Source organism: Vipera berus, assembly GCF_964194415.1.
Source record: "Vipera berus genome assembly, chromosome: 10".
NCBI classification, from domain to species: domain Eukaryota; kingdom Metazoa; phylum Chordata; class Lepidosauria; order Squamata; family Viperidae; genus Vipera; species Vipera berus.
In genome coordinates, this window is record NC_138213.1 from 7,684,612 (window position 1) to 7,828,190 (window position 143,579).

Sequence of the window (143,579 nt, forward strand, 5' to 3'; positions counted from 1 at the left end):
GGGCATCATCCTCCAGGAGACGAAATACGTTTTCAAAATTGTCACGAAAGAAGACCAGCTGAAAGGTAGATCAGTAGGCAGATCAGAATTGATCGGTGGAATGTTCCGTTTAACCCAAGAACTTCTTCCTTAAAACATTTGTAAAATAAGAGGTTGGCAATCAAGAACTTAAACCAAGAACATCTGAAGCAGAGAGTGGTGGGAATTGGGTGCTCTAAGACTTTGAGGGGATCTTCCCCTCCTGCCGCTGAATGAGTAATATAACTAAGATAAAGCTAATTCAACTGTATCTTTTATAACGTGCAAATATCCATTGACGTTGCTCCCTTTAAATGCTGCCCTTCTGCAGCTCTTTCCTTTTTTCCTTTCTCTTTTTCTCTTTCTCCTCCTCCTTCCCCACCTCCTTCTGTGGTCTTGCCGCTGGCTAAAACAGTTGAAGGATTTCTTGTAACCCTCAGCGGAATTCTACCTATTCCAAGCTGCTTGCTAGTAGCCAAACCCTATACTGTATGGCGTTTTAGTTCAGTAACCTTTCGCTCTCTGCGTCTGATGAATACACACTCCCAATCTGATGTCGAGCAGAATGAAGTCCTTTAAATGTCTCTTGCAAACTAGACCTGACTCCAGTTGGAATATTAACGTTCTCTTCCTTGCTGTATCCCTCCTCCATTTCCCTTCCTTTCTTAGCCTTCATTTGTTTAGTAGCTGCTTCTTGATTCTAACTTTCTGAGACGGAGATTTCTCGGTCCGTTCCTTGTAAGATCTGTGCGCTGTGTCAAATCATTGAACCAAAAGGCGTTTCCTGGGTCTTCTTTCAGTTATCCCAAAGCGGAACAATATCTTCAGTGTAGAAATGGATGGTTTTGTGTCCTACATCTATGGAAGCCGGATCCAGTTTCGGGCAAGTGAGCGTTCTGCAAAAAAGTTCAAGGGACAAGGAACGATGGATCTGTGATGATGATGATGATGATGATGATGATGATGATGATGATGATGATTTTTCTGCAAAATTGGAAAGTTTAGTTTCCGAGAGTCCACAAACGGTCTTTTCTTTGAAGAAGAAAATGAGCACAAGAAGCAACAGCAGAGCACTAGCAAGGATTATTACCCCTGTATCTTCAGGGGTAATTATGAAATCCAAGGTGGGTTCTTCCTTGTACTGATTCTGACAGGCAAAGACTGGCAATTTTCAGATTGTTATCAGTAGAAATTCTAGATTTATGCCTTGTTGGATTTTGTGTTGTGTTATTTAAAATGTTCTTCTTTGCTATATGGAGAGAAAATTTTTGAAAACTAAAAAAAAATGTCCAAAACAGCGGCGTGCTGAGAGTTGTTGGCTATTTCTGATTTATAGTAAGCGTTATACAGTTGGATCAAGTTTGAGCGGGAAGCATTACACAGTAATGAAAGTGCCTGAAAGCAGGACAAGAAGCAACAGATGGAAACTAGTCAAGGAGAGAAGCAACCTAGAACGAAGGAGAAACTTCCTGACAGTTAGAACAATTAACCAGTGGAACAACCTGCCTCCAGAAGTGGTGAATGCTCCAACACTGGAAGTTTTTAAGAAGAGACTGGACAGCCATTTGTCTGAAATGGTATAGGGTTTCCTGCCTTAGCAGGGGGTTGGACTAGATGACCTCCAAGGTCCCTTCCAACTTATTATTATTATTATTATAGTATTGTCCAGTTTCTCACTATACAACAGCTGGCCTATATTGAATTCTCTTTCTTTGCACAGTTGTCCTTGTAACATTTAAGCTGCTCTAGATAGATGATAGAGATAGATAGATAGAAGGACCGATAGCCAGAGAGACAGAATGAGAGAGAGAGAGAAATAGAAATGATACATAGATGGATTTTATTTTTGTTACATTTGCATGTTGCCCATCTTGCAGTTTAAGACAGACCCATGGAGTCGCTTTGAAACAAGATGGGCAGCAAATATATTTAATAATAAATAATATAAATGGATGGCTGGAAAAAGACAGAGAGAGAAAGAGATAAATGTAGCGATGGATGGATGGATGGATGTACAGATGGATGAAAAGATTTTTATTTAATTTTTATTAAATTTACATATTGTCCATCTTGCAGCTAGAGGCAGACAGACAGACAAATAGATATGTAGCAAGTAGAACTGCTTTAATAGCAAGATTCAACAGTGCTTGTTGCTGTCTCCCTTAAGTGATGTGCAACACTGGCCAAATTATTTTTGACTGATTGTTTTGAAGCTTATCCTGGAAAGAAAAAAAAATGTTTCTGTTCCCCGTGCTTCTGGGGAAAAAAAACACCAAAACGCTTTCATTGTTTTGTGGCAAGCTAGCGGTTTACCGCTAAACGTATTGAGGGCTATCCCAAAGGGAGGGGGTGGGTGGGAAAGATTATGTAAATTAGACTGTTTTCTAAGGTTAGGACATCTCTGGCGCACAGCCTTCTACTGAACCTTATAAAATTCCGGGTCGGTCCTCAAACTGCTATGAAGAATAAAAACCAACTCTTCAGAGGCGCTTATGAAGCCACACTGGATCCCAGGCTTTGTAATGCAAAGCTCATTCCATTGTTTCTTTTCCTGGTGTCAAGGAAAGAAAAGGCGTATCCCTCTTAGCAAGCACAATTCTCAAGAGGCCATGTGTGTTTCAAAGATTAACTATACCGAATATTTTTTTTTAAAAAAAGCAGGATGCACAATGGCATTGAAATGAAAGAGAATACCAGAGCATTCATCAAGGTGGGGTTATAAATAAAGATATGCCTGAACACAGAATTTCTTTGCAGTTAAGAGCACTCCATGCATAAAATGTTCCTTTTCAAACCTTAAATTAGGTTGGAAGCCCTTGTGGCCAAAAAGATAAACTTGATCTACCATTTATGCTCATTTCCACCCCACCCACCCACCCACACATCTGCACGATGCTTTGTTTTTATTACCGCATATCCTGAACAGATGCCTCTAGGCATAACACGGTAAAACTAAACTAAAGGCCAGATTTGATTTTATTTTTTCCCCTGTGACTAAGATGCCAAAGGGAAAGATCAGATTTCTCCCTGTGGAAGCTCCAAATGTAAAGATGAGAATTCAGGCTAAGAAATGGCTCTTTTGCCTCCCAACTCTTGACTCTTCCCCCAGGGTTAGAAACGGTGAGTCGTAAGGACTGAAGAAACAGCCCGATGGAAAAATTGGTGGGAACGTCTCCAGCAGGAAGGACCACCGATCCCTTTGAGAATTCTGAAAACATTCAAACCAATTTATTTATTTATTTATTTTTGGCAAGCTCTTATGTTTTCGTTTTGTTACCAGAAAGTCTTAATCAGTAGTCTGGGAATTCTAGTCCCACATTAGGCCTGAAAGGCAGCTAGGTGTCAAGTGCAGGAAATCCAGGCAGTTCAAATGAATATGAAGGTTTATTGCAAGCTTAAGGGACTTCAGACTGATGACGCATTTGACCCCTCCCTCGGGTTCAGCCTGGTCATCTCCTACACCCAGGAGTTGGTGAGTGCTAATCCTGCTTTAGGCGTGAAAGTCAGCTGGGTGTCCTTGGGCCAATCAGCAGGAGATGGCGAGTTCTAGTCTTGCCTTAGACATGAAAGCTGGCTGAGTAACCTTTGAACAGTGTCTCTTTTCAACCCAAGCCACCTCACAGGGTCGTTCTGGGGAGAACAGGAGAAGGAAGATTAGATATGTTTGCTGCCTTGCGTTATTTATAGAAAATAATAAAGGCAGGAAATAAAAGTAGATACATGTTGGTTATAATATCATCTGTGTATAGCACAAACCTCCCCTTGAACAATGACTTGACTCTGATTTACTTCATTCCATGATGTAACATCTAATTAGGACATCTGTTAAATGCCTCTCGTATTAATTTAATAGGAAGGGCTAATAGAACTTTATTGGCAGAGTCCAGCTAATTAATATTATGGGCCTTTAACGGCTGTCTTAAATCAACATCATTAGTGAAGATGCTATCCAAATTAAAGTAAGGACTGTTTCATTGGACTGTGAAGGGCACACAAAGTAAGGTATGGATATGCAACTTAATTTATGGCCAACACGCACACTCTGAAACTTATTCTTCAAAGATATCCTTTAACCAATCACTGTCTATGTCACAAGATTTCAATAGCTTCTGAAGTTTGGTTTGCACCACTGGAATCCAAGAGAGATGTAACCAATTTATCACAGCAGAAAGAGGACATATTTCCCAGATTTTTCTCACCTTTCCTGAGAAGCCCTAGCTAACGTGATCGTACACACTCATGGAGAAGGACAACTATGGTTCCAGTGGAGAGAGACAACGAGCATTAATACCCAGATGGATCCAATCCGACTGACCACTATGGAGAAGAAGATTGAAAGGGCTATTGTCATATCAAGGAAAAGTGGAACAGTATTCAGGTACAGCTACTAAATTGGGGCTGCAAAATTCCCAACAACCACTAGGGTGCAGCAAAGACCTAAAGCTTTCTGTACCGCATCCATCCTTCGCTGCCATCTGTGGTCATCTGAAGTAGTTCAAAGAAGACATGCTATTTTGCAGTTTTAGCTGTGGACACGAAAGCGCCAAGTCTAGCACGATGGGGGCAGTGGAAGTCCATTGTTAAATAAGTGTGAGCATTACTCTATGATGCCATGCATGCTTTTTCATCTGGTGCCCATCTTCAGAGCTGGTGGAGGCTTCATAGCACAGGGCTCACCAGCAGAGTCTTGTCAGCAACCACAGATTTTACTTCCCTTGACTGAATGTCACAACGGCACAGGGTTTCCTTCACAGCATCTTTGTGGCTGTTGAGTGGATGATTTCATGGTCTCTTCCCAGTTCTCCATACAGCAACCGTCAAGGCATATGGTAGTTGCCCATTCTGATGGCACATCTCACCCACTGCTTCTGGCCTCGGATAATCAGGGACTCCACCCTGTTGGACTTCACACTATCCCAGACCTTCAGGTCCAGCAGAGAACACCTCAAAATTGTCATCATAAGAAGCAGTTCCAAGAATGTTCCACACCCAATTTGCACTATTTAGATGACCCTTAGAGCACAGACAAACCTCCAAGTGGCCTCAACGGCTCTCAAGAGGACTAATGACCGGAAAACTGCAAGGACTATGAAGCCTTCCATCTTCCACCATTCAGTCAGAACTGAAGAAGCTTCTTGGGTGAGAAGCAAAATGTCTTCAAAGAAAAACAAAACCCAGTGGCCTTTTGAAAAAGCACCTTTGGGACAACCATGACCTGGAGGACTGAGAATCTCCACAGAAATTCATCGTAAGAAGGCTGAACTTGAAGAAGGATGGGAATTGGAAGGGAATTAATTCAGATCCCGACCACAGCCTCTAGAGCAGGCATGTCAAACTCGCGACATCACGTGACATCGCACGACGTCTCGGAACTTTTTCCCATTGCCAAAAATGGGATGGGTGCGGTTTCTCCGTGACGCTCCGGCCCGCGGGCCGGCAGTTTGACACCCCTGCTCTAGAGAGACCACAACAGGATCCCATCACGTAAAGCCAGGAGAAAACAAGGGTCCTCTTTCCATCGCTTCCTTATTGCTCGCCTGGCTAATCCCGTTGGCTGTCCACTGGCTTATTTAAAAAATGATGGCCTTGGAGCATTCAAGCCGGATAGCTGGAACCCCTTGCAGAAGAATTCCATTGCCATCGCTGCTTTTGAACACTCCATTAGGTGCCTGCCTAATTAATGTAAATGATCGTTATGCCTCTCTCACGGAGGATTATTTTACTCAGAGGAGCATCTACCCGCTGCCACAGTAGCCATCAGAGGCGGTTTTATAGGAAAGCTGGCATGGTGGTTACCCATTGAATAAAAGGTAAGGAGCCATCCTAGATAATGCAGATGGAAGGTTTAACAGTCCCAATAACATATTCCGCGGTATTTTATTCCAGGAATTAAGAGCTTGATTGCAGCCCTGTGCTAATGAGGGGGAAGCCGCGTTTGGCAAATGGAAGCTTTCAGCAGGCTGAATCTGCGAGAAATGCTCGAGCAGAACGTATTTCATAGAACAGCAAGGAGCAAAGTGAACCACACAAAGAGGAGAGGAACTCACGAAACACTTATAAAAAGAAAAGAAAATCTATATATACTTATCTCTTCTTGATAATAGGTTATACCAGGTTGGAGAGAACTAGTATTTTTCCTTTGCTAATCAACCGAAGGATCCATTTTTAATTATTATTATTATTTTGGTCACTAAGAATGTAGGACTTCTGAAAACAAAGCTGGTCCATCAGCCCCGCGGAGGGAGAAGAAATCAGGGACGGTCAATTTCAACCTCCTGCCAAGTTGATTTGATAAGGCAGATCACGGCAACGGTAGAAGAGAATATATTTGTAGCTCAGGGTTGAATGGCGGGTTCTCCTTGAGCTTGGTTGTTTGCTGGCAGACGTTTCCTTACCAAACTAGGTAACATCATCAGTGCTAGAAGGGAGTGAGGTTTGGTTATATACAAGTGGCTTGCCCTGCCAGTATTGGTGAGAACGGACTGTTCGATTGGGCTGTTGTTTACTAGCGGCTTGTTTGGCTGAACTGCCAATCAAAGAACCATCAAGATCACCGCCACCACGTGACTGTGGGACACTACAAACAGCTGTAAATGCAGGCCAGTTGCCCAGTGCCTGACATGCAGTCATGTCACCCTCACAACTTTGGAACCAGGGCATAAGTACTCCGGACAAGTTCCACCGTAACTTCAAGCGGCCTCTAAGCAACCAGTCATAAGTCAAGAACTACTTATGTCGTTCATATTTCAGTACTCTTTGCCATTCAGAATCTAACCCACAAAACAAGTATTCCTGTTACATAGCTCAGTCCAGTTGCTTCATTTATTTATTTATTTATTAGCAAAAAGACCCCTACATTATTAGGAATGAGAATGAAGCTTGGTCAAGGTTTATGCAGCATACAGCATTTATTACTGATGCAGGCCTGAGTTCACTTATATTCTCCCCAAACCTCAGATTCCAATAATAAAACCGTCTTTTTAAGATTTTCCCAGTCTCCTGCCTAATAATTTTCGGAAAACTCCTTCCTGGGTGTTCTTATTCCTCCCACAAGGGGGCAGAGCATACCTGAAAAGTCACCTCCATACATTCTCTAAAACTCATCTGCCAGTTCCAGAATGATATTATAAGGCAATTTTACATATAATTAAACAAGTCACCCAAATAGTCCTAGAAGAACTTGGGATGATTAAAAAAGAGAGAGAGAGAGATGTGTTGTGGGCCACGTCTCCTGGAATCTCTCAAAGGAATAGGCTCATTTCACATGGCGAAACCTTTGAAATAAAAATTTTCCTGTAAAGTCTGCATCTTTCATTCTGCCTAAAAAGGTAAAGGTTCCCCCGCACATGCGTGCTAGTCGTTTCCGACTCTAGGGGCCGGTGCTCATCTCCATTTCAAAGCCGAAGAGCCAGCGCTTGTCCGAGGACATCTCCGTGGTCGTGGCCGGCATGACTAGACGACAAAGGTGCATGGAGCGCTGTTACCTTCCCACCGTAGTGGTCCCTATTTTTCTACTTGCATTTTTACGTGCTTTCGAACTGCTAGGTTGGCAGAAGCTGGGACGAGTAACAGGCGCTCACTCTGCTACGCGGCACTCGGGATTTGACCTGCCAAACTGCCGACCTTCTGATCGACAAGCTCAGTGTCCTAACCCACTGAGCCACCGCGTCCCCATTCTGCTTAGCTCTGGCCAAATGGAAAGCACCTAGGATTCAGTTTATGTATGCCAAATACTCTAGAGATAAGAAAGAGAGTAGTCAGGAGAGCGAAAAGCTTAGAAGTAAATGTTCCTCAGCATTGGCAACTTTAAGACGGTTCCTGAATTCTCCAGCCATCAGTCCACGCATCTTAAAAGCTGCCAAGGTTGAGAAAGTCTCGCTTGGAGGCTAAATGTCATGAAGAACGGTTAAAGAAACTGGGCACGGTTAACCTAAAGAAAGGAAGGTTGAGGAGCAACAGTGGGCATCTTCCAATTCTTGGAAGGGCTGCCACCAGAAAGAAGGTACGGATTTATCCTCCATAGTTCTCAAAGGTAGGACGAGAACTAATGGGGGGGAGCATTAAAGACGGAGATCCAGATTCAAACGAAGGAATCTGAGGGTGGATCTACAGCTGGTCCTTGACCACTTCCGACACTAAGCAATATGATCATTAAGCAAGTTGTGCCTGATTTTAGGACCTCGCTTTATTTTGGACTGTTTTTCCCCCCCAAGCTAAATAGGCAACCATTCCTCCTCCTTGGAAGGAAAAAAGAATTTGGAAGCTGCTCTTTCGGCCTGTGCCTATTGCTCTCCCCTCCCATTTTTTTTTAATTAAAATTATTTCTTAAAAAAAAACCCGTGCCCACCTGTGCCCCTAGCCCCAGCTACTGCTTTGCTTTTCCTCAACCCTCAAAGATACTTTGCTTCTTGCCGTTCTTCCTTCCGTGCAATAAGCAATAAGACAAATTTTAAGAAAAGCGTTCTTAGCTCCAGGGAACCATCATCGAATCACGATGTGGGGGTGATTTGAAGCCGCTCATCGGAACCAAATGCCTTTCCTAACCTTCGCTAGGGGTGATTTTACTGCGTGGCGGGGATAGCCCATCAAGCCTGATGGCTTAATTAAAAACAAATTCTCCAGCAGTTGCCCCCTCCCTTTTCTCCCAGGGTTCCATAAAACCGCTGCCGCGTGGCGTGCACCAGAATGCAAATCTGCGGGAACCACAGGCCCAATTCTTTCTCGCTTGGGGTTAAATGGGAAAGCATTTCCCATAATCTGCTCGCTGCGGGGCACCCAGAGGACAGGAAAAAAGGGGAATGTCGTTCAGTGACTGGGTTAGCTTGGGGAGAATTGAGGATTTCTTATACAAGCAGTCCTTGAATTATGACCAAAACCGAGCCCAAATTTTCTGTCGCTAAGCGAGATAGTTGTTAAGTTGAATTTTGCCCCCTCTCACCACTTTTCTTGCCACCGTTTTTAAGTGAATCTCTGCAATTGTTAAGTTAGCGATACGGTTGTGTCACCCACTGTTTACGCCACATGATTTTGACGGTCTCTGAATCACAAGCCTAAACTTCCCTCAACTTTTAATCAATGCAATTTTTCTATGTACTCCAGTGAGGATTGCACCTATCACGGTGAGCACTGTTACAACTTTTTAAATTAACTTATCATTTTCATAACCCTTGTTCCTTGCAATATTTTTTTTGAGTTCTAATATTTAAACTGGCTAATCTACCTGAGCTTTCAGTGTTTGAAATATCTAATCATTTTGTCATGAATTCCATTGTACAATTAAAAAAAAACCACGCAGGGCATTAAAAAAATGGCTTTTTAAATAAAACCGGAGCAAGAGAAGAATAAGAATTCAAAAAAAAAATGTGCTCTCTTCCAGTAAGGCTAAAGTCAACAAACGTACAATAAGTGGAAATCAGCTGATGAAAAATGAAACCAGGTTGAAATATTGCTTGCAAATAGGCAGGCTTTGGAAATTGATTTTGACACTGTGACAACGTCGAAGATTTACATTAGAGAAAGACATTTCATCAAGGAGGGATAAAAGCCACAAATCTTTTGAACGCTCTCAGCAGACTTCTACTCATTCCTTAACAACCTCCCATTTCTTGAAGCAGCTAGTTCCATCAAAAATATTTTGGTCTTTCAGGGAGGGGGGAAACCCCTCAGAAACTATTTCAAACCAGTTTAGTATCTTCCCTAGCATTGACTTTAGAGGTTGGGGGAATGGTGTTTCCCCCATTCCGTGTCATGCTTAGTTTTGACTTTTTCCGTGTTCACAGTTGGGAATGGAGAATATAACAAAGTTGGAAGGGGCCTTGGAGGTCTCCTAGTCCAACCCCCTGGTTAGGTAGGAAACCCTATGCCATTTCAGGCAAACGGTTTCTCCAACCTCTTCTTAAAAACCTCCAGTGTTGGAGCACCCACAACTTCTGGAGGCAAGCTGTTCCACTGATTCATTGTTCTGACTGTCAGGGGAAAAAAGAGAAGAGGTGGAGAGGACACCACTTCTGATTCTTGGTCTAGATTCTCCTTTCTCCTCCTCCTTTCATCAACTCTGAAAGTTAATGTCTACTTGAGGTTATCAAGGACATCTCCGCAGTCGGTTGAGATCAGATTAAGGATCAACCCTAACTACACAGGGGATGTTCTAAACCAGGGGTAGTTCCACCTTGGCTCTTTTATGACTCGTGGACTTCAACTCCCAGAATTCCTGAGCCAGCCAAGTCCCCGAGTCATGAAGGGGCCATAGTTCCCTATGCTGGCTCAGAATTCTGGGAGTTGAAGTCCCCGAGTCATGAAGGGGCCATAGTTCCCTATGCTGGCTCAGGAATTCTGGGAGTTGAAGTCCCCGAGTCATGAAGGGGCCATCGTTCCTTATGCTGGCTCAGGAATTCTGGGAGTTGAAGTCCACGAGTCATGAAGGGGCCATCGTTCCTTATGCTGGCTCAGGAATTCTGGGAGTTGAAGTCCCCGAGTCATGAAGGGGCCATCGTTCCTTATGCTGGCTCAGGAATTCTGGGAGTTGAAGTCCCCGAGTCATGAAGGGGCCACAGTTCCCTATGCTGGCTCAGGAATTCTGGGAGTTGAAGTCCCCGAGTCATAAAAGAGCCAAGGCTGCCTACCCCTGTTCTAAACGCAGGAGAGGACAACTGCAATCTGGGAAGCCACTCCAATTTTCTCTTCTTTTTGGAGACCCACTCAAGAAAAATCCACAACTTTTTTTTTGGGGGGGAGAGACTTCTGCGTAGGGTTTGTCCGCTCCCCAACTTCTTCCCACCGGAAATCTCTTGTTCTACGTAGGCTTCACCAGTTAGAACAATTAACCAGTGGAGTTAGAACAATTAACCAGTGGAACAACCTGCCTCCAGAAGCGGTGAATGCTCCAACACTGGAGGTTTTTAAGAAGAGACTGGACAGCCATTTGCCTGAAATGGTATAGGGTTTCCTGCCTGAGCAGGGGGTTGGACTAGATGACCTCCAAGGTCCCTTCCAACTTTATATTATTATTATTATCTCCCGTAGCTTGCTGTTACATCTCTGGCCCGACCGCACCCCGTTCATCTTTTTCCGTTTCTGTTTCTCATCCGCCCTCCTTCCTTTCCCTCCCACTCACCTACCCACCCCACAACCCCCCCCCCAAAAAAAAAAGAAAAAGGAAAAAGGAAAGGAAAAAAAATCACCAGGCTCCGACTGTGCCCCTTTCTGATTGGTTCCCGACGGTTCTTCCCTTTCTCTCACCCTCGTCTTTCTCCTGGCTCGGGGGCGTGGCCAAGCGTGGAACGCCGAGGCTTGAGCGTTCCAGAACCGGATGGTCCTGCTTCTCGGGCGCCGCGCCGATTGGTTGGCCCCGGACATCAAAGGGAGGGCATGGAATGTTGGAGAGTGCCTGCGTTCCAAAGAGACTTTCTCCCGTTCGGAGGCTGAAGCCTCTTCTTCTTCTCAGCCGCTTTTCTAGCCGCCCGGCTCGCAGAGGTCGCCAATCCGAAAGGGCAAGTGGGGGGGTGGGAAAAAAAGGAAAGAAGAAAAAAAAAAGCAGGGATCGATCGTGCAGCTGTATTTGGATCTACTCGGAAGTTAAGCGCCCAGGACTTCGCCGGGTTTTGGTTTTCCCTGCAAGGTCCGGTGGAATAGTCTAGAAGTAGTCCAGCTTCGGGGTACCCACGATCCCCCTCGATTCCAGTGGAAGGCGGCAGAGGGGGGGGGGAGGATCTTGGAACTGGCCTCTCGAGATCTCGGGGGATCAAAGTGGATCGAGAGAGCGGCGGCCGTCGCCGACGCGATTTGGAGCGGAGCCAAGGAAGTCGCAAGAAGGTAGGTTGGGTGCTGGGGGGTGTCGCTCGTCGGCGATCTCCGCCCGCCGGTGCTTCGGGAAGGAAGAGGCGCCCGAGGTCTGCGGGCATTTTTTTTCTTTTTCTTTTTTTTAACGCAAAGAACTTTCAAACTTTCGCACCGCCGCTGCGAAGTTGGACTCGGGCAAAGGAGAAACGGATTTAAATGCAATGCATTCCCGGTCCCATCCTTCCTTTCCCTTCCCTTCCCCCCACCCCCCAATACCATATAGTTCCAACTTCATCAGATAGAATTCGTATATAGATAATAATAATAATAATAATAATAATAATAATAATAATAATAATAATAATAATAATAATAATAATAATAATGATGATGATGATGATGATGATGATGATGATGATGATGATGATGTTGGAAGGGACCTTGGAGGTCATCTAGTCCAACCCCTGCTCAGGCAGGAACCCCTATACCATTTCAGACAAGTGGCTGTCCAGTCTCTTCTTAAAAACTTCCAGTGTTGGAGCATTCACCACTTCTGGAGGCAGGTCATTCCACTGGTTAGTTGTTCTAACTGTCAGGAAGTTTCTCCTTAGTTCTAGGTTGCTTCTCTCCTTGACTAGTTTCCATCCGTTGCTTCTTGTCCTGCTTTCAGGTGCTTTGGAGAATAGCTTGACTCCCTCTTCTTTGGGGCAGCCCCTGAGAGATTGGAACACTGCTATCATGTCACCCCTCACCCTTCTCTTCATTAAACTAGCCAGTGCTTTTTTTTTTTGTAAAAGAAAAAGGTGCCGGAACTCACAGATGTCATACAACCCGCCTTGCTTACCCTACAAGGTTCCATCCAAAAAAGGTGCCGGAACTCCGTTCTGAGCGTTCTGTGAGAAAAAAAGTAGGTAGCTACTGACGTGTTGCAAGATTTCCCTCGTTTTCTTAGAGAAAATAACCGGGAGACGGGGCGACCTGAGGGCTTCTGTGCACAGGTATGTCCCAAAGGTTTTCCCTTGAAGATGTTTCACTTCCAAGCAGCTTCTTCGCTTCTGACTTGAATGGATGGTCCTTCAACCAGTCAGAAGTGAGGAAGCTGCTTGGATGAGAAGTGAAAGGCCTTCCAGGAAAAGCGAAGTCCAGCTGCCTTTTGGAAAAGAAAAAAAAAGCCCCATGGGGACAACCGTGACCTGGATGGCTGAGAATCAGCGTAGATATATTGTGCGCACAGATGTTCATACAGATGTGACAAGACATCTGTGAGGGGTGAACAGTGCCTGGCAAATAATGTTCTTGTGACTGTGAAGAATCACAAAATGGCCATGCTGTATAGGAATTCTGTCTTTTTAAAATGCTTTCATCTGATTTGAGAGTAAGCTTTGCCGGGGATTCTGGGAGTTGATGTCCACGCATTTTAAATTTGCAAGAGGCTGAGAAACGAGCAAGCATTGGAGCCCAGCTAGAATCGACATTCGGTTAGAGCCAGGGTAGGCAACCTCGGCTCTTTTATGACTCATGGACTTCAACTCCCAGAATTCCTGAGTCAGCTGACTCAGGAATTCTGGGAGTTGAAGTCCATGAGTCATAAAAGAGCCGAGGTTGCCTACCCCTGGGTTAGAGAATGAAATTAAATCGCATATACAGAATATTCTTAACAGCTCCTTTCAAGGTTTAGCATTACAGCCAGCCTGTCCTTTCCAGGGGAATTTGGAAGTTGGGGTGCTGTTATTAAAAAAACCTTCTGAATGTTTCCCCCCACCTAGCTTCTCACTGTACTGGGGAAAACCACACTTATATAAAAGTTTAATAGGTTTACAGTATGACTGTTTACATATGCTGATGGCCAAGAGTTAGGCAGTTCAGTTCTCACTGGCTGAAGGTTGATTCAGCCTTCCATCCTTCCGAGGTTGGTAAAATGAAGAATCAGATTGTTGGGGGTTGTAGGCTGACTGTATAAATTGCTTAGGGAGGGCTGTAAAGCACCGTGAAGTGGTATATAAGTCTACGTGCTAGTGCTATTGACCTTCCTTCCTTCCTTCCTTCCTTCCTTCCTTCCTTCCTTCCTTCCTTCCTTCCTTCCTTCCTTCCTTCCTTCCTTCTGGTTAAAACTCAGTATTGCAGGCTGATTCTGCCCACAGCCTAGAGTTCGATCCTGACCATCTCAAGGTTGACTCGGCCTTCCATCCATACGAGGTCGGTAAAATGAGGAGCCAGATTGTTGGGGGCTAATATGCTGACTCTGTAAACGGCTTAGAGAGGGCTGTAAAGCACCGTGAAGCGGTAAATAAGTGCTATTGCTATCTTGGTCCAAATAATGGAAAATATACTGCTCCAAAAAAATAAAGGGAACAGAAAATAAGACATCCTACTATTAAATACAGTACGTTGTGTTGTTTAAGTGTTCCCTTTATTTTTTTGAGCGGTATATTTTTTTTCCCATCCTGAGGCTCCTGTGGCTTCTGCTTCCATAATTCTTCTAGTAATTATGGGAACTGAAGTTTGGAGGTTGAAAATGGTTGTTTTGGAGACCGTTAGACCAAAAGCAAAAAATGTGGGTTGCATCCAGTGACTTCTTAGAAGTCAGTGATGTTGATCTCCAAAGAGACTTCTGGCGAAAGTCCCATCAGATCTTTTCCTTTTATGGAAAGTGATTTGAACTTGATCTCAACTGCAGAGCCAACTTTTCATGCAGCTAGACTTCTCTGCCTTTCACAACAGCCTGAGTCACACAAAGATGGGTTTCTACATCTAACCTTCCCACCAGACTCCTTCCTATCCAAGTGCCAAAATGCTGTTTTAAAGGCACAGAGCATCACCAGCAAAACAGGAAGGAGTAGAACAAGTAATAATGGCTTCAGCAGCCGGCCACTCTCTTGAGGTTGAGGGTTAATTTCGTGGGTTCCAGACAACCTGTGACCCATTGGGCCATTATAAATAGGAATTTTCCGACAGTGAGAACAAACAACCAGTGGAATAGCTTGCCTTCAGAAATTGGGGGAGCTTCATCACTGGAAGCTTTCAAGAAGGGACTGGACTGCCATCTTTCAGAAATAGTTTATGGTCTCCTGCTTGGGCAGGGGGTTGGACTAGAAGACCTCCAAGGTCCCTTCCAACTCTGTTATTCTATTCTATTCCATTCCTTTCCATTCCACATTGTATTGTATGATCTATCACTTTGCTGTTTCTTTGTACACTGTGAGTTTATGCACCGGAGACAAATTCCTTGTGTGTCAAATCACACTTGGCCAATAAAGAATTCTATTCTATTCTATTCTATTCTATTCTATTCTATTCTATTCTATTCTATTCTATTCTATTCTATTCTATTCTATTCTATTCTATTCTATTCTATTCTATTCTATTCTACCGTATCTTCTGGCATATAAGACGACTTTTTAACCCATGAAAATCATCTCAAAAGTTGGGGGGGGGGGGCGTCTTATACGCCCAGTCGTCTTATACGCTGGAAAATACGGTATTCTATTCTATTCTATTCTATTCTATTCTATTCTATTCTATTCTATTCTATTCTATTCTATTCTATTCTATTCTATTCTATTCTATTCTTTCAGAGATAAGTATTTACCCAGAGAAACAAAAATTAACACAGGCAGGCAAAAAAGCAGGACTAACGTCTGACTTCCTACTGGCTTCCCCATTGACTTTCCTTGGAGGAAACTGGCAGGGAGCATTGGAAATGATGACCCATTGGCCCCAGTAGTTCAGCAGCCACAACGTTGCCAAATTTGGAACCCATGGGAGTCATGGGTCCTGGATTTTGGATGCATTCATTCTTTAAGTTAGTCCATTTAAGGCAGGGGCTCCCAACCAGCAGTGTGAGATGATATTCCAGGGGGTGCGAAAACTTGGGTTTTCAAAATTATAGTGTATATGCATAATTCGTTGCCGTTATTTTGAACTTTTGTAAGGGGTGTGGGGATATATCAGAAGCGTTCTAGGGGTGCGGGGTATAGAAAAGGTTGGGAGCCGCTGACTTAAAGGTATGTTGATTCAAAAATGGTTGCCCTGTGATGTATCATTTCAGCCAACTGAAGGTTACAAACATGTTGTTAACTTAATAAACTGCAGTGATTCACTTAACTGTGTCAAGAAAACCTGGGGCAAAACTGTCTCACTTAGCAATATAAATTTTGGGCTCAATTATGGTCATAAGTCGAGGACTACCTGTATTATGCAGGGCCCAATATGTAAAGATAGCCATGTTCGTTGCTGGTGGCCCACAATGTCAATTTTCTCCTATTGTTCAAACTCAACCATTGAGTGGGAAAAGTGCTGTGAGTATGGAAAAGAATTTGAACCCCTTACTCTGCCAGCCCTTCCTTTCCCATTATGCATCTCCCTTGTAGCACTGTTATTAGTCCCCTTCTATTTGGAAGCAGATCTCATTGAGATTGGCAGGAACCTCTCCTAAATAAATGGGTATTGCATAAGAAGTCAGATTACCTTAGTAGAGAAGGCCAAGATCTATCTCTACTCTTCCTTCCAAAATATACCTGCATACGATACTTTGAAATGATATGGCGGTAAGATCAATAACTCGGTTTTTATTTGTTTCGTGAATAGCTATGGTGACCATTTCACCTAGCCATCTCTCCCTTTGGATAAGGAGCTACAGGGATTTATTTTTTTTCCTGTTCCTATCCTATTGACGTTGGAAGGCTTGTCTGCAGATAAGGAGTTGCAAGTTTGCAACTACCATGGAACAAAATAATAATCCAGGCCCAACGTAACGTAAAGCAATCCTTCAGAATTCCATTTCAACACACTGGCTTCATTCATCCAAAGGTCAGCCCAGGAACGAATTCTTACTATTCAAACGAAGGGAAAATGCAAACCCAAATCCCAGTGGCTTGCCTAGCTATCGTTAGATTCAAACTCGATTTTTTGTGTACAAGTTTGAATAAATCTTCTGAGCTACAATCCTGATCCTTTGTGCCTGACAAGCAGATATTTTGAGCGTCTAGATATACACCTCTTGCCCAGCATTAGGTTCAAAACATTGGACTGCATGATGATTTCCTTTAACCCTAGTTTGTTGAAAACCTAACAAGTTAACCAGGTTTCTTCAGCCTGGAAGTTGTGGAGTTCATCAACTGCATTGCTATGCTGGACGGGGGAAGATCATAATCATAATAGTAAAGTTGGAAGGGACCTTGGAGGTCATCTAGTCCAACCCCCTGCCCAGGCAAGGAAACCCTGCACCATTTCAGACAAACGGCTGTCCAGTCTCTTCTTAAAAACGTCCAGTGTTGGAGCATTCACAGCTTCTGGAGGCAGGTTGTTCCACGGAAGATATGGAAGCTGAAATCAACAGAGAGACAACGAATGCCTGCAGTGGGAAAAGCTGTACTAGGCCATAGCCACATAAACCACAGTGAAACTCATGTTCAAATATGTGACCTATTTTATTTATTTTTTTGCTGCAAAAAAACTATCCTCTTTTACTTTCAGTCTACTGAGTTTTGAAAGGAGCTCTTTTTTTGTTGATGGGGTTTTTTGTTTGTTTTTGCAGCATTTCTTGGCTCCTCAAACTCAAAGAGACCGAGTTGTTATTGCAAAAGAAAAGCTTTCTTGCAAAATGCTTGGATTGGCTAAAGCGATTAACAATAGTTCCTTGAGTTTTGACTCAAAACAAATCCATATGATGAAAGCCACAATTCTGTGCGCTCTGGGAAGGAAGCCCAGCTAAAGAGGGCAGCATTATTTCTAAGAAAGAACATTGTAGGTTTCTGTTGTGAAAGGCCCTCCTTTAGCCCTGTGCAGCAGTTCAAGCCAAGAAACTGGTGCTCTCTGTCTTAAAGATAAAAGTTTCCAGAAATGTAAATGAAGGCTGAAGTCTTTAAGGCATTGTTTGGGGAGGAAAACCATTGCCTGCCTGTAATTTAAGAGCTGGAATGTTTAAGTAAGTTCCTGCAAATGAATAAAATGGTTATCTGCTGTGACTTTTAAATCTTTTCTACAACACTGCCTTCCCTTCCCTTCCTTCCTTCCTTCCTTCCTTCCTTCCTTCCTTCGAAAAAACTTTTTTTTGTCACCCCATTCCTAAACTTTTTGGCTTCCTTTCTGCTTGCTTCCATTTCTAAATTTCTCCGCTATGTCCTCTTGCTAAAAATATTGCCTGTTTTTTGTTTGTGTTTGCAGGTTTCGGGGATATAAACTACTGTATATAAACTATTCCATCAGGATGACTTTTCAGTTTAATCTTTTACCCACTTCTTCTAGGCAACCTCGGCTCTTTTATGACTCATGGACTTCAACTCCCAGAATTCCTGAGTCAGCATAGCTGACTCAGGAATTCTGGGAGTTGAAGTCCATGAGTCATAAAAGAGCCGAGGTTGCCTACCCGTGTTCTAGGTGAATGCAATTATAACCGTTAATTTAGGGATGCACAGCCGCTCGCTGCAGGAGGCCAAAACCACTTCAAGCTTTTGAGCTGCATTCCCACATGAGGACTAAGTCAGAACAAAAATCAAATCAAAACTCAGTCTGACTTTAAAATCAAATGAATCCCAACCTCTTTCCCAACATCAGGCTCTTTTCCAAGGAGTTCTCTCTTCTCATTGGGTGGCCAATGTATTTATTTATTTTATTTATTTTAATTCCATTTATATCCTGCCCTTCTTCGAAGACTCAGGGCGGCTTACAAGCTTAGCAGTAGCCTTTATTCTATGTATATGCCTGCTTATTAGGGCTTTCACACACACACCCCAAGCGGCATTATTACAAAGTCAGCTTAATTGCCCCCAACAACCTGGGTCCTCATTTTACCTACCTCGGAAGGATGGAAGGCTGAGTCAACCTTGAGCCTGGTGGGACTCGAACCTGCACTAATTGCAGGCAGCTGGTGTTACTTAAGGAGGCATTAGCCCACTGCTCCACCAAGGCTTCAGCTTCAGTACCTATCCTTCCAAAGAACAGCCGGAGTGATTTCCTTGAGGAAATTCTTCCAAATAGCCTTTTCCAACACGGTGTCTCTATTTTTCATGTGTGGGACTGAGCGGGAGGGAAAGTCCACACATCTGGAAGGGTACCGTTACAGCGTGCTCTGCAGAAGAGATCGGTCTAACTTCTCAGCCCCTTGAATCGGAAAGCCTTTCGTGGGGTGATAGGTGGCTAGACGCCTCTTGGGAAAACCCATCTGCAAAACCTGTCTGTGAGAATTACGAAAGCTTGGCTGCCTTTCACAAGTGCAAGTTCCCACTTCAAATGGGCCAAGAGTTTTAGAGGGGCTTTGTGTGTGTTTCCCCCCCCATCCTGCTGGAGTGCGTAACAAATCATTATAGCCGTAAAGGAGAGAATAGGGGAAAGGGGAAAAAAAAGGCTTGGCAAAGTTGATTGTGGTTCTTTGTTTCTCTCATTAAATGAAAATGGTTCTTCTAAAGGAGCAAAGGGAAACTAATCAGTCCTTAACGTAAAGTGGTTTTGAAAGCCAGTTTGGTCTTAGTGGTTAAGGCACCAGGCTAGAAATCAGGTTACCGTGAGTTCTAATCCTGCATTGTCCTGAAAGTTGGCTAAGTGACTTTGGGCCATTCTGTCTGTCAGGACCCACCCCAATCCACATCTTAGGAAAAACAAAGAACTCTTGGAGCCAGGTCTTGTCCAAAAGTTTTTACTAGGACATGATCGGTTGTGGAAATACAAGACAGGATCTGGCATTGTGTTACACTTTGATACTTTATAAAGAGTTCCCGGTTCAACCCCCTCCCCTCAAACCCATTTGGTCAGACCCACATCAATTAAACTTAGGTGTCAAACCCTTTCGTGGGAAAGAGGGATCTTCCCGTACCTTTATGACTATTGCCTCCTTCCTTTTCAGATTCAAATGGAGATACAAACCAGATCTCCTTCTCCCTTCCCTCCCTTTGTTGTCCTCAGTTCAAAGGTTCTCCCCCTGGTCTTTGAAGACAGCCTCCCAGCAGTCTGAATAAACATCCTTGCGCCTATTAACATCTTCTCTTCTCCTCCTTGGAAAAATGTCAGAATCCAGTGGGATTTTTTGAACATACATATAGGATTTTATGAATGGGATATAAATGGATTCTGACACTGTCTCTCTCAGCTCAACCACCTTACAGGGAGAGAGAGAGAGAGAGAGAGAGAGAGAGAGAGAGAGAGAGAGAAGAAAGGAAGGAAGGAAGGAAGGAAGGAAAGAAAGAGAAAGAAAGAAACAAAGAAAGAGGAAGGAAGGAAAGAAAAAGAAAGAAAGAGGAAGGAAGGAAGGAAGGAAGGAAAGAGAAAGAAAGAGAAAGAAAGAAAGAGAAAGGAAGGAAGGAAGGAAGGAAAGAAAAAGAAAGAGAAAGAAAGGAAGGAAAGAAAGAAAGAGAGGGAGGAAGGAAGGAAGGAATGCATGGCATTGATATTTACAGAATAGAATACAGAATATCAGAGTTGCAAGGGACCTTGGAGGTCTTCTAGCCCAACCTAACCCTACACCATTTCAGACAAATGGTTGTCCAATCTCTGTTTAAAAGCCTCCAGGGATGGATGGGGCACCCACAACTTCTGAAGGCAAAACCATCCCACCGATTAACTGTTCTCACAGTCAGGAAATTGGTCCTTAGTTCTAGGTTGCTTCTCTCCTTGATTACTTTAGAATGGATGCACATTGTTATTAAGTCAGAAGAGATACACACCAGTGGTTCTTCACAAGCATCTCATCAGAGACCCGGCCTCCTTTTTGCTCACATCAAATAAGTTGGAGGAAAAATAGGAATAGGAGTACCTTTTTTGTTGTTTGGTTGTTGCAAAACTAGAGTTCTTATCTTCTCCGTTTACTTGTGTTGGGTTGTTTCAAAAACTTGGATCATTTTGAGAATGACCTCCAAAGTAGGATGTAACATGGAAGGTCTCTTTGGGAATAAAAGGATGGTGGATGCTTACATTCATCAGGCCCTGAGATATCAGATTTTAGAAGACCCTTCTGAATTTGTGGCTGTTGGGAAGTCTCCTTATAGCGTAGACGAGAATTAAGACGTAGGTTCCTTCTGCTCTTGGGTTCACTGGCGAAATGTATTAAGGCATGGTGTGTGTTTATTTGTGCATCCCTGTGATATGAGTATGATAGGGTAAAAGTGATTACATTTGTGGCCATCTTTAGTTCCAGTCCCAGAAAAGAGCTCTTTGTGGGATTTGAAAAGATATGAAAATTAAAAAATGTTCACCCTGTGTAAGGAGAGCTAAATTCTATTGAATGCCAAATCCGTTGCAACTCAAGACTTATCACTGCAAATACATTTCTACCCTCCACGACAAAAGTATTAGCTGGCTGGCATATGTATGTGAGCCGGATATAACAAACCACAACATTGAGATTATGCTGTAGTCTTTTCCTTTGTTAGAACCTTATTGTTTTATTTCTTAAGATAACGATGTCCATATTGCACGCTGTATACTTACCACTTAGGGCTGTAACCTGCCCCTTATATGACCTTTGTATTTCTTTGTGGATGACCAGTTATATTTGCAATTGTATTTGTCTCTGGAAGAAAAAAAATATGGGAACATTCTCAGTGAACTTCAATTTACCTTTGTTTATGAGGAAATGACTCAGTTTTTCCGCATATTTTAAGAGTGTTACGCTTGAACCCAGAGTTGTTAAAGCTTTGTTTAAACAAACCAAATATGACATGTAAGTCTCTTGACCTTGGATGCTGGACTGCCTAATGAAGTTTGTGGAGGGTCTGAGAAACATCACATGGAAAAATCCTTTGGAGATTGACTCATTTTAGAAAGCTTGTACTGGGGAGGGACAATCTTTGAATAGCCTTTTAAAAAACAAGAAACTCTCTCGTACCAGGAAGAATGTTTCTTTCTGTCTCTACTCGACATTCTTGAATCACAGGAGAACACGCAGATTTCCCATCCATAGTTGAGGGAGAGAAATACCAAAAAGATATCAGCAAATATGTAGATTTGTTCTATACAGGTAGTCCTTGACTTAATACCACAATTGACCCCAAAATTCCGATTGCTAAGCAAGGCAATTGTTAAGTGAGTTTTGCCCCGTTTTATAACCTTTTGTGCCACAGTTGTTAAATGAATCACTGCAGTGGTTAAGTTAGTTAACAGAGTGGTTACATGAATCTGGCTTCCTCCATAGACTTTGCTTGTCAGAGGATCACAAAAGGTGATCACATGACCCCGGGACACTGGGCAACCGTCATAAATATGAACCAGTTGCCAACTGCCTGAGTTGGGAGCCGCAGTAACGCAAGTGGTTAGAGTGCAGTAATGCAGGCTAACTCTGCCCACAGTCCAGAGTTCAGTCCTGACCAGCTGAAAGTTGACTCAGCCTTCCATCCTTCCTAGGGTCGGTAAAATGAAGTCCCAGATTGTTGGGGACAATATGCTGATGTTGTAAACTACCCAGAGAGTGCTGTAAAGCAGGGGTCCCCAAGCTCCGGTCCATGGACCAGTACCAGGCTGCGGCATGCCAGCAGTCGGTCTGCACAAACAAGCAAAGCCCCATCCGTGAGATGCAGGCAGCACACAAAACCACACACTCTCTGGTCTGCAGAAAAACCTCTCTCCACGGAACCGGTCCCTGGTGCCCAAAAGGTTAGGGATCTCTTGCTGTAAAGTACCATGCAGTGTTATATAAGTCTAAGTGCGATTGTTATTGTTATTTTTTTCACATGACCCTGGGGAGGCTGCAATGATTGCAAGTGTGAAAAGCAGTCATAAGACACTTTTTCCCCAGTGCCATTATAATTTGGGTCATTAAATAAAGTAAGTTGAGGACTACCTGTATAGATTTTGTTCCTGTCTTAACCTTAAAGTTACACTCAAAGGGAAGATTCAGGAAAGAGTTTCGGTATCGTGTGCTGTAAAAAGCAGGTTGCTTTTCAAAATCTTTGGTCTTGCCCATGGTGAAACCAGCTTTTAAAGATAGGTGGGTTTATTTTTCATGATTTGATGACATTATAGAACAAATGGTACCTGATCTTGTCATTTACTATTTGGAGGGATTTTTTTTGCAGGTGACTCCTCAAAATGGTAGACTACCTGGCTAACACCGAGATCAACAGTCAACGGATTGCCACGGTGGAAAACTGCTTTGGGACATCCGGCCAGCCTTTAGCTGTGCCGGGAAGGGTCCTTTTGGGTGAAGGGATTTTGACCAAGGAATGCCGTAAGAAAGCCAAGCCCCGCATTTTCTTCCTGTTCAATGATATCCTGGTGTACGGCAGCATTGTCATCAACAAACGGAAGTATAGCTGCCAACGCATCATCCCCCTGGATGAAGTCACGCTGGATATTCTGCCGGACACCTTGCAAATGAAGAACCGATGGATGATCAAGACCTCCAAGAAATCCTTTGTGGTTTCAGCAGCCTCGCTGACGGAGCGCAAAGAGTGGGTCAGTCACCTGGATGAATGCATTCGCCATCTTTTGTCCAAAACGGGACAGCAGCCCCCAACCGAATACGCAGCCCCTTGGATTCCGGATAAGGCAACTGATATCTGCATGCGTTGCACCCATACCAAGTTCTCGGCACTCATCCGAAGACACCACTGTCGCAAGTGTGGCTTTGTGGTGTGCGGAGACTGTTCCCGCCAGCGTTTTCTCATGCCTCGTCTGTCCTCCAAGCCGTTGAGGGTTTGCAATTTTTGCTACAAGCAGCTGATGGCCAAAAAGAAGGAATCTGGAGACGAGGCAAAGCCGGTTCATTCTTCTCTGCCTAGCTATGAAATTTCTAGTGGGGATGACAGTGACCGGTCTGATGAAGAGAAACTCGAACAGTGGCCTGCTGAGACAGAATTTTACACCTCGGATGTGAGCTGGTCATCTTTCCACAGTTGATTGCTCCATGGACTTCTTCTCTTTAAAGGCTGTTGTCCTTTGGAAAATGACAGAGAAGACTGGGTCTTTGAGGGACTGGTGAGAGAACTAACTTTGTCTTCCATTCCATCTGTTTTTTTGTTTTATGAATAATGGAGAACTATCCTCAAGCCGATACATCAACTTTTGATTGGTCCTCTAAGACTGAGTCATTCTTCTTGAAGCTCCAAATTCGGATTAAAATATATTGGTGTGTTTTCAGAAAATGTTGGTTCTTTGTATTTAATTCTGAAGATAGTCAGCATCTGCACTCATCAAATGTTGAATTTCCATCTTGAGAATTCAACGAAATATCCCTGAGTTGGGTCTATTGAAGAAATCCAGTATTTATAAAACCAAATCTAAAACACGAGATCTGGAAATCCAGAAATCAAAACGATAATTTCCAGAAGATCACCCAGCCTTGAAAATGGAGGGCACTTCTTATGAAGCACTAAATGGAAGTTATTTGATGAAATTTACAATAGTATTTACATTTCAAAAACTGAGCTGTGTATTTAATTTTTTTAGATCAACTTGAGAACAAGAAGAATTAAAAACTGACATTGCTTTGACTGCTTTTAAGTTAATTAAAAAAAGTTTGGGGAACTGGGTGTAGATATTTGGGGTCCTTTTCTAGTTTATGTTCATACAATCCATGATACTGTGGTTTCTTTAATGCATTTTTCACTTGAAGTGTTATTGAACTCAGCCAGTAAACCAAAGCTTAATGCAATTTAGGAATACAACTAGTGACTTTGTGATAAGCAGGGAATTTTGATAACTAGTCATCCATTATCACACAAAGCAGATGTGTCTTAGAACACTAAAACAGAAGTTGGATAAACAGAAAAGTGATTTGTTGGCAGTATTGAATTATATTTATGGGTAAGAGCTAATTATTTTTAATAAGATGAACATAAATTATGTTTTTAACATATGCTACTTCCTGATAGAATAGTACCTCTCTTAATAGAGTTGTCTTTTTTTTAAAAAAAAAGAAAAGAAAATCTACATGTTGTAGATATGGACTTCAGTGTTACAGAGATTATTATTGTATGAGTTTGCTTGTAATTTTGCTGATCAGCTGAAAGCACTTTTGTCTTTCCAAATTGCATAGATATATCAGATGGGGATAGACAAAACGAAACAAAAAAAATAGGTTTGACCATCTAAAGCAGGAATGGGAAACTATGGCATCTTTATGACCAGTGGACTTCAACTCCCAGAATTCCTGAGCCATCCATGTTCAGGAATCAATCAAATAAATAAATAAATAAATGCACAGATAGACAGACAAACTCTGGAGTTGAAGTCCCCAGATCGTAAAGGTGGGCATCAAGAACTTCTGTGGCATAAGAACTTTACTAGCCAAGAATTAAATCCCCAGATCACCTCCAGCATGTTGACAGAATGGAAATATTTTTCTCGTAGTAGATCCTTGCATGCTCCAATTCCCTAAAGCAGCCTTTCCATCTAGATACCCTTCAAATGTCTTGGTCTTCCATCCCATAATTGTCACCCTGCTTTACCAACAGGCTCCTTGAACTGTAGGGTGTTTCCAATCATAAGCCAAGAATCCTGATTAAAAACAGACCATCCTCCTTTTTTCTGATGTCGAAATATGTTTTTCCCCCAATTAAGTCCATAAAAAAGAATAAAATTTTAATGTGGAACAGAACATCCTGTTCCAGTTGCAACAGGATTAAATGAATTCAACAATGCTTCTGGGGTGTTGCTTCTTAACCTCCCATCCAGAGCTGAAGAAGCTTCTTGGATGAGAAAGTGAAACTTTTCAAAATAATAATAATAATAATAATAAACAAGATAGCCCAGTTGCCTTTTGGCAAAAAGCAACTTTGGGATGTTCCTAGGATGGTGGCGGGCCAATGTGTAAAACTTGGCCAGTGCATCTCTTTTGCAAGATTGGGTATGCCCTTATTTAATGCAAGATATCTCTTGGAAACTTAAATCAGCTGTATGTATTTTGCAATGTGCTTTTTTAGGTGCCACCCTGTGGCAAGCCATAGTGGCACATCCTGTGGCTGTCTCTTCCTGTGTCAAAGACAAATGCATTGATGATCCATTCTTGCAAGTAAACAAATCATAACAAAAGAGCATCACAATTAAAATGAGCATCAGCAAAAACAAAACAAGACAAGAGTCTCTGAAAATGCGGTTTCTATAGAACAAAAACAAAAACCGGAAATCAGCTCTTGAGTTTAAAGGCTGAAACTACAGACGAAGTGAGGCAGGCCTATGCACAACTTATCAGTAATCAGATCAATCATACAGCTAGCAACATTGCACACCGCCTACTAAGATCGGGGAAACAGATTTTCTTTCTTTGGTGTCCTTTGAGACTCTCTGGGTTTAAAAGATTTGAATGTATTCAGCAAAACCAAAAAATGAATTAATGTAGTAATTGGGTTGAAGACGTGCGGAAGTAATTTCGTGATTGGTGAAAGATAACCGGTAATTAACTTTTAAAAAAATATAATTTCTTAAAATTAATTATGGTCCTTAATTTAAGACAGAATGGCAGAGCTGCCCCATCCCCAAACAGCTCGTTGTCTGGACTGTCTCTCCACAATTCTGTCTTTCAAAAATGGCAGATTTGATTTTATGGACCTGCAGATCAGCTGCGCAGCTGTCAAACTGACTCCTTATTCTGAATTGCTTAGGCTACGCTACCTCACAAGGGAGACTGTGACTTTTAGTCACTGGTGCATTTTTCACAAAAACAGATGTAGGATACAGGCAAGTCCTCGACTTACAACCATTAGTTGAGCGACTGTTCAAAATTACAACAGCGCTGAAAAAAAGCGACTTAAACAACTGGTCCTCGCACTTACAACCATCACAGCATTCCCCGCAGTCATGTGATCACGATTCAGGCACTTGGCAACCGGCGTGTATTTATGATGGTTGCCGCATCACAAGATCACAGGATTGCCATTTGTGACGTTCCCAGCTCGCTTCTTCCGGCAAGCAAAGTCAGTGGAGAAAACTGGGTTGCTTAACAACTGTGCTGATTTAATGACTGTGGAAAAAAAGGTCATAAAATCACTTAACCACCACCTTGCTTGGCCATAAGGGTTCTAGTCTCAACCGTGGTTTGTAAATCGAGGACTACCTGTCTTCTCATTCCTAAAAGATCTGGGTGAGAAAAGTAGTGATAGTCCATAGATTGGCCAGAAGTGGCCAGTTGCATACCACACCACTGCCTTAAAGGTTTGTCCTGTATCTTTAAGTTTCATTAAGTTTTTCATCAGTGGCTTACATATTTGGGCTAAATCGCTGCTGTTGTTAACAAATCCAAAAGAGCCCTCTTGTGCATCTTATTAGCCATTACACTAGGTTCAATTCAGTGAGTTCCCTGCCCATCACTGCACCTTGCTATCACCCTGGTTGGCGTGCCTGAAAGCCACAATCCAACAAACTTTTGGAAAAGGCAAAGTTGGAAGATGTGGCTCTCTGCCATAAACTAAGTAGCCAAATCAATAAATGCGAGAAGAAAGAGGTTGGAGGTAACCGGGGCATCCAATGAAGCAGACGGAAGCATCCCCCCCATCTGCCACTGAAAGGTTCAGCTTCACTTTGTCCCACCCGAAGCCCCCAGGTTCCCGGCTGTTCTAGAACAGATGGAGAGCTGAATCAAATGCTCCTCTTTCTCTCTGCTCGGTTGATCTCGGCTGTTGGCTAAAACTGCAAGCGCAGCATTGCTGGGGCAACACCTATGTGCCTGGTGCTAACATGGCACAACTGTTAGGGAAGTCACCACCTCAAGCAGCCACAGAGCTAAATGCCATTTATGGAGGAACAAGTTTTGACTGAAATGGGATCAATTAACTTCTCTGATCAGAGAAAATACATTATCTATTTCTATCAGCAGCTGCAAACCTGTTATTGGACCTTTTGCATAACAAATGAAAATAATGAACTTGTGATTTATGGCTTTAATAGACAGGATAGATTATAGAACAGGGCTGGCTGGAGAATTTATTTATTTATTTTTTATTTATTTAGATTTATATACCGCCCTTTCCCGAAGGACTGGGAGTTGAAGTTCAGAAGTCCCAAAGTTGCCAAGGTTTGACTCCTCTGTGATAGAATGAAGAGCAATGTGATGTGTCTTTAGAGAGAGAACTCAACATTTTTTATTATTATTTACGGGAAGAATAGCAGAAGCCATTACTTTATATTTTCTAGTTTTTTGACAACTTTTTTTCATTTCAGCCTAACCCTAAGTCTAACTTCCCCATTGAGGTCAATGCTGATATAGTCTGTTTACACAATTTCTCTGGAAAGGCATCATCGGACATGACCAAGGCTGTGAGCTCCTTTTGGTTGCTCCAGTACTGATGCGGAACAAGGTGAATGATTTGACTCAAAAACCTTAGCTGCTCCTCAGGAGAAAAGTTCTCCATAATTTGAGGAACGTCCTGAAAGGCAGCACCAGCGTCAGTTCCTAGAAAAACAAAACAGACAGGCTAACTTTCAACCCTCTGGCAAACCATCCTTGGACAATAGAACCACTCTACTATTTGCAGATTCCAGCAGCATCTTTTTTAATGTAGATAAAAATCTATATTATACATACATATGTATGTATGTATCAGGTTTTTTATGTATTTGTGAACGGGCACAACCTCCCCTGTGTTTTGGCATTCCGAGAACCAAACCTTAATCCCTCGTAATTTTGCTTTTGCCTACAGCTCAATTAGTCTCTTGGCCAAAGAAACTTCTTTTTTTTCCCCCTGGAACTCTCTTGAGTCTTGGTGGCTACCAGAGAATGTTACTCTCTCCAGCAAGGTGGACCTTTGTTTGAAGACAGGGGCTTAAACCCTTTCTTCACAGATCCCTCAGCAGAAGCTTCCTTACCTGTCTGGGTAATCGTCATGCGTCTCCTTCACGGTCACCTCTTGGGTGCTCCATTTTGAGGAATTTGCTCTGTTAACTGCCATGGCAGTTGCTACTTTAAGGAAATAAAAATCTCAGTACATCGAATGAAGCTGTTAAAATCATCTAAAAAGATGGAGGGTCACTTACCCTACCTTTTGGATCTTCAGCTCTTACTCCAGTGATGGCAAACCTTTCAAAGACCAAGTGCCCAAACTGCAACCCAAAACCCACATATTTATCGGGTGCCAGGTGGGCGTGGCCCTGGATGGGCGTGGCTGCGGTGGTCAGGCAGACTGCATGGGCGTGGCCGGGATGCGTGTGGCTACCTCAATGTTGCTTATGGGGAGGGACACCTCTGGGGGCCAGGCAGGATTGGGGGAGATCCAGGGGGTCTCTGGCCATGGGGCCATGACCAGGAGGCTTGTCTGGCAGGGTGAGGCGAGGTGAGGCAGGGGCCGGGGAGGCTGCTGCCTGACACCATGGTACTTTCGCTTTGCCAGGGGCGTGACAGATGCTCTGCAAGCTTCAGGAAGTGCTTGAGAAAGGAGAAGAGGTCTTCATAGCTACAGGACTGCCTGGAAGGTGATTCGGGATAACGGCAGGAGCCAAAGTCAATTTGCACTTCGGCACTATCAAAGTTCATTTGCACCTCCCTGCTCCCAAAGCAGGATGTGGGGCTGATTGATACCCGAGAAGGGAAGGAGTGATTGTTCAAAAGCTTCACCGATTATTGCTGGTTACGGGACAAAGTCTAATTTCCTATTAAATATCACCGCAATTCACAAGCGGAAGATTCTTTGTGGAGGGTCTCAACCAGAAGATGGAGCTTGAGAGCCTCCTTGGAGCATCACCCTCTTTGTTTTCTTCTGAGATCCGGCCTCAGCCTCTCACCCCCATGGACCTCAGGTTGTCCTACAGATTTCCACCAGTGACACAACATTCTCAGTGCTTGGCAAACCAGAAGTTCGATAGCTTAAAGTTGTGTAACTGTACTTGCCTATCTTTAGAAAAGATGACATTTGGAAGTTGGGGAGCATGACAGACATGATGGCCTTGACCAAACACAAACAACAATCTAGCAGAAGGTGAGCAAATGAGGGTGCTGTTTATTATCCTCAGATGTTTATGGGGTACCAAATCATTGCTGAAAATGATCAGTTGGTCTGTTCATCTATCTAAGAGTGAAGGCAGTGTGTGCTTGGCTGAGCCTAAATTTGTTCTCCACAACTATGGAAGGATGGAGAACAGTGGAACAGAATGCTAGAAGAGGAGCTAGGATATGTGGACTGCCTCAACACTTTCCTGTTGGGTTGGGCATTCCTAAGTACATCTATTCATAAAAAAATACCTTTTAGAAAATCAGGCAGGTTTTGGTGGAAGCCTGATGAACCGCAACATATTGGGGATCTACCAGTTCTAAAATGTCCCTCTTGTCTAACTCATGACCAAGACGAGGAGGAGGTGTGTGCAATATTTGCATAACATTTATAATTTAAACCAAAAGTTGATCTGTCTCACTCTAGCAGGGAAGTTCACTTCAAAGTGATCTACATTCCTATTTGGCTTGCTGTGAAGGTAGAATTGCACATGGATTGTTGTTGATTTCCTAACATGCTTGGCAGGCCTTAGCCTTGGAGTACATACGTGCTTCGGCCAGATTTCCAAAAACCTGTGCAAAAAAAGCCATTTAGAATTTTCATCAGTTTGACCCTTTCCATAGAAGCCTGCAAGGAATAGATAAAAAATAAAAGAGAAAGGAACTTTGTTGATTTTTATCTGCTGCAATAAATGTGTTACAGTAATAACTGCTGCTCTGTGTACCCGAACACAACCAACCAAAGGTCACGCCAAGGCAGATAAAGAGGTTCAAGAAATCCTCTATCAGCAAATAAAACTTGATATGTATCGAAAGAGCAGATTTGAAAAGTCTACGTGCAAATTTAATTGCTCTGTTTAAGGACTGATCCTTAAGAGGCTTCGGAGGCCACTCACCCACTCAGTGCAGACTTACAACTTCTCTCCTGGTACAATGGTCTCAAAATAAGATACACAATTATTAACTTGGTGCAATGCTTGCTCTCCATTGTACAAAGAGTGTTGATTGTGAGGGTGAAGGTTCTCCGAGCTTGTGGGTTGGTTTCTGAATGCTTCTGTTAGCAGGCTAGGTAACACCTTCAGCGGAGTTCAGGGGATGTAACCTGATGTAACCTCCCCATCACAAGACCATCACAAGCCTCTCACTGATGATTCATACCTGACCCAACCCAAGACCCTTACTTGACACACCCACACCTGAAGTCCTTATAAACAAAAGAACACTGACCCAGACCTCTGCTAAACCAGCAATGTCAAGCCCGATTGCATTGCGGGACGTATAGCGACGTATTGGGCGTTTCCCGCCTTTGCGGTGCTGGGGTGGGTGTGGCCTGTGCGGGCTGCAATTGGCCTGTGGGCCGCGAGTTTGACATGCCTGCCCTAAACTCTGCTGAAGATATTACTTAGCTTGGTAACAAAAACATCCAGAAATCAACCCACAAGCTCGGAGAACGAACCTTCGCCCTCATCTTATCCCCGAGCTACAGATATTCGCCACTATTGCAAAGTATTGATTGTGCAAACCGCTACCGTTCTCCGTTTGCAGCCTTAGTTTGCAGTCCTCTTCAAAGCAGCCTTTGACAGGAATTCCCTCGTCTCTAATTTATCTGCAAGGCTACCATCCTCGCCTGGCGTTCTCTTAATCACTTTTCAAAGGTTACCTTGTCCCATCATATCTGTCTTTCCAAAGATGTCTCCCCGTGCCCCAATTTCTCTTATGAGATAAGCACCACGAAGGAAAGTTTTTCATTCCTCGGTTTCTATTACAGGAAGTCCTTAACTTATGACCACAATTGAGCCCAAAATGTCTGATGTTAAGTGAGACAGTTAATTGAGCTTTCCCATCTTATGATCTTTCTTGCCACAGTTGTTATGTGAATCACTGCAGTTGTTAAACACATTTGGCTTCTCCCCATTGATGATGATGATGACAATAATAATAATAATAATAATAATAATAATAATAATAATAATAATAATAATAATAATAAGAAGAAGAAGAAGAAGAAGAAGAAGAAGAAGAAGAAAAAGTAGTAGTAGTAGTAGTTGGAAGGGACCTTGGAGGTCATCTAGTCCAACCCCCTGCTCAGGCAGGAAACCCTATACCATTTCAGACAAATGGCTGTCCAGTCTCTTCTTAAAAACCTCCAGTGTTGGAGCATTCACCACCTCTGGAGGCAGGTTGTTCCACTGGTTAATTGTTCTCACTGTCAGGAAGTTTCTCCTTAGTTCTAGGTTGCTTCTCTCCTTGATTAGTTTCCAACTAATTGCTTGTTAGAAAGTCGCAAAAGGGGATCACGTGACCCTGGGACACTGCAACCATCATAAATATGAGTTCATTGCCAAGCATCTGAATTTTGATCACATGACCATGGGGATGCTGCAATGGATGTGGGAAAAATGGTGCTAAGTCACTTTTTCAGAGCGGTTGTAACTTTGAATGGTCACTAAATGAACCGTTTTAAGTCGGTTGAGGACTACCTGTATTTTCATTTGTTAAAAAAAAACAACCAAAAAACCCCTGTAAAACCTGGAGGTTGGACTTTGAATATTCTTTGTTACTCCCAAATCTTTCTTGTTTCCTCCTGTTGAAAGTTCTCAGCTGAAGGCACCTTGAGTTCAGGAAGGCCAGTTTAGCATCTCTAAAGGAAGGGGAAGAATGGTAATACAAACTTGGCAACTGACACATTAAAATTCAGCTTTATTTGCACTTATTTTCAGGAGAAATACCTAAGATGAAACATCTGCTACATTGTTGGCTCAGAACGGTTTCAACTTTTCACTCCTGCACCTTCTCAAAATTAAGGCAGAAGGAGAAGAAGCACGTACCATCCAGAAGTTAACCCCCTCTGAGAAATTCCAAGATTGATCATTCTAACATGGCCAAGAGGACACAGCACAGGTCAACCGCAGTGCAATTATCGACGTTAGGTTTCTCCAACTGGGTATCCAGAAGATGTGTTAACCACCAGCCTGTCTCTCTTCAGCCAAAGAACATATTTGGGTAGGACAATTGATCATAGATCCAACGCCTGTAACTGGGCAGGAAAGGCTGACAAACACCTGTTCAGTGTATTCATCTAGAATGATGCACATCAAAGAGCAGCAAATGGTGACATCATCGTAGGGCAAACGCCATGACTCACCTCCTGGACTACAATGCCAGGATGCAATGGCGGCACTTCCTTTGACGGCGTCAACTGTTACAGAGGCTGCTGCTTAGATGGTCAGATGAATCAAGAGGTACTTACTCAGCAAGGCACTCCAAATACCACTGTGGGATTTTGGGGTGGCATAAATAGATGTTTAAATAAATACGGTAAACATTGAGGCTCAAACCCATCGAACCTTAGCTATTGAAATAGAGACTAACTATTGCAAAACCAAAAACCACAACAAGGGCAAACCAAAGCTTGCCTCGTTCAGATTATTTTGGGTAAAAACGCGCAGTTGCCATCTTGTTATTCCTATAGAACCCGTGATCTTAAGAAATCTAAAATGCCAGACAAAAGTGCCAGAAGGCACTCGGCCCCCCTTAAAGACACATCCGAGTCTAGTTTCCATATTGGATTTCCCCTTTGAGCTCTGTAGCGATATAGCTCGTCAGGACTCCAAGCAATTTCTCTTGAAGGGCGCCGTTGGCCATGACCAAGGCTGTGAGCTGGGCGAGGTCTGTCCAGTCCAGATTCTCAATAATGGCACAGACATTTTTGTAAAGCCGCTGCTGCTCCACAGGGGGCAGTTCCAGGATAATCTGAGGAATGGGCTTGAACTGCCCAGAGGTCATCCAGGCCCCAAGCAAGCCACCAATGGCACCTCCTAGAAAAACAGAACGGACAGACCATCTTTCAACTATCTGGCAAACCATCATTGAATGATAAAAATCACTGGACTATTTGCAGATGTAAGCGGCATGGTTTCTGATGCAGATAAGGGATCTGGGATATTTTTAAGTTACATTGTCCTATTATATATCTATTTGGAACAGCGTTCGATGTAGTTTTCACAACTGTAGCAACTTGAAGACTGTGGACTTCAACTCCCAGGATTCTCCAGCCAGCATAATGGCCAAGATCGAGTAATCCTTATTTAGTATTTTAATTAACATATCTTTTATACTTTTTATACTTCAAACAATGAGTTTGATCCATAGCTTTTTGTACCCTTTAAATTCCCACCTGTCCTATATTTTATACCATCTATATCACTCATATAAACCTTTGGATTATGGTTTTACTTTATATCCTTTACAATCACTCTGTCCAGATGGACGATTTAGTACCGTATTTCCCTGAAAATAACTGGAAAATAAGCCCTAATACATCTTTTGGAACAAAAATTAATATAAGACCCAGTCTTATTTTCTGGAAAACATTTTGCCTTCTTTGGAGAGCAGGCAGCACAATTTTTAATGTGGGCCAGTGTGCTCACAGTAAAAAAAAATATGACAATAAAGCTTATCCTATATTATCTTATCTTGAACTCTAAAGAAAATCGATTTGACTTTGGAAAGTGGATTCAATTTAAACAGCATATACATGCATTCATTAATGTAATTAACCAATGGCTGCTTCCGCATCTTCAGTATCTCTCTCCCCCCCATCACATTAAAAGCTACACTTTGGTGGATCCAAGGCTTTTGGATGCACTTAGGCGTATATCTGAAGCATTAATTTACCAATAGCAATGCCAGGTGGGCCTGCCATCAAACCTCCGAAGAAAGCCGCTGTTCCCACGACCAGAGCCCCTCGGCCGGAGTGCTTGAAGGCAGCTTTCATTTTTCGTTCTTCAGAAACATGGCAGAGGAGCTGCATCACCTCTCTGACGTTGACAGGCATGGTGACGTCTTTGGAACTGAAATAGTTGTAAAAAGTAAAGGTAAAGGTTCCCCCGCACATGCGTGCTAGGCGTTTCTGACTCTAGGGGCTGGTGCTCATCTCCGTTTCAAAGCCGAAGAGCCAGCGCTTGTCCGAGGACGTCTCCGTGGTCATGTGGCTGGCATGACTAGATGCCAAAGGCGTATGGAACGCTGTTACCTTCCCACCGTAGTGGTCCCTATTTTTCTACTTGCATTTTCTACGTGCTTTCGAACTGCTAGGTTGGCAGAAGCTGGGACGAGTAACAGGTGCTCACTCTGCTACGTGGCACTCGGGATTCGACCCGCCAAACTGCCGACCTTCTGATCAACAAGCTCAGTGTCCTAACCCACTGAGCCACCGCGTCCCTTTTGAAATAGTTGTCAAAGAACCTTAATTCAGCTCTCTTTTTTCCTCCCTCTCACACACAGAACTTAGCGCTGCTTGTTTATATTTGTATGTGTAATTCACGCACACGCATGCACACGTACAGACACTTAATTATCACTAAGCAACCCATTTTACCTGTTGGGCCATCATTTCAGAGATGTTTCATTGCCCAAGCGGGAGAAACAGAATAATCAAGGGAAGTGACCTCTAACTTCCTACTATCTTGCCCACTGACTTTCTTAATAGGAAGCCAGTAGGGCATCTTGGAGAGTGCAAAATGTGGGTTGAAACTAAACATTAAGAAAACCAAGATCATGGCATCTGGCCCTCTCAATTCCTGGCAAATAGATGGGGAAGAAATGGAGGTAGTGACAGATTTTATTTTCCTGGGCTCCAAGATCACTGCAGATGGGGACTGTAGCCAAGAAATTAAAAGACGCTTGCTCCTCGGGAGGAAAGCCATGGCAAATCTAGACGGCACACTAAAAAGCAGAGACATCACCCTGTCAACAAAAGTGCGTATAGTCAAGGCTATGGTCTTCCCAGTTGCAATGTATGGCAGTGAAAGCTGGACCATAAGAAAGGCTGAGCGCCAAAGAATTGAGGCCTTTGAACTATGGTGCTGGAGAAGACTCCTGCGAGTCCCTTGGACTGCAAGACGATCAAACCGGTCAGTCCTAGAGGAGATCAATCCTGACTGCTCTTTAGAAGGCCAGATCCTGAAGCTGAAACTCAAATCCTTTGGCCACCTAATGAGAAGGAAGGACTCGCTGGAGAAGAGCCTAATGCTGGGAAAGGTTGAGGGCAAGAGAAGAAGGGGACGACAGAGAATGAGGCGGCTGGATGGAGTCACTGAAGCAGTAGGCGTGAGCTTAAAGGGACTCCAGCAGATGGTAGAGGGCAGGAAGGCCTGGAGGAACGTTGTCCATAGGGTCGCGATGGGTCGGACACGACTTCGCAACTAACAACAACAAGGGAATCTTGGAAATGAAAATTCACAAGACTGTGGCTCACTGCAGCAGTGCGGCCACAAGAAAGCAGCCACAACTTTGTCAAACTTCCATTCCACAGGAGCCATGTCCAGATTTTGCGCGCATTCTGGAAGTTACAACTATTTGAGGTATGTTGACTCAAACATTGTTGCCCTACCTATGCCCTATTTCACCCAATGGAAGGTTACAAACAATCAAACAGACACAACAGTCTTTAATAGCATTTAGATGTTTGCATCTATCATCTGCTTAGCGCTTGAATACCAGAATCATACCTGTCTCAAACAGTAAAATGTCTCTCCTTCCTCCCTCCCTCTTTTCCTCTCTTTTTCCCTTTTATTTTCTCCCCAGAGTATTCTGGCTTTTTCTGTTATAAGCAGCAGGTCTCAGAATCGCCAAATCAACAGTTGAAAAGAGTATTTCTAGTCCAATACTGCACGATCTTCCGGTGCGATCTAAAAACTTATTTATTTGAGCAATCTGACCTGGTCTGATGGGTTAGGGTTGGGGTTTTAATATGTTTTTAATACTGTTTTAAACTTGGGCTAAATATTTAATCGTTTTTTAACTTTTGTATTTCGTTTTTTATATTTATTGCCCTGTACACCACCCTGAGTCCTTCGGGAGAAGGGCGGTATAAAAATATAATAAATAAATAAATAAATAAATAAAGTCGGGGGGGGGGGAGAGGAGAAAAAGCCCCAAACATCCAAGATAAAAGATTTGAAAAAGGAAAAACACAACGCATCGTTTCCAGGGCTTCCCCGGAGCCCTAACTGTACCCTGGGCAACGAGGAGGGGGGGGATGTGGGAATTCAGAGGTTAACAAACCTTTATTGTCAAAGTACAACACGTGTACATTGAGATTACTTCCCCCCCCCTGCTCTCTCCCCCCAACACACAGTGACCACAAACCCTCCATCCTACCACACCATTGTCGTTCCGACTCCCGGGGGGCAGGCAGGCAGGCAGGCAGGCAAAGAGGCAGTTTGGACGAAGGCTCCCCTTAAAAAAGCGAGGACTAGCGCCTTGGAGTCCTCTGCCGGGTGGTGGTTGGTGGTGGTGGTGTGTGTGTGGGGGGAAGCCACCTCCTTCCTTCCTTTCTTTCCCTTTGCGGCACAGCTGCAAGGCCGGCCTCCGTTTCCCCAGCCCAGGGGTAGGCAACCTTGGCTCTTTTATGACTCGTGGACTTCAACTCCCAGAATTCCTGAGCCAGCCACGCTGGCTCAGGAATTCTGGGAGTTGAAGTCCACGAGTCATAAAAGAGCCAAGGTTGCCTACCCCTGCCCCAGCCGCTTCCCACCCCCCACCCCCAGTCCGGGACCGCGCTTGGCTTTCCACGCTGCCTACCTCGGGCCGGCTCAGATCCCGGCGCCGGCAAGGCCGCGGTGACCGGAGACCCCGAAAGAGGCGGCGGCGGCGGCGGCCCGAGAAGCGGACTCTTGTCTTGCTTGGCCGCCGATCCGCTCCCGGCCCTTTAACCCCTTCCTCGCCGGCAGGGCTTCTGCAGGATCGGAGAGGGGAAGGGAATGGAAGTGGGGGGGGAATTAAGGCAGCCTGGCTCCCCTTCAAGGCGGGCAAGGCGACCGGCGCTGCCCAGCTGCGCCTTCTGGGTCCGGCTCTCTTCCCCCGAAAGCGCAGGCGCCTTGCGCCCAAGCGGCTCCTAATATCATCCGCGGGGTGGGGTGGGGTAGAGGGGAGGGGGGGTTGTTGGCACCCGACAACTCTGGTGAATGTGTAACGCTCATCCTGGCTTTCCCGATCCCCGACGAGCAAAGTTGCGAGGACCTTTGTCCGGCTTGCGTCATGGGGCAGGCTGGCGAGTAAACACATTCCGATCCGGGTGTCATGTCATCAGCCGGGAAGAGGAAGAGGAGGAGGAGGAGGAGGAGGAGGAAGGGGAGGAAGAGGAGGAGGAGGAAGGGGAGGAGGAGGAGGAGGAGGAGGAGGAGGAGGAAGGGGAGGAGGAGGAGGAAGGGGAGGAAGAGGAGGAGGAGGAGGAGGAGGAGGAAGAGGAGGAGGAAGAGGAGGAGGAGGAAGGGGAGGAGGAGGAGGGAGGAAGAGGAGGAGGAGGAGGAGGAGGAAGAGGAGGAGGAAGAGGAGGAAGGGGAGGAGGAGGAAGAGGAGGAGGAGGAGGAAGAGGAGGAGGAGGAGGAGACACTCCCTGCTTAAAAAAAAAAAAAGATGTTGCCCATCAGATGAGTCCGTGCAGGGCAGGAAGAATCTCAACTGTCTTGAGGGCAAATTGGGAGTTGGGGAAAAAAAGAAGAAGAAAAACCCACTATAAACCATCTGGAAGATGCCTAGGTTATAACTGGCAAGGTGGTGTGTGTGTGTGTGTGTGTGTGTGTGTGTGTGTGTGTGTGTGTGTGTGACAGCTTGGATCCTGGTTGACTCTGGCTGGAATTATTATTTTTTATTTATTTATTTTAATTCCATTTATATCCCGCCCTTCTCCGAAGACTCAGGGCGGCTTACAAGCTTAGCAGTAGCCTTCATTCTATGTATATGCCTGTTTATTAGGGCTTTCACACACACCCCAAGCGGCATTATTACAAAGTCAGCTTAATTGCCCCCAACAATCTGGGTCCTCATTTTACCTACCTGGGAAGGATGGAAGGCTGAGTCAACCTTGAAATTGAAGTCAGTGCAAATCTGGAATCTCTCTCCCCCCCCTCTATTTGTCTGTCTGTCTGTCTCTCTCTCTCACACACACACACACACAAACATATACAGTACACACAAAGAATCTGACACAACCAAGGCCCTTGCAGCTGTGATTGTTTGCTTGCGTCTCTGTCTCTCTCTCTCTCACACACACACACAGACACACACAAACATCCCTACCCCCACCTGCACACTTTCAGACATAACACCTATTTTATTAAATTCACGATATTCGTGGATTGAAAGTGGGAGGGGGGGCAGATGTTCACTTCACTCACTCTGCCCCCATGTCTCCAGCAGCTGGCCACGTTTGAGTGTAATTCTTGATGTCAGCATGGACAAATCCGTGGAGAAGGATCCCCTCTTTTGCCTGAGGCCTATGTTCAGGGTTGCAAATGTCTGCCTTTGAGATACACCGGAGATAACATTTTGATGCGATACATTTTTTATGAACTACAGCTGTAGTTGTGGACTCTTGGTTTTGGTTTGTTGGTTTGTTTGTACTGTCTTGGGTGAACCAGACAGAAAACCAGACCAGATGAGCAAAACCTACTTTATTGTAAGGCTATATTAATAGTCTGAAAATATAAGCTTTCTTCCCCCACCCCCCTTTTAACTTGCTAGATTCATTAAGGTTAGGGTCCTTCTTAGGTCTCTTTCTCTAACCTCTACAGAATAAGTTAAGCAACAGTCTGAAGGCTCCTGTCTCTTTTTTCTGACAGTTTCCTAGGGAGGGAACGAAGGAAAAAGGAAGGAAAGAAGGATAAAGGAGGAAGAAAGGAAAGGAAAGAAGGAAAGGAAAGGAAAGAGGAAAGCCAAATGAGACTGGAAAAGCTGTTGCAGAAAAGGAAGACACAATGTCTCAGACATCATTTTGATCACACAAACAGCGCTCTCTTGTGGAAACATTAAAGGCAGCCTTATAATGTATCTGACACAATGTAGAATGCTGTAGAGTAGATGTTATACTAATGGCCAAAATGTCTTCCGATACTTAGGCAGGCCAAAGCAGATCCACAATTCTTCAAATAATGAGCTTGATCCATTGCAATTATAAAAATATTCCTCTGTCTCTTTCTGTCCCCCCGAAATTTTTATTTTTTTTCTGAATGAACTTCAGTTTGAGTATCCGAGCTTGCTAGCTGAAAAATTAGTTGGGTAGATGTCAGGAATGATCAATGCGGGGAACCCAGTTCGTTGGTGACCACCCCCTTTTCCTACTTCTTAAATTTCACTCTCTCCTATCTGGTCATGTTTCATGTAGGATCTGAAAGTATTCACTTTCCTTCCTTGAGTAGTTTGGGCCTTTCTTAAGAGTAAGTACTGCTGAACTCAAAAGTACAGGAACAACTGGTCACTTAAGTGACTGTTGCAAGTTATGATAGACCTCTGTGGGGACACTTATAGCCCAGATTCCATGTTCCAACGGCATTTCAGACAAAGAGTTCTCCAATCGCTTCTTTAAAACTTCCAGTGCTGGAGCACCCACAAATTCTGGAGGCAAATCGTTCCACTGATTCATTGTTCTCACTGTCAAGAAATTTCTCCTTAGTTCTAGGTTGCTTCTCTCCTTGATTAGTTTCCCTCCATTTGCTTCTTGTCCTGCCTTCAAGTGCTTTGAAAAATAAGTTGACACCCTCTTCTTTGTGGCAGCTGCTCAAATACTGGAATACTGCTATCATGTCACCCCTAGTCCTTGTTTTTACCAGAATAGCCATACCCAAGTCCTGCAACCATTCTTTATATGTTTTAGTCTCCAGTCCCCTAATCGTCTTTGTTGCTTTTCTCTGCATTCTTTCTCAATATCATTTTTACATAGTGGCAATCAAAACTGGGTGCAGTATTCCAAGGCATTATAAAGCAGTACTAGCACTTCACATGTTCTTGATAGTGATCTTGATTCTGAATCAAAGGCCCTCTTACCCAACCAAATATGCCACAATGCAAATTTCTACAGAGAGATTTGAGTATAGGACAGATTTTAAAAAAAGCATATCAATAAATACTGTGATTGCCTAGCTAATTCTGATACCACAGCCTGAATGCTTTATTAAAAATGTTTTACAAGACTTATTCAAGTGCTGGTACTGATTCAGAGTGCAGACAGGTTTACACCTTTTCAATGCATTATGAAAAACTCCCTGCCTGCAGAAAGCTAGTCCTTCAGTGATAAACTAGTGCCAAGTTTTTTTCTGTGACTATTCTTTAGGTAAAAAAAAATCTGCCTTTTCTCGTAGAATTAATCTTGCAGATCCTTTTACCCTGTTCATACTTGCTCATGTCGGATTACTGGTGACAAGTTTCCCAACAGAAACGTTTTAGCAAGCTGGCAGGCTGAAACATGGCAAAGACACAAATAAGTAACTAGTTCCTTTGCTATCTGTTCAGACAGTAGATGTCTCCCTTTGCTTGCGGCTGTGTGCGTGTGTGATGCACTTTGCCACGCACACCAGGCAAGCATCAACAGCCCGGATGAATTATTTTTCCTTTTCCATTCCCGTCATGCTCTGTAGAAAATCCACAAGGGAGAGGAGATAATGTGGAGTACAAGCATTGCAGACAGATCATCATGAAAGCAACAAATTATAACCTTCACTAAAGAGCAACACACACAAACATCCTTCGGCTAGCAGGATCGCAAGCCCGGTTCTTGAGTTGGAACTCGCTTCTTGCCAGCAAGTTCAAGAGACTCCTTGGCACGGCTTAAGTGATTCCTTTCAATCAAAGATGCTCATGACAACCTCGAGAGCGACCAAATGGGTGGCAGGGAATAGAAACAGGGTAGAGATGCAGTTTCAGAATAATGCAGCCGAGAGAATAGAGTTACTGTACCGGCAGCAGAGCAAACTACGAGGGGAATTGCAATGAAAGAGAAGCAACGTAGCTGCAAACCTTGGAGGACTCTTTTGCACATTGTGAAACTTGGCAGAATTTGGGGTTTTTTTTTTACATCGTGACTCTAGTCCTTGAACAATGGGGCTAAAACTCATGTGTGTAAGAGTCAGCGGTGTACTAGTAAAATAAAAAATAAATAAAAGAAAGAAAAGAAAAGATAACACCAAAACAAAACCCCTTATCTAATCATATTGCATGAAAAATCAGGAGGACAACATGGAGCGCTTTCTGCCAACCCCGGAGAGATATTAAGGATGAATGAAACGCTGTGGATTTGAACGGAATGCGCAAACCTTAGGAACAATGGTTTTCCCGGAGCCAAAAGTGTTCTCCCATCTGCAAAACTCTCTGCGAGTAGGGGAAAAAAAAATACGCCCTGCATTTAAATACATGATTTGCATGAGGGCAAAACGTTTTGTTGTATATTTGCCTAAGCACCACAAAGCTGTTCCCATTATTGGTCACATAATCTGGCATCCATGAAAAACAAAAACAAAAAACAAAGAGGAAGAATAGATTCAGAATCTCTTAAGGCTATAAAAGACAGCCAGTTTAGTTCACTAGTTAAAATGCTGAGCTAGGAGCCGGGAGTTCTAGTCCCACCTTTAGGCATGAAACCAGCCGTGTAACCTTGGGCCAATCCCTCTTTCTTAGCCCTAGGAAGAAGGGTAAGGATACCATGGAGATAGAGAACTGTTGTACAGAATGCTAAAGCTAAAGGTTTCCCTGTCAATCATTGCTAGGGAGCAGTGCTCATTTCTCCCCATCACGCAGCACTTGGGTCTCAAACCCCCAGCTGTTCCAGCTGACAAACTCAGCGTCTTTAACCACTGCACCATCACATCCCCAATGTTGGAAAGAAGCAGCCAAAATAATCTGTCATGTGATAGGGATTTCATCCGTAGGTATGAATACCACCATATGGAATCAATCTGGACCAAAGTCTCTGCACTCAACATAAATCAAGCTTATTTAGCCATACCCGTTTGGCAGTGGTTCAAGCAGGCTACCCATTCTCATTTTCCTTTCTGCCCCGAGTATATATGTAACTGAAATCTAGGAATGTTTTCTCAAATCTGCATCCGCAGAGCCTACAAATGGTGCCCAAAGTTGCAAGCAGACTAGTTATAATTCATCAACTTCAGTTCTGCAGCTTCCAAACATATTTCTTCTATGTCATCATCTTTTCTATTCTACTCATAAGAATATTACAGACATTTAACCTTTCAGTAATTGCCAAAATCACATAACCTTTAAGATCTACTTTGAAGCTTTGTTCAGGTTGGAATCAGGACAAATACCTGGGGAGAAGCTGGATTCTCTTCTTTGGATGGTTGCAGGTAGGACACACCTGGTTCTTTTACCTGCCAAGGTGTATCCAACATTTTAAACCACTGCAATCCAGAGTATTGCTTTCATTTACACAACACAAGCTCATCGTAATTTCAACATGCCAGCTGTTGAGGGGGGAAAAAAACTCGCCCTGCCTAGTTTTATTTTGAAATTTCTTGGTATCACTAGAGTGTGCTGCAGTTCACAAAATCTTACACAGCCACGGGCTCCTTAATGAGCCATTTTAGTTAGGCTATTCTGTATTTGAAATTCAGTCAGAGCATCTCCCACTGAATAGGCATCTATGTTTGAAGCAATGCATATTGATGAGAATTCATGAGTAGAACACAATTGTGTTCATCAGCCTGGACTATATTTAAAAAACACAGCATATTCAAGTCTCTATAACATTTATATCATTTATATCATGTAATCCCAACTTTCCAGGGCGAACTCAAAGTGGTGTCTGGAGTGGTCTCACCCTAATTTCATACCCCAACAAAATTCCTATGTAGTAGTTTCAACTTTCAGATTGGCTCTTTTAATGAGTGTCATAGTCAAGGAGGGAACTGAACCTGGGTCTTCTCCAGAGTCCAAAATAGTTCACTACTATAATACATTACTTTATATTCTGTATGAATGCCTACAAAATCAAAAATATGGACTATGCAGACCATCCCACTAAACCAGGGGTGTCAAACTGCCAGCCCGCAGGCCAGAGCGTCACGGAGAAACCGCGCCCATCCCATTTTCGGCAATGGGAAAAAGTTCCAATACGTCGTGCGACGTCATGTGACATCGCGAGTTTGACATGCCTGCACTAAATCCTTTAGAATTGTCTTATTTATGGAAGATGGGATTACATTTATTTTATTTTATTTTTTTTATTTTAATTCCATTTATATCCCGCCCTTCTCCGAAGACTCAGGGCGGCTTACAAGCTTAGCAGTACATTACAGATAAGGAAACATTGCTGTTTACACTTGGTAAATGAAGCAGCAAACATCTGGAGATGTTGAAGGATAAGCACATGTCTAGTCTTATTTCAGTATGTAAGTAACCCCTGGGTATAAAATGGAATCATGATGTTATTTAGCTCAAACCCAAAGCTATAGTTAGTAGACTCATAGAAACAGTAATGGTGTAGCGGTTAAGGCATCAAGCTTGAAACCAGGAGACTGAGCGTTCTAGTCCCCTCTTGGGCACAAAGCCAGCTAGGTGACCTTGGGCTGGTCAACAAAGATTGACCCAGTTATCATAATTCAATCTTTAGACACCTTTGGTCTGGATGATTGAGTCTTCACTGACGTCTTGGGCCAGTCACTTTCTCTCAGCCCTAGGAAGGAGGCAATAGCAAACTACTTTTGAAAAAAAAAATCTTGCCAAGAAAACTGCAAGCAGTCTCTGAGGATCAAACATGATAAGGGAAGGGAAACCCCCCCCCACCAAGTACACCTGTACAAACTGGGCATGATTTGGCTGATCGTCAAGAGACAACACCATCTGCTTTAATGTGGGAAGTGAAATGTCAAAAGAGACACTTGCGAAGCATCAAGGACCACCAATCTGCCCTGAGGGGCTTCTTCTACGAAGGGAGAGAAGGACCTCTGTACCAAAGAAAGGAAGGGAGCAAAAATGGTATAGCTGCTTCAAGCTGGTAAAAGTGGCACACTGCTTTTACTTCCCGATTAAAACACAGCTGCCACTGTGCTTCCTCCTCCTTTGGCCAGCATGTCAACTGTAAAACGTTTTGAGCCCTCTATTAATAGGCAATTAAAATGCATCCCTTTTTTGCTCGGGCAATTTTTCCTTTTTTATTCGCTTTATTTCATTTCCCGGGATTTGCACAACACTCCAGTTTTGCTTGCTGAATCCGGGTCAAAAAGCGAGAGAAAGGAGGTGTGTGTACAAAAGAGAGAGGACAAGTAGAACACAAGCCACAGTGTTCCTTGACACACACATTTTGGCCCCTTCGAATGATATTTGAGCAATTGTTTGGACAGATTTAACGGATTACAGGTTTGGGCAGATTATATGGGTGGCAATTATAAGATCAATTCAAGACCGAGGCTTGAAACAATGGACAATATATGCTAAAATATTTGTAGCCAAGGATGAAACAGCAACAAGGACTGAGAAATAAAAGCAGCCTTAGGTGACAACGTCTCACTTGGGGTGCTGGAGAGAGGCTATTATTTTTAGAGGACTGTTCCTGTGCGGTGCATTATTTATCCTTTCCCATATTTTGTTAAGATACTGCCTTTCAAACTTAATTTATTGGAAACTAAAGATGTTTTCTAAAAATAACTTTGAAGCTGCTAAAAAATGCAGCTTTCCACTTGTAAGTTTCCACCAGCTGGGCCTGTCTGGTTTAGAATTGACACCCTTGAGAATTCAAAATAAGATTTAAAATTGCGAGGGGGGGGAAGCAGAGGGAAGACAGGCTTATGGAAAAATGATAAGATTCTTATTATCATCCCATTACCTGAATATTACCCAGAATCCACTTTACAAACAAGTTAGGTCAGGGGTGTCAAACTGCCGGTCCACAGGCCAGACATGTCACGTGGAAGCCGCACCCACCCCATTGCCGGCAATGGCAAAACTGTCCTGATACATTGTGTGACGTCACGTGACATCACGAGTTTGACATGTCTGACTTAGGTCATTTTTAAAACCCTGTGTAGAACAGTGTGATGGAAAGAGGCCCAAAGAACCAAGAACAACATGAGGAGTTAATTCTAAGCACTGTAGTTTATTTTTGCACACCTGCAGACAGACTCTTGCCAGATTAAAGCAACTATATACATTAACTATAGATATACTCTATGAATTTCTAAGGTGAGTCCGCCTTTGCTGCCTTGCTGTCCACCAGACTTTCCAAGCTCTGCTGCCTCTTGGAAGCAACTCTTCCCTCTTACGACTCTGAACTCCATTTCAACCACAAATAATCCCAAAGGTGTTTTTCCAAAAGGCACTCGGACTTTCCTGCGTCCAGTTTCCAAGAAAGTCCAGTTGCCTTTTGGAAAAACACCTTTAGGACAACCATGACCTGGACGATTGAGACTCTCCATAGACAATCACAAATAACGGTGGCATGGTAGCCAACTTCTATTCAACCTTGTGAGGTTTTGGTTACTCTTTTAAGAAAGAACCATTTCTCTCAAATAGTGGGCAGCCTTTGCCATGTTAACTTCTTCCCTCGGTCGAATCAAGTGTGGGCGTGAAATCATGACACAGATTTACCCACATCTAAAGGCCTCAAGATGCTTCCCCAAATGAAGAGACGTAAAGAATAAAAATAACTATCCAAAAGGCAGCCCATGGATCATCCACCCACAACACTCAGTGAAAAAAATGAGGTCTTAAACAATTTGCAAAAAGCATAGTATCATTTTCCCCCCACCTCAAGCACAAAGTCCAGAAGCGGTTTCCAACTAGAAACAAAAGTGCTTACTGGTCTATTCTTTTATCAAAAAGAGTCAATTTAGCCATCTCTGCTAATTCCATCAGCTTTTGCAGCCTACATACTATGAGTTTGGGTTTTACTGATTAGACTGATTTGTTGATATAAAAATGGCTAGTAGTTCAGACTACTATAGAAATGTAAAAAGTTGAGATTATGCCTTATTCTACTGTAACGGAGGGACTTGGTAGTCAACACTTTTTTTTTCTTCCCCCACTCCTTTTTCATACTTCTTTTTTTCCCCTTTCCCCTACCGTTGTTCCTTAATATTTGCTTTTGTATTTTCGTATTTTATGTTATATAGTGAATAAAAATCTTATAAAAAAAAATAACAATTTGCAAAAAGCAAGGAGACTGGGAATTGTCCATTATATGGGACAGCTGCAAAAATGAAATGCCTTATTTTGCATGGAGGCAGGATCGATAAAAACTCTTTGCAGAAGTGCATATGTGTGTGTCTGTGTGTTTGTGTAGATGTTAATGAGAAATATGATAATCAAGGTCATCACGATCCTAGCTATCCAGGAATTTAGCCATGTGGGGACCTTAAAAGTGACCCACATTTTCTCCCAATTAAACAAACAAGAAAAGTTTTTTTTTAAAAAAAAAACTATTTTAATTTAAGTATTCCTAAAAACTGCAGAGCATTGTCTGTTTTAGGAGATATTCCACCTTATTTAGGGAAGGAAGGAACACCTCCCGTACGGTATCTTTAGGTGTGACTTGCATATATCTTTAAACAAATATGTTTTGTCCTTGCGATTGTTTTAGTGTATGCAAATCTGTGCAAATAATTACTACACTGATATAATTAGTTGGCTAAAATGCTTTTCACAGCAGAATCACAGTGGTACATGACTACTTGAATCCTCACACAGAGCTGTGAAAAGAAAAACAGATTGTGAGCACAACACTCTCTCCACCATGTAAAGTAATATTGTGCTATTTTAAGTGCGGGGCAAAATGCTTTAACTAAATAAACACCAATTTTTCCAAATCAATTTTTCCTTGTTCATCATCTTCCAAAACATTTTTAGATGTTCCTTACGAATGTGATAGACAAGACAAAAAACTACTTGGTAATCTAGTCTGCAGTTCTCTACGGCATCAGCTTTGGGTATTGATGAAAGGAGGAAGGAGAAATTAGAAAATGAAGGGGAAAGAGATTCATGTTCCTTAGCAAAATCCCTTCTGCTTTTCTTCTTCGCTATACAAATAATCCTTGACCTAATGATTACAATTTTAGCCCAAAATTTTCATTGCTAAGTGAGATGGTTGTTAAGTGAGTTACAATTTTAGCCCAAAATTTTCATTGCTAAGTGAGATGGTTGTTAAGTGAGTTTTGTTCCATATTATGACCTTTCTTGCTACAATTGTGAAGTAAATCGCTGCAGTGGTTAAGTTAGTAAGATGGTTGTTAAGGGAATCTGGCTTCCCCATTGACTTTGCTTGTCAGAAAGTTGCAGAAGGCGATCACGTGATCCCGGGACACTGCAGCCATCACAAATACATGCCAGTTGATCATGTGACCATGGGGACGCTACAAGAGTCATAAGTCTCTTTTTTTTCAGCGTTGCTTGAAGCAGTTTGTCGAGATGAGCTGTATGCTTAATTATCCAACAATTGGGGTATCTACAGGGAGTGATCCATAAAAGTCAGAATGGTGGCAGTTGTGGCTGTAGACTTCTGGAGCTGCAGGTGTTCCTCGACGTATGACTGAAGTTACAAAGGTCCTACCTGGGAGCTACTTAGGACCTGGATTTGAAGTTCTGTCAGTTGCCACCCATGGTCATGTGACTTGAACTTCAGGTGCTCAGCAAACCAGCTGCATTTACAGCCATTGCCATGTCCTGCAGTCATGTGACCACATTTTACAAGAGTTTTGTCGAAAACTGGCATTTGCCTTCAGTTTTCGGTAAAACCCAGTGTTTTTCATGCTTGGCATGGTGGCTGGAGAATTCTGGGAGTTGGAAGTCCACACATCTAAAGTTGCGGAGTTTGAAAAATGGACTCCAAATGGAACTCAATTTGATACTTCCCAGTTTTTCTTCCTGCCCTGGTCAAATTACTTCACCAGATTTTTTTCAGACCGTGGTGCAGCAGGGATACTGAAAGTCTTCTGAAGTTCAGTGGTCTCAGCTAATAATGAGAGTAAATCATAGCCATACGCCAATTTCCGCCAGCCTTACACCGAGTTAAACCTTCCTACATAAATATCCACCCCCGAAATAAATCAGGCCCATTAGCAGGAGCCCTGCCAAATAAAACAGCAGAAGTCTTGACGGTTATCAAGCCAGTTAGCAGAATAAACCTATTAAATAAATAAATTTGTTCTCCCCCAATTTATGATGGTGCTATACTTAAAGTGAAACCTTTTAAATGAACAGATTTACTGTGCCCGGAGATCTCCACGGGGTCTGGATAATTATGCAAAGGCAAGGCGTTACTTTTAAAGGGGATGGATAGGGCTGGTACTTGTCGTGATTTATAGCCAGACACTGAAAAAACGGTAATGGCACAAAATAAGCTTTTGCAAACTTCTTTTGGCAGACAGAAAATGCTTGATTTACCCAGGGCATCCATCAGTTCTATATTTTAGATTAAAGCAGATAGATGGCTAGGAAAATGTGTGTGATTATCCTGCACGAAACGTTGAGGGATGATACTGCTTTACTGTTCATATTGGTAAGGGGCAATTCTATTGTGTCTATAAAAGGGAGTCAATGATGATTTTCTAGACTCCTGGGATTGGAGAACGTGAGCTATGTTCTATTCTGTCCTGTTAAACTTCAAGCCAGTTAGCAGAAGAAGCTCTTAGACACAAGCAACTATATCCATACATGTAAGGTTCAGGCTAACTAATTTATTATCTTCTGCCTATTGTGCAGGAATCTTCCCAGACTGTTTGTTTTCTCCTGGGAATAGATAGATAGATAAGGTTCTAGGGAGCTTAAGTGGGGATCAGTCCTGGGTCTTGTGCAGCTGCCGCAAGGATTCAAGGCTAATTGCCTGCTTGAGACCTCCCTCCCTAGTTGGGTGTTTCCCAATATAACCCTAATCAATAAATACATTTGTTCTCCCCAATTTATGGCAGTTCCATCGGCATCAACTATGGGTTTTCGGCCTGTCCATTTTCAGCAGCCTAGGTGGGACATGCCAGGCAGCGACAGAGTTCAATCATGGGCAAGTGAACATGCCTCTATCTCACCAGCAGCTGCACCATATGATTTTTCTGGGAAGATTTCTGACAATTTTGAGTATATATCCTTATAGTTTCCAATGGAACTTCTAATCATGACTTTGTGTAATTGCCCTGCCTAACACACACACACACACACACACACACACACAGACTCCCTTTTCTCTTCCTTCCTTCCTTCCTTCCTTCCTTCCTTCCTTCCTTCCTTCCTTCCTTCCTTCCTTCCTTCCTCTCTCTCTCTTTCCTTCCTTTCTTCTTCCCTCCCTCCCTCCCTTTCTCTTTCAACTCTTTATTCTTACTAGAAAAGTTATCTGTTATCTGGAAAGAAAAAAAATGTACAATGTTTTTCCCCAGAAACCAGAAGCTCTATTTTCAGCAATGATTGTGCCATATTCATTAAGCCTATTTTTTTTAATTAGAAAAAAAAATATCCATGCAATTTGGAGGCATGAGAATTTCTGGATTGTACCTAACAGATTTATGTAGCTGAACATGCTAATGTCCTTTGACCTGCTTAGAAATAAATACAGCTGACCAAATTGTCATTTTTATGGATATTTACAGCCAAGTACTTTGTAAACTTAAGAACTAATTTTCCCCTAAGGAAATCTGTATTCTATAACCTTGATAAATTGTCCAAAAACACAAACCACGACTAGACCTGCAGTTTCTCTTGCCAGCCGTCTGCACTTCCAGAAGCTTATGAAGATTCAGTGTGATGAATGGATGGGGTTGACATCCTCCCGGATGAGAAGGAAACGGGGTTCAACATGAGGGTCTTTCTAGCTTCTCGGGTCCTGCTCAAAGGTTAGAGGACAGCTGTGGCCAGAAGAGTCAATGCTGCTCGCAGATTCACTCCAACTGGATTACTGCAACACACTCTACATGGGGCTGCCCTTGAACACCACTCAAAAGCTAGAACTGGCTGTCACAGATCTAGTTATGGGTGTATTGAAGTTTTACTTTAAAATTCTAAGTGGTGGTGATCATCCATAGTGCCATTCATGGCCTGGGATGTTCTGGGTCTACTTTTTTTCCAGCCATCCCAGAAATTTTCACCAAGATGGCACGATACAGATCACTCCCATTTAACAATATTGTCTAATGGGCCCAGAAAAAGTTCCTTCTCTATTTATTTATTTTATTTATTTAATTAGTTTTCTATACCGCCCTATTCCCGAAGGACTCAGGGCGGTTTACAGGGCAATATTTAAAAGACAATATAAATTAAGATAAAAATAGAATTAAAAAGAATTAAATTAATAATAGCCCAACAATAAAACAATGTTAAAACTTAAAACTAAAAACCCCCTCAGTCCAGGCCAGATAGATCGAAAAGCCAGGTTTGCGGTGCATACCATATAGTTGTTTTAATGAAACATCTGCCAGAAAACCACCAAGCTCAGAGAGCACCAAGGACCCCACTCTTTCGTGACTCAATGTTAACTATATGCTATCTCCTGGGGATTTCTCCTGTCTGAATCCATGTTGCCCTTGATAGAAACTCCAGTTGGATATACAAGGCTGAACTGTGAAGAAAAGGGCAGATGCTATTAGCCTAGAGAGAACTAGCTGGCATTTTCAAAAGACCAAACTGATCACACCCATCAACTTGCTGTTGCCATAGTCCAGTGGTTCTCAACCTCTCTCTCTCTCTCTCTCGTGTGTGTGTGTGTGTGTGTGTGTGTGTGTGTGTGTGTGTGTGTGTTAACCTGGAAGGCCATCCTGTTGTCCCAGGAGGTCCATGGAGGCTTGAAGAAATGTTATGATTTAAATCTTCAGTCTTGGTGGCCTGTGGCCACAAAAGTTATTTAAAGGGGGTCTGCAGCGAAGAATCACTGCCCTAGTCTACAGTGATAGTCCAGGATACCATATGAAACCTGGCAAGTGTCACAGTGTTTAATGGAAATTAACACCTGATAATCTTCTCTCCATACTGAAGCAACAAGCACTTCGAATAAATTAATACATATTTAAAACATGTCTCCTTGAACAGCTGTTATTCGCTTGCAGAGATTCTCCATATTAAGGCTCCTTTTCTTTGTTCTTCTACAAAGCCATGATACTTCTACGAACTTGCATTGTGTAGAACGAAGCCTCCTTTGCTCCCCAAGAGATGGGGCCTTTTTAATATAAGTTAATATTTTAACATTCCACATTCCGCCAAACTCCCAAACAAAAAGGTCAGTTCCTTTGTACGGCATCTGCTGGCAACAGACAAGCAGATGCTTAAAGCAATGGCACAGATACTTGCAGCAGTGAGCAGGATAAAAAGAAGGCAATCAATCTTTCCCTCTAGGTTTTAAAATCGGATTTACTATGATACGAATCCACTAAATCCCATAGAGACTTTTTGTGCCTCATATTTTAAGGCCAAATTATGGGTCTCTTGGAGAGGCCTAGACCAGGGGTGTCAAACTCAATTCCATTGAGGGCTGCATCAGCATTGCGGTTGCCCTCAGGGGGCCGGGTGGGTATGGCCAGGGTGGGCATGGCCTACTGGGTGGGCGCAGCTGGAGTGCGTATGGCCTACTGGGTGGGCATGGCCAGCTCTACATCATTGGCATCAAGGGTGCCTATGGGGGCCTGGGCAGGAGTGGGACAGATCTGAGGGTCTCTGACAGAAGGAGGGTCTCTGGGCAAGGGCCAAGGCAGTGGGGACCGTTCCCTCACTGTTTCCAGGATGGCTTCAGGGGCCACATGAAACCACTTCGTGGGCCGGATCTGGCCCCCGGGCCTTGTGTTTGACATGTCTGGCCTAGACTAATACGTAAAGCTTCTGTAAGTGAGCAGAGATGTTTCAAATCTTATGACACATGTTTTAAAACCCAAGTTTTCCAAAGATGGATGTTTTTTTTGTTTTTTTACAGGTTTGTTGCTTTGTTGACTAAAGTCAACTAGATATTGCGGCAATATTCAAACGATTGGGGTATGTCTTTTCCCCTCTAAAAGCCATTCTAAAAGGCTGCCTTACAATGGTTTAATAGGCACATGGCTGGCCTAGACGCAGGGCCAAATATGTAGCTATGGCTTACATATTACTATGTCTGGTTTGTGGGTTGTGTTGTTTCAGCTTAGCGCAATACAGGAAGGCAACTGATGTCTCACAGTACTTGTGTTCCAGAGATGGACCATTATCTCCATAATTCTCAGTCAGTTACAGATTGAGAGAAATGAATTTAGATCAAGCTCTATCAACAGGACATAATAAATGCATTCATATTACTTCTTGAGAACAATGGAAAACCTTTCAATGAGTTGATGAGGTAGGCATATTATCTCATAAACTGAATATCTAAAACAGTCATCACCGCAGATGCAACCTTGATATTATGAGGGATCTTCACAAGATCTGAATGTGATTCATCTGGTCAGCTAAAGGCCAATACTGAAATAATCACTACAGGTAGTCCTCAACTTATGACTTCATTTAACAACTATTCGTCCCGTGTTCACATGATCAAAATTTAGGTGCTTGACAACCAAGCATGTATTTATGATGATTGTAGCATCCTGGAGTCACACAATTACATCTTTGATCTTCCAAAAAGCAAAGTCAGTGGGGGAAGTTGGATTCGCTTAATGACTCTGATTTGTTTAGTGACCACAGTAAAAAAAAGTCATAGAATCAGGTGCAATTCTTAGAAGCAGAAGTTCCAGTTCAAATTTGCAGTCATAAATCAAGGACAACTGTCTATACTGCTATAAATCTTAGGAGACTTACTCCCAGTCATGGCTTCCAGTGCTTTAATTAGGAGAGAAAAGAGATTAATGAAACCTTTTGGTTGATGATGATGTTAAAGGCTCAGGTCAGGAATTAGTTACAAGTCACCGATTCAGATTCAATTCCTTGGGATGGCATGGACAAATGTTTCCTTCTTGATTTGTCTCTAGTGTAACTATAACTCTGCCAAGGGCACTCCAGTAATCTGCCTGATCACATATTATTTGGCAGCAGATTCCCAACTTAAAGTACAGTTAAACTTTGATTTTACACACTTCTGTGCAGCAAACATTGGATGTAACAGACAAAAATCTGAGTTCAGTCTGTTTCACCAAACACTGTTTATTGGCAAGTAGGTCTGAAAAATATTTGTTCATTTTAGGTGCATGTAAATCTGACATGAATTGCTTAAAATTTGCACAGATAATTTTATATGCAAATTATATAAACATTATCTAAATATTTTGCTTTCAAATTGGGCTCCATGTCCGAGGACTTGCTGTTAACACAAACACTGTCGCTTTGTCAGCTCTCAGGTGAAGTACTTTTATAATATTTTAAGGACCGTTCTCCCTATATATTCTTCCGCCAGGGTTCCATCTAGTAGAGGGAGATTAAGAGAACACGTATTTGAGTGTAGAGTGTGCCTTTAATTCTGAATTCAGAAAAAAAACCTCTGTCTTGGAAAATAGCAAGATAAAATATCTGGTGCAGTTGTGCTTTGAATGTAAACTCACAGCAGAAGCGAACACCTTTACACTCTTACTTGGCCCATGTAATCCAGAAACCTCTTCACACGCTCAAGATCGATGCCATTTGCCCAATAGCCACCTTTCTTGAAATATGAACCAATGATCAAAGCATTCGCACTTAAATAATCCTTCACATTATCCAGAGTGACACCAGACCCCACCAGGACTGGAATCTTCACTGCAGATCTGACTTCTAGAGAAGGAAAATAAGAAGACTCGTAATAGAACTTGCAATAAAACTTGTAAGGGAGACTAACTGAAGTCACGATGATTCTGGGTCAGGGGTGTCCAACCTTGGCAACTTAACAGTTGTGGATTTCAACTTCCCAGAATTCCACACTTGGGAGTTAAAAGTCCACAAGTCTTAAAAGTTACCAAGTTTGGACACGCCTGCTCTGCATGTTCCAGCAGTTCCCTTTCATACCATAGTTTCCCGATACTCCCATGTAACACCTCTACTCCGCGAGCTGCATTGGCTTCCGGTTGCCCTCCGGGTGAGATTCAAGGTGCTGGTGATGACCTATAAAGCCCTAAATGGCGAGGGTCCGGGATATTTGAGGGAACACCTGCTGCCAGCATCAAGTTCCCTTCGTCCAGTGCGCTCCCACAGGGAGGGTCTTCTCAGGGTCCCACCGGTAAGAGATTGCCGGCGGATAACACCCAGGGATAGGGCCTTCTCAGTGGGGGCGCCTGCCCTTTGGAAAGAGCTGCCCGTGGAGCTGAGGACTGCCCCCGACCTTCGCTCATTCCACCGGGACCTGAAGACCTGGCTCTTCGAGCCTTCCGGCCCAGGCTGAGAGTTTTTAAATGGGGTTTTATATTTGTTCAGGGATTAAATTTAATTATTTTAACTGTCTTTAACTTTTGTATTGTATTGACGTTTTTAAATACTTTGTAAACCGCCCTGAGTCCTATGGGAAATGGGCGGTATATAAATTCAATAAACTAAACTAAACTAAACTATTCTCCCTACAGCCAGGAATGACTCTAGTATTTGTCTGATCCTAAGCTGATTCTCCTTATACAGCTACTGCTTAACTTACAGCTTTGGTTTAGTGATCAAAGTTAGGGCAGCACTGAAAAAAGTAACTTATGCCCGATCCTTGCCTTCATGATCCTTGCATCTCCATGATCATGTGATCAAAATCTGGGCGCTTAGTAACTGGCATGTATTTGTAACAGCTGCAGCGACTGGCATGTATTTGAAACCTTTCAAAGCAAAGACGTCCGACAAGCGAAGTCAGGGGGAAAGTTGCATTTGCCTAATGACTGCATGGTTCACTCATGGGGGAAAAGGGTTATAAAATTAGAGATGGTTCACTTTAACAGCCACCTTGCTTAGCAGTGGAACTTTCAAAGTGTGGTTGTTAAGTCAAGGATCCTTTGCATTCTTCTTGCCAACGCCAAATATTCAGCAGCAACCAATCAGAGCCAATGGCGTCTTTTAAACCAGGGGTCCCCAACCCCTGGTCCGTGGACCAGGACCAGGCCGTGGCATGCCAGCAACCGGTCCACACAAACAAGCAAAGTCCCATCATTGGGATGCAGGCAGCACACAAAACCACGCACTCTCCGGTCCGTGGAAAAACCTCTCTCCACAGTACCGGTCTCTGGTGCCCAAAAGGTTGGGGACCTCTGTTTTAAACTGCAAAGGAAAAGACTGCAGTCTTTAAAGTTATTTCATTAACGTTTTACTCTCTTCAGCAAAGCCACCACCAAGAGCCTGGGTGCTTCGACTCTCCTGCCCTATGACTAGTGCCAAAAAAAAAAAAAGCATTAGCCATGCTGGAAATGAGATAATATAATCTCACTCCTTTTCAGCGCAGCTCTCCAAAGAGACAAGCACTAAGATCAAAAAGCCCATTGGCGTAAGCTGCTCAGTGGGCTTATTCCGTTAGATGATGAAAGGAACCCAAATGGGCTACGTTTAAGCAGCTGCAGGGATTCCAAAGGCAGAGTCAGGATCAATTTGCTCTCGTAGAACGATTACATGGCCATTTCTTTTCTTTTCTTTTTGAGGAAAACCCAGCCCGCTAAGCCCTCTCTGATCTATTTTCATCGTACAGAATGGCAGCGTTTAGGGTATCGTTTATCTTGGTTACCTGTGAGATCACTCTTGTCGCTGAAGAAACCCTGCATGTCCTTTACTTGTGTGTGTGTGTGTATGTGTGAGTGGGGTGTGCATGCATCTCTGTCTCCCTCCCTCTCTTATCTATCTATCTATCTATCTATCTATCTATCTATCTATCTATCTATCTATCTATCTATCCATCTAATCCATCCATCTAATCCATCTATCTATCTATCTATCTATCTATCTATCTATCTATCTATCTATCTATCATCTATCTATCTATCTATCTATCTATCTATCTATCTATCTATCTATCTATCTATCTATCTATTCCATCTATCAATCCATCTATCTAATCCATCTATCCATTATCTTTTCATCCATCCATCCATCCTCTTTCCATCCATCTATCTACTTATCTACCTATCTCCATCTCTTTCTATCTCCATATATCTACCTATTTATCTCTCTCCTGCATACAGCTCTCTTCTCCGCCCTACCTATATCCATCCATCTCCATCCATTCACCCATCCATACCTTCCTCCCTGTTTATCTATCTCTATTATCTCTCTCTCTCTCTCTCTCCCTCCCTCTCCCTCTATGCCTTTGCCTATCCCTATCCCCAAACAAGCATTTTTCTTGAATTTCTGTTATCCCTTTTTCAAGAAAAATAAACACCATTGGGAATTGGACTTGACTCATTGGTATTTAGATGTTATTGCTGGTGCCCTGTTTCTGAATGTGTTGTTTTTCCTAATAGACCATCCATTTCTGATAATATATATATATATATATATATATATATATATATATATATATATATATATATATATATATATATATATATATATATATATATATTTTCCACCTTCTACACTTCAATGTTTTTTATTAGAAAAAACCTTTTAAAAAAGGTTTTGAAAAATTATGAAGTGCCGTTATTAATGCCTTACAGCTATCAGTAATTAAGCTTTTCTGTTTCCCCCTTTATGTAATTAAGAAAAATGAGAAATATATACACTCTATTATAAAGTTTTACACTTCAAATTAACTTCAAGCATATCATACAAAACCTAACATAGCTGCCCTAACTGGTTACAGCCAGAAAAGGTGCTAACAATATCTGCTTTTAAACGAGCTACTTAAAGGCAACCTATAAAGAACATGGTCAAGAAATATTTTTCATAGTCACAGAAATCAGAACCAGAAATAACAATTCTAGGTTGCAACTACCAAAATTTCATTTAAATGGAAGGGGAAAAAAACCCTCACGGGGGTCCAACAGTGGAATACTCTACCCACAGAGGTTGTGGAGTCACTGTTTCTGAGGTTTTTATTTATTTATCTAACTTTTAAAACCACCCAGCTATCCCACAGAGGAACTCTTAAGAACATCCTGGATGACTACCTCCTATGGATGGTTTAATTAGTTTTCCTGCATATTGCAGAGGGGTGGACTAGATGATCCTGATGACCCTTTCTACAATTCTACAAGGAGATTAAAATGAATCCAAGTCAAATCACACAAGTGGAAGAACTGAAGCAACACTCAAGCAGATCACTGTATTTTGATATTTGGAAATATTTTCTTTTTCAGTGAAGATGGGTAGGAAGATGGGTAGCTGATGGATGGATAGACAAGACAATTTCGACAGATCTGACGAGGAGGAGCCACTGGATTTTGAAATGTTAGATTTTACAAAGAAGACAGGAGTTAATAGCTACCAGAACACAGTATTTTGAAGCAAAGTGATATATAAATGTCTTCATAAATAAATAACCAACAAAGCAATGGGATCCCCCCATGTAGCCTTTACTGTTCTTACCTTCTAGTTCTTTGGGATCTGCCTCTGATCCAGTTGCAGTTCCAGTCAACACAACCCCATCAGCAAGAAAGAATTCGGCAGCCTTCGCAGTTTCTGCCACTGTGACGTCAGCGGTTAATGCATGAGCACTGGGGAGAAGAAGGATAGAACATTTGTAAACTTGTCAGTGGCCATTTTACTCGTTAGACCTCTTTTTTATACTAATTCCCCATAGTTTTCTTGACTTCTCATTTGTATGAGACTGGCATTGCCAAAACATAGATAGCCAAAAGGTGCTGGCCTAGAAACCAGGAGACGGTGAATTGTACACCTCCCTCAGGTATGATAGGTAGCTGGGTGACTTTCGGCCAGTCCCTCTCTCTCTTTTGCAATCCATTTCATTTTGTGAATGTGGGAGGCAGGAATATTAGCTATATTTGCTGCTTAGAGATATATAGACAGACCACTCTCTCCATCTCTTTATCATCTCTTCAATTGTTTCAGATTCACGGAGACTGCCGGCACAAATCCTTGCAATTTTCTAAGCGAAGTTTTCCAGAAGTGGTTAGCTAACTCTACGTGGCACTAGAACTCATGATCTCCCAGTTTCTACCCTGATGCCTTAACCACTACATCAAACCGGGTCAGACTATTTATCTATCAATGGAAGGATAAAATGATGATGATAATGATGATAGTGACAGCTGGATTTCTACATTGCACAAAGCAACAGCCCAACTGGTTCAATTCATATGTTGCACTACATCATCTACTGATGTGTATATAGTGTACCATGACCAATTTATGCAATACTCCAAGCCAAAAATGAATAAGCTGTGCTGTAGCTTAATGCCCTGTATAAATACTGTAACAGTGACCTCCATTGCTGGATTTGTAGCAGCTGTTCTTTCAATTTATCAGCCTGGGAAAACCATGTGGTCAAAAAACAAGGACATTGTTCCTGTATTCACATGTAAGAATGCAAGGGCATTCCTCCTTGTTTCAAACCCTCCCAGAGTTTCTTTAATCAACGTTCTTCGCCACTATATCCTGCATGAGGACTCACTTGATAAATGGAAATTTTGTCATTTGTGAATGACGCGCATGGAAACAAGAAGGTCACCACGATACAAAAAAAGATTCTGAGACCCTAGAAAGAATGCAGAGAAGAGCAACAAAGATGATAAGGGGGTCTGGAGGCGCTAAATGCTTGAGGGAACTAGGTATGTCTAGTCCAGGGGTCTTCAAACTTGGCCCTTTGATGACTTGTGGACTTCAACTCCCAGAATTCCTCAGCCAGGCATGCTGGCTGAGGAATTCTGGGCGTTGAAGTCCACAAGTCATCAAAGGGCCAAGTTTGAAGACCCCTGGTCTAGTCTAACAAAGAGAAGGACCAAGGGTGACAAGATAGCTGTCTTCCAAAACTGGAGGAGCTATGACAGAAAAGATGGGGAAAACCTATTCTTCAAATCACCTGAGGGCAGGACTAGAAGTAACATGTGGAAAATTATTAAAGATAGATCTAGAACTAAGAAGATAGTTAAAGAGAGATCTAGAACTAAGGAGAAATGTCCTGACAGTGAGAACAATTAGTCAATGGAACAACTTGCTTCCAGAAGTTGTGGTGCTCCATCACTGAGGAGACTGGACAACCGTTTGTCCAGAATGGCATAAGGCCTCCTGCTTGAGCACGGGGTTGGACTAGAAGACCTCCAAGATCCCTTCCAACCCTTTTATTCTATGCTGTATATAATAAGAAGCTAATAATTACTACTTAGGTGAACTTCTTAAGTGGCTCTTTTGGCCACATAAATATTCAGTTGTTGAATTAGTTATATTTTGCTCACTAAGTTGGTGGGTTACTGCCCGTAACAGAAATGATAAAATAATAAACATGAAAATTTAAAAGACTTTAGAAGTTAAAGCCACACCAGTTGGAATGCAGTATCAAGCATTTTTTTCCCCCAGAAGTGATCCCATTTATTTACCTGTGCTTCTTTTTAATGTCAGCAAAAACCTGGATGTGTTCAGCTCCAATTTGCTTGCGGTATCTTAGCAAGTTCCCAGCACAAGCATTCAGAATCCCTTCATCAGCCACATGAGAGAAAACGAAGCCTTCAACTCGAACAAAATCCGCACCTAGAAATAGCAATAAACAAATAAATAATCAGTGCTGTTGATAAAGCTAATTAATTCTGCTTGGTCCTCAATTATGTCTAATTACGTTTCCCAGATGATGCCCAAAACAAAATAGGTTACATTAGAAAGACCAATGGGGTGTTTAGCAAGCTAAACACAGATAAAGACGTTGCAGGAATAAAATGTCAGTTCAATCTTTCTCTTCTTTTCCTTCTGCACCCCTCCTTCAATACCCATCTCTTACCACCTAAGTTTATTTTAAGAATGCATCTGGTTAACCCCAAAATTCTGCATATAATTTTAAAAGAACACCCCCCCCCCGCCCCCCACCCCCAAAGGAACAACTTTGCAAAAGAAATGGGACCGGGCTGTGTTTCTAGGATGGAAACCCAAGAGTTGACAATGAAATTTTGCAGCACAAGATTTTTCAGTAGGGAGGGTTATTCGGGAATGTATCTGGCGTCACCCAATTTATAACAAGCAAGCGTCTCCTCTTTCAGCAGCTTGTATGAACAACAGCTTGCTGCTTTATTTTGCTAAATAGTTGTTCTTTAGCACGACACATCACACGGTAAGGTTGCAAAGAGGTGCTTCAGAGAAAGGGAGACTTTGATGTACTACAGGCCTAGCAGTTTCATTGATTGCTGGAAACCCTAAGATCGTTGATGAATTGATTTATTTACGGTGCTTATGAATCCGTTTTGACCCCTAGCGATGTCAAGACTCTGCTGTTTTCTTGGCAAGATTTTCAGAAGTGGATTTGTCCTTTTTCCTAGGGCTGAGAGAGTGTGACTGGCCCAAGGTCAATCAGCTGACTTGATCCCTAAGATGGGACTAGAATTCCCGGCCTCCCATTTTGTAGCCTGGTGCCTTGATCATTACAGGTAATCCTCGACTTACGACTGTTCATTTTACAGTGTTTCGAGGTTACAACGGCCTCAGTAAAAGTGATGTGCGACCTGAAGTTGCAGCCACTGCACCACCCCGATGGTGACGTAGGTCACAATTTGGATGGCAGTGTCTTATGGCCAGGTGGTCACAATTTGCGATCTTCAAAGCTGACTTCCCAACAAGCAAAGTTGGTTTAGCCAGATTTCCTTAACAAACCTGTGATTTACTTAATGACACGATTCCCTTAACCATCGCGAGTTGCTTAATGACCATGGTAGAAATGGCCATAACATTGGATCTGGTCATGTGATGATTCACTTAACAACCACATTGATTAGTGACCAAAATTCTGATCCTGACTGGATGGATGGAAACTAATCAAGGAGAGAACCAACCTAGAAATAAGAAGTTTCCTACATAACAATTTATTAGTGGAACAACCTGCCTCCAGAGGTTTTTAAGAAGAGATTGGACAACCATTTGTCTGAAATGGTATAGGGTTTACTGCCTGAGCAGGGGGTTGGACTAGAAGACCTCCAAGGTCCCTTTCAACTCTGCTATTATTCTATTCTATTCTATTCTATTCTATTCTATTCTATTCTATTCTATTCTATTCTATTCTATTCTATTCTATTCTATTCTATTCTATTCTATTCTATTCTATTCTATTCTTAATTCATCATTATTCTATTCTATTCTATTCTATTCTATTCTATTCTATTCTATTCTATTCTATTCTAAATTCTATCAAAATTCTATCCTATTCTATTCTTAGGTAAAGGTAAAGGTTCCCCCGCACATGCGTGCTAGTCATTTCCGACTCTAGGGGCCGGTACTCATCTCCATTTCAAAGCTGAAGAGCCAGCACTTGTCCAAGGACGTCTCCGTGGTCATGTTTTCGGCGTGACTAGATGCCAAAGGCGCACGGAACGCTGTTACCTTCCCACCGTAGTGGTCCCTATTCTTCTACTTGCATTTTTACGTGCTTTCGAACTGCTAGGTTGGCAGAAGCTGGGACGAGTAATAGGCGCTCACTCTGTTATGCGGCACTCGGGATTCGACCCGCCAAACTGCCGACCATCTGATCGACAAGCTCAGTGTGCTAACCCACTGAGCCACCGCGTCCCTCTATTCTATTCTTAATTCATCATTATTCTATTCTATTCTATTCTATTCTATTCTATTCTATTCTATTCTATTCTATTCTATTCTATTCTAAATTCTATTATTATTCTATTCTGCTATTCCATTCCATTCCATTCCATTCTATCCTATCCATGTGAAGGACTATCTGTACACCAAACTGGCTCTCCAAGGAAACAGCAGAACTAAATTAGATAAAATGAAACCAGTGACTTCAGAAGATGATCGCAATGCAGCAACTCTACAAACTAGGTTGTCAGCTGCAGCACATTAGAAGAGCAGGATACGAGTATTAGTTTATGACTTTAATGTTATGTGGTCTAATTTTTCAATTACAAAATCGGATAGGAAAGAAAGAGAGAAGAGAAGAAGGTGACGGAGAAGGAAGAAGCGACATGTTCCAGAAATATAAAGGGTGCTTTTGAGCATTATCAAGAAAATAAAATAATAGCTACGGAGTAGAAAATATTTATATCTGTATCTTTACCGATGCCGGAAATCTTCTGCAAGTCAATACTACACACCATTCTATGCAGCCTCAAATTGATGTGGTTAATTAAATCAGGAGCTCTGCGCAGGAAATTATGCACTGCTAAAAAAACACATGGTACACCTGTTAATAATGAATCAGCTGGGAAGAAAGCTTGGCAAACGCTTCCAGACCCAAGAGACATGCTTAGTGTGTTCCTGCTCAGAAACAAGGAAAAAACAGGAGGAAACGCACTTCCGGTTAAGCTGGTGAAATACGTAACACTTGGCGTTACAAGAAAAATTATTCTGCTCTATAGGAATCTCTCAAAGCAAGAAAGAGAATCTGTAGTCTCTCGAATTGCTTGCTAGTGCAGTAATTTCATAAAAGCCATCAATCCTTACGAGCTTCTTTATTTCTTTATCCCCATTCCTACTCTTCCCTAGCAGGAAGTCCTTAACTTATGACCACAGTATTTCTGTTGCCAAGTGAGACATTTGCTAAAATGAGTTTTACCCCATTTCATGACCCTTCTTACCACAAATGTGAAGTCAATCACTGCTGGTTGTTAAGTTAGCAACAGGGTTGTTAAGCGAATCTGGCTCTCCCATTGACTTTGCTTGTCAAAAGGTCGCAAAAGGGGATCACGTGACCCCAGGACGCTGCAACCGTCATAAATATGAGTCGGTTGTCAAGCGTCTGAATTTTGAACACGTGACCACGGGTAATGCTGTAACAGTCGTAAGTGTGAAAAACGGTTATAACTCAGTTTTCAGTGCCGTTGTAACTAAATAAACAGCTGTACGTCAAGGAGTACTGTTCTAGAAATTGCACACCCGTGGAGAAAAACAGTCAGAAATCACCTTAATTCAAAGTAAATGAATGTGAAGAGCCATCCCTAGGTTAAAAAAAAAAGCATTTGCCTTTAAAGTCTTTTTAAAAAATTATAGAAAGGATATTAGAGAAAACAAAACAGCTAAGTTATAAAGTGCATTTTAATAGGAAGACATCTCTACTGTCTAATCCATTCTGCTTATTGACTGAAGGGCCTAATTGTTTAAGTAAACCAGCACAGTCATCTGCAACAGTGAAAGGGGAAAAACGGCATTATCGTTTCTGAAAACAAAATATAATAGGAAAAGTCGTGCCAAAGCTAGGGAGCAGATGTTAGGTATAATAGACAATTCATCCGTCACAGTCAACATCAAGATACATTAAAAAAATGTATCAAAGTAATATATGTCCTCAGTATTAATCATCTTTTATACATACACCATATACCGTACAAATGAAATGCTTAAATTTTAATTCACTGTGCCAGCCAGGCACAGCCAAGGCTCTGTGGGTAGAATTTTTTTGATTATTAATGCTCCAGCCATAAAGAAAGTCGACTTTGTTAAAATATGCCGTCATCCCTTCTGTTAGAAATACAACCAAAAGCAAATTAAAGTCTAATTATTGGTTCGACAAAAGATGTCTTACTGCTTCCTTCAAATGCACGTTTTCCGAAGTGCTAAACCTAACAGGTTTTCATCGGCCCTACAGTAATCCTGTGAAAAAGATTTGGTGGTTTATTCTTCCCCTTTTGCAAAAACGCAAAAGCTAAAATGTCTATTGGGACCAATGTCCACCTCACTGCACAGGTTATATCAGGTTATAAACTCTGATATAACCCAATTGCAAGATGGATACTGTTATCTGAAGGGCTGTCACTCCAGTTAGATCCGCCCAACCCATCAGAGTGATGAAGCGGGGACCTCCTCAGCTAAGGAGGTACATCTGACAGGACCCAGAAGAGCCTTCTCTGTGGTGGCTCCCTCCCTTTGGAACATCATCCTCATAGAGATTAGACTGCTCCCACTTTGGCACTCTGTCTTAAGACCCCGAAGACCTAGTTTTCCCAACGGGCCTGGGAACCTGGAGTGGGATGGAGCCCATCAAGTGGCTTGCTTGACAGACTGCTGTTGCCAATCGGGAGGCGAGTGATTGTTTTTATTGTTGTATATTGGGGTGGTGTTTTTTTTTGTAAGCTGCCCAGAGTCACCGAAAGTGAGTGGGCAGCCATATAAATGTTCTAGATCAGAGGTCCCCAACCTTTTGGGCACGGGGGACTGGTTCCGTGGAGAAAGGTTTTTCTGTGGACCGGAGTGTGTGGTTTTGTGTGCTGCCTGCATCCCGTGGATGGGGCTTTGCTTGTTTGTGCAGCCTGGTTGCTGGCATGCCACGGTCCAGTACCAGTCCACAGACCAGCAGTTGGGCACCCCTATTCTAGATAATAGATAGATAGATAGATAGATAGATAGATAGATAGATAGATAGATAGATAGATAGACAGACATTTTTAAATAACAAAAAATAGTTGTAGCTCATATTTTAGATTTTGGCTGTAGTTTGTTCTCCAAGCTTGTTTCAATATAATTTCTGAACATTTCATTACCAAACTAAGGTAACATAATCAGCAGGATTTTCTTGTCCTATTCTCCTTAGCTCATAAATGTCTTATGTTTGTTAGATAGATAGATAGATAGATAGATAGATAGATAGATAGATAGATAGATAGACAGACAGACAGACAGACAGACAGACCATCCGTCCATCCACTGGCCTACGCTGACACTTTCATTAAATTCAGGTTAATTTATCCTTAAGAGGATTTCATTAATTTGACAGAAATATAATAGTTCATTACAGTAGATTACGGTCATATCCCAAGGTCTAACTTGTATTAGATGAGCAATCACAATGATTTAAAATTAATCCCTTGTACTGTTTGATTGAACTAAATGGAAGAAAGCCATCAACAGATATCGGTCATGGAGAAGTATAAAGAAATTGTTAATGTGGGCATGGCAGGAGAGCCTCAGAAAGACCTCAAAATGCGGTGTCTTCTATATAGGGGCTTCCACATGCCAACATCATTGCTTGTTGGTTTATAAATCTGAATGGAGATGGATGGCGATGAGTTTCACATATCCAAAGATCCAAACACAGAATATACAAACCTATGTCAAAAGTATAGGCAGTCCTCAGTTTATGGTTGTAATGGAACCCGGAATTTCAGTCCGAAGTGACCAAACCCCAATTTTATGAGGGATTTTTTTTTCTTGTGGCAGTCATTAAGTGAACACAGCAGTCAATAAGCAAACACTGGGGTCATTAAGCAAATCAATGTATTCCTATGGAATTTTTTTTGACAGAAACTGTCAAAACACATAAATCATAGTGATGTGACAGTGGAATGCCGCAATTGGTTGAAATGCGGTCATACGACCCCGTGTGTGTGTGTGTGTGTGTGTGTGTGTGTGTGTGTGCACGCACATGCAGGAATCAGAACTCCGGAACTGGGTCATCAGTTCCTTTTGGGGGAATCTTTGTAACTTGGAATTGATGCCCTGTACATACAAAAATAATGCCTTCGCTTCCCCTAATTATTTTCCATTCTCACATGAAGAAAAGAGCTCCACTACACCACTGGTAGGACTCACATTAATTTTATCCACAGTCAGCTGTGAAATGCACAAAGAAGAAAATAACATTGATGTCCCGATTAGACCTATTTACCCCAAGCTTTAAATCTGCTGCTAACAAAATTCTGCACCAAGGGAAGTGTGTGCAAGAGGGAAGGAGGAGTGGAAAGCGGAAAGGTGATGCACATTCCAGGCCTTTGAACTGTGTGCTCCAAGAGCTGGTTTTTCTCTGATCTTTTTTTATTTTTTTTAAGTTAAGAATTATGCCAACATCAGAGGCTGGGAAACAAGCATTAAATAATCACAAAGAGGAAGTCGGTGCTCTCAAGTTGGCGCGGAAATGGAATCTATTTCATGAAAGACAGCAAATGTGTTGCAACTTGGGTCTTTCTCGGGACAAAGCTGATATATTATTTTAAGTGAATTGCTTTTGTTGTGCTGAAAAATAAAAAGGGCTCCCGAAGAGCAAGGGAGGGTGGAAACACAAACAAAACAATAATAAATACAACTTTGTAGCTATTCCATCTGTCAGTCCTTAATGGATTTTTTTTTGCTGAAAATAATAACAACAATAATAATAAAAACCACAGTGGTAGAAAAACAAAGGTTAGGAAATGAAAAATGACGTTGTTTGCGTCCCTCTTGGGCACCGTGCTTGAAGCAAGCAACTGCTCCAGAGAAGTCACAACGAGAAGCACTTGAGTCGTATGAAGCTCTTGCTCCTCTAAGGAAACCCACAGTAAAAGAAAATATTCTGGGCAGTATTTGTGAAATCACAAGTTTCCCTCATCGGCTGAGATCTGGCAACTCTTTCCCCCTCCAGGTGGGAAAGATGAAACACACATTAGAGTTAGTCTTTTTTTTATTTAAAAAGTTTTACAATACATTTTGACTTTAATCCCCCCTCCCCCACCCCTATCCAACCCTCCCTATCCCTCTCCCCCATTCCCTCCTCCCCCCCCCCCCCGACTTCCCAGAGCTAAATACAGGGTATAAAATCGAAAAACAAACGTAAACACCCCTATGTTATCAACAATAAACTATAAATTCTATCTCCCTCTAGCTCATGTAAAATGAATACAAACAATATTAATATTACAAATAAAGTAAAAAAGAAAAAGAGGAAAACAGAAAAAGAACTTTACTCAAAATAAATTTTCTTAATCCCAGTCCTTATTCATATTAATTTCAAAAAAAAAGAAAAAAAAACTTTCACCTGCTATTTGCATTCTCCCACCTTTCTCTAATTTCCAAACAAATTCTCAGTTACGCGCCAAAAGCGCCTATCTCTGTTAACCTTAATAATCTCCGACCAAACTAAACTATGATCAAAAATAGTTCTTGCATGTATCACGCCAAATGTCTCGCCGTTCCAAATCATCCTTGAGTTCAAATAAAAAGAATATAAAAAGAAGGTTTAGGCAGTCTCTAAGACAACTTGTTGTTAATTAGGAGCTTGCGTACCCATTCTTAGTTCAACACATACTTTAAGTCCATAACCCTAATATACTTTTCTAGCAAGCAAATAACATCAATCTTAAATTGTGTAAAATATTAAAAAAAACTTTCTTTCTCCTCTATAATAATTTTACTCCATTGACATTCTAATTTAAAAATTTAATCAGCAATCTTAACACCCCAAAACTTTTGGAGCACATCTGTCATGACCCCCAAAACTTCTTTAGACCGCTCCCCTCCCAGATCTTCACTGTAAGCACGCTTTGGAGATTCCATAACTTTCTGCTGGTCTTGCTCTTGCTTTCGTCTCACTCTTCTTAGGGTGGCACGCGTCATCTTCTGGCCTCCTGCAGCAACCGATGAGACTGTGACTTGATCCCCTCCAACACCATTGTCCTCTGTCTGTCTATCTGCAACATCTTGAAACTTTCCCACACCGTATCCTTTTGCAGCTTCCAAAAAAAATAAGGGGGTTGCTTTTAACACATTACTATAAAAATCACGTGCCTGAGCCACAGTAACCAAACGATGTCTTTTACCTTCATGCGTCGCCACCAATCCAACTGGAATCTCCCATCTAAACTTAATATCACGTTTCTTAAGTTCCTGTACTAGAAATGCAAAATCTTTCCTTCTCCTTAGGATCTTCGGAGGGATCTCTTTTAAAACCAAAACTTCTTGCTCAGCCACTACCAATTTAGTATCATAAGCAGCTTGAATAACTTCATCTCTAATTACTCTCTTTGTAAAATAGACCACCACATCTCTGGGTAACTTCCTCTGTCTTGCAATCCATGAATTTACACGAAAAACTTTGTCCATATTTCCCTCAATTTCAAATGCTGGCTGGCCCAGTACCCCTTCCAGAGCCTCAGAAATCAGCTGCTTTAAATCTTCTTTACCATTCTCCTTTAAACCCCTGATTCTAATAGCATACTGCATCTGATGATACTGAACAAGGCTCAATTCTCCGTCCATTTTGTCCCTTATATTTTCATTTTCTAATACCTTTGCTTCTAATATAGAGTTCTTTTGACTGAGATCCTCCACTTTTACATCCAGCTGTTGCACACATTCAGCTACGGATTCAACCATAGACAAGATGTCCACCCTCATTGCTCTCAACTTCTCTTCCATCTTCTTCTCCAATTTCTCCATTCTCCTCCATTTTCTCCTCCAGCTTTTTCAACTTTTCATCCATCATATCAGACATCAATTGTGCATGCTTTCCAAGAGCATCTTGTAAATCCTTAAGCGTCAATACCGGGGGAGATGCAGGAGGAAGCAAAGCTTGCAATGAGGTCTCCTGCACCAGGGAAGACCCCGCATTCCGAAGAGCTTTAGAAGTTTTAGCCGCCATCTTCCCCCACTTTCACTTATTACGCACTTTCACTTTAAAGCTATAAAATCCATTGAGCTAGAGAGTAAAAATAAAGAGTCCACTTCACCTTGACCTCCTGTACCGCTCTGCCTGCGTCTTGATAATCAAAAGTATTTCCTTTTGGCAGGGGTGGTTGCTAACGCCTGGCTCTGCTCCAAAAATCCCAGAGCAGAGGCGCTGCGCAGCTCGGAGCAACCCAGGCTTCGGGGGGGCTCATCCTTCAGCCGCCCAAGCTCTCAGCTCCAGCGGCCCCAGAGAGCTCAACCCCTACCTGGGGCCTCACCCCCTCCTCTTCTCCTGAGGAGGGGGCTTCAAATCCATCTAAACAGCTGATCGGCGCTGTTTACGATGGAAAAACACAGCTGCAGAGCGGGCAGCCCGAAAACGGCTGTCTTCGGCGTCGCGTCGCCACCGGAAGTTCCTAGAGTTAGTCTTTGAATTACGACTGCTCGTTCCGCTATCGTTCAACATTACAATGATGCAGAACAAGGAGGAGGACTTACGACCCGTCCACAAAGTTGTGGTCATCACTGTATCCCTGTGGACAGGTAATCACCATTTGCAACCTTCCCTGGCCACTTCCCACAAGCAAAGGCAATGGGGAAGCTGGAAGGAAATGTCACAAGTTGCCTCCGTTTTTTCTTCCAAGGAGCCCCACTACAGAGTACAAGATTCCAGGGATGTCATACTCCACAACACACCTCATCCATGCTCTGTAGTGCCCACCTGTCCACAGCACACACCCATGCCCATGCCGGTCTGCCCATGTTCCCCATGTACCTTCCCTGGACGTGTAATTTGCAACCTTCCCTAGGCACGTCCCACAAGCAAAGGCAATGGGGAAACCAGCAGGAAATGTCACAAGTCACTCCCATAAGTTGCCTCCGCTTTTTCTTCCGAGGAACCCCACTGTTGAGTACAAGATTCCAGGGATGTCATACTCCACAGCACACCTCATCTATGCTCTGTAGTGCCCACTTGTCCACAGCACACACCCCATGCCCATGCCGGTCTGCCCATGTTCCCTGTCACATGTCTAAGGCCCTCCCTGGCCTGCCCGTTCCCCATCCCATCCCACTCCTTACTGAGGACTCCTGCCTCTTCCTGCTTAATGACCCACATGGTGCTGGAATTAAGATGGCCCCCTAGGACAGCCAGGATTAAGACTGGCTGTCTTAAGATTCAGTCTCTAAAAGGTGCTTTGAAGCGAAGCACATGTCTGCAACTCTTTAAAGCAGCTGCACCTTTAGACATAACGCGATGTTGCAGGTGGAGATTACATTCTTACTCCCATGTTGCACAGCCCTTGTAACAAATGGCTACACAAGATGTCTGTGGAGATTCTCAATCATCCAGGTCCCAAGGGTGCTTTTTTCCCCAAAAGGCAACTTTTCTGGTGTTTTCTTTGAAAACATTTCGCTTCTCCTCCAAGAAGCTTCTTCGGTTCTGATTTGTTGTTGCTCTGACTTCTTGGAGAAGTGAAATGTTTTCAAAGGGGAAAAAAAAATCAAAGTCCCCCCCCCACCTTTGGGACAGTTAAGAAAGGGTTTTGCAAGAACATCCTGCCAGCTATAAGAAGCCGGCTCTTATTTGGTGTAATCTGCAGAACAGCCTGGGTTCCTTTACTTACCTGATGCAAGAGCAACAGCCAAAGCTTCCTGATTTGCAGCAGATAGTATCTGAACCCCAATGGGAAGGGTGGGACACGCCTGTTTTACTGAGGCGCAAATCACCGCCATAGCTGCTGTAACCTCCGCACCAACATCGAATGTGTACGGCCGGTCGTGCATATTTTCAACAATCAAGCCGTCCTGCGGGAATAAATGCAGAAGACACTACTCAGAGGAGCTTCCCCAATGGCCCAAGAAAAAAGGAATCAGAACTATGCAGTACCGAAGTTAGGACAGGTAGTTCTTGACTGACCACCTTAATGTAGCCTGCTCATTAAGTGAATCAATGCTTGTTAAGCAAACGCCACGGTCTTTAAGCAAGCCTGTTGTACGTTTATGGGGCACTTTGCATGAAAAGTGGAAGTAAACGCTGGTTTTTGGGCAAAAACCTAATACTAAATTGCAATCATGTGACCACAGAGGCGGCAAACAGTTGTAAATGCAGGCTGGGTTGCCGCGTGCCCGAAATGCAGTTGTGTAATTGGGGGGATGGTTTTGGGGGGGGGCGGCTTTGGAACTGGGTTGTAAGTTCTTTTTGAAAGGGTTTGTCGTAACTTTGAATGGCTGTAAATTGAGGATTATCTGTATCCGTCTACTCAGAAGCCTAAAGCACCTCTCTGGAAACCCAGATTGTTGGGGGCAATTAAGCTGACTTTGTAATAATGCCGCTTGGGGTGTGTGTGAAAGCCCTAATAAGCAGGCATATACATAGAATGAAGGCTACTGCTAAGCTTGTAAGCCGCCCTGAGTCTTCGGAGAAGGGCGGGATATAAATGGAATTAAAATAAAAAATAAAAAATAAACTCTGTTTTGGCTATCAAAAGCCACGCACAGAGACACATCACCAACTTGGGGAGTGGGTGGCTAGATACTGGATTACTTGTTCATTCGTCTCGCAGGTGTGAATGTAAAAATTTCTAGGTCTCCATGTAGGAGAACTCACAGACATTAACAAGGTGATGGAGGAAGATATTGTCCCTACATGTGTCACAACAGCTTGCTAAATGGAAAACGGGCAGTCGGCTCCCTTCAGCATCTCATATATCCCTATTTGCTGGCTGTGTTTGAAGGATCACATCCTGACTTAATAAGGTCTTAATAAAGACTTAATGTGAACAAGTTTTTTTTCCCCTCCGACTGTGCACGTTGCTTTTTCTCATTCGTCCTTTCGAGCATGTCATAATTAACCCCTCTGAAGTTCTCAATTAGCTATACTTCTTCGTGATGTATGAACTGGGACGATGGTTGCTGGTTTCGGAAGAAGGTGAAAAGAATTGGAATCAGCATCTACCTTCCAAATCATGGTTTAAGATCCCGATGCATTTCCCAGATATTTCCCAGTTCAGGCGTAACGAGAAAACTATTAACGGAAGGCTCTTTGAATTATTTTAGTCAAATCATGTCTCTTTGTAGGGCTGGGGGGCGGGGGGGGAATAGCTACAGCATGTCAAGAATCATGGGGTGTGGAACATCTTCTGTTTTCCTAAGGTAAAGGTAAAGGTTCCCCCGCACATGTGTGCTAGTCGTTTCCGACTCTAGGGGCCGGTGCTCATCTCTGTTTCAAAGCTGAAGAGCCAGCGCTTGTCTGAGGACGTCTCCGTGGTCATGTGGCCGGCATGACTAGACGCCAAAGGCGCACGGAACGCTGTTACCTTCCCACTGTAGTGGTCCCTATTTTTCTACTTGCATTTTTACGTGCTTTCGAACTGCTAGGTTGGCAGAAGCTGGGACGAGTAACAGGCACTCACTCTGTTACGCGGCACTCGGGATTCGACCCGCCAAACTGCCGACCTTCTGATCGACAAGCTCAGCCTCCTAACCCACTGAGCCAATGCGTCCTACTCTGCTTTAAATCAAGCATAAGGAGAAAGGAAGATTGCTCTTAAATGTGGATGCTCCATCAGTGGAGATTTTTAAGAAGCGATTGGACAACCATTTGTCCAGAATGATATAGGGTCTCTGCTCGAGCAGGAGGTTGGACTAGAAGACCTCCAAGGTTCTCTCCAATTCTGTTATTCTGTATTTTGTACCATTAAATACAAGGTCCAATTTTCATGGATGAACTCAATCATAGAACTTTGGAGTTTATTATTAAAATGAAAATAATACTAACAAACAAACGTAATATATTAAGGTAATATTAGATAGTGAGATATAGTAGTGTCTGTGTCCCAAACACAGAAAACCAGCATATTTGACCCAAATGTCATCAGTAATCCTTATCTTCAAAAATGTAACTTTACACAATCCATGTATAAACGTAGTGAAATTCAACCCACGAACACTTATGTCAGCTGCCTCTTTTACAAAGTAGTAGCCACAAACAATTTATAAAGGTACAGATACTCCCAGACTTGCAACAGGTTGTTTAGGGACCGTTCAAACTTACAGCATCACTGAAAAAAGTGACTTATGACCTACAACCATTACAGCATCCCCATGGTCACGTGATCAAAATTCAGATGCTTGGCAATTGATTCATATTTATGACGGTCGCAGAGTCCCGGAGTCATGTGATACCCTTTTGCAACCTTCTGACAAGCAAAGTCAATGGGGGAAGCCAGATTCACTTAACAACCGTGTTACTAACTTAACAACTGCAATGATTCATTTAACAACTGTGGCAAAAAAAAAGCTGTAAAATGGGACAAAACTCACTTAACATTTGGCAACATAAATTTTGGGCTCAATTGTGGCCGTACGTCGAGGACTACCTGTAGAAAACTTCAACTTTAATTATGTCAGCTGCATCTTTCCCATGAAGAGGTTAAGCTCTGTTGTTCTTGAATTATAGCTGCCGTTTTCCTTAATCGCGATCCCTTCTCTTCACTCTAGGGGTAAATTCTGAAGAAAGAATTAGGATTGAATCAAGATGCTTTGCGACAATACATCGCCAACACAGTTACAGCTTCTCCAGCAACATTAGCGATGAGTTACAGATATTTTGGAGGGACGCGGTGGCTCAGTGGGTTAGGATGCTGAGCTTGTCGATCAGATGGTTGGCAGTTTGGCGGGTCGAATCCCGAGTGCCGCATAACAGAGTGAGCGCCTGTTACTCGTCCCAGCTTCTGCCAACCTAGCAGTTCGAAAGCATGTAAAAATGCAAGTAGAAAAATAGGGACCAGTACGGTGGGAAGGTAACAGCGTTCTGTGCACCTTTGGCGTCTAGTCATGCCGGCCACATGACCACGGAGACGTCCTCGGACAAGCGCTGGATGTTCGGCTTTGAAACGGAGATGAGCACCAGCCCCTAGAGTCGGCAACGACTAGCACGCATGTGCGGGGGAACCTTTACCTTTACCTTACAGATATTTTACAGACAAATATTAATAATTCTATTAAAATGCCACTGTGTTTCCCTGCCCCTTCTCCACCATCCTTTTAGAAGAAGAATATCGGAAACTGGCAAAACTGAGAGAGCTTTAAACTCCTTGGGATCTGTCACCGCATATAATCTTGTCACGGCAATTTTGACTGTGTTTGGCAAAACAAGCACAGAGCAGCTATAATTTTTCAGCACAGATGGCATCATGTCTGAGCATTCACTTGTTTTCATTTATATGCTCCAACATTATAAATCTTCCATATTTATTACGTTCTCTTTAAAAAGAATCACTAATGCATCAAACGAGGCACCTAAAAAACCCCAACCCTGAAGATATGCTTTCATCAGTCATGTCTGCGCTCTCTTAAAAATAAAAAAAGCATGATGCACATGTGATATATATATATATTTATTGCCTAGTTATTTTTCTATTTCAGTTTCAGCACCCCTCATCCCAAAAAAAGAGGCTAGGAAAAAAAAACCCCAAAACGGTGACCAACTAAAATGTGATAAATCTGGGGGCAAGCTTTTGAGTTCTCCAGAAAGCCTATAAAGCTAAATGTTAAACAGAACAGAGTTGGGGGAAATATTAGGAATTATGGACCATCATCCCACAATCTGCAAATTACAACCATGTTATACTAGAATGCAGGATAAACAGCAATACTATTATGAGAGAAAGACTCCAGAGGTGCTTTTTCAAAAGGCAACTGGACTTTCTGTCGGGGTTTTTTTAACAAAAAAAAAAAGATATTTCGCTTCTCATGCAAGACGCTTCTTCAGTTCTTCATCTTCAGAGAACTGAAGGTGCTTCTTTTTATTTATTTTTTATTTTAATTCCATTTATATCCCGCCCTTCTCCGAATACTCAGGGCAGCTTACAAGCTTAGCAGTAGCCTTCAATCTATGTATATGCCTGCTTATTAGGGCTTTCGCCCCCCCCCCCAGCGGCATTATTACAAAGTCAGCTTAATTGCCCCCAACAATCTGGGTCCTCATTTTACCTACCTCGGAAGGATGGAAGGCTGAGTCAACCTTGAGCCTGGTGGGACTCGAACCTGCACTAATTGCAGGCAGCTGGTGTTAAGGAGACATTAGCCCACTTGCTCCACCAAGGCTCATCCAACATTCTTGGATGAGAGGGGAAACTTCTTCAAGGAAAAAACAAAGAAAAGTGCAGTTGCCATTTGAAAAAGCTTCTTTGGGACAACCATGACCTGGATGATTGAGGACCTCCATAGCCATTCAACTTCCAGCCACTTCACGTTAAGATGTCCGTGCATATTCTTAGCAGCATTGCAAACATGGCTTGCCAGTGCCTTTTCTAGAATGATTTTTTAAACTTCCCTTTCAACCGTTGAATCTCAAGATACTCTGATGATCTGCAATCGAATCGTGATGCTAGCTAGGCCTGGCCCTGCGTAGCTTCCAAACCCACCCAAGATCAGTCAGGCATTGTTACCTTGACTGCTTTACACTCACGTCTACAGAAGAACTAAGATTAAGAACTGAGAACATTCAAAAACAGGAAAGAGAGAGAGAGAGAGAGAGAGAAAGAAAAAGGACTTACGACACCAGCGGCCCTATACATTTCAGCCTCTCTGCAGGCTGCTTCAATGATCTGAGCCAAAGGCAACGTTACACATGGTGTTCCTGCAAAGATGAAGATGCCATTCCAGATATGCACAAATGCACTCACTAAACTTTGGCACACTCAAAGACAAGTCTATTTTTTAAAAAAGAAGCGAACTATTTGCCTAACCGCTTCTTTTAAGTCACTTGTATGCTGATCACTTCCTCTGACATTAAAAAAAAACTATGGTCCGTTTACTTATTTATTTATTTGCCCAAGTCGGGGGAGACACACAAGGAATTTGTCTCTGGTACCAAGGCACTCAGTGTGTAACTGAACTGAGTTAAACTGATAGCGCTATTTCACATTATATACATTGCCTTCAGAAATAAATGCAAAGCACTGGCCATCATATTTATGAATTTCCTTTCCTTCAATCATATAAGTTGATACCACTTTTAAGGTAGACTTGCTCTGTAAACGCAGTGGAAGAAAACTTGTTGGGCAAACTGAGGCAAACCAACCTAACGGGCACAGTCCAATATAATGCATTTGCAAACAGAAAGTTCCCAATTTAAGCTCCAGGTTGGCTGGGAGTGATGTTAGACATAAATTTATGGGATATTTATTTTACATCCACCAATTGGTCTGCTGAATAGTAGGAAAACTATCTTTTACCTTCCCACCTCTCTTTATTTTAAGGACTTCCTCTGCGTAACAACGGCAGCTACTGACTGGATCTCCAAACTCGACATTAAACTCTGAAATGTTATTTCTGTTTTCCTCTTAGGTTTTATAATTGCTTCTTTTTTAAAAAAATGTTTTAACTGTTCTAACTTGTAAATATGAAGTGCTTTTAATTCTGTGTGTGACCAGCCATACGCTAAATAAATAAACCTCTCTTTATAATGTCCCCATTTTTCCTATGTCTTTGAGAAGCAACAAGCAGAAGGCATTTACCTGGCAATGCTTGAACATGGACCATGCCAAGGACGACGGATTTCAGTCGCCCGAAAAGTTGCAGAAACTTCTGCATCTGGGGAGCAGAGAAACAGAGAAACACATTGTCATCAGCTCCTGCCCAGCCAGCTGCCTTGAAAGGGACTATTGCAAGAGATTACTATGTACTCTAGTAATGCCAAGGGGAAGGAGTGAGAGTATGTGCTTGTGTGGGTATATGTGCTGCGCGCAAGCGCAGAACTTGTTTTCAAGGTTTACAACTTTCTAGGACTCTGGTTTCTAGGAGATTTTCCCCCACACACACCACCCCATCAAGAATTTGGCCACTTGCCTGATTGCCCAGTTATGAATGATGATTGATCTAAGAAGCCATTGTCATTTACTGCCAAAAATAACCAGCAGATTTTATGATTCAGCCAACTAGTTAAGTAACCCTTTTGGGACCGAGCTTCTTAGGATGATGTAGATCCGTGGAAAATTAAAGAGAATCAAAACTGAGGCGAGTTAAAAATAAGATACATTTAACGAAGAGCAGTCCGGGACAGAAAATGCAGTAGAGAGTCTAGGACACATTTGAATTTTAAAACTAACGCCACGATGATTTTGGCATCTCCCACCAACAGATGGGCTGGGGAGGGAGGGGGGGTGCCATTTCCTAAACCAAGGGTAGGCAACCTCGGCTCTTTTATGACTCATGGACTTCAACTCCCAGAATTCCTGAGTCAGCTATGCTGACTCAGGAATTCCGGGAGCTTGATTTGATTTGATTTGATTTATTATATTTATACGCCGCCCTTCTCCCTAAGGACTCAGGGTGGCTCACAACAATAAAAATTAAAAAAGAACATGGACAGCCATTTGCCTGAAATGGTATAAGGTTTCCTGCCTGAGCAGGGGGTTGGACTAGATGACCTCCAAGGTCCCTTCCAACTTTATTATTTATTATTATTATTATTATTATTATTATTATTATTATTATTATTATTATTGTTGTTGTTGTTGTTGTTGTTATTGTTATTATTGTTGTTATTATTGTTATTATTATTATTATTATTGTTATTATTGTTATTATTGTTATTATTATGAGAATGCAAAATTTTAAAAAAAGAATTATTTATTTATTTATTATATTTTTATACCGCCCTTCTCCCGAAGGACTCAGGGCGGTGTACAGGGCAATAAATACGAAAACAGGATACCAAAGTGAAAAGCGATTAAATCAATGCCCAAGGTTAAAACAATAATTGAGATGTCTTAAAACCCCAACCCTAACCCATCAGACCAGGTCAGACTGCTCAAATTAAACCGTAACTATGTTCAATACATAGTCATTTAACCCCACAAAACCAAAGAAGCCCATGAGTCATAAAAGAGCCGAGGTTTGCCTACCCCCTGTCCTAAAAACCCAGTTGAAAACTCTTGCAAGATCTGCCCAGGGCGCAACCAGGAGCTCTCCAAAGTTTGCGCCCAGGGAAGGCACTTTTGCAAAAAAAAAACCCCAAAGAAAACAGAACAAAAAGCCCTTTCCCTTCCACGGGACTGCTCCCCCCCACTGTGGACCCACTTTCCTCCCACCCACCTTCCGGGATTCGCACCCGACACACAGACAGACACACACACAGACAGACACACACCCACCCTTCCTCGTTCCCACGCGCGCTCGCTCAGCGCGGGCTAAAGCCTCCGCCGCCACCTCTCCGCGCTCAGCCCGGGCTTTGCGCACTGGCTCCTCCGAGACCCGCCTCTGCAGAAGCTCCGCCTCTCCCGGCGGAGGGGGGCTCCCTTCGCCCGGCTTCCCCCCCCCACCAAGCTCCGGAGTCGTGCGGGCCGGATCCCCGCGCTCACCTGGATGGGGACCCCCCCACCTCTCCGCCTTCCACCTGCCGGAGCCCCGGCGCGGAGAGGAGGAAGAGGAAGAGGCGGCGGCGGCGGCGGCGCGCGCGGGGCAACTTCCCCTTGGAGAGACCCGCGCCAGCGGCGGGCGCGGCGTAAATGCCCTCGCTCGGGGCCTGGGCCCGCCCTGTGCGCCAAAAGCCGCAGGGCGAGCCGGGCTGGGGACCCGCCGCGCTGCGAGGAGGCGCCCAACGCAGGCCCAGACGAGCCCGCCTTCCTTCCTGCCTCCCGCCCGCCCGCCAACGCCGGCAGCCCCTCCGCCTGCGGTCAGAAGGGCTCTCCCTCCCTCCCTCCTTCCCTGCCAATTGGGGAAGGGGCTCCTGGGGGTATTTGCAGAGGTATCTTTGAAGAGGGGAAGGGGGGAGCAGATTGCATGGCCTGTCTTAGCCACCCTCCCCTTAAATTGTTGCAATTTATATATTAGTTGTGGCTTGACTTATTGGGGGGGGAGGCAAAGTGTGTGGGGGGGTGTCTTCCTATCCAGGCGCCGGCACATGTTGGGGGATTTGTGGCTGAGCCAATATTTGGGGGAAAGGGGCTCCTGGGGGTATTTGCAGAGGTATCTTTAAAGAGGGGAAGGGGATGGCAGGGCCTGGCCTAGCCACCCTCCCCTTAAATTGTTGCAATTTATATATTAGTTGTGGCTTGACCTATTGGGGGGGGGAAGTGTGTGGGGGGGTGTCTTCCTATCCAGGCGCCGGCACATGTTGGGGGATTTGTGGCTGAGCCAATATTTGGGGGAAAGGGGCTCCTGGGGGTATTTGCAGAGGTATCTTTGAAGAGGGGAAGGGGGGAGCAGATTGCATGGCCTGTCTTAGCCACCCTCCCCTTAAATTGTTGCAATTTATATATTAGTTGTGGCTTGACTTATTGGGGGGGGAAATGTGTGTGGGGGCTGTCTTCCTATCCAGGCGCGGGCACATGTTGGGGGATTTGTGGCTGAGCCAATATTTGGGGGAAAGGGGCTCCTGGGGGTATTTGCAGAGGTAACTTTAAAGGGGGGGCAGCCAATGGCATGGCCTGTCTTAGCCACCCTCCCCTTAAATTGTTGCAATTTATATATTAGTTGTGGCTTGACTTATTGGGGGGGGAAGTGTGGGGGGGTGTCTTCCTATCCAGGCGCGGGCACATGTTGGGGGATTTGTGGCTGAGCCAATATTTGGGGAAAGAGGGCTCCTGGGGGTATTTGCAGAGGTATCTTTAAAAGGGGGGGTCAGCCGATTGCACGGCCTGTCTTAGCCACCCTCCCCTTAAATTGTTGCAATTTATATATTAGTTGTGGCTTGACTTATTGGGGGGGGGGAAGTGTGGGGGGGGTGTCTTCCTATCCAGGCGCAGGCACATGTTGGGGGATTTGTGGCTGAGCCAATATTTGGGGGAAAGGGGCTCCTGGGGGTATTTGCAGAGGTATCTTTAAAGAGGGGAAGGGGATGGCAGGGCCTGGCCTAGCCCCCCCTCCTCCTCCTCCTTATAACCATTCTATTTTATTTTATTTTTATGTCGATTATATGGTTCTGCTAAAGGTTGGGGGGGCAGGTTCTTCTTACCCACCAGCAATCAGGGGCATACCTTGGTGGAGTTGTGGCTGAGCCATATTTGGGGGAAGGGGCTTCAGGAAGTATTTGCAGAGATATCTTTAAAGAGGGGGTGGTGGTGGCAGGGGCTGCCCTAGACTTTCTTCCCTTATAACCATTGCATTTCTTTATTATGTCTATTATATGGTTCTGCTAATGGCTGGTGGGGTCTTCCTGTCCCCATCAGTCACCGGCACATGTTTGGGGAGAGTTGTGGCTGAGCCATATTTGGGGGGAAGGGGCTTATCTGGGTTACCTAATTGTTCAGATGGGGTTTTGACTGCTTTGGAGGGCGGGTTGAGCTTGCATGATCCTTGGGATCACTAGGATTAAGGGGGAGGGGGGCAAAAGTGCTTGTTGATTTATATATATATTTTGTTTTTCTTTCAGTTTCTGGCTGGGCCTTATCTTGATTCCTCCAAACCACCATGCCTGGTGAGAGGTGAGTTGCATATTTATCTACGCTCCACCCTTCTGAAGCTTGGTTTCTGAAACTTAGGCCTTTGGCTCCCCTTAGTAAATTAGAAAGCAACTTCTGATTCCAATTCAGTAATGAAGAGTGTGGTTGCTTCCTCTCCTCCTCACTTCATTTGATTTGTATCCACCTTTATTACTTTAATCAAGGCATTAATACTCCTCCTATTTTCCCCACAACAACAACCCTGTGAGGTGGGTTGGGCTGAGAGAGTGGTTGGCCCAAAGTCCCCCAGCTGGCTTTCATGGCTAAGGTGGAACTAGTACTTCCCATTTCCTACTGATTGAATCAAACACACCCGGTTAGCTTTTATACCTAAGTTAGGACTAGAACTCACCATCTCCTAGTTCAGGGGTAGGCAACCTTAGCTCTTTTAAGACTCTTGGACTTCAACTCCCAGAATTCCTGAGCCAGCCATGCTGAGAGGAAAGGGAGAGGTTTCCAAGCTGAGCCATGCTGGCTCAGGAATTTTGGGAGTTGAAGTCCATGAGTCATAAAAGAGCCAAGGTTGCCTACCCTTGTCCTAGTTTCTAGGCCAGCATCTTAACCAGACTATGCTGAGCATGAGATGATTGTAAGTTTGGTCCATTCGTTTATATCATTTATATACCCATCCTTCTCACAAAAATGACACTGGGTGGTTTACAAGATTCAGACAAACCAGCCCCCAAACACAATCCCCTTGGCCCCTAAGAATGAACAGTTGACTGTACATACCCTCAGTAGAGTGGAGCTCATTTACACCTAACCCAAATGCCTGGGGGAACGGTCAGATCGTCCATGCCTTGAGAAAGGCTAACAGGGTTGGGCCCTCTGAACCTCCAGGCATCCCTTTGAGGGCAGAAGGCGTGAGCCCAGGGTCCAACAAGATTACATTGTTTAGTAGAAGGGGCTCTCAGCGTGCCATCTCTACTACACATGGTGTAGAAGAATGGTGGTCCCACCAGTAGTTTTGGACGTTAAGCTGAAACCCATGTAAAATTAAGCTAAGATCCATCTCATTCATTGGGCCCCAGTGGAAAATCCAACAAGAGGACAATGGTTAATAAAGAAGGGGCTTGAAGCAGGCTGGCTATACTAGATCAGGCGGGACAGGCAGAAACACTAGAATGGGGTGGTCCCACAGCTGACTCTATGCCATGTAAGGCTTTACAGGGGATGACCAACATCTTGAATTATAGCTGAAAGCCTACTGGGAGCCAATGTGGCTTGCAAAGCAGCAATGTTGCATGGGCATAAGGAGAAATGCCCAAGACTGCTTATTGCAACATCCTGGACCAGCTGCAGCTTCTGAATGCTCTTCAAGGGCAGCCCCATGTAGAGTGTGTTGCTGTAATCCAAATGTCTCTCATAGTGACTGCAGGGCCAGGAAACTTCCAGCCGAGAGTGACGGTGTTCCTGAGTTTGTTGTTCGAACCCGGAAAAGAAAAGCTGATGTCGTAATAGTAAGTTGCCAATCACAATGGATTGTTCTCTGTTGTAAAATAAGCACATGGCCTTCTGAGCTGAGTAAGATGGCAGTGTAATCCAACACAACTGGAGGAATGCAGGGCTGATGGGACACTATCGCTGACTGAAAAATAGCCTCTAATTCTTAAGAAAACGATAAAAGTAAATCCTGTTTTTAATCAAGACCTTTGACCTGGCAATTATTTCACTGCAGCCCAATATTTAAAAATTCTACTGCAGAGATGAGATAATTCTACTAGGAGTTGTAACTGATTAGTATTTGGAGGTCTGTAGGTTCTCCTGGGTCTTGTGGCGGGCAGGAAGAGATTTTACTGATCAGGAGAGCTCAAGCAAGAGTCTTCTCCAAATATTTCTGGAGATATCAGGGATTGAAGGTGAAATTGTTTTGTGTCTCATTTACATAACCTACAGCAAAACTGTTTCACCACAACTGAAGTTTTTCTTCTTGGCCCTCCATTTTGCTTGGCATAGAAATGTGGGGCTATTTTCCTATCTCCGCTGTTGATCTGCTCTGTGAAGGATTTGATTCTGGTCTAGAAACATTAACTTCTTAACAGTTAATGTTGTTGCAGGCTATTGAGTTTGTTTTTGTACTTAGAGAAAGTAGAACGTCAACTGAGGTGAGGCAGTGGATGCCAAAGTAGTGACCCTTGAAGTAACTACTTTTTAACTGTGAGTAACAAGTGGTGTTTCAAAGTCATCTGAAGGGCCTTAATTCAGGTAGAAAAAAAAATCTCATTTCAGTAGCACATCTATTTTATTTTTACATTGCAAACCTTAATCTTGATTCGCTCTTTTCTTTCAGTTTTTACAAGATCCAGACGAAGATACTTCCAGTATAAATGCAACCAGCAGAAAATCAAACGAAAGTCAGGTAACTTTAGCACTTTAACACTGCTAGATATAAACTGTGACAAAGTTTTCATAGATGGCAAGTTGCTTCATAGGCACGAAGCCTTGTTCTTTTTCTATGCATCAATCTGCAAAATAATATTTTTATTCATTATTTTATCCACCATCTTTCTCATATATGGTTGTTTGGGTTGACGTGTTGTTTAGATTATCCTAATTGTTTTTCATTTGCATTTTCTTTTGCTGGTTGTAAGCTGCCTGGAATCTATCGCGAATGGAGCAGCCTGTGCTACTGTAGGCAATAAAATGCTCTTGGTTATGGATTGCCTTTGATCAAAATAAACTGGTCCAATTGTCAATCAGCCCTTAAAATATTCACCCCATGGGCTCTTTCTCAAACGAAAAGAACACTTGCCATTGTCCTACGTCAACTAAATATGGATTTAATTCTGTTTGAAAAGAGGTTGTTAGATACTTTCATCGGTTCCTTTCCTCTGGCCCATTTTTCTACTCATAAACCAGGCATCCTTCTTTCAGTGGATACAATCAATGTGTGTCTTAGTATTACATATTGCGGTATATCTCAATACTGCAATACTGAGACACCGATTGATCATCTCTCCTGAAAAAAGGTGATGTGTAAGTATGTATGTAGAGTATATGTCTAAGGAACATGTATTTTAAAAATACATTTGGGCAGCCTACCTCTTTGGAGATTCTAGCGTATCTGTGTTTGTTGCAATGTCTTATGGACAGCTTCCTTCAAATATGTGCCTTTGTAATGATGCTAACATGTATCAAGCAGAGCAGCCGTTTTCTGTGCTTGCAAAATGCTTAGATAATATGTGGCAATTGTAAAAAAAAGGCTTTTATAATTTTTAGACTTTCCGTTTTCAGTGTTCATCGAGGATAAAAGTTTAAACAGATGCACATCATTAGCTAGTTTTCCAAAACGCAACTTGTACAAAGCCAGGATTTGCCTGGAACCCACTAACCTTGCAACTCTTAAAGATTGCATGACATCTTTTGCTACACTTGAAAGTGCTTTGCAGTAACTGTGTGTCGTCCTGATTACCTTGTAATGCTTGCAAAGGCGAAGTTTAGATTGCTTGCAGCTCTCTGTAGGAAATTCCTGCCAGATCCTGCAAATATTAGAAAGGCTGTAGATAGAATAGCACATCTGAATTACAGACTGAAATGCAAGGTTTGTTATGGTAGGATGGCTTGTTTGGGGGCTTAAGTGTACCAAAGGCTGGTGAAGTGGTCTGCAGCTTTAGGTCAGTTTCATTGAGTATCTGAAATAGAAAGTTTTGGCAACTTCTCAAATCTATTGAAAATATCTTATGTAGGAACAGGGTGGCATCCATTTTTATAGTGCCTGTAGCAGAATACCTTGTGAATTGCATTCTCCTTTAAGACTAGAATGAGAGGTGGGGGGAAGGAGTGTGAACTGACCTGACTCTTAATTTTTTAAAAAAGTGAATAATTTTTTGTTTCAGAGGAACACACAATGGAAGATTTTGTTTTTGAGGAAATTTCACCAGCCTAAAGGAATTGTTCCTTTTCAGATGGCTGGCTATCAAATTAACAAAGCAGCACATGTGAACTGTTCTTTTTTAAAAAATCAAAAACATTTGAAGATGTTTACAACTTAAATGATCAGGGGGTTCTGTCCTGTTTCACTGGGTTCACAAAAGGATCTAGTTTATTTGTTTGCACTTAAATTCTTTGCAAGAGTTTAATGTAAGCCCTTTTCTCTTTGCCATGCTAGTATTGCAATAATGCATTCAGAGCATGTATTTTCAGAACGTAAATATAAGCTTGGATGCTGGATTATAGTCAGCACCTGCAATTTCTTTGGTACACAGCAATTCTATAATCTTGAGATGGTTAAATTGTTATATTTTATGTCTGGCTTGTGCGTGAATTGAATGGGAACTTATCTTTTAGAAAAAAGAAAGAGAAGGAGAGATTGCATTGTTACTCTTGAAAGGTTATTTACCATAAAAATACATATACAGAAATATCCATTTGGAATTTCCATGTTTCTTCCCACTTGAATCCCTCTGTATCTTGATTTTCTCCTTCACAATGGAGTTTTGCTATCCGATGCAAAATAAAAAGATGAGATTCTAAAGCAAAAGGCCTGTTTACCATTAACCGTTCTCTTGAAGTCACCAAAGTTTTTGAGAAGGGAACATAAAGAAGAAGAAAGCCCCTGTTATTAAACGTGTTGCAGAAATAGTTTTAGAGTATTGGGGGGGGAAACCTATTTTTTTGTTTAACTTGTTAATTTGTTGGAACTTGTAATTGTTGGAAAATGAATCTGTAGTTCAGTAAACTTCCTTGGAACTTTGAACTTTGACTCCATGCTGTTGATTTTCTTTCCATAGTCAAATTATGCTGCGTGTCCTTATTCACACTTGCTGATCCCTACACCAGAGAAAGATGAAGAACTTGAGAATGCAAACTTTGCAAATTCTAAACTTCAAAAGCTTGTTTCAGCTAGGGAGACACCGTTGCCTGTTTTGGGGTAAATTTTCCACCATTTTGGTATCTGCTGGGTTTTTTTATTGTTAGTTATTAAATGGCTTAATTCAGGTGATGAGAAAGAGAATTTTTACTTTTGATTTTGGGGTGGCATTATTAGAGTGAGCAGGAAGTAAATTTTCAGAATGATGTTTGGGAGATCGTAAGCTTTTAGTTACCTTAAGCCTATTAGGTGGCTTGTAAATGGCTTTGTTTGCCTCTGAAAATCCATGGCAAATTTTGCTTCCATTCAGCAATCGGTTGCAGAGTCTCAAATTTCTATGAGGTGCTAAAGGAGAGATTCAGAAATGGTTGGAAGTGTAATCCAGCTCTGTTTTAATGTTTTTTTTCTTTTGGTAGTTGGGCGAATAGAGATGAAGTATGGCAAAATATGCTCAATAAGGAACAGAAGTATGCAAGAGATAAACTTTATATGGAAAAGCATCCGCTCTTGGAACCTAAAATGCGAGTAGTTCTCCTAGATTGGCTAATGGAGGTAAGCTGGTGTTTTGCTCATGTCTGAAACAAGGATTCACACAAGACTGATTTAATTATCTATCTTGGGTTGTTTTCAAGCTCTGTCCTTCTTTCATTATAGTTTTATCTGTGGGGCTTGTTACCTTATTTTGTTCCTCTTGGTTTGAAAGGTGCATCTAGTGGACGGATCTTCAAACTCTTCAGCTGATCAACCCTTTTATGAACTTTGAGGTTGTTCGTTGATTCACAGACATTTATTACATTAAACTAATAACATTATAAATCAGGTGTTTCCAACCTTGACCATTTTAAGACCTGTGAACTTCAGTTCCACGAATTCCCTACCAGCCATGGGAATTCTGGAAGTTGAAGTCCACAAGTCTTAAAGTGTCCAAGGTTGGACAGCCCTGTTATAAAGGATCATATCATCATCATAACATAGAGAACTCAAGGCTGCTTTTGCTGGTCACTGACCATTTTCACCTCTGGATAACACTGTCTTGCCAATAGCTACTTACTTTCAGGACTTGGAGCTGGTGTAGAGCTCTGCAGAGGCCCCCAAAGATTAATTGACCCCTGCCATCATTTATTGACCCTCAACTCCTTGGATAGTCCCATTAACCTTTGGGTCTGATATTGGCCATTTTGAGGAACCCTGATCTCATGGTTAGGTGCAAAAGGAAATAAAAAGTTGGAATAAGATTTATGATGGTCTTATTGCCATTGCAAAAAAAAAACCAAACAAAAACCCACCAAAATTTATTATTTCTCCAAGAACAAATCTATGTTTCACTCCACTTTTGCCTCTTCCCAGCTGCCTTATGGGGTGGGGAACACCACTACATCACACATTGATATGGTCCACATGGTCATTTATGTGTACACAAAAAAATTGTTGCAATACAGGTAGCCTACACTTAGTGACTGCCTTGTTTAGCAACCATTCAGAGTTACCACTTTGTGACCAATCCTTACATTGATGACTGTTGTGGCATCCTGTGGTCACTATTTGCATCCTTCCCAACCGGCTTGCAACAGGCAGAATTAACGGAGAGACACAGAATTAAAATCACAAGTTGCAGACAATATTTCTTCTCTTAATGACTGTGATGCTTGGTGACAGAGTTGCCGGTCCCAACTGGCTGCTAAGCAAGGACTACCTTTATTACTTTATTTAACTCTGAAAAATATCAGCAAGCAACTTTACTGCAAAGAATAAGTAGCTGTTGGATTGCAAGAATGTATTTGTGTTATAGAGAAGGCAAATGCTGATCTAATTTGGTGTTTTCACAGGCGTTCCTGTGGATTTCTAACAATTGTAGAGTGATGCTGATGGAAAGGAGTATTGTTCATTTATATGTTACAGGTTTGTGAGGTCCACAGACTTCAAAGAGAGACGTTTTATTTAGCTCAGGATTTCTTTGATCGGTTCATGGCAACACAACAGAACATTGTAAAGACACTCCTCCAGTTGATTGGGATATCTTCTTTATTTATAGCTGCTAAACTTGAGGTAAAGTCTTGCTCCACAGAGCTTCAGCCCTGCCATAGAGCAGCGTTTTTCCAGTTGGCAACGTTATAAAGTGTGGGTCCTTCAACTCCCAGAATTCCCCAAGCAGAAGAAAAAATAGAATATCCGTCGAAGGAGCTTCGAGAAAAGAGCAGTTTTGATTTGATGGCTTGTTTAGCCAAAAATGTATCTTGGCTGCATTAAGACGTTTTTGTCTTCGACAAGATCCAATTTATATAAAGCTGCTATTCCGTGTTATTTGTAGTTACGGTTGGCTTTAATTGATGAAGGCTCAGAAAGAAAGAAAAAAACCTTAATGTTAAAATCGTCTCATTATCCAAAATGTAAATCCTTGTGGGATAACCATCTGGTTTTGTCAGCTTGCCATCTTTTCAGAGAACAAACGGAATAGGCTAGTGCAGAGGTAGGCAACCTTGGCTCTTTTATGACTGGTGGATTTCAACTCCCAGAACTGGCTCAGGAATTCTGGGAGTTGAAGTCCACCAGTCATAAAAGAGCCAAGGTTGCCTACCCCTGGGCTAGTGTATTGATTCTCTTCTCTCTTGCAGGAGATATACCCGCCGAAGCTTCACCAGTTTGCCTATGTTACTGATGGTGCTTGCACACAAGAAGAAATTATTAGCATGGAACTCATTATTATGAAGGTATGACTCTGTGCGTTCTTTTGAAGGAACGGAAGAAAAGCAATCGTACCATTAGGATATTGGTAGCTCAGGTTGAACTGTGGGGGGTCCTTGGTGCTCTCTTGAGCTTGGTTACTTTCTTGCCGATGTTTCATTACAGCGGTAGAGAGGAATGAAGTTTGGGGTGTGGAGGAAGAGGAGGACTATAGGATTCTTGGTCTCTCTAAGCTAATGATTTTCTTGCAGACATTTCATTCCCAAACTAGGTAACATCATCAGGGGCAGATGGGAGAGGGGTATGCTCTTATTTTTATATACTAGTGACTTGCCCTGTCAGTATCGGTGCAACCGTGCAAAGATAATGATTTGTTTATTAAAAAAGTTTACCCTGTAACATAGCAAGAATGAGAAAACTCACTCCAAGGAGTTAATGGTTGCCTCTCCAGATTCCATCGTTATATAAATGCATTGTCAGCTTTTGCCTTGATTTCAAGAGTCAGATTTCAGTGCTTCTGTGGAACTGAGCTCCAAAAAATGAACCGGCATGCTTTACAGTAGACTGGGGTGTCCAGCCTTAGCAACTCTTAAGACTTGGGGATTTCAACTCCCAGATTTTCCCCTCCAGCATGCTGAAGTTGGAAGTCCACAGGTCTTAAAGTTACTAAGGTTGGACACCCTTGCAGTAGATGTTCCATCAAGACGTGGAATCAGGAAGAGCCAACTGCACGCTCCGATGCATATGGAGATGTCCGGATAGGTGAATGGGCTGTTTAGGAGCCTAATAATATGCTGCATCTCCATGAAAGAGCTTTACAGTCTGCCTGGAATAAGACCCTTTGCAGCTTTAGATAGTCTTGTCTTAACCCCACTTCAGCTTTCCTTTGTGATGATATAGAGCTGTGGTGGCGAACCTATGGCACGCGTGCCACAGGTGGCACGCAGAGCCCTCTCTGTGGGCACGCGCACCATCGCCCCAGTCTGAGGCCTTCAGCTGGGTATCATAAAACCTTTTCGCTTTTCAAAGAAAGGTTCAATCAGTCAATCAATTTCAACTTCTCGCAGGAAAAAAAAGATCTTGCAAAGTTGGAATTGGTTGAACTTTTTAGTCCCACCCAGTCTGCTGTTACCACAGCAGCCACGCTCACCCAATGGGCCACGCTCACCCAGCACCCGGCAATACATAAAGAGGGTTTTGAGTTGCAGTTTGGGCACTCGATCTGTAAAAGGTTCACCATCACTGATATAGACCATGTCCACTTCGTCCTAGTGTATCTTTTTTCTTCTACTTCTTCTTCCAGGCGCTCAATTGGAATCTGAGTCCCTTGACAATCGTGTCTTGGCTAAATATATACATGCAGGTTGCATATCTAAGCGAGATCTGTGAGCTGCTGCTGCCACAATATTCTCAAGAGATATTCGTGCAAGTAGCAGAGGTAAAGATGGAATCTGCTGCAAAATGCTTCCTTTCGTGTCAGCCTGAAAATGGTCCTCTGAACGTTTACGTTCTTCTTTTCTCAGCTTTTGGATCTGTGCGTCCTCGATGTGGGCTGTTTGGAATACACGTACGGTGTCCTGGCTGCTTCAGCGTTGTATCACTTCTCCTCTGGCGAGTTGATGCAGCGGGTTTCGGGTAAGGCTTTGTGTAAGATTATGTAAATTTAGGACTGGGAAGTAGCAATAGCATTAGCACTTAGACTTATATATATACTGCTTCGCGGTGCTTTACAGCTCTCTCTAAGCGGTTTACAGAGTCAACATAATGACCCCCAACAATTTGGGTCCTCATTTTACCAACCTCAGAAGGACGGAAGGCTGAGTCAACCTTGAGATCGAACTCTAGACTGTGGGCAGAATCAGCCTGCAGTGCTGCTTTCTAACCAGAAGGAAGGACAATAGCGTTAGCATTTAGACTTATATATACTGTTCTGTTCCAGCCTACGACCCTGTTTGAATGTCAGGGACAACCCCTTTTTATAGTCAACAGGCTGGAAAAACCCAACCAAATTTATTTACAAAGAAATCAAAAGTTCAAACAAGAGTTAAACCAAAAGTTCAAATGAGTTACAGGAATAACAGACCAGGACTCTAGCAGAAGATCTTCAAACAGTTGCTTTCAGCAACCAGCACCTCCCACACCTTCCCCTTTTATCAGCAGTCCCAAGGCGTGGCTTCTCATTGCCTTCTCCTCTCACCGAGTTGCCTCATTGTCTTTCTCTGTTCTACTCTGCTGGATTGCCTCCTGCTCCTAGCGTCCCTGAATAGATCCAGCTGTAAATCATCTACGGCCAATACCTCATGCTCACACGGCTGGTCTGATGAGGAACATGATGGGAGGGGCCAGGCTGAGAGTCCTGCAGTGCATCAGAGCCTCCCTCTGACACCAAAGGCTCTCCAAACCTCTCCTCCTCCTCCTCTTCAGAATCATCAGACTCAGCTGCCGGTATGACAGGCTGACGCTGAATCTCAACATATACCCCTTCACAGTGCTTTACAGCCCTCTCTAAGCGGTTTACAGAGTCAACATATTGGCCCCCAACAATCGTTGACTCCTCATTTTACCGACCTCGGAAGGATGGAAGGCTGAGTCAACCTTGAGCCAGTCAGGCTCGAACTCAAGTAAAAGCGTAGGAAGATGCAAGAACCTTTCTTTCTTGGTTTTCTCAGGATACGAACTGAGCGACATAGAGAAGTGTGTGAAATGGATGGTCCCCTTTGCGATGGCCATCAAGGAGGTGGGGAGTTCGGTACTGAAGCACTTCAGGGGAGTCCCCGCCGAAGCTTTGCACAATATACAAACACACATAAACACCTTTGGCTTGCTGGTAAGTTAACAGGTAACCAGAAAAGGTTGTCAACCGAGTTAATTGCTGGCAGTCCTGGGCTTACGGTCCTTTGTTTGGTGACCTTTTGAAGTTGTAACGGCCCTTAAAAATAATGACTCGCGATTGGTGCTCACCCTTAGAACCCTCATGGCATCATCCCCCACGGTCACGTGATCAAAATTTGGGAGCTTGGCATTTATGATGGTTGCAGTGTCCCAGGGTCACGTGATCGCCATTTGCAACCCTCCCAGCTGGCTTCTGACGAACAGAGTCAAAGGGTGGAAGCCGGATTTCCTTAAATGAGTGTATGGATTCACTTAATGACTAGTGATTCTCTTGATGACCATAGCAAAAAAAGGATCGTAAAATCAGGCACGGCTTACTTAACAAACAGCCTCACCCAGCGACAAAAAATTCTGGTCCCAGTTGTGTCATAAGTTGAGGACTAAATGTATATAACTTCTGTTTGTGCAACTTCATTCCTAATGGAGTCCTAGTGTATGTTCAACTTCCAGCACACTAAGCCACAAAGTTGTTTTTGTAATTTTGCTAATTTTGTGTGGTATGAATGCAGTCATTTTGGCTTGATAAACCCAAGATTTGCGGGTGTATTGTTACTCAGCAGCCAGTTGTAAGTTGTTTTATAAATCATAACTAAATAAATCACTGCACAGTGCAGTGTGTGGATCTAGAAACGGTAATGTTTGTAATAGTTGGGCCCTTTTAAGACCGTTCAAAACAAATTTTCATTGTATTTTGATCCTGAAGGCATGCTTGCGATGCACCTACGTGTTTTCCTATCAGCCTGCATTTCCTTTCAGTTTTTAGCAAAAATGCCCAATAGCGAACAATGAGTTCTCTTAATGACTGCATCATTTGATAATGACTGCCAAAATCAAGGTAATTAAAATGGGCTTGGTCACATGATGGCCGTCTTTATGACTGTCACAATTTACGATGATAGCAGGTACATTCCATTAATGTTGCAGATTGAGGACTAATTCTAGTGGGAGGAATCCCAACCTGATCCAGTCTGGCTGTTTTTTTTTATATCTAACAAAAGAAATGCACAGCAGAATAGTAAGGGCATCAATCGTGGCTTATTTTTTTTTCTTCTTCATTTGCATATGTAAAGCAGAGCTGCTTTGCAACTCTCATAGCTGTACAATCCATCGGGGCACTTGAATGAATGAGTAATGGTTTGCTTTTTGGTATTCTTTTTTAGGACAAAGCTCAAAGCAAACAAGCTATGTTAGCTGAGAAGAACAGGTTTTCTCCTTTGCCCACGGGTGTTCTCACCCCACCTCAGAGTAGTAAGAAACTCCCTCGGACCTCGAAATAGCTAAAGCTATGGAAGCTGCTCATTCTCCTGACCACCGGCTTTTTAAAAAACGCAACTCCCTCGCCCTATATTTTTATTTTCACGATTCTGCATTTTTGCATGATGCTGCCAGTGAGTCCAGATTAATGCTAGAATGGTGGGGGGGAGGGGAAATTCTTTTATGTATTTTTATGGAAGAAACCGACCGGTTCTGAAAACACTTTTTTTTTCTTGTTTAATGGAATGTCTGTTTTTAAAGGAACTCTTTGAATATACCAGCCGCCTCAAACAGGGATGTGCTTGGATTGCTGCTAACGAAAGAGTTATTTCATGTGCTGATCGGGGGGGAAAAAAGGGTTTTGCTCTTTGGATGCTGGGAAGTCCCAACAATGCGCTGGTTGGAGTTAGCCATAGAAGGCAAACCTCTTCGCAGATTTGAGTTTACACCCTGATTTTTAACAGAATCCTTTGTAAATGCTCTTATGTATCTCTTTAATTTTTTTAAATAAAGTGCGGCCTTTGCTAATGGCACTTCGTATTAATGTCAGAGCGGCTGAAGGTTGAGAATGGAGAGGATTTATTTAACTGCCAGGAAAAAACGTTTTATTATAGTGTTAGCAGCATGCATCTACATTTCAAAGACAAGTTGACTGGATGTGCTTGTACAGTATGATAAATCAAAATATGGTTGGGTGTACGAACCAGCCACTGTAGTTAAACCACTGCTTACGGCTTAGCGGTATCCCAACTCTTTGAAAACCAATATATATATAGTTATACAAGTAGTCCATGACTTAAGATCACAGTGGAGAGCCTAAAAATTTCTGTTGCTCAAGCGAGATGTTTCTTGATTGAGTTTTGCCCCTTTTTACAACTTTTTTTTTTGCCACGGTTGTTAAGTGATTCACTGCAGTTGTTAAATTAGTGACATAGTTATGAAGTGAATCTGGCTTCCCCATTGACTTGGCTTGTCAGGAAGTGGCAAAAGGTGATCCCAGCACCCTGGGATACTGCCCCCGCCATAAATATGAGCCAGTTGCCAAGTGTCTGAATTTTGATCACGTGATGATCATGGGGATGCTGCAAAAGTTGTGTGAAAAATGGTCAAAAGTCGCTGGCGTATACAGGAAGTTCTTAAAACGGTTCATTTAATGAGCGTTCAAAGTTACAACGGCACTGAAATTCAGATGCTTGGCCACTGACTCGCCTTTGTGGCAGTTGCAGTGTTGATCGCCTTTTGTGACCTTCCAAGATGCAAAATTCAAAGGGGAAGCCAGATTCACAATAACAACCGTGCAACTAATTTAACAGCTGCATTGACCTACTTAACAACTGTGGCATAAAAGGTCGTAAAATGGGGCAAAACTCAACAACAGAAATTTGGGGCTTACAATTGTGTACCTGTAATTTCTCTGTGTTTTTTTTTTGTAGCTGTGCAACTTCCAACTTTCTAGGGTATGTCAAGTTAGGAGAATGGTAGGTTTAGGTTTTCTTCGCATTTTCTGCAGAGAAGCAGCTGGAATCTGATCTGCGAAAAAGGGAGACGCTGGCAGAACTAAGAATAGCCTTGGCTGAGAATGCACTAGTCACTCGCCGCTGTGAATGCAAGAGCTGTAAGAAGCCAAAGCACTTCCATGTCTTGAAAACGTGAGAACCAGCTCCAGCTGCTTTCTAGAAGCTCTGCAGGCTGGTGGTCTCCTGGTTGAGCAACTTTGCTTTGTGTCAACAGCTCCACGTATTTCAAGTCGACGTGTTGCGGTTGAAAGTTTGTACTCTTGTGTTGTGTTCGATCTGCTGTATCTTCCAGCATTTGTTAAGGGAGGGGAGAGTGAAGGTTATTTTTTATAGATCCCGTGCAAAACTCGAAAGAGAGTTTTGAGTTTCTCCAGGGCTGTTGCCTTGCCTGGTATAGATCCACTTATGGGGGTTGGTGGCCATCAGCCAACAGTTGTGAATATTCTTCAGAAGAGTAGTTCATATTAGCAGTGGGCTAATGCCTCCTTAAGTAACACCAGCTGCCTGCAATTAGTGCAGGTTCGCATCCCACCAGGCTCAAGGTTGACTCAGCCTTCCACCCTTCCGAGGTAGGTAAAATGAGGACCCAGATTGTTGGGGGCAATTAAGCTGACTTTGTAATAATGCCGCTTGGGGTTTGTGTGAAAGCCCTAACAAGCAGGCATATACATAGAATGAAGGCTACTGCTAAGTTTGTAAGCCACCCTGAGTCTTCGGAGAAGGGCGGGATATAAATGGAATTAAAATAAAAAAATAAAATAAAATACCCAAACAATCCAGAAACCTGATTTCAAGCCCTCCGGTCTGCGGGAAAGACCTCTTTCCACGGAACCGGTCCCTGGTGCTCAAAAGGTTGAGGACCTCTGATCTATAAGTTACCTAGTATTTAATTTAAAGATGGCATGTAATTTTACCGGAACAGATCAATAAGGTCTAAATGAAACAGTGAATGTACAGGTATAGCTACTTAACTTGAATATCTACTTTTGCATGCAAATATAGAAATGTTAGAAAGGTCTCCAGTGTAAATGGTTGGATCAAATTCAAGGGAGATCGTTGGCTTTGACAGCAAGGTGATGGCCTCTGGAGATTTGTCTGCTGGTTGGCCATTGTGAAAACAGGCTGCTGAATTAGATGGGCCCCGAGTCCATCCAGCAGGGCTCTGCTTACATTCTTACGTAATGTGACCTCATGTATTCCTGTAAAGTAAATATAGTAGTAACAACAACAACAATAATAATAATAACTGCACTACTTGGAACATCTTACATTTTAAGGAGGTACCTGGTTGATTACCTGGGATGCTGGCGGCAAACCGTGTCAACCATCAGCGCCAGTCAATTTGAATGTTCAGTTGACTGAGGTTCATGTTTAATGAATAAAAGAAATTGATGATAATAATAATGTTGGAAGGGACCTAGGAGGTCATCTAGTCCAACCCCTTGTTCAGGCAGGAAACCCTATACCATTTCAGACAAATGGCTGTCCATTCTCTTCTTAAAAACTTCCAGTGTTGGAGCATTCACCACTTCTGGAGGCAGGTTGTTCCACTGGTTAATTGTTCTCACCGTCAAGAAGTTTCTCCTTAGTTCTAGGTTGCTTCTCTCCCTGACTAGTTTCCCTTCGTTGCTTCTTGTCCTGCCTACAGATCATCTTTGATTTATGACTACAATTGAGCCCAAAATTTTGGTTACTAAGTGAGACATTTGTTAAGTGAATTTTGCCCCATTTTTTGTCTTTTCTTTGCTCAGTGAATCCCTTCAACTATTAAATGACTCACATGGTGGTTAAGTGAATCTGGCTTCCCTCAGGAATTTTGCTTGTCGGAAGGTCCCCAAAGAGGATCACATGACACACACCCCTCCCCAGGATACTGCAAAACATCATAAATAAGAGTCAGTTGCCGAGTGTCTGAATTTTGATCCCGTGTCCATGGGGATGCTGCAACCATCGTGTGAGAAATGGTCACCAATCACATTTTTCAGTGCTGTTGTAACTGACTGGACACTAAATGAACAGTTGTAAGTCGAGGACTCCCTGTATTGGTTGAGAAGCTAAGGAGGAAAACAATAGGAGGATCTCCCCTTCCCTCCACCCCACCCCCCAAAAAGGAGAGAGTTGTAGAGGCAAGGTTTAAAATGTAGCTCTGCTTTAAAATTGCTCAGCACATTGATTTGTGCTTTAAATTGTAAGCCGCCCTGAGTCTTCGGAGAAGGGCGGGATATAAATGGGATTTTTTTTAAAAAAAATGTCTTATCTATCGAAAGAGGTAATTCTATATCCAACCTGAAAACACCTTTTCAAAGAAAACGCGCTCTCTTGTTTTTCTTTCCAGGACTGTCTCTTAATCCAGGGGTCCCCAACCCCCAGTGCATGGACCAGTACCGGGCCATGGCATGCCAGAAACCGGTCCACACAAACAAGCAAAGCCCAATCTGCAAGATGCAGGCAGCACACAAAATCACGCACCCTCCGGTCCGCGGAAAAACCTCTCTCCACGGAACCGGTCCCTGGTAGACTGGATGGAACTCTTGACTTTAGTGTACAGGTCGTCCTCGACTTACGAACACAACTTGAGCCCAGAATGTCTCTTGTTACGTGAGACATTTGTTAAGTGGGTTTTGCCCCGTTTTACAACTTTTCTTGCCTCAGTTGCTAAGTGAATCACTGCAGTTGATAAAAGCCAGTAATTTGGTTGTGAATTGAACCTGGCCTCCCCATGTCGGAAGGCCGCAAAAAGGGATCACGTGACCTTGGGGCACAGCAACCGTCGTAAATACGAACCAGTCGCCAAGCCTTTGAATTTTGATCGCAGGATCGTGGGGAACGCTGCGAAGTCTGTAACTGAAAAATGTGCATAAGTGACTTATTTTCAGCGCTGTTGTAACTTTGAACGTTCACAAAATGAAATTTTGTAAGGGAAGGACTGCCTGTACATTCTAGATCAGGCATGTCAGACTGCCGGCCCGCGGGCCGGATGCATCACGCCGAAACTGCACCCCCACCCCGTTGCCGGCAATGGGGTGAAAGTCGCAATACGTCGCTTGACGTCACAAATTTGACATGCCTATTCTAGATAAACAGCAGGGAACAAATTGCCCTGGTTCTAAAACTGGTTCTAGACAACACATTCAAACATTTGCTGTTTGTAGTTAGGCATTCATATTCTTCTTTCAGGGAAAAACAGAAGATCGGATCCCTTCACAGGGGATTCTCATTCTAGTTTCCTATGAAGCTAATAAGCTTTGAAGCTGTTTTCAGAGGCTTTCCAATTTAACTGCATTTCATAGGAAAGGAGAAATAAACCACCAAAAAAAAAGTGCTTAATGCTTTTCTTGTAAGTCTGCAAAGGGAAGAAGGAAGCCTTTGCTTTTTTTTCCCCTTCATCTTTTCACTTCTTCAGTGCTGAAAGAACAGCTGAACAGGAGGCAATTACAGAAATGTTTTCAGTAATCAGCTGGTGGCATGTCTATTTTCTGAACTCTGAATGCCCAGCTATATCAATCCACAAAGCCAGGAATAGCTGTAGACTTAATAGTATCTTATTCTCACCAAGGAAAAAGTTTGTAATTGAGATCCATCTTCTTTGTTTCATCCATTTATATATGCAAAGGGGGCACGATGGCTCAGTAGTTAAGGACACTGAGCTTGGTCAACTGGAGAGCTGAAAGCCCGGGTTTGAGACCCGAGCTTCGCGCACCGGGGATGAGCTCCCATTCCTTGCTTCAGCTCCCGCCCACCTAGCAGTTTGAAAGCATGCCAGGAAACATAGATAGGACAGCCTAGAAAAGTAAGTCCCCTCCTAACCATACCCAAGCACTCCGGGTTTTTTGGCGATGTCCATTTTGCTCTTTGAGTTCATGGGAACCTAACCCTAAGTGGAATTTTCCGCCAATGGGATTTTCCAGTGTATTTTCTGCCAATGGCATTTTCCCATGTATTTTACCAGGAGACATAGATAAGGCAGTCTAGAAAGGGAAGTGCCCTCCTAACCATACCCAAGCACTCCGAGTTTGTTCCCAATGTCCATTTGCTCTGTGAGTTCATGCTGACCTAACCCTAAGTGGAATTTTCTGCCAATGGGATTTTCCCATGTATTTTACCAGGAGACATAGATAAGGCAGCCTAGAAAAGTAAATCCCCTCCTAACCATACCCAAGCACTCCGAGTTTGTTCCCGATGTCCATTTTGCTCTATGAGTTTATGCTGACCTAACCCTAACCCTAAGTAGAATTTTCCTCCAATGGGATTTTCCCATGTATTTTACCAGGAAACAGGGCAGCCTAGAAAGGTAAGTCCCCCACTAACCATAACCAAGCATTCCGAGTTTGTTGGCGATGTCCATTTTGCTCTATGAGTTCATGGTGACCTAACCCTAACCCTAACTGGAATTTTCCTCCAATGGGATTTTCCGATGCATTTTACCAGAAAAGATAGATAGGGCAGCCTAGAAGTCAGTGCCTTTCTAACCATACCCAAGTACTCTGAATTTGTTCGCAATGTCCATTTTGCTCTCCGAGTTCATGGTGATGTAACCCTAACCCATACCATTTCAGACAAATGGCTGTCCAGTCTCTTTTTAAAAACTTCCAGTGTTGGAGCATTCATAGCTTATGGAGTCAGGTTGTTCCACTGGTTAATTGTTCTAACTGTCAGGAAATTCCTCCTTGGTTCCAGGTTGCTTCTGTCCTTGAGTAATTTCCATCCTTTCTTCTTGTCCTGCCCTCAAGTGCTTTGGAGAATAGCTTAACTCCCTCTTCTTAGATTTTGGAAGACTGCTATCATGCCACCTCTCATATTTTCATTAAACTGGACATACCCAATTCCAGCAACCCTTCCTTATATGTTTTAGCCTGCAGCCCTCTGATCAACCTTGTTGCTCTTCTCTGCCCTCTTTCTAGAGTCTCAACTCTAGAAATGCCTCCTTAAGTAACACCAGCTGCCTGCAATTAGTGCAGGTTCGCGTCCCACCAGGCTCAAGGTTGACTCAGCCTTCCATCCTTCCGAGGTAGGTAAAATGAGGACCCAGATTGTTGGGGGCAATTAAGCTGACTTTGTAAAAATGCCGCTTGGGGGTGTGTGTGAAAGCCCTAATAAACAGGCATATACATAGAATGAAGGCTACTGCTAAGCTTGTAAGCCGCCCTGAGTCTTCGGAGAAGGGCGGGATATAAATGGAATTAAAAAAAATAAAAATAAAACATCTTTTTTACATCGTGGTGACCAAAACTGGATGCAGTATTCCAAGTGTGGCCTTACCAAGGTGTTGTGAAATGGAGATGAGCATCGTGTCCTAGAGTGGGCATGACTGACAGGGAAACCTTTATCCTTTAGAAAGCAAAGAAGATCCTTTTCAAGATTAATTAATGCTCAGCAGAGAAAATTGGAGGCAACAGAATTGGATTGGCTGTATGCTTCATTTGTTACCCGCCTTAAGATTCTGATTCTATCTCTGCCTCCCCTCCCGCCCTTCGCCATGAAAGCTAGCACAAACTAGCTTCTTGCCATACATTCACAAGGATTTCACTAAAATATTTCTTGTTTTCTCAAGTTTACATCTCCCAGCCTTTCACGGTTGCTATGAGGCAGTCTGCCCGAGAGATGAAAATAAATCTGTGTCATTTTTTATTTTTCCCCCTTATGTGTGAAGTTCATTTCCGCTTATTTCTCCCACACATATACGGTTATGCTGGCTTTGTAAAATGCTTGAATTCTTCTAATGCTCTTTCTGTGAACGGATACATATGCACGAAACTCTGTTCTGGAAAGACCATATGCTCAGGTCTGTCAGCTTAAAATACCCATGCCAAGTTGATGCTTTTATTCCAAGAAACTTCGCCTTTTGTCACCATCTATCTTTCAAGGTTAATTAATCAGCCTTAAAATATTTAAAGTGATAGGCAGGAGTGAGCTCTTCCAACTTGTCAAAGTTTCTGGCTCCTGAATGCTTTCCTTTCCTTCCAAATGCAAGACAACACTACCCAATTTAACTTCTATTTTTCTTTATTGTGCGACAGGATTGAAAGTCAATTTTTAGCTGCACTGGTATGAAAACTGGCAGGGTTTGGGGATGGTGTCTCTTTTTGGAGAAATGGAAGATTTAGGGTAAAAATTTGAACTGAAGTGTTTTGCCCCTTAACTGCCCCCTCCTCCAAAATAGGTTACTCTCACGAGTTGTATCCTGAGAAACAAAGTGGTAGACTCATCTACTTTCAATTTACCACACAGTCATTTCAACCATTCCAAGAAGGCTCCTCACCCATTTGCACTGCTCAGGTGACCCTGACAACACAGATGAAGCCTCCAGGTGACATCAATGACTCTCTAAAACAGACATGTCAAACACAAGGCCCGGGGGCTGGATCCAGCCCGCAAAGTGGTTTCATGTGGCCCGCGAAGCCATCCTGGAAACAGTGAGGGAACGGCCCCCACTGCCTTGGCCCTGGCCCAGAGACCCTCCTCCTGCCAGAGACCCCCAGATCTGTCCCACTCCTGCCCAGGCCCCCATAGGCACCCTTGATGCGAATGATGTAGAGCTGGCCACGCCCACCCAGTAGGCCATACACACTCTAGCCACGCCCACCCAGTAGGCCACGCCCACCCTGGCCACACCCACCCGGCCCCTTGAGGGCAACCGCAATGCTGATGCGGCCCTCAATGAAATTGAGTTTGACACCCCTGCTCTAAGGATGCAACTGACCAGCTGTCTGCAAGGAGTATAAGTCCTTCCATTCCCCACCATCCAGTCAGAGCTGAAGAAGCTTCTTGGATGAGAAGCAAAATGTCTTCAAAGAGAAAAAAGAAAGTCCAGTTGCCTCGTGAAAAAGCACTTTTGGGACACCCATGACCTGGATGATGGAGAAACTCCACAGACAAAGTGTTAGACTCCATCCTCAAAACCCTGGTATCCCCCAGCTTATTGAATACATTACAGTTGGCTAGGTCAGCACAGCACCCTAAGCATTCTTAATGGAGTTTTTTTTTTACCCTACAACAATTAACCTGTGAGGTGAGCTGGGCTGAGAGAAAGTGACTGGCCCAAAGTCAACCAATAGATTTTTATACCTAGGTGGGACTAGAACTCACAGGCTCCTGGTTTCTAATCTGATGCCTTAATCATTGTAGACCAGAGGTCCCCAACCTTTTGGGCACCAGGGACCGGTTCCGTGGAGAGAGGTTTTTTCACGGACCGGAGAGTGTGTGGTTTTGTGTGCTGCCTGCATCCCAATGATGAGACTTGGCTTGTTTGTGTGGACTGGTTATTGGCATGCCACAGCCCGGTACTGGTCCATGGACCAGGGGTTGGGGACCCCTGCTGTAGACCATCCCACTCTTATGACTTTCCAGAGGTTGAACATCTAGCTTTTCCTGAAAGCCTTTGGGTGTTGCTTGTGGAGTCTTCAGTCTCAATGTTACTGTGCTGCCGTTATTGCATTATTATTATTATTATTTTTAGTATAGGATTATTTTATTTTATACTGAATATCCGTTCACTTACTACAGTCTGTTAGGGATGAGGACATACAGCCTCATCAAACTAATATAGCTTATGGAAGTGTGAACCTCATCTGTTCCTGCTTACTTTATTTCCTCACCTACCAGGAAATATTTGCATTTTTGCCTAATATTAAGGATAAATTTGAATAATGACTGGATTGTATGTGTTCCACAAGGACTGATTGACACATTGCACTAATCCTAGCACAGTTGGGTACCAGCACCTATTGTGTGAAAGCAATCATTGTGTGATTTCTCTCCCCCCCCCCCGTCACCCCGCCCAACAATACAGAATACTTGAAAATTTGCCCGATATTTAGCAATACCTAATACGGCTAGTCTCCTCTGGTAACTTCCATGTGTGGCATTAAAATTTTCATAATTCACAATGTTCCTTCCCCATCCCTTCTTTTTTAAAATGGCCAACACACTACTAGAAGTAGACAGGTTTGAAAAGAAATGTGTGGAAGATTGAAACCCTGTATTTAAAATTAATTCCTGGGGGAAAAACTTGTAGATTGTTTTGTTACTTAGTTCTACAGTCACCTTTTGGAATGTGGCTCTGTGCTAGGTTTCGGGAGCTGACCCCTGAGATTTGTGTGTGTGTGGGGGGGTCATTTTTCTTTGCAGAAGATGGTTTAGTACAAGGGTCTCAAAACTATTTGTTAAGATAAGGTGTTTAGCACTGCAGGGAAATCTATTGTGGTCTCTTTACCTTTTGGGTTTGCCTCCTCAAAAGAAAATGCGTCTCCTCATTGTTATTTATACAGAAACAGCTACAATTCAATCATGTAGGCGAGAACAGAGCAGATATCCTCTGTCTCCCTAATCTTTTGTTTAAATCTTCTTGTTCTTTGGCTTACGATTCTTTATCTCTAACTGGATTTGTATCAGAGAGCATTTAAGTCACAGGATTACCCCCAAAGGACTTTCAAACTGAGAACTATCTGTAAAGTAAGGACACATTTTACTTAGAACCTGGTTGAACATTTCTTCTACATTCTTTAAAACTGCTGTTCTTTTTTTCCCCAGTGGAAAAGAAATTGCTTGAATTCCTCTGCCACAACACCGAAGGAAGATGAGCCCCAGGTGTGCTGTCATTACTCGTTTTATTTATTGACGTATATTTATTGGTTAAACTTGTACGCTGACCATCTCACCTAGTTCTTTCTTCAACGGTTGGACGGAAGTGTTTTCTCTCATTCCTTATCCAATCCTCTCCCCAATAATCTGTAACTTTCCATCTTTTACTAAATCCCAAATGGAGATGTCAGGAGGGAATGGATCTCACGAAGCTTAAACAAATCTTGAAGTTGTTGGGTCTGGTTAGCCACAAAGAAGAAGAGGACAACCTATTTTCCAAAGCATCAGAAGGCAAGGCAAGAAGCAATGGATGGAAATGAACCAAAGAGAGAAGCAACCTAGAATTAGGGAGAAGTTTCCTAACACTGAGAAGAATTAACCAGTGGAACGGCTTGCCTTCAGAATTTGTGGTTTCTTCATCACTGGAGACTTTTAAGAAGACACTGGACAGCCTGTCTGAAATGGTATAGTTATAGGACAGTGATGGCGAACCTTTTAGAAACTGAGTGCCCAAACTGCAACCCAAAACCCACTTATGTATCGTCGGGTGCCGGGGGGGTGTGGCCCATTGGGTGGGCGTGGTCCATCCAGTGCGTGTGGCCCATCGGGTAGACATGGCTGCAGTGGTAACGGCAGATCTTTTGCGAGATCTTTTTTTCCCCCCGCAAGAAGTTGAAATTGATTGAACCTCTTTTTTTTGCACAAGTGAAAAGTTTTATAAAACCCAGCTTGAAGGCCTAGGACTGGGATGATGGTGCGCATGCCCACAGAGAGGGCTCTGCGTGCCACCTGTGGCACAGGTGCCATAGGTTCGCTACCAGTTATAGGATCTCCTGCTTGAGTAGGAGATTGGACTAGAAGACCTCTAAAGACCCTTCTGTTGTTCTGTTGCATGTTTTCCAACAACTGTGCTCTGCAGTATTATCTCCAGCAACGAAGCTTGGACAACGCGCACACACCTCACTCCAGTTTATCTCTAATGTCTAAGGCACTCTGGGAAAGACACACAGAAAACTGGAGTGTCTTTCCCAGTGGGTTGGGGTGGAAAAGTTTTCAGGAAAGTGGAAAACAGATTCTGGCACAGTGCTAAATCTGGCAGGGAAGACATAGCTGGCTGCCTAACTTTTCAACGACAGGGTACACCAATTCATCTTGTGTCCATCTCATCAAGCGTCTGGATCAGAGAGAGACGCGTCCACCGGAGGGACATTAACATTTCCGTTAATAGGACTAGCCTAGCTGATGCTGAGCCTGGATCCAGCTTTGGTTACTTATTAATGAGGCTGCAAAGTGCCTCCACTTTAGACTTCACTTAGCTGGGGGAAGGAGGAAGCCTTCCGCACATCAATTTGACTTCTATTAAATGACTAATGGCCACCGAGGCAGAATGTCCTCGCAGCAGAGATCACGTCCTATTTAGGATTTAATGTTTTAATATTTAATTAATTTAAACACTGCCAAATATTTAATTAAATGCCATCAGAGCCATCCTGACACTTCTGCTGCGCAAAAAGGGGGTGGGGAGGGGAGAGAGAAAGGGTGTGTGTGTGTGGGGGGGGAATGAGTTCTCCAGCAGAATCTTGGTTTGTAGTAACAGCACATCTGGAACCACCAAGCGGGGGAAGATTGCAGGGATCACAGAGCAATGATAAGGGGAAGGGGTTTCTTTTCAGTCAGAGAGCCACGTTCCCAAAAAGATTGGGTGGAGCTAGGTGTTGAAGGAAAAATCTTTATCAGGGTCCAGTCCAAGCTGGGAATAAACAAACATGGAGACTGCTTTAGAAAGAAGGTTGTAGTTTATTGAAGAGCAGAGCCAGACAGAAAGATGGCTCTGGAAAAAAAAAAGGAGCATGTGTAGTAGGGAGTGGGTTTTTATACCTTCTTGGGCTTTTGTTTGGAGTTGTTCCTGTGGCGCGAACTTTGACCTGAGTGAGTGTGCCTTACTGGTATTCTGATGGTGGGTTAATCCTATTATGTCCTGCCTTAGAGTTTGGCTGGGGTATGTAGATTTTAAGGGTCTTTGTCTTCCTGATCTCTTCAGCTTCTAGTTGGAGGGCTCCAACCTTCCTGAATGGGTTATTACATCGACATTTCCAAAAGCTGGTTTCTGCTGAGTTGTCTGGCTGGTTGTGTTGTGTGTGTGTGTGTGTGTGTGTGTGTGTGTGTGTGTGTGTAGAAGTTTCTGCCTTTTTAAAGATCATCTCCATTATTCCTTTGGGGAAACATATTCTGCCTTTTTTAATATTCCCCCAAATATTTCTTTCTCTGGATTATTTCCACACAGGAAAAAGAAGACCCTAAATTGGATTCCGTTTATTTTACATTGAAATATAATGGAGATTATCATTATTTACATCAGTGACACATTTAGTTCCTAGCTATGTCTTTAACCGTTGCCATCCGCCCTTGAAAGTCTAGGGATAGGCTCAAGCTAAAGCTCAACTGCTGAAGTCAGACACGTGTTCATAGAGCAGCTTCTCAATGCTTTCCTTCAGGATGCTCTAATCCACGTCTCAATCTAGTCTTCTGACATTTTCTGGTGATCGCCTATCTGTTAGCAAGCTCTGGCCTTGAGCCATCTTTCCCCCCCCCCCCCAAAGTTCATCAAGAGTGATTTTGTGGCCACCTTAAACTTGGGTTTATATCCAAAAAGGTGTGTTTAGTGTACGGTGGTCTCTGAGCATAATAATAAAGATTGGATTGGATTGGATGTGTCTACAGGCGGTCCTCGACATACGACCACATTTGAGCCCAACATTTGTGTTGCTAAGTGAGACAATTGGTAGATGGGTTTTGCCCCATTTTACGACTTTTCTTGCCACCATGGTTAAGTGAATCGTTGCCGTTTTGAAGCTGGCAACCCGGTTGTTAAGTGAATCTGGTTTCCCCATTGACTTTGCTTGTCAGAAGGTTCAAAAGTTGATCACATGACCCTGGGATACCGCAACCGTCAGGAATACATGCCGGTTGCAAGCATTTGAATTTTAATCACATGACCATGGGGGATGCTGCAATGGTTGTAGGTGTGAAAAACAGTTACAAGTCCCAGTGCTGTTGTAACTTTGAATGGTCATTAAATGAAGTGTCATAAGTTGAGGACTAGCAGTACTTAGCTCTTGAAGGTAATGTCCCTTCTGCATCAAACTCAACTTCTGATGATTGAATAACTAAGTCCACCTCTTACAGAAACCAGCTGTTGTTTGTCACTGGCTCACTCTGGGATGCTGTTGACTTCCCGGTCCACAGCCCTGGGATACACATTAAGACCTACAATCCATAACCATTTCTGAGAAGGTCGAGGGCTGTTCTGCATTTTGCTGGGGGCTGCAAGTTCCGTCCTTTGCAATGTGAACTAAATAAAAACTATGGGTTTCTCTTGCAACATCCCGAGTTTGCTTGGCAAGAGTTTGTTCTTCGATCTCTCTGAGACCAAGCCAAGTCCAAAAACGCTAGGGAATTTCTAAGCCCGGCACTCTGACAAATTAGCCATCAGTAGACACATAAACATAAACAATATCTATGCAGAAGGGACACTCAATCAGCCAAAAAGGGAACAAAATGACCAAATTGGTAATCGGCACTCAGATGAGCATAGATTAACTACACAATTAACAGCAGAGCAACAATCAAGTAAACAGTACCCCAATCAAGGAACTGCCAAACAGGTCAACAGTAAACAGCCCATCCAAACAACCTCTTAAGACCATCCCAGGGCAAGTCCCTAGAATATGAACTGAGAGCAAACCCCATTACTTAGTTTGGGTAATGAAACGTCTGCAGGAAAACAGCCAAGCTCAGAGAGCACCAAGGACCCCTCGTTTCAACCCTGAGCTACAAACATTTGGCTTTATTTGATATCTCTCTAATCAAAGCTGGATTCTCAAGGGCTGCACAATAAATCTGAGAATATCATGGACGATGTTGGGGCTGGGCTTCTGCTGCTGCAGCTGTTCACAAAGGTGGTTAGAAGATGGTTCTGTGGGGGTGGGGGTGGGGAATAGTCAAACATCAGAGGAGCGTCCTCTGGAGTAAGTTTGGTGCTGTGAATTGGGGTCCAAATAAGCATGTAGCCTAGCCTGAGGCATTCAGGAGACACTTTGGCAGAATATTGACTTTTAATTATTTAAAAGCAATTGAGTGCTCCTTGCGAGGGCAGACCTGCCAAGAGTTTACGCTAGTCTCCCTTAAATATTTACTTTGCTGTTTGGTAAAATACAAAGTGAAATATTTACTTTGATGCTTAATTAAAAAAAATGAATTCGTTAAGGGAGTAGGTGGAAGAGACACCATAAGACCATGGAATGGCCTGAATCCTCTGAAAGGTTTTTCTGGAAAAAGGAGCCAAATGCTACATGGGTGCATCTGTTCTGTTAATGTGGTAGGCCTTCTTTGCTTAACTCTGGTTTATAAAATAAACCACAGTTCGATGGGTACATTCACACAAAGCCACAAACTGCATTTTGTGAGTGCAATGGTTGAATTCTACTGTGATCCTCTTAGGGCACTCCCTTGCCTTCCTGTCAAGCCTGAGATAAGATAAAATACATTGACAATGAATTTGTCCTTGATTTCCTGACCTATTGTGTAAGAAGAAACTTCCATATTTCAATTTTTTTTTGACAAATTCGTACTGGAAACTGGTTGGTTTCACCTACCCTATTAAGCCAAAATATAGTTTTCTTCTTTATGGCGTAACAGAATAATCTGTAAATTCAGCTAATGTGATTTTTTAAAAAAACCAACAACTACAGTGTATGGGGTTAACAGGTGAATCAAAGGGTTTTTTCCCCATGAAACCTGGTTAAACAATTCAGTTTACTATGTTGGATGTATGTACCTATTTGATGACATTCATTTAGGTTTCTGTTTAAAGATGCCAGTAAATAGGTATCCTAGCTTCCTAAATGGGATAACAATGCTCCTTGGTGGAGCAGTGGGCTAATGCCTCCTTAAGTAACACCAGCTGCCTGCAATTAGTGCAGGTTCAAGTCCCTCCAGGCTCAAGGTTGACTCAGCCTTCCATCCTTACGAGGTAGGTAAAATGAGGACCCAGACTGTTGGGGGCAATTAAGCTGACTTTGTAATAATGCCGCTTGGGGGGTGTATGAAAGCCCTAATAAGCAGGCATATACATAGAATGAAGGCTACTGCTAAGCTTGTAAGCCGCCCTGAGTCTTCGGAGAAGGGCGGGATATAAATGGAATAAAAATAAAAATAAAAATAAAATAACATTGCATAAAAATGCATAAGAAATTTCACAAATTAGATTGATAAAAAACGACAGCTGGCTTTTCCTGTTTTCTCAATGGCTATTCAGCTGTAGTGCAAACAATGGAGCGACATGCATACTCAAGCGTTACTTATAGCCTAACTGTAGTAGGAAGTTACATGCTCTTCCTTTTCTTGAAGCATTGGAGAGTGTACTGTTGATTAGCCAAACAGAGCATTTCAAAGATTCTATTGCCACCTTGTGGACATGAATAACCTATATTTATTTAGGCTATGTATGAATGAAATGTCCTTTAAAACAATTAGAATTGAAACATTATGGCTGAGCTTTCAGGAAAGATCTTCATCATAATCCCAGGACTAAACTTTGGATGTCATCTCAAAGCTTAGGAAAACAGGATAAGGTTAGATGATACTACTACTATTATTATTATTATTATTATTATTATTATTATTATTATTATTATTATTATTATTATTATTATTATTATTATTATTATTTCAATTTGTATACCGCCCTATTCCCGAAGGACTCAGGGCGGTTTACAGGGCAAAATTTAAAAACAATACAGTATAAAATTAAGTTAAAATAAAATTAAATTAAATATGGCCCCAAGAATTAAAATCCCAATTTAAAATCATTAAAACCCCTCAGTCCAGGCCTGATAGCTCAAAGAGCCAGGTTTTTAGGTCCCGGCGAAACGAACGAAGGTCAGGGGCAATCCGGAGTTCCGTTGGCAATTGGTTCCATAGGGCAGGCGCGCCCACAGAGAACGCCCTCCCCCTGGGGATCGCCAGCCGACAATCCTTGACCGGTGGTACCCTGAGGAGGCCCTCCCTGTGAGAGCGCACACGACGATGGGAAATTGATGCTGGCAGCAGGTGCTCCCTCAGATAATCTGGGCCCATGCCATTTAGGGCTTTATAGGTCATCACCAGCACCTTGAATCTCACCCAGAGGGCAACTGGAAGCCAATGCAGTTCGCGGAGAAGAGGTGTTAGATGGGAGTATCGGGAAACTCCCATCACAACTCGCGCGGCTGCATTCTGCACCAGCTGAAGCCTCCGTGTGGTCCTCAAGGGCAGCCCCATGTAAAGAGCATTGGAGTAGTCTGTTTTTAAAATTAAAAACGGCTGTAATAATGGAGCTCGTCTGATATATTTATTATATGATGGCTGGTATATGGGCTCACTTTTTTATCACTAGAGGTTCAAGTCTAGTCAAGACTTGGCTGTATTCATACATCACGCTAAGTCAAATCTTATTAGCCACTGTTAATTGTATAAATCATCATTAGCTGGATTCACCTAACACTGCCTAAACTAGGAATTCTCAATCACATTAGGAACTATGGTGTGGGCACTCTCACAAAATGGTTGTTGAGTCTTGCCCACTCATTTGTAGCTCCCACAAAGAGCAAAGGACTTAAATACCAGAATGTTCTTGGCAACTTCTTAATCAGATTTTGCAGACAAGTGACAAGCTGGAAAGGAAAGGACATAAATCACTTTACAGACTAAGGCAGGGGTCTTCAAACGTGGCCTGGCTGAGGAATTCTGGGAGTTGAAGCCCACAAGTCATAAAAGGGCCATGTTTGAAGACCTCTGGACTAGGGTCACTTAAAATCCCTTGGGAATTAAGATCACCACCATCTGTCTGAGGATGGTCGTGAATCACCCTTGTGGTGAGATGGGTGGCAAACAAATTTAATAAATGTATAAATTCTGCCTGATGTGTTGGTTGAGCACTAACGTTGGTGATGAACACTTGATAACTGGTGCAGAATGCGGCCGCGCGAGTTGTAATGGGGGTTTCCCGATACTCCCATGTAACACCTCTACTCCGCGAGCTGCATTGGCTTCCGGTTGCCCTCCGGGTGAAATTCAAGGTGCTGGTTATTACCTATAAAGCCCTACATGGCCTGGGTCCGGGTTATTTGAGGGAACACCTGCTGCCGGCATCAAACGCCCTTCGCCCAGTGCGCTCCCACAGGGAGGGTCTGCTCAGGGTGCCGCCGGTGAGAGATTGCCGGCGGGTGACACCCAGGGATAGGGCCTTCTCAGTGGGAGCGCCTGCCCTCTGGAACCAGCTGCCGGTGGAGCTGAGGACTGCTCCCGACCTCCGATCATTCCGCCGGGGCCTGAAGACCTGGCTCTTTGAGCTCTCGGGCCCAGGCTGAGGAGAAAATTTTAACTGGGGTTTTTAGTGTACAGGGTGAATTTAATGCTTTTTAACTGGTTTTAACTTTTGTATGTTTTGATTTTTAATTCCCTGTAAACCGCCCTGAGTCCTCAGGGAAAGGGCGGTATACAAATGCAACTAAATAAAATAATAGATAAGTTTAAAAGATCAATAATGATCAGGCGCAGACTTGTACATGGGCTCAGTGCCATCCTTTTTAAAAAAGACAGGGCCCTTGAGTTATATGTGCCTGATCATTGTATGGGGAAGGGCCTTAATGTATAAACCTGGTGAATTAAACATCTACCAAGAATAAGGCACCGCTAAGGCCTTGGAAAAGCTCTCCAACTTAAAAAAAAGGCTGCAGTGGGCTCCACCAGATAGAATCAGGAAGATCTTAAAATCTGGTCTATCCTTTTTAGAACTCCATTGTACACCTTTGAAGTCCATTGGACAACTGTGGGCAATGCAGGATCACTCTAACACACTGATCTGAGCAGAATGGTTAGCTGATAATTGCCCCCCCCCTCTTACAATGGCTCCTATGCCTTGAATTGCTGTGAAAACATCAGAAATTCAGGTAAAGTTTTCTTCTCCCAATAACACACCTGTCTGAAAAGAAATTATTTTCTCATTTATATGAAATACACCTCCTGAATTTTGAATCGTTGGCAAAGATGAACCTGCATTTTGAATGGGCTGGATTTTTCTGATCTCCTATTAGGATGAACATCTTTTTTTAATAGAGGGAAGCTGCGAGAAAGGATCAGGATTCTGCAGTGCAAATTGATGTTTTGGCAAGTAGAACACAATTTTACTGGAAATGGTAGAATGGCTTAAGAATCCACACAATTCTGTTGTTATTTCCGATGGAAACAGTAAATTACTTGTTGCTCTTTTTATTGTTTTTCCCCCCATCTGTAGTAATGCATGCATCTCGGTTAAGAGATATGCAAAATCAAGGCGGAATGCCAGATTTTCAATAAAACAGTCACATAGTGTTGTTCAAGTGAACTGCAAGCTTCCTAATATAGACGTATGTCAATAGTCATCTCAGAAAAACAGTTCAGCTGCATTGAGGGGACTAAAGAGAGCAACTACAAAAACAATATTGTTCGTTCTGGTGACTCTAACTGTGGAGTAAATTCAAGGACTCCGGTGGATGATGCTAGTAAAGATAAAGGTTTCCCTGTTAGTCGTATCCAACTTTAGGGCATGGTGCTCATCTTCGTTTCCTGGCTGAGGAAGACAGCATTATCTGAAGACATTTTCCATGGTTACGTGGCCAGCATGACTATATGCCAAAGTCGCATGGGACAATGCTACTTTCCCAATGAAATGGTACCTATTAATCTACTCACATTTGCATGCTTTCAAACTGCTAGGTGGGCAGCAGCTGGAGCAAGGAACAGGAGCTCACCCCTTTGTGCGGTGCTAGGGTCTCAAACCTGGGATGTCAGTGTCTTTAACGGCTGAGTCTGACCCTAGCTTTAGAGTAAAATAATAGATTCTGGTGGCTGATGCTGGAGAGTGGTTATTTTCTTCTCATTCTTGACCATCTTTCTACCTTTGGGGACAGAGCTGGGTTTGTTACACACTATTTCATTTCCGGAGCTGCAATCATCCTTCAGAGAGATCTCCAAAATGTAGGTGACCTCAGAAAGCTTCAAAAGATGTTGCCAAGTTGCAGGAAATTATTAACTACGTGACTAACAGTAATAATGTTCACCAAATTTAATTTAATATTTAATGCAAAGGGCATAACATTTAGTGTTATGGCTGGTCCCACCCCATGACTGAAAACTGTGATACTTCCATTAATTTAATTTTTTTAAGCAGCCACAACTGGATGGTGAAAGATTCTGGATGATGTAGTTTGACAGCACCTGGAGAGTCACACTGCTCTGGAATAAAGTTTGGTTTCTAAGTATTTTCTTACTGAATTGCAGTTCCCAAAGTTTCAGGCTGTGGTAACAAATCATCAGTGTCATTTTATAGGATCCACCTTCTTCCATTTTTGTCATCCAAGTGGTAACATTGACAAAGCTAAATAGGAAATATTAGTGGGCTTAACACAGTTGTTATCACTTTATCCTCTTCTAAATTATACTGAGGTTAAATCTCTCTCTGTGTGTGTAAAGCTGGAAAGGAGATTTTTTTTTCTTTTAAACCACACCATTTACCAGTCAGTTTACTGGACGCAGCAAAGTTCAAACTGTTTGATCTCTAGTTGAGGAAGACCTCAACACAGTGCTCCGGTTAATTCTTACCAAAGGGGAGGGGGGAAGAGAAGAGGGAATTTATGTGTGAGCTCTTGAAGTAATGAGACAAAAGTAATGTTGATTGGCCTCATTTATTGCGGTTCAAAAGCTGGTTATCACTGCTGCAGTAACGAAGAGCCAAGCAATGATCATTCTGTATCACCAAGAAATTAGCATTACCTCCACAAAGTATGTTCAAGAGGGTTTTTTTCCCATTTAACCTGAAAGCATTGGAAACTAAACCCGCTTCCAGCTTAGATGCTGTGAGACCAACAATCAAATGTATATAATAATTATCACTTCTTCATATCAGAGAAACCTGTGAACATTATATGCTTGTGGGAAGATAGGGAGTTGGCTAATGGCTACTCGATAGTTAATCTTGCTGTAAAGCATTACTCAATATGGCCCACGGTAAACTATGGTTAGGGACGCGGTGGCTCAGTGGGTTAGGACGCTGAGCTTGTCGATCTGAAGGTCGGCAGTTTGGCGGGTCGAATCCCGAGTGCCGCATAACAGAGTGAGCGCCTGTTACGCGTCCCAGCTTCTGCCAACCTAGCAGTTCGAAAGCACATAAAAATGCAAGTAGAAAAATAGGGACCACTACGGTGGGAAGGTAACAGCGTTCCGTGCGCCTTTGGCATCTAGTCATGCCGGCCACATGACCACGGAGACGTCCTCGGACAAGCGCTGGCTCTTCGGCTTTGAAACGGAGATGAGCACCGGCCCCTAGAGTCGGAAACGACTAGCACGCATGTGCGGGGGAACCTTTACCTTTACCTTTACTAAACTATGCTTAAAAAGCAGGATCAGGATGCACACAACCCTATTCCAAAATCAAAGGAACCATCGTGGGTAATGTGTGAAGCAGTCGTATTCTTTACATGTGACATTTATGTCCATGAAGGTAATATGTACCATTCTTCTGTAACACAGTTCAATCACAGTTTAGGAAATTCAAGTCAATCAGGCCTCACACTGATGTTTGGAAGTTTCCACGTCTAATGTTTTTTGTCAGCTGCATTTAAAAAACAAATAATGAAATGACATGGATAGAATTAAGGATTTGGCTTGTTCCTGTTGTCTCCTTGTAGAGTGAAGGAAGGAAATACGGGCATGGACAACTCTGTAAAATATTCTTCATAGAATTTCCATCAAACTCCCATTCCTTTGACAAAATCATTGCAAAGTGAATGTTTGGGTCAAAGTTAAATACAGCTGCCAGGAAAGTCTATAAGTAGAAAAAGAGACTAATTTGGGGGGAAAGTCCATTTTGTGGTCCTATTTTCCTGTATTATGTGAAGAAATGGTCCATAAATGGGACAAAAACTTTAGTAGCCTTGAACACTTAATTTTAGGATTTGCAAACCTGGGGTTTTCTTCGTGAATATATCAAAAGAAAAGATTTTGGATGTCTGCTTCATTAGTTCTTTGTTATTTATGAGCTATTGTGTTGCAAATCCCAATCCTAAACATGTTTGGGCATTCTATTGTTAACTCAGGAGGGCTTTGATCCACTCCATTTTCTGAGAAGCTGTCAATCACTCAACAATACTTTGGTGCTCTTATTTATTTTTGCATATTTTACAGTGGAAATATATTGGCTGCTTAGCATCACACTGAAGCACTCCTTCGCTATTGTTTATTTATCGTTTGGATTTATAGGGCCACCCATTTAAATCATATGACTTTTGGGCAGCTAACGATATTAAAAATAAAGCCACATACAAAATGACACCTGAAAACACAGAGCATCCAAGGTGGGGAAAAAAGCACCCCATGATATACAGTAATCAATGAAATGGGTTCCATTACACACCCAGAACCCCAGGAACAAGCATAGCATCAAGGCCTTGCAAAGCACAAGCAGGACTGGGGCCACTCTGGAAGGATGGTTCCTGGACCCTATCAAACAACACACCCTGATATATGGGAGTTTCTACTAAAAATCCAACTTCGCTAATTGAAGAATGTCAATTGTTTTCTTTCTTTTTTGGTCACATTTATCTGTTTCTTCTAAAAGTAAAGGTTCCCCCGCACATGCGTGCTAGTCATTTCCGACTCTAGGGGCCGGTGCTCATCTCTGTTTCAAAGCCGAAGAGCCAGCGCTTGTCCGAGGACGTCTCCGTGGTCACGTGGCCGGCATGACTAGATGCCAAAGGCGCACGGAACGCTGTTACCTTCCCACCGTAGTGGTCCCTATTTTTCTACTTGCATTTTTACGTGCTTTCGAACTGCTAGGTTGGCAGAAGCTGGGACGAGTAACAGGTGCTCACTCTGTTACGCGGCACTCAGGATTCCACCCGCCAAACTGCAGACCTTCTGATCGACGAGCTCAGCGTCCTAACCCACTGAGCCACCACATCCCTTCTTCTACCTGATTGCTATTTACATGTGATCCAGATGCTAGGCAAATAAAATAATCCATGCTAGAGTTTGTTCTTCCTTATGCCCAAACCAACATCAGTAACAAGTAGGATAGGATGTTCTCAGGGTGACTGGACAGGTAGAGAAACCTTTCCCAATTCGCAGCCTTCCTAAATAGGGTTGGGCTGTTAACGGTCATCATTTCTGACCTGGGCTAATGAGTCATGGAGGACATGATGGACTTGAATCTGTGTGTCTCAGCCCTTTGTGTCTGAGTTGGAACAGCACCATTCCTGTTTAGCCAATTTCTCTTGCTCCCGCCCCTGCTCCTCCACCCGTTTGATGGGGTTCTGATAAAATACAAACACTGGAATAACGCAAGGCAAAATAATATCAAGCAAATAAAACAGTAATGTGTCCCTCCTTGTCTGTAGCATACTCTGTATGGTATCCCCACGTTTTTAAAGTGTCTTGCTTAAATTCTCAATGTACCCTTGTATTCCCAGGCTTATGCTGTAGACTGGGTTTAATATACTATTTGCTTAATGGCCCATTGACATAATCATTTGATATAGATCCTAGTCATACCACATTACCAGGTTTTGATATATTAATATAGCTACTTATTAATGTTGGATGAGAAACCTATTACATCATTATCCATGAGCAATTAGTTGCTATCTGTCGCAGGTATATACATTTAGCACAAGACATTAGGAAACTGGCAGCTTCAAACTGCTGGATCTTCTCAGTTAAGGTGGAAATCAGCTGGAAATCTCTCCAGTTCCATCACTGATTCGTATGTGGAAAACAGCCTTTGCTGCAATTTTACCACAACTGGTGAAAGTTTACCAAAAGAACTACAGGTAGTTCTCGACTTTCGACCACAATTGAGCCCCAAACTTATGTTACTAAGTGAGACATTTGTTAAGTGAGCTTTGCCCCATTTCACAACCTTTCTTGCCGCAGTTGTTAAGTGAATCCTTGTGGTTGTTAAGTTAGTAACAAGGTTATTAAAATGAATCTGGCTTCCTCATTGACTTTGCTTGTCAGGAGGTCGCAAAAGGGCATCACATGACCCCGGGACACCGTGACCGTCGTAAATAGGAATCGGTTGTCGACTGTCTGAATTTTGATCATGTGATCACAGGGATGCTGCAACGGTTGTAGGTGTGAAAAATGATCATAAGCAGTGGTGGGATTCAGTTGGTTCGCACCAGTGTGGAAGAACCAGTAGCTAATTTTTTGTTGCCCAGGCTAAGAACGGATTCCCGGAAGCGGCATCCACACAGAGAACCGGTTGTTCACATATTTGAATCCCACTACTGATCATAAGCCACTTTTTTCAGCGACATTGTAACTTTGAATGAACTGTTGCAAGCTGAGGACTACCTGTATCTTATTTCTTTAGAAAGTAGAGATAACAAAAGAATCTTGCTATTATGAAGCCTAAATTGAAACTCTGGGAATCATAAGCTCTATAAATCTGGTAAAGCAGCCATTTGCAGATCCAGACCCTTTTGAATCCCAGCTCTGCATTTAATATGGTCTGGCTCACCCAACATTCAAGACCAGCTCTGCTTAATCACAGTTTATTGAATAAGCCACAGTCGGCTAAATTTGCACCATAGGGCCCTATGTCACAGTTTACAAACTACAATCGCTGGGTTGTCAAAGCAAAATAAACCAGGAACAATCAAACCCCATTAAAGTGGGACACATGAACAGTAGATTAGAGAGGACATAAAATTAAATTATAACAGGACGAAGCAACCTTTTGGTGGCACTGGTGAGAATCGCTTTAGAAAAAGCAGAATCTCTCCAAATCTTAAAAATCCTAACATCAAGAGATGGAAACAATGGGGAAAAAAACCTGAGGCAAGATCACAGAGGATTTTGAATTCATCTAGACTAGAGGGACTTTGGATTCCATGGGTGATTTCTCAGATGATGTCTTAGTGATTCAGAAGTAAATCGAGTTTCATAAAAGATGAACAGCATTTGAGTGGCGTTTCTTGGAAGCAGTAGTCCAAGGAAGCATTAACTCCATTTGTTGAAAAGTAGTAGGGCTTGCTCAGACTGCCTTTGAGGTGCCACAGCGGTTAGAGATGCTGAGCCTGTCAGCTGATAGTCCAGGTTTGAGACCCAAGTGCCCTGAGACAGGGTGAGCTTCCGCTACTTGCCCCAGCTCCTGCCAACCAAGCAATTCGAAAGCATGGAAATGCAAGTAGACAATGGAAATACCACTTCGCTGGGAAGCTAACAGTGTTCCATATATAGCGTATATGTTGGCCATATGACCACGGAAGTGTCCTCAGACAACGTTGGCTCCCTTGGCTAGGATGGAGATGAGCACAACCCCTACAGCTGGGCATGACTGGACAGGAGAAATCTTTGCCTTTACCTTTCCTTACTATCTTCAAATGAAACCTGTGTTTGAAAGCTGTACGCTATGGTCCTTTCAGTGTGTGTCCTATGGATGACAAGACACACAGTCACAGAGAAATGAAGACTTCAGCTCAAAAGGAAATGCCAATTTGTTATTGTATAAGAGCTATTTTTGCTTATTAGCGCAAGAGGAGTAACACATTTTGGAATGGCTTTTAGCGAAATATATATATATATATATATATTTCCACAAACCACGTCCTGAATAATTCCTTGCTATTGGAATGGAGCCCTGTTTTCATCTGGTTTTGGTAATAGTTTTTTTTTTTGTTAGAACTCCCTCCCCTCTCCTTTCTATTGTTTCTTAAGTTGGTTATGACTCAATTGCTTTTGATTTAATTAGTTGCTTTTTAATGAATTGTTAGATATTTTGCAGGCTCTTTTGGATTGTAGAATGGGACAAACATGTGTAAAATAAATCCATGGCTTTGCAAAAAGGGAAGGAGAGGGGGCCAGGAATTGCAAGTTCAAGTTGTTCTAAAACCATAATAAAAAACATCTATGTGCAAACCGTGTTATACGAAACTATTGCAGACTGTGTTATCCAAGATGAGAATCATATTAGTACATAATCCAGTATTGCACTAAAGTTAGAAATGTGACATTTTCACATCATAATTTTGGAAGACTGAAATTTCCCAGTTCTTCTGGATGGATGATCATATCCCTGCTTTTAGCTTTGGAACTAAAAAAGATGAACAATGATAATCCAAAATGTTCTATTTTGGGGGTTCTCTGGCTTGAAGGTGAATATAACTGTTTTCTCCATCCTAATATTTTCCAGCTAAATTGGATTACATTTCCATTACCAAACTGGTGGAATATGCTTTCATCCAGATTTGCTGGAAAACTCTACTAGGCTGAAGAGTGCTGGGCTAAACATACTCAAATAATTGGGTTTTCTGATTACATCAAACCATAATGTAGTTTGTTACGTTTGACATACTGTGGTTTGTAAACCATGATTTCTGAGTGTTCTGCAAACCAATTGTGCCATAGTAATAAGATGTAGTTAAAGCAAGTCCTGAGTTAGTTCTGCTTGTTAACCGGGTCTATATATTGACTTGCTAAGAGCTAGAAAACTTGAACTAAGAGGGTTATGTTTAAAAAAGATAAAGAGTGTTTTCTTGCATATAGAATATAAGAAAAATGTTAATAATTTGTCCATTTATGTCAACTATTCCACCTTAAGCATTATGATTATCATGAGAGCGTGATAAAGAGGAGTGTCAGACAAGGTGCTTTTGAAATGTTCCCACTGAACTATCTATCAGCAAATCTTACAAGGTTATGGGAACATTAACACACAATCCTAGATCTATTTGTAGCAACTTCACTGAGCTCAACAGGACCTATTGACAGATATGTGCAGAACTGAAGCCATGTTTTGGCTGCAGCAAATATATATCTTCTGTATCTGTGCTGATCACAGATTGATCAACTGATAGATCACAGATTAATCAAAGTAGTGAATGCACTCCAGAAATAAAATATTGAATTGAGCGAGGTCTCTCACACACACTAGTGATGAACATGAATTGAGTTTCGAAAAGCGAGATCAGTCTGGCAGTTAAATGCAGATTACTCCATACTGTGGTGTTTCCCATACCAATCTATGCTTGAGAAAGCAAGTACTGGAATGTATAAAACCAGACATATCACTGGAATACACAATCACAAAATTCTACCTTACTTATTTTGGCCATGTCATGCGCTCAAACTCACTGGAAAGGGCAGCCATGCTCAGGATGATCAGGGGTAAGAGGAAATGAGGCCATCACAGAACATAATGCATAAAAGAACTGAAAGAAGCTTTAAAGATTGGAAAATGGGGAGAGAACTGGTCTACTTCCCATGATTGAATGGATAGCATTATCATCATCAAGACCGGTACAAACTTCAACAGATAGTTAGGACTGCAGAAAGAACAATTGCAACCAGCCTGCCTTCCATGAAGGATCTGTATACTGCACAAGCCAGAAAGAGGGCTGAGAAAATATCTACAGACCCCTCATATCCCGGGCATGAACTGTTTCAACTCCTCCCCTTGGGATGCTGCTGTAGGGCATGCCAAAACAATTAGACAGTTTTTTCCCCCATGCCGTCACTCTGCTAAACGCCTAATTCCCACAGTATTGTCTTATGTCTAAATATATTTATCTATGTACTAGGGCTGTATTGCTAATTATCCTTCTCACCTTTTCTCGTACCTTGTCCTATTGGTATCTTATGATTTATCATTTTGTTGTTTGCATCTTGCGATTGATGATTTATCACTTTGTTGTTTTTATCTACCCTGAGAGCTTATGTTTGCATGTACACTGAGAGCTTATGCACTGGAGACAAATTCCTTGAGTGTCCAATCACACTTGGCCAATAAAGAATTCTATTCGAGTCTATCATCATCATATCTACTTGTTGCCATCTAATGATGCTACACAGATCTGATAGCTTATATAAAGTATGACAGCATTTGATGGGGTTTAATTCCTAGAGAAATCTTCACTCAAGGGCCCAAACCCAACTTACTTTAAAGGTAAAGGTAAAGGTTCCCCCACACATGCGTGCTAGTCGTTTCCGACTCTAGGGACCAGTGCTCATCTCAGTTTCAAAGCCGAAGAGCCAGCACTTGTCCGAGGACGTCTCCGTGGTCATGTGGCTGGCATGACTAGACGCCAAAGGCGCATGGAACACTGTTACCTTCCCACCGTAGTGGTCCCTATTTTTCTACTTGCATTTTTACGTGCTTTCGAACTGCTAGGTTGGCAGAAGCTGGGACGAGTAACAGGCGCTCACTCTGTTATTCAGCACTCGGGATTCGACCTGCCAAACTGCCGACCTTCTGATCAACAAGCTCAGCGTCCTAACCCACTGAGCCACCATGTGCCTTCAACTTAATTTACTCTGAGTTAATATACATTAATATTCAAAGGGAGCATCCTCTTAAAGATCAGTTGAAGATCTTAAGAAAGGACTACAGTATTTCCAACAGCTCAGTGGCGAAAGGGACCATGCTTATCTCTGTTTCCAGGTGATTTCCTTCCGAAGCATTCCCATAACCCAACAGCATTTGGGTCATTTAAATATAGTCCCCAGCCATGTGGGGTTTAATTGTAGAACAATGATGCTCACATGGTCAGGATTACGTTTCAAGGTCATTAAAGGCAGGATAGAAAAAGATTTAAAAAAGACAGCAATTTTTTTGGGCACCATATATAGATTAAAAACGGTTGTCTCTTCTGCTTGAACTTAAACCACTGTCAGCCATATGTGCAAGCAAATAAAGTTTTTCTACTTTGCTTTTATACAGATTGTTCACTGATCTTTATTTCTTTGCCAGTTGGCAATGGAATGAGAAAGAACAATAGATTCAAGATAAAGTTATTTTGCATTTGTGATGAACGCAAATGCTGCACTATCTACCTTGCATTATACTAAAATGCACACACACACACACACACACACACACACTGTAAAAAAGGAGAAAAATTAAACCACATTTTTAATTAACTGATAAACTATTAATCAAATTTTTGCAATGTTAGGTGACACATTATTCATTTAGATAGAATGACTGTGAACTTAACTAATCAAATCTGATTTGCTCACATATGCTTGATTGAAATACATTTTAACTAGCATATACAAAGAGAAAAATCTTGGATTTCTTACCTAATCTTCAGAGTACGCTGCTGAGCTAATAAGGGCAGTATTTTTTTTTTTAGATGAGACCACCATTTCTTAATCTGCATATCAAAATCAAGGGCAACTTAATTGCAAAACACATATTCCTGAAATCTAATCATTATACTGCTTTAGGGTATTTTATTGAAGCATGTTAAATTATGGACAGAATATTAATGATGAAGCTAATCAAACCCAATTAGTCACTTCTAACAATAGTCACATAAATATACAAGTCAGGTACTAAAATACCATAGATGAGGTTTTAAATTTTTTTATATGAAATTCATGTGGTATTTATGAATTACATACTTGTTACTTTTAATCTAAAATCCAAGATGGGTCATTTCAAAGAAAATGAGGTCTTGAAGACAAATGACTGCCTTTTATAGTTCTTGTATTGATATTTTTGATTTTGTGGTATACGATGTAAGTACTAAATTTGCTTTACTATTACATTTATGAATAAGTGACTAGTGGCTGATATGCTGAAAGATTAGTAAGCAAAAAACACCTTTAGGATTTTTGTGTGGAAAACATGGAAATGCAGTTTTCCTGTCCCCGTATCAGCATGATGCACATAGGGTGACGTGGTTTGACTTTTAAGGTTTGATTTCGTGATCAATAAAAAGTGAATAAGTTCTAGGTCCAGAGTTGTGATCCTATTATTAGCAGTTGCTTATTAGAATTGGAAATTCATGTGTCTAGGCACTGTTGCTTTGGGCACTAAATTATCTAGGTCTTCAGTTGGAGTATTTTTATGGACTGTATAGAGGAGAATACCACTAGAAGAGAACATTTGTAACTCAGGGTTGAACTGTGGGGTCCTTGGTGCTCTCTTGAGTTTGGATGTTTTCCTGAAGACGTTTCGTTACCCAACTAGGTACCATCATCAGTGCTAGGAGGGAGTGGAGTCTGAGGAAAAGAGGAGGAAGAGGAGGAGGGGAAAGGAAGAAGGGAGGAGAAGGAATGAAGGGAGGACGAAGGAAAGAGGAGGATAAGGAGGACTGTGGGGTCCTTGGTGCTGTCTGAGCTTGGTTGTTTTCTCTCAGACGTTTCATTACCCAACTAGGTACCATCATCAGTGCCAAACGGGAGTGGGCTTTGCTTTCTGTTTATATACTGTGGCTTGCCTGACAGTCTTGGTGTGAGGGTTTTTCTTCTTCTTGACAGTTGCCTTGAGGGAAGATGGGCGGCCTATCAATTTTATAAATAAATAAATAGTTCCTTGATTCAGATGTTGTGTAGGCCCGTTCAGTCAAACTGTAAACAACGGCCTAATCAAAGAACTACCAAGAAGAAAAGAAGAGTTTTAGTTTAAATTGGGGACTTGATTTAATTAATTTTAATTAATTTAATTAATTTTAATCTAATTTTTAATCTGATTTTAACTTTTGTATGTTTGTTTTTAACTCTCCCTGTAAACCGCCCTGAGTCCTACGGGAATAGGGTGGTATATAAATTTAATAAAATAAATAAATAAATAAATAAATAAATAAATAAATAAATAAATAAATAAATAAACAAACAAACACAGACAGGACAAGCCACCGTATATAAACAGAGAGCAAATCTCACTCCTTTCTAGCACTGAAGATGTTACCTAGTTGGGTAATGAAACATTTGCAAGGAAACAGCCAAGCTGAGAGAGCACCAAGGGCTCCACTGTTTTTCCCTGGGTTTTCCTCTCCAGGTGACAGGTCCTAGTGTTAGGCAAATTGAGACAGTTCCCTGAGATAGCAGAACCTATCGGATGGAAGATCCAATAAGTGTTACACACAGTAAGCACCACAACCTTGCTGTCTATCCTAAGGTAGCCTGTTGCCAAGAGATACATTCAAACACATTTGCTCCATCACTGGCGCTGATTTATCTCTAGTTATCTTCTGAACATATATTTGAGAGCATCGCTCACAACTGAGCAACACAACACAACACAACACAAGGAGGAAGCAAACCACTGACAGAACACTTTCCAGATCTGATTACCCATTTTGCTGGTCTATGTGGGCCTATTTTGAACTTCTGAACTATTTCCAAAGGCAGCTGTGTGCACAACGGCAGTAATCTGACAGGAGTTTAGCAGGACACATATATAATCCCTCTCTTTTCCTCTGGAAATCTAACAGTGATGTAATAGAAACACTCCCGAGGCATTAAAAACCAGCCAGCAACTCTTGATCCAAGAGTAATCATGACAACTTCATTTTTACCTGAATAGCTATGCTATATTTATGCAGGAAGCCAAGTTCGGTTAACTTTCTTTAGTCATTGGGCCGAAGCTGGATACAGTTAGTCCTCAATTTACAACAGTTCATTTAGTGACCATTCAAAGTTACGATGACATATGACCTTTTTTCACACATTCTCTAAAGCGCCTGAAGGCAGGACAAGAAGCAACGGATGGAAACTAACCAAAGAGAGAAGCAACCTGGAACTAAGGAGAAATTTCCAGACAGTTAACCAGCAGAACGACTTGCCTCCAGAAGTTGTGAATGCTCCAACGCTGGAAGTTTTTAAGAAGAAATTGGACAATCATTTGTCTGAAATGGTGTAGGGTTTCCTGCCTGAGCAGGGGGTTGGACTAGAAGACCTCCAAGGTCCCTTTCAACTCCTCCTCCTCCTCCTCATTATTATTATTATTATTATTATTATTATTATTATTATTATTATTATTATTATTATTATTAATCCCATGTGCCATCCTCATGGTCACATGATGAAAATTCAGATGCTCAACAACTGTCTCATGCTTATAATGGTCGCAGCGTCCCTTTGGGGTCACGTGATCTTCTTTTGTGACCTTCTGACAAGCAAAGTCAATGGGGGAAGCCGGATCCATTTTAACAATCCTGCTACTAACTTAACAGCCACAATAGTTCACTTAACAACTGTGGCAAGAAAGGTTGTAAAGTAGGGCAAAGCTCACTTAACGAATGTCTCACTTAGCGACAGAAATGTTGGCTCAATCGTGATCACAAGTCGAGGATTTACCTGTAACAGCATCAGGCTAACCATCAACCTGGGTTTTTTTGCAAGAGAGAGAGAGTCAAAGGTCTCCAGTGTGAAAGGAAAATAACATTTGCTTAAATTCGCAGAGCCCTCTGCAGAGAATTCTTGGGCAGGGCTGCACACAACGTTATGACATATTAGCATTGCCAAGCAACATTTGTGCAGTGTTTTATTTTTTTGTCACCCAAAGTTCGTTAAAGAACAAAAAAAAAAAAACCCAAACCTGAAGGGTGCCATGTTCTTGAACCATTTCCTAGCTCTCTTTTAAATCCATCGATACCACCCACTGGACTGATTTTGGTTTTGGCATAAAGAAGAACAAAATCTGTGGTTTCTCTCAATTTGTTTCACGGCCTCGCTTACAATTTCTGTTTTTAATAAAGATTAATGCAATGCTCAGTAGCATTTGGAAGTTGACTGGGAAGAATTAAACAAAATTGGTAGGGAGTCGGTAAATAGATGCCTTGGGCAAGAGAATATGGTTTGTTAGAACAGAACAGATGGTAAGGAACAATACAAAAGGTGAAAGAAATAAAAGGAGTAGTGGGCACTCAGGGAAATAGATTGAATTTTAGCTGTTTAAAAAGCGTTGGGCTTGTTAATGAATATATGATATCAAGTGAACAGGGAAAATACATTGAAAAGGCTTGCGTCATTGTCAGAAACAAAGCATAACATACAAACAAAAGGGATAGGTAAGAATTTTAAAGTAAGCAGTTGGTAATGAACTCTTAAAAATGGAGCGGTTTACTCTTGAGGACCTCAAAGCAAAAAAAAACACCCAAAAATGGTTGTGAGTGGTATGGTGAATCCTTTCCCCTTGCTCTAGTCTAAGGTCATGCAGTTGCATGAATTTATGACATTGCAGGCAAACTGGTTGAGTTAGTTTATTTTCTGAGGATATCTTGCCCAGTTTTTTCTCCTTAAAATAATGCCACGGGAGTGTACACTTGGAACTGGAGGTCCTGTGTGTAAATTGATTGCAACCAGATGCAATGAATTATTTAGCTTGCCAAATTTCTTCCTTTGGAATGGAAGAAAAAAAAGCTGATTTTTTTCTTCTTCCCTGGAGCACGATAGATAAAAAAATAAGCGTCTGTCGAGCGCTTCTCTCGTTTGAAAGGCAAGTACGAATTTAGTCGGCTATAAATTAAAAATACCTACACTTGGATCACAAAGCTATATACTGTACACTGTCACACTGAGTTAACAAGCAAAGCCATATACAATCCCTTACCCTGTCTTGGTGTGTGAATCAATGAGAAATCTGTATCCCGCTCTATTCCGATCCTGCGTCTAGGGGTCTCAGTATCAATCGAATATCAGATTTTACTTTTGTGTGTGTGTGTGTGTGGGGAAATTGGTTGGATTTGAAGCTGTTCTTGTAACTCCTTTGATGATTCTTTGGTTGAACTGCTGAGGGTTGCATGGGGAATGCCCTTCTGGTCAGTCCATTTCAAAATATATCGCAAATGGAAAAAAAAGGAAAGCTAAAGGTTTCCCCTGTCCAGTCATTTCTGACCTCTAGGGGGCGTGCTCATCTCCATTTCTTAGCAGAAGGAGCCAGTGTTGTCAGAAGATATTTCCGCAGTCATGTGGTACCTATTTATCTACTCGCATTTGCACGCTTTCGAACTGCTAGATTAATGCAAGTAATGGAAGCTCACACTGTTGTGCGGTGCTCGGGTCTCAAACCCAGATTGTCAGCTTTCCAGCTGACAAATACAGTGCCACTGAGCCATGGCACACAAACACACACAGAGAGAGAGAGAGAGAGAGAAAACCACCCCACAAACAGAAAAACATACTGAAAAAGAAAAAACTAGTAATGGAAATCCTTATTCTTTATTCAGGACCAAACAAGTCCTATACCCACATGCTTCTGATTAATGTCATGGGTTAAATTAACTACATACTGAATTTTGGTCTAAAGATACGTTTCATCTTCTTAGAGAAGCATCTGCCTGATATCTTTTTTTTTTTTGGTATGGAATTTTTAATGGAGGCATTCGGCAACCGTCTCATTTTGTCTGTATCGTAATGACAATATAGTAACTCGTTTTGCCTTGTGAGATGCTTGTCAATTGCCAGCGCCGAGCAAGACTGCAGATGCAGAATATTTTGTTACTCACTAAAGCAACCATTAGTAGCACACCCACTGGTGAAAAGTTGTATGAATTGACACAACTGGAGCCATTTGTGCGCTTGCTCACTGTATTTAACAGATGCAAAATGGTGAGCCTTGCAATAAATTTACTATACTGTATCTCATTTGTTTACTTCATGCTGGTTTTTGCTGTATAATGGATACAGCTATTTACAAATACCAGAGATTTTTTTTGTGGTTTGTTTGTTTGCTTCAGTACATTTGTGAAACAACAAGACATTTTGGGGAGCTTCAGTCTCCTTACCATCTCAACGCCACATGAGAGATTCTCTGATTATAAAGTTGATTATTTCATTAGGGCATTTCTCATAATGCTGCAAAGCTAAAGCAAGATGGAAAGGGAGGTATTTAGCAAAAAAGAACTACAAAAATAGGATTTATATAAATGGGAAGAACTTTTAAGCCAACTTGCCGGTGATGGGTGGATGATTATATAATAAGCACAATCAATGCTCCCTCTAGAAGAGCCATGTTCTTAAACGTATTATTTAGTAATATTTATCCATCAATGGGGTGAGAACTCTAAAATGAGTTTCACTTGGACTAAAATCAAGGTTTCTGTTCTAGTTAACTACGACCATTGTGTCACAAGCTCAGTTCATTTCAATAGTAAAATGCTTTAAAAATCCGACTTCTAAAACGATTCCCTTAAACAAGTTTCAGTTAGCAAAACATGTATTATCTGGTTTATTAAGTACTTGTGTTCCTTCCTAATTCTATCAACAGGCTGCTTTAGGTTCTGTGGCTCTTTTGTAGAATCTGTGGAAGTTGCAAACTATTTGTCATGATACAATGGTTTGCCCATTTATCTGCACCGTACATCTCATAGTATACAGTACAGACATTTTCAAGAAGTGATCATAAATATGTCCTTGAACCTAAAGGAGGCTGGGAAGACAATGTCTGAGAAAAGGCACTTAAACAAATTGAAAGAGTATTTTATTTATTGAAAACATTTATATATCCACCCATCTTATACAGCACCAAACTCTGGGCAGTTCCCAAACGACAGACTGACATCAAGTGGGAGTGTGTAAAACATGCCCTGTGAGATTAAGATCCATACATTTATAAAAATGAAGAATTGATCATGTGAAGGATATGGAAATCCGCTGGATTTTTTTTTTTAAAAACTACTTTAAAACCTATGTTTATCCACATACGTTTTTATAGTGTTTTTTTCTTCTATAACATATAATATTGTACGGGGGGGATTTTTTTTCTTCTGTTCAATCATGTCCAGTTCTTGGAGACTGCATGGACAAATCTCAAACTGCATGCAGTTTTCTGGGCAAGATTTTTCAGAAGTGGTTTGCCATTGCCTCCTTCCTAGGGCTGAGAGAGAAGGAATGGCCCAAGGCCATCAGATGGCTTATGAGGTGTGGTAGAATACAGTGATGAATTATATAAAGTTATAATTAACCTACTGGATAAAATTACAATATCTTTATTATAATTTTAAATTAACATAATTAAAGAATTATAACCTTGCATGTTTTGGAGATAGCGTGGGAACCGTGAAATCTAGTCGATCTTACTTTCTAGCTGGCATAAGATCTATCGCATGGCATTATTTTTGCAATATTTGAACAACTACATTTACTGACTTATTTTGTTATTTATGCTGCCTGACAGGGCTGGCCACTGCTGGAGTTGGTATCAGCTGTGCATAGAATGTGGAAAATCTGAGGTTTTGGCAGGTTGAGGATGATGGGATGTGTAGCCTTATTTCTGCTGCGGATGATGGGAAAGACTCAAAGGCATCTAACTCAACTGGGGACAATACAAACCAAATTCCAATTTTGCATCCTGGGGTGCAACCTTACTATGGCTGTGGATGATGGGAGAGGCTCAGAGGCAGTCTAACTCAGCCGAGAATGAAGCGAAGTCCAAACTTCACATCTTGGGAGTTCAGCCTTGCTGTGGTTGGGGATGATGGGATGGGCTTCTTAGAGAGGCCATCTAACTCAGCTGCAATTGCAGTCCAAGCTCCAGGGTACCCATGCTTCCACTGTGGACGATGGGAAAGGCTCAGAGGCACTCTAACTCAACTCTGGACAATATGAACCAATGTTGCATGTTAGGGAAAGGCTCTGAGGCCACTTGGGAATGATGTAAATCATAATCCAACGTTGCACTTTGGGGGCGCAGTCTTACTATGGCTGTGGGTGATGGGACAGGGCACACTAAGCTGGGAACAATATGAACCAAAGTCCTATGGCAGATCCTAGAATGCAGCTTTGCTCTGGCTGGGGATGATGGGACAGGCTCCTTAGCAAGGCCATCCAACTCAGCTGCAATTACACTCCAAGCTCCAGGCACCCATGCTTCTGCTGTGGATGATGGGAAAAGATTAGAGGCCACTAGGGACCACAGGAGTCAAACTCCATTGTTGCATCTTGGGGTGCAGCCTTACTACACCTGCGGATGATGGGAGACAAAATCAGCTGGACAACCGAATCTCTCACATCCTGGAGTGCAACCTTGCTTTGGCTGTGGATGATGGGACGAGCCTAGGGCAGACAAACTCAACTGGAAACAATGTGAACGGGAGTGCTGCCTCACTCTGGCTGTGGACGATGGGCGAGGCAGCGGGCAGAGAAAACTCAGTTGGCAATAACACGAACTGAGCCCCGACCTTACATCCTGGAATGCCTGCCTCGCTCTGGCTGTGGACGATGGGAGAGGCACAGCGCAGACAACAAACCCAGCTGGGAATAACACGAACCCCAACGCCGGTCCCGGGGTGCACCCTTGCTCTGGCTGCGGAGGATGGGTCTAAGTCGGCTGCCAGCGGCGCTCCAAGCTCCAGGACACCCAGGCTTCCGCCGTGGACGATGGGAGCACCTTCTTCTGGGCAGCCCGATCCCTCGGGCCCGCGGCCATCCCCGCTCCTCCGAGGGCCCGGCGGCGGGCTGAGGCGGCGGGCCGGGCCGGCCGGCGGGGCTCGGCGGGCGGGGAGGCGCGGCGAGGGGAGCGGCTCTCCCGCGCGCCCTCCTCCGCCGCCGCCTCCTCCGCCTCCCAGAGCGCGTCGCCCGAGCAGAGCAGCGGCGGCGGCGGCGGCGCAGGCCGTCCCAGCATGCGAGAGTGAGATGCCTGCCCGGGCGGCCCCGGCCACGGCAGCGGCGCTTCTTCCCCTTCGGGCCGCGGCGCCCCGGATGCGAGTGCGAGGCCGGCGCCTGGCGCGGCACAAACACTTCTATAGGACTCGCTCGCCCCGCTGAGGCCGCGCCGAGGCCCGCCCGCCCGCCCGCCTCATGGAGCCCGCCTCCTCGCCGCTCGGCGCCCCCGCCGCCCAGCTGGGCCGCCTGCGGGACTCGCACGGGAAGGTAACCCGCGGGCCGAGCGCCCAGGGGCCCGCCGGGGGGGTGTCGCGCAGGCCTGCGGCCGGGCCGGGCCGGAGGCGGCCTTGCACGCCCGGCTGGGCCTCGCTCGCCCTCCGCCGGGCCCGGCTGGCCCTGGGCTCGGCTTTGTCTCCCGGCCTTCTCTCCTTCCTCGTGCCTGCCTCCCCCGCTTCCGCCTTTTATCTGCTTTTGGTTTCCTTTTTTCTTCCTCTGCTCTCTCTTTCCTACCTGTCCATTCCTATCCTCCCTCCCACTCTCCCTTCCTTTTTTTCCTTCCTTCCTTCCTTCCTTCCTTCCTTCCTCCCTCCCTCCCTCCCTCCCTCCTTCCTTCCTTCCTTCCTTCCTTCCTTCTCCTTCCTTCCTTCCTTCCTTCCTTCCTTTTTCCTTCTTCCTTCCTTCCTTCCTTCCTTCCTTCCTTCCTTCCTTCCTTCCTTCCTTCCTTCCTTCCTTCTTGTCTCCCTGTTTATCCCTTTTCTTCTTTTTCCTGACACTCTCTCCTTCCTCCTTTATAATCTATTACCTTCCTTCTCCCTTCCTCTTTCCTTCCTTAATTCTCTCCGTACTCCTGTGCAGGGGCACGGTGGCTCAGTGGGTTAGGACGCTGAGCTTGTCGATCAGAAGGTCGCGGGTCGAGTGCCGCGTAGCAGAGCGAGCGCCTGTTACTCGTCCCAGCTTCTGCCAACCTAGCAGTTCGAAAGCACGTAAAAATGCAAGTAGAAAAATAGGCACCACTACGGTGGGAAGGTAACAGCGTTCCGTGCGCCTTTGGCGTCTAGTCACGCCGAAAACATGACCACGGAGACGTCCTCGGACAAGCGCTGGCTCTTCGGCTTTGAAACGGAGATGAGCACCGGCCCCTAGAGTGGGAAACGACTAGCATGCATGTGCGGGTGGGGGGGGAACCTTTACCTTTACCTTTTTATTCCTGTGCTTCCTATTCCTATACTTCCTATTCCTATGCTTCCTTCTCCCTTCCTTCCTCCTTTACCTTCTTTTATTTTCTGTTCTCCTCCTTCCAGTCCATAATTAATTCTTTCTTAGGTCTAATATGTTCTAAAGAAATTGGCAGCTTGTAGTTGCTTTGTGCCATGCTAATTATGATAAGACTAGGTTAGAATTTGAGTAGGAGACTACCAAGAAATCTTAGAACTGCATTCTACACTGGGAACTAGTCTGTATGTTAGTCTCTTGTGTGTGTTCATGTTCCTTCTGGAAAAGGCGGCAAGCCAACTTTGCTATATTGCCAGGAGAACAACGTGGATTTGAGGTCACCAGAGGTCAAACAAGTCGGTGCCTTTTTAATAATGAGAAAAATTTGATGGGAAGTATAATATTTCGCCACTCTTGCAAGTATAATAATACTTCTCTATGTTGCCCTGTGCAGATCTGATTGTGGGCCTTCAGATACAATGGTAGAGATTAAAGGATCTCTAAAAGAAAACATTAAAAAGATACGTTAGAACGATACTCTTGTGTGTACTGAATAGTCACAGGTGTAATAAGTAAATAAGGAAAATATAGCTATAAAGTCTCAAAGTATTTGTGCCCAGATAAAGTTTTCATTCAGCAATCACGTTCTTGCTAACGTAATACTATACATGTTATATAGTAAGCAAGATAAAATAGTGAGTTTATGTACAGTACTTCATATATGTCTAGGGCCTACATTAGACTGTTTTATTCAAAAGACAGTAACAACAATGCTTGTAAAATGATATTTGTTTTTCTGAGGGCTAACATCTCATGCATTTATTAGGGACTGAACATCAACCCCAAATCATTGGAATGTCCAAATGTGTGATTTATGTATTACTTTTTATAGCTCCATATTTCTGCCAAAGAGTGAACTGACCCTGATTTTTCCTATTGATAATGAGATATTTTTGCCTATACATAATAATTGCATAACATGTGCCTCTAAGCTCCTAGCTTATCTCTGACCTTGCAGGGAATGACAAAAAAGAAAAACTAAAGTATTTAACACAGACTAGTTCTTTGAACCCCTTCATGGATTACTGCCTTGTCGTGGCGAAGGGGCTTGCGTAATTCAATGAAGCTATGAGCTATGCCGTGCAGGGCCACCCAAGACGGACAGGTCATAGCAGAGAGTTCTGACAAAACGTGATCCACTGGAGAAGGAAATGGCAAACCACTCCAGTATCTTTGCCATGAAAACCCTATGGACAGTACCAAAAGGCAAAACGATATGACGCTGGAAGATGAGCCCCTCAGGTCGGAAGGCGTCCAATATGCTACTGGGGAAGAGCAGAGGGCTAGTACTAGTAGCGCCAGAAAGAATGAAGCGACTGGGCCAAAGCCGAAAGGACGCTCAGCTGTGGATGTGTCTGGTGGTGAAAGGAAAGTCCGATGCTGTAAAGATTTTTTCTCCATAGGAACCTGGAATGTAAGATCCATGAATCAAGGAAAACTGGACGTGGTCAAACAAGAGATGACAAGACTGAACATTGACATCTTAGGTATCAGCGAACTAAAATGGACAGGAATGGGTGAATTTAATTCAGATGACCATCAGGTATACTACTGTGGGCAAGAATCCTTCAGAAGAAATGGAGTAGCCTTCATAGTCAATAAAAGAGTAGGAAAAGCAATACTGGGATACAATCCTCAAAATGACAGAATGATCTCAGTTCGAATCCAAGGCAAACCATTCAATATCACAGTAGTCCAGGTCTATGCCCCAACCACCAGTGCTGAAGAGGATGAAATTGACCAGTTCTATGAAGCACTACAGCACCTTATAGAACTAACACCAAAAAATGATGTTCTTATCATCATGGGGGATTGGAATGCTAAAGTAGGAAGCCAAAAGATAACTGGAATAACAGGCAAGTTTGGCCTTGGAGTGCAAAATGAAGCAGGGCAAAGGCTGATAGAATTCTGTCAAGAGAATACGATGGTCATAGCAAACACTCTTTTCCAACAACCCAAGAGACGGCTTTACACATGGACATCACCAGACGGTCAACACAGAAATCAGATTGACTATATGCTCTGCAGCCAAAGATGGAGAAGCTCTATACAGTCAGTAAAAACAAGACCAGGAGCTGACTGTGGCTCAGACCATGAGCTTCTCCTTGCAAAGTTTAGGCTTAAACTGAAGAAAGTAGGGAAAAGCACTAGGCCACTCAGGTATGAATTAAATCATATCCCTGTTGAATATACAGTAGAGGTGACAAATAGATTTAAGGAATTAGATCTGATAGACAGAGTGCCTGAAGAACTATGGACAGAGGTTCGCGACATTGTACAACAGGTAGCAACCAAAACCATCCCAAAGAAAAAGAAATGCAAGAAAGCAAAATGGCTGTCTGAGGAAGCTTTGCAAATAGCTGAGGAAAGGAGGGAAGCGAAAGGCAAGGGAGAAAAAGAAAGATACACCCAATTGAATGCAGAATTCCAGAGAATAGCTAGAAGAGATAAGAATGCCTTCTTAAATGAACAGTGCAAAGAAATAGAAGAAAATAATAGAATAGGGAGGACCAGAGATCTTTTCAAGAAAATTGGAGAAATGAAGGGAACGTTTAATGCAAAAATGGGCATGATAAAGGACCAAAATGGCAGGGACCTAACAGAGGCAGAAGAGATTAAGAAGAGGTGGCAAAATTACACAGAAGAACTATACAAGAATGAGCTTAACGTCCCTGATAATCACAATGAGGTGGTCACTGACCTCGAGCCAGACATCCTAGAATGTGAAGTGAAGTGGGCCTTAGAAAAGCTGAGCAACAACAAAGCTAGTGGAAGTGACAGTATTCCAGCTGAGCTATTCAAAATCTTAAAAGACAATGCAGTAAAAGTGCTACACTCAATTTGCCAGCAAATTTGGAAAACTCAACAATGGCCACAGGATTGGAAAAGATCAGTTTACATTCCAATTCCAAAGAAAGGCAGTGCCAAAGAATGTTCAAACTATCGCACCATTGCACTCATTTCTCATGCTAGTAAAGTCATGCTTAAAATCCTACAAGCTAGACTTCAGCAGTATGTGGATCGAGAACTACCAGAAGTGCAGGCAGGATTTAGAAGAGGCAGAGGAACTAGAGATCAAATTGCCAACATACGCTGGATCATGGAGAAAGCTAGGGAGTTCCAGAAAAACATCTACTTCTGCTTCATTGACTATGCTAAAGCCTTTGATTGTGTGGATCATAACAAACTGTGGCAAGTTCTTAAAGAGATGGGAGTACCAGACCATCTTATTTGTCTCTTGAGAAACCTATATGCGGATCAAGAAGCAACAGTGAGAACTGGACACGGAACCACTGATTGGTTCAAAATTGGGAAAGGAGTCCGGCAAGGCTGTATACTGTCGCCCTGCCTATTTAACTTATATGCAGAGCACATCATGAGAAAGGCAGGGCTAGAGGAATCAAAAGTTGGAATTAAGATTGCCGGAAGAAATATCAACAACCTAAGATACGCAGATGATACCACTCTAATGGCAGAAAGTGAAGAAGAACTAAAGAGCCTCTTGTTGCGGGTGAAGAAGGAGAGTGCAAAACTTGGGTTGAAACTTAACATTAAGAAAACCAAGATCATGGCATCTGGCCCTCTCAATTCCTGGCAAATAGATGGGGAAGAAATGGAGGTAGTGACAGATTTTATTTTCCTGGGCTCCAAGATCACTGCAGATGGGGACTGTAGCCAAGAAATTAAAAGACGCTTGCTCCTGGGGAGGAAAGCCATGGCAAATCTAGACAGCACACTAAAAAGCAGAGACATCACCCTGTCAACAAAAGTGCGTATAGTCAAGGCTATGGTCTTCCCAGTTGCAATGTATGGCAGTGAAAGTTGGACCATAAGAAAGGCTGAGCGCCAAAGAATTGAGGCCTTTGAACTGTGGTGCTGGAGAAGACTCCTGCGAGTCCCTTGGACTGCAAGGCGATCAAACCGGTCAGTCCTAGAGGAGATCAACCCTGACTGCTCTTTAGAAGGCCAGATCCTGAAGCTAAAACTCAAGTACTTTGGCCACCTAATGAGAAGGAAGGACTCACTGGAGAAGAGCCTAATGCTGGGAAAGATCGAGGGCAATAGAAGAAGGGGACGACAGAGAATGAGGTGGCTGGATGGAGTCACTGAAGCAGTAGGCGTGAGCTTAAATGGACTCCAGAAGATGGTAGAGGACAGGAAGGCCTGGAGGAATGTTGTCCATAGGGTCGCGATGGGTCGGACACGACTTCGCAGCTAACAACAACAAGTTCTTTGAATCATTCTGATATACTTATAGACACAATGCTTCTGCAATCAGTAATGCTTTTCATGCTTGGAGATAAAATCTCCGTTTCTGGTAAGGTACATGGGAACATAGCCTTAGATGGGAATATTCAACCTGATTGGTTCTATCTTAATTCTTTTCAGCCATATTTCTTTATTCCAGCTTCAAGATTTCACCATTCCAACTTCAAGATTACTGTGTTAGTCTATGTGCATATAACAGATAAAGCCCCCCTTTTCAAAACATGTTGCTGGTAGCTGTAAAATTTCTATACTACCATAAATATATGGTGCAAGCTGTTTCTCCTGCTTCTTTCTATATACTTTTCACTTATACTTTTCACTCCCTAACCCTTTGCATGTGATTATGAATGAATCTGCCTCCAGAAGTGGTGAATGCTCCAGTTTTTAAGAAGAGACTGGACAGGCATTTGTCTGAAATGGTATAGGGTTTCCTGCCTGAGCAGGGGGTTGGACTAGATCAGGGCTTTTCAACCTTTTCACCCATTGTACCACTTTCAAGATATGGCAACATCCGAATACCACCAGTCACCTAGCAAGGTGTCAGAAACTTGATGACCAAAAAAAAAAGGAAAAAAGTGATGAAGTACAGGTAGTTCTCGACTTACAACTGTTCGCTTAGGGACTGTTCGAAGTTACAATGGCACTGAAAAAAGTGCCCCCCAAGCCACAGCCGAGCAAGACACCTGCCTGCCCGCCTGGCTGCCAATGTTTGCAGCTCTTCCTCCTGTCCGAGGTTTTCATTGTTGTGAGCATTTCTGTTGAGGATTGGCAGCGGGGGTGGAGGGGTGTTTGGTTTTTATTCCTCCCGTCTGCTTGGTGGTTGCAGCAGGTTTTGGTCACTTCACATGACCCTGGGACACTATGACCGTCATAAATATGAATCAGTTGCCAAGCATCTGAATGTAAATCACAAGACCCTGGAGATGCTGCAACATTCCAGCTGATCAGCGCTTGTGCGGTGCTGCCACCAGTTTAGCTCATTCCCCTCCCCCGCTACCACTTCTCTAGGATGGTCACGTACCACCTGCCAGGTGCCAATGTACCACAGGTGGTACCCGTACCACTGGTTGAAAAACCCTGGACTAGATGACTTCCAAGGTCCCTTCCAACTACTACTACTACATCATCATCATCATTATTATTATTATTATTATTATTATTATTATTATTATTATTATTATTATTATTATATATTGATGACTCTAAAAAAGGACGACTGGATTGAAGACACTGTTCCAAATTTTGATGGGATTGTTAATCTTGGGATTAGCATATGATGTCAATCAAAAAATTCTGGTTTATGATTATGGTTTAGTGTGCTTTACGTACCCAGTCACTGTGACTTACTCATCAAACCAAAGTTTTAACGAACCTATGTATCCTTCGCTATCTACAGCATGAGCAGATTGCCTATAGGGGTAAACTTTGTATATACAAGTATAATGTAATACAGAACTAATTCATATAAAATACAATAGGTTAAAAAGTATGATAGTTATATAAATGTATTATAAACTAATATATATGTACATGAATAATATTTACATTAGATAAGTATAATAGAATTGTAACTTAATTCTGATAAATATATTTTGTTTTTTGTTTTCCTTTTTTCTGTTGTACTGCTGTCTAAGCTCTTTTTTTCTTTGATGACGGATGTGTTTGCATTATAATTATATTTTTCCTGTTCTTTTTCTGTTATTATTTTAAAAGTAATTTTAAAAAGTATAAATCCATAGAAAGATGTGCATTTTTTAAGTATTGGGTAGCCACAAGAACTTAATGGTGCTTAGAGAATTGAAAAGGTAACTAGAGAATTGAAAGGGTTAGGGGTGGTATTTATGTGAAAATGGAGGACTATGGCTATCTAGTAGCGGATTTCAGGCTGTGAATGCAAGGCACTGGGCAGGTATGTGGTTGTTCAGATAACTGTCTTTTAATGAATTATAGGTTTGTAACAGGGTTGGGCTATTAAGTCACATTCTCCATCATTCTGTTTCACTCAGCAAGCTAAAATAGTGGGTCTTGATCATATTGAACCCCAAATGATGGGAAAGCAGGAAGGAGCCTTAGTGAAACCACACTATTCACAAAGTGAAGTGAAATTCATACCTTACTGGCTTCTAAATGCCTTTTAGCAAAATATTATAGTATTAATTGGCCCTGAAAATTTCACGAAGATAGCTAAGATCTGGTATTTCCTGTTAAATACAGAAAGCGGCATTAGCTATCTTCGTTGGCTATCTTCTGTATTTTGTCAATGCTAATATATCAGTAAAAACTAGCCAGGTTTAGTTTCATCAGGGTTTTTTTTTAAAATACAATATGCAAGCAAATTTACTGAAAAAGCTTCAGTACATCAAAAGCTGGGAAATACCCAGTGACCATTTCAGACTCAAAATGTTTTAGCAATAGTGACAAAAATAACATTTTTTTTTTAGGCTGTTGAAGTTCAGAAAGTTTAGGGGAAAATTAGGAATGAATTTGCATGTAAACTTTGTTAGGGTTTATTTTGTAGGTCAACAATTTCAGGTCTGACTGAGCTTGGTGGATCTGAGTGAAAATATTGCATTCCCATGAGCTTGAGCTCTCTCTCTCTCTCTCTCTCTATATATATATATAAGATAGCTGAATGGATGCTTTAATTTCACAGTATCCCCATGTGTCTTTTAGCAGCTCTGCCATCAGAACAAGTTAATAGTACAATCTGTTGTAATTAGCTACTTTGAGGATTATTTTGGTTGAAAAACAATGTATGTATACATGTTAAAAAAAATAGATGGTAGGCAACTTTCAACACCTGAATTTTCAATGTTATTTTCAATAACTTAAAAAAATAAGTCAAATTACCTTACATAGCGAGGAGTGCTGTTTCACATAATTGTTTTGATTTTATAAATCTGCTACAGCACGAATGCTTTTTATTTTGGAGCTCTGCCCAAACTCAAAATCACTAAACTGGTTTTTGTGTTTTATTTCTTTTAAATCAAATCACGTTGGAATCACTTCTTGAAAGGTTCCCCATATGTTTACTGCTGCACCATCTGGACTATTTTTAGGTCATTACAATCTGTTGTGTAAATAAGTATCTTAATATGTAGCAAATGGACTTTGTTTTTTTCCAAAACGAGTGTGTGTGTGTGTGTGAGAGAGAGAGAGAGAGTTTGTGTGTGTGTGTGTGTGTGTATATATATATATATATATATATATATATATATATATATATATATATATATATATATGCATGTATATGTATGCATATATGTGTGTGTTGTGTTGATGCACACACATATTGGGAAGGGGAGCAGAGTAAAATTAAATCTGAACTATAACTCAGAGGGAGCCTTGCCCATTTCATTTTGTCTTCCAGCCATCGTAATTGGAAGCGATCTTGAGTTTCTTCACCATGCTTGCTAATACGGTATTTGATGACATGTTGGTAAATGTACGAACAGACGTTGCTGAAAAAAAGAGTTTGCACTGATATAATTTTAAAGAAGTGGTAATGGGATGCTCAATTCATTTATGCAAACCAAACTTGGCAGTTGCTGAAATAATCAGAAGAACACATATATGCATTGGCCCTTTCAGAAGAAATTGGTTTAGGATCTTTAGACCTGCTGAAAATATTGGACTGTTTGACTTCTAGTGAGCATGGCTAGTCATGTTGGTGCCTGACAGAAATTGGGCATGCCTTTATTACTAGAATTAACTCCTCCCAAAATTAGTGTTTTGGGAGATAATTTATAGATTTCATCTTGTCCAGACTTTTATCTTCTTTAAAGACTGATGAGCAGGTGGAGCAGAAATTTGTCTCATTAAAATTTTGGTGGGTAACAGCTGATTCTTGAAGTCAATGGCATGGAGTCCTTGATGATCTCTGAGCTTGGTTGTTTTCTTGCCAGGGTTTCATTACCCAACTAGGTAACACCTTCAGTCCTATAAAAGCAATCCCCACTCTCTTCTAGCACTGATGATGTTCCCTAGTTGGGTAACGAAATGTCTGCAAGAAAAAAAATCATGTTTGGAGAGCACCAAGGACCCACAATTCAACCCTGAGCTACAAATATTATCTTCTATTCCTATCAATGGCATGGACTGGAAAATCATACTGAAAATTCCTCATATATGACATTTCTTTACCTTATTAGGGAAAATAAAACATTTTTGCATATGCAGTCAGTTTCTTCTATGGAACGATTACATGGGCAGATCTATCATTGTTTGTTTCTGGCCAGTTTAGAGATCCTACTGGAGAATACTATGGAGCAGTTAAGTTTCATTTTTTTAAAGAAATTCTGCTTGTTTACTGGAAAGCTGTTGGGTTTGTTTGTAGTGAAATAATTAGGCAGAGCTGTAGTTAGGCAAAGTAATTTTCATCCTTGACCCAGAGGCATCTCTCCCCCAAAGAGTATAAAAGAGGCTGTAGTGCCATTTATTTGAATCTCTGGGAATTGGGCAGCATACTAATAATAAAAACACAAAATATGAAGACCTGCAAATTGAAGTAGAATGATTGTGGCAAAAGAAAGCAAAGATAGTTCCAATAATAATAGGCATCTTGGTTGAAATCCCAAAACATCTGGAGTACCATTTAAATACCATTGGCCTTGACAAAAATCACCATCACAATTGACAAAATCACCATCAACAATACCGGGGATAGTAAAATAGAAGACAAAGCTTTGGACTAGATCACAAAATATCAAGGTCTGAAAATCAAAGTTGAAAGATTATGGCAGAAATTACATGTGGTGGTCCCAGTGGTTATCGGCACACTGGGTGCTATAGCAAAAAATTTCTGGATGGCAAATTAACAAAATTTCTATCTGACAATTACAAAAAGCCACACTTTTTGGCTCTACACATATATTACCCCAAGACGTTACAACATCCTAAGTTCTTGGGAGGATCTTGATGTTTATGAAATCCAACATCAGCTAAAGAACAGGCAACTGTGATTTCACATTATCGCATATACATACATACATACATACATACATACATACATACATAATATGTTAAGTGTTTGTTAAGTATTTAGAATACCTTGCTAGACCCCAAACACGGGGCAAATCTTATTTCTTGTTTCAGCCTAACCCAAGGCCATCAACAGGCTGTAGTCACACAGTGACAGCTCATATTTGTGTAAATTTTTTGGATTGCTAACAAAATTAAAGGGAAACTTATATAGCTATTTCAAATTTATTTGTTCTCATCAGTCAGCCACACCCTTCTGAGATTCAAACCTGGGCTGATTGCGCATTAGGCAATTGTTCTAACCCTTAGGCCACAGGCTCTTTCTTGCTTTGTTAGCTGAGAAGCAAGGGAGATATGTGTTAAGTGTTTGTTAAGTATTTAGAATACCTTGCTAGGCCCCAAACAGGGGGCAAATCTTATTTATATATATATAAAATAATAATAATAATAATAATAATAATAATAATAATAATAATAATAATAATAATAATAATAATAATAATAATAATAATAATAATAATAATAATAATAATAATAATAATAATAATAATAATAATAATAATAATAATATGTTCTTTAAAGGTCTGTAATAAGCTCCAGAAAGAAACTTGATTGAGGTGCTTGAGTGCTTGGATCATTAAGTTCATTTGCTTGCATAAGAAATAATGTATTTCTAAGGTCAGAAGTACTGATCTGTGAATCCCCAAATTTGCTAAGCTAAAGGTAGCTTATACAGACTGAATTTCTCAGCGATGCATAGAGAGACTAGATAAAAGGCCAGTTGAGTAAAATTATTCTTTTTGTGGAGTGTGTGTGTGTGTGTATAAAATAACATTTTTAGAACTGAGCACTTAATTCTTTTTAAAGGATTTGCACATAATGGTAGAATTATCCTGAATAAATTTATCCCTCTTGGGAATTTTATATTCACTTCTTATTTACTGAAATAAGAACTATTAAGCTATGCCAAGCATATCTTAGCATTATGAAATTAAGTTATGGCAAGCCTTGGGATTATGAGCTGCACATGAAGGGTGGAGTCTGAAACCTCTCCAATATGTTTTGAGTGTGCCAGTTTCTTCTTATATGTAAATATGTAGATCTGCTATACATTAATTGCTCGATTTAACTGCTTAATTCCATATCGCACTATTTCATTAACTAGTTAATTAACTAGAGTTAGACCCACTTTAGATATAATGCTAAAGCATTATTTGGTTATATGCATGAGCTGGCTTGGGCTGGTGAATTTGCTTTCTCTTGGCATGGCTACAAACCGAATATCAGAAGTCTCTAAAGTTTAACTGGCTGGAATCTTTTGTTATATCTGAAATTGATAAACTTTGATTAGTTTAAACTAGAGGATGCAAGTAAATGTAGTAAACTAGCCAATGCCCACCACATTTCATACGAAAAGAAAAAATACGGGTAGTTTCAAAGTAGAATGTAGATCTTTTGATCACTTAATCCTCTGTACTGTACCAGAGAGAGGGACGCGGTGGCTCAGTGGGTTAGGACGCTGAGCTTGTCAATCAGAAGGTCGGCAGTTTGGTGGGTCAAATCCCGAGTGCCGCGTAACAGAGTGAGCGCCTGTTACTTGTCCCAGCTCCTGCCAACCTAGCAGTTCGAAAGCACGTAAAAATGCAAGTAGAAAAATAGGGACCACTACGGTGGGAAGGTAACAGCGTTCCGTGCGCCTTTGGCGTCTAGTCATGCCACCCACGTGACCACGGAGACGTCCTCGGACAAACGCTGGCTCTTCGGCTTGGAAACGGAGATGAGCACCGGCCCCTAGAGTCGGAAACGACTAGCACGCATGTGCGGGGGAACCTTTACCTTTACTGTACCAGAGATGAAATAGTTACGCCACTGGCCTTATGCATTGCCAAATCTGGTTTGTTTGACTTTTACTTAGTGTGAACAGAGTTGGAAGGGACCCTGGAGCAGGTCAGGCAGGAAACCCTACACCATTTCAGGCAAATGGCTGTCCAGTCTCTTCTTAAAAACTTCCAGTCTTAAAGACCAACTTCTGGAGGCAAGTCGTTCCACTGATTAATTGTTCTCACTGTCAGGAAATTTCTCCTTAGTTCTAGGTTGCTTCTCTCGTTGATTAGTTTCCATCCATTGTTTTTTTGCCTTGCCTTTTGGTCCTTGGGAGAATAGCTTGACTCCCTCTTCTTTGTGGCAGCCCCTCAAATATTAGATACTGCTATCATGTCTCTCTTAGTCCTTCTTTTCACTTTTCACCCAGTTCTGCAAATGTTCTTCATATGTTTTAGCCTCCAGCGGGACTGGAGGCTAAAGCATATTTTTTTTTATTAAAGAGTTTTACAAAAACCTTTTTACAATACATATCCCCAAAACCCACCCACCCCAAACCACCCCCCTCCCCCCACTTCCCAGAGCTGAATACAGGGTTATAGATATAATAATCATATTCTAACTAAAATTATCCATTATAAAATTAACCAAATTCATAATGTGCTTTAACTCCCCTTTTTGATCTCTAAGCTTACAACAAGAACATCTGCTTTGTTGTTGACTTTTTCTTGATTTGCAGGGGGTTCTACTGATGTTGGACCAGGCCCAAAGCCAACCCTTGGACCGGTCACACCTGCTTTAACTCCCCTTTAACATAGATACATTCAAATTATTAAAAACATAATAATAATAATAACTTAAACAAAAATATAATCAATACTAATACTAAAATTAATAACAGTATCCCTCTAAAATCTACTCATAAGCTAAGTGGAACTTTTTAGTCCCATATTTATTCTGAATATAATCTATCCATCTCCTCCAAACTGAAATATATCTTTCTTGTGAATGAACCTTCAAATAAGCAGAAATCTTAGACATTTCTGCAAGATTCGATACTTTAAGTACCCATTCTTCTATAGTAGGCAAATTATCCTTCTTCCAGTATTGTCCCACCAGTAACCGTGCTGCTGTTATCAAATTCAACATCAGATTGGTTTCTTTAGTATTACAATCTACAACAATACCCAATAAAAAGAGAGAATTTTATCTTTTTCTTAAAAATCTTTTGAATGTTCCACCAAATTTTAATCCAAAAAGCTTTTATATTTCTACAAGTCCACCACGCTAAAGCATATTATTTTGATAATGTGTTTTGGTGAGAACCCAGTATTTTAACTATGTTCACAACAGCTCATGAAATGAACAGCAGTTTTCCATCCTTGGATAATGGAAAAAGCAGAATGTTTTCCAAAACGAAAGTGGAAGCTTTAAGTTTATATTCCTTTATTATCAGACTTTAGCTATCGAATTCAGCCACACCTTTTCTTAGGAAACACACTTTGAGATTCTAAACTCTTTTCAGCTGATGCTTGTTTTACCTGGCAATTGTAATCCACATTGAGGTGGGGTGGGTAAGAAGGCAGTTTGTTAGTTTAATAGTATCAACATAAAACTGTAAACAATTGCAATACATACATTGAAAAGTGCTATGTAAAAGTTGAATCTGCTGAAGGTTTCCAATCTTAAAAGAGGAAAGTCTGGTAAGTTTTGCTTCAAAGAAGCATACATAATATTGTTATCTTCCTCTGGATTCACTACAGCGTTTTTCTTAAGCTTGCAAAGTGCAGAGTAAAATATGTATTGTCCTCTACGTATAAATTAGCACATTGCAATAAACATTTGTTCAGAAGAATATTATTTTGATATTTTGCGTGTTTTGTTTTGGGAGCATGTGTGATATGAGGCAACACACATGCCAGATCTGAATGAATATATATTCATGTATATGTGTGTGTGTGTGTGTGTGTGTGTATATGCAGGTCCCCTTTTATACTCTAAGGCAGGGTAGGCAACCTCGGCTCTTTTATGACTCATGGACTTCAACTCCCAGAATTCCTGAGTCAGCTGACTCAGGAATTCTGGGAGTTGACGTCCATGAGTCATAAAAGAGCCGAGGTTGCCTACCCCTGCTCTAAGGGAATAAAGATACATATTAGGACAGTTAATCCCTGAGAGTTTGGGGAGGTTGATGCTTTTCCAGTTGCTAAAAAAAATTAGACCAGACAACAATAAAAAGCAAATTGAACTAATAAGAAAACACAGCAATAAATTGATGACATTTACGTGGTTTAATATTTTATTTTTTAATAATAACATTGATTTTTTTCCTAAGGAAAATGTGTTCCATTTCAGGAAAGGAACTATTAGAAATATTCTAGGAAGCTGTTTTCTTTTAGATACCCATTGGAATACTTATAAGTGTCTTGATGGGGAGACATGATGAACAAATAAAAGTAGTTGACTTATTTGAGTTAAAACTTCATCATCCTCTTTCGTGTAACTTATCTGATCCATAAGTTACATTGGACAGTGGTTGTATTCATGCATCATTTTAATTCATCATTTTAATCATGGTTTGTTAAAGACATAGTACTTGTGATCACATATAACGTTGTTTCATTTGTGCCTCAGAGTATAATTGGAATAGGTTCCTCCTTTTTTAAATATTGAGAATTTGAATGTTTCAAGCCCAATATTTATTTTAGATAAATCATGTTTTTTACACAATGCCCGTGCAGTTGTTTGTTTATTGGTGGGGATATTCAGGATTATGCCCCCTTGTGGTTCGTAAGAAATATTAATATAGGTTTAAAAGTACAAGCTTTTAAATCACTCGGTGCACCTCCTTTAAAGACATGAAATTGTTCTGAAAACAAAATATGAAGTTGTTT

General features: G+C 42.3%; 6 protein-coding genes across 16 annotated transcripts in view; 4 read left to right on the top strand and 2 right to left on the bottom strand.

Moving 5' to 3' along the window:
* POP4 (POP4 homolog, ribonuclease P/MRP subunit) overlaps nt 1–1,307 on the top strand; it is a 7,718-nt gene extending 6,411 nt beyond the window's left edge. For both annotated transcript variants that reach the window (XM_081335723.1, XM_081335724.1), the window contains exons 6-7: nt 1–65; nt 819–1,307. The exon at nt 1–65 is cut by the window's left edge and continues 37 nt beyond it. In XM_081335723.1, the coding sequence (XP_081191849.1) occupies nt 1–65; nt 819–955 (202 nt within the window). In that variant the 3' untranslated portion in view covers nt 956–1,307. The remainder of the gene's footprint in view (nt 66–818) is intronic.
* Nucleotides 1,308–11,430: 10,123 nt separating this feature from the next.
* On the top strand, nt 11,431–25,770 carry PLEKHF1 (pleckstrin homology and FYVE domain containing 1). 2 transcript variants are annotated; one of them, XM_081335770.1, is made up of 2 exons: nt 11,431–11,829; nt 22,800–25,770. In XM_081335770.1, the coding sequence occupies exon 2, from the start codon at nt 22,813–22,815 to the stop codon at nt 23,620–23,622; it is 810 nt and encodes a 269-aa protein (XP_081191896.1). In that variant the 5' UTR covers nt 11,431–11,829; nt 22,800–22,812; the 3' UTR covers nt 23,623–25,770. The 2 variants fall into 2 exon arrangements, with proteins under 2 accessions (XP_081191896.1, XP_081191897.1); XM_081335771.1 differs by lacking the exon at nt 11,431–11,829 and adding an exon at nt 17,504–17,722.
* LOC308672687 (uncharacterized protein F13E9.13, mitochondrial-like) lies at nt 20,648–78,315 on the bottom strand. Of its 4 annotated transcripts, none has more exons than XM_081335768.1 (8): nt 76,270–76,448; nt 75,307–75,389; nt 70,372–70,552; nt 62,454–62,558; nt 59,782–59,932; nt 57,815–57,942; nt 21,217–21,298; nt 20,648–20,864 (listed from the first exon to the last, which is right to left on the bottom strand). In XM_081335768.1, the coding sequence occupies exons 1-7, from the start codon at nt 76,343–76,345 to the stop codon at nt 21,240–21,242; spliced, it is 783 nt and encodes a 260-aa protein (XP_081191894.1). In that variant the 5' UTR covers nt 76,346–76,448; the 3' UTR covers nt 20,648–20,864; nt 21,217–21,239. The 4 variants fall into 4 exon arrangements, with proteins under 4 accessions (XP_081191894.1, XP_081191892.1, XP_081191891.1 ...); XM_081335766.1 differs by lacking the exons at nt 20,648–20,864; nt 21,217–21,298 and adding exons at nt 53,516–54,106; nt 78,115–78,315 and having other exon boundaries at nt 76,270–76,345; XM_081335765.1 differs by lacking the exons at nt 20,648–20,864; nt 21,217–21,298 and adding exons at nt 53,516–54,106; nt 77,908–77,974 and having other exon boundaries at nt 76,270–76,345.
* Nucleotides 32,319–37,731, bottom strand: LOC308672690 (protein C19orf12 homolog). 3 transcript variants are annotated; one of them, XM_081335774.1, is made up of 4 exons: nt 37,667–37,682; nt 37,229–37,382; nt 34,319–34,494; nt 32,319–33,459 (listed from the first exon to the last, which is right to left on the bottom strand). In XM_081335774.1, the coding sequence occupies exons 3-4, from the start codon at nt 34,476–34,478 to the stop codon at nt 33,194–33,196; spliced, it is 426 nt and encodes a 141-aa protein (XP_081191900.1). In that variant the 5' UTR covers nt 34,479–34,494; nt 37,229–37,382; nt 37,667–37,682; the 3' UTR covers nt 32,319–33,193. The 3 variants fall into 3 exon arrangements, with proteins under 3 accessions (XP_081191900.1, XP_081191898.1, XP_081191899.1); XM_081335772.1 differs by lacking the exon at nt 37,229–37,382 and having other exon boundaries at nt 37,667–37,731; XM_081335773.1 differs by lacking the exon at nt 37,667–37,682 and having other exon boundaries at nt 37,229–37,596.
* CCNE1 (cyclin E1) lies at nt 78,262–103,428 on the top strand. 3 transcript variants are annotated; one of them, XM_081335763.1, is made up of 12 exons: nt 78,262–78,500; nt 80,127–80,178; nt 81,566–81,656; nt 82,487–82,555; nt 84,927–85,066; nt 85,423–85,558; nt 86,906–87,052; nt 87,619–87,714; nt 88,992–89,126; nt 89,212–89,323; nt 90,358–90,515; nt 101,881–103,428. In XM_081335763.1, exons 2-12 carry the CDS (start codon nt 80,165–80,167, stop codon nt 102,010–102,012), a joined length of 1,230 nt encoding a protein of 409 aa, XP_081191889.1. In that variant the 5' UTR covers nt 78,262–78,500; nt 80,127–80,164; the 3' UTR covers nt 102,013–103,428. The 3 variants fall into 3 exon arrangements, with proteins under 3 accessions (XP_081191889.1, XP_081191888.1, XP_081191890.1); XM_081335762.1 differs by lacking the exon at nt 101,881–103,428 and adding an exon at nt 95,687–96,879; XM_081335764.1 differs by lacking the exon at nt 101,881–103,428 and adding an exon at nt 91,741–92,364.
* A 24,891-nt stretch (nt 103,429–128,319) lies between these two features.
* URI1 (URI1 prefoldin like chaperone) overlaps nt 128,320–143,579 on the top strand; it is a 49,266-nt gene continuing 34,006 nt past the window's right edge. For both annotated transcript variants that reach the window (XR_014027471.1, XM_081335761.1), the window contains exon 1: nt 128,320–128,610. Coding sequence is in view for 1 of the 2 variants with exons in the window: in XM_081335761.1 (XP_081191887.1) it covers nt 128,539–128,610 (72 nt within the window). In the remaining variant the exon portion in view is untranslated. The remainder of the gene's footprint in view (nt 128,611–143,579) is intronic.

Bases quoted from the DNA above. Each gene is read 5' to 3' on its own strand.
- PLEKHF1 (XM_081335770.1), top strand. From the start codon at position 22,813: ATGGTAGACTACCTGGCTAACACCGAGATCAACAGTCAACGGATTGCC.
- LOC308672687 (XM_081335766.1), bottom strand. From the start codon at position 76,345: ATGCAGAAGTTTCTGCAACTTTTCGGGCGACTGAAATCCGTCGTCCTT. The intron at 62,559-70,371 runs GTAAGTAAAGGA...GTGTTTTTTTAG, and splicing joins GGCTGTTGCTCTTGCATCAG to CAGTGCATAATTTCCTGCGC. The intron at 54,107-57,814 runs GTAAGAACAGTA...TTCCTTCTCTAG, and splicing joins AGATCCCAAAGAACTAGAAG to AAGTCAGATCTGCAGTGAAG.
- CCNE1 (XM_081335762.1), top strand. The intron at 82,556-84,926 runs GTAACTTTAGCA...TTCTTTCCATAG, and splicing joins GAAAATCAAACGAAAGTCAG to TCAAATTATGCTGCGTGTCC. The intron at 89,324-90,357 runs GTAAGGCTTTGT...TGGTTTTCTCAG, and splicing joins GTTGATGCAGCGGGTTTCGG to GATACGAACTGAGCGACATA.
- LOC308672690 (XM_081335772.1), bottom strand. From the start codon at position 37,728: ATGACACCCGGATCGGAATGTGTTTACTCGCCAGCCTGCCCCATGACG. The intron at 34,495-37,666 runs GTCCTCGCAACT...CAACTATTTCAG, and splicing joins ATGACGCAAGCCGGACAAAG to TTCCAAAGACGTCACCATGC. The intron at 33,460-34,318 runs GTAAATTAATGC...CTGTTTTTCTAG, and splicing joins CCCACCTGGCATTGCTATTG to GAGGTGCCATTGGTGGCTTG.